This window comes from Sorex araneus, chromosome 3 (assembly GCF_027595985.1).
Source record: "Sorex araneus isolate mSorAra2 chromosome 3, mSorAra2.pri, whole genome shotgun sequence".
In the NCBI taxonomy this organism is placed as follows: domain Eukaryota; kingdom Metazoa; phylum Chordata; class Mammalia; order Eulipotyphla; family Soricidae; genus Sorex; species Sorex araneus.
The window spans coordinates 98,782,800-98,918,908 of record NC_073304.1 but is presented as its reverse complement, the minus strand read 5'-3'; the positions used below and the strand labels follow the sequence as shown (position 1 = coordinate 98,918,908).

The 136,109-nt window shown below is 56.8% G+C and overlaps 8 protein-coding genes and 1 non-coding gene across 13 annotated transcripts; 4 read left to right on the top strand and 5 right to left on the bottom strand.

The window, feature by feature from the left end:
- The first annotated feature begins 15,492 nt into the window (after positions 1-15,492).
- Positions 15,493-31,840, top strand: CSK (C-terminal Src kinase). Its single transcript, XM_004611740.2, has 13 exons — positions 15,493-16,006; positions 27,387-27,466; positions 27,677-27,790; positions 27,876-27,988; positions 28,215-28,434; positions 29,164-29,257; positions 29,553-29,618; positions 29,705-29,804; positions 29,897-29,987; positions 30,445-30,518; positions 30,606-30,801; positions 30,886-30,972; positions 31,086-31,840. Exons 2-13 carry the CDS (start codon positions 27,452-27,454, stop codon positions 31,266-31,268), a joined length of 1,353 nt encoding a protein of 450 aa, XP_004611797.1. The 5' UTR covers positions 15,493-16,006; positions 27,387-27,451; the 3' UTR covers positions 31,269-31,840.
- A 4,773-nt stretch (positions 31,841-36,613) lies between these two features.
- Positions 36,614-50,723, top strand: LMAN1L (lectin, mannose binding 1 like). 2 transcript variants are annotated; one of them, XM_004611845.2, is made up of 13 exons: positions 36,614-36,794; positions 40,269-40,423; positions 40,507-40,614; positions 40,701-40,759; positions 42,345-42,444; positions 42,987-43,107; positions 43,893-43,948; positions 44,397-44,529; positions 45,148-45,302; positions 46,855-46,922; positions 48,566-48,689; positions 49,278-49,405; positions 50,437-50,723. In XM_004611845.2, the coding sequence occupies exons 1-13, from the start codon at positions 36,614-36,616 to the stop codon at positions 50,564-50,566; spliced, it is 1,518 nt and encodes a 505-aa protein (XP_004611902.2). In that variant the 3' UTR covers positions 50,567-50,723. The 2 variants fall into 2 exon arrangements, with proteins under 2 accessions (XP_004611902.2, XP_054987023.1); XM_055131048.1 differs by lacking the exon at positions 36,614-36,794 and adding an exon at positions 37,865-37,993.
- A 913-nt stretch (positions 50,724-51,636) lies between these two features.
- On the top strand, positions 51,637-58,216 carry CPLX3 (complexin 3). Its single transcript, XM_004611741.2, has 3 exons — positions 51,637-51,918; positions 53,181-53,268; positions 57,384-58,216. The coding sequence occupies exons 1-3, from the start codon at positions 51,755-51,757 to the stop codon at positions 57,606-57,608; spliced, it is 477 nt and encodes a 158-aa protein (XP_004611798.1). The 5' UTR covers positions 51,637-51,754; the 3' UTR covers positions 57,609-58,216.
- A 5,498-nt stretch (positions 58,217-63,714) lies between these two features.
- Positions 63,715-70,102, bottom strand: ULK3 (unc-51 like kinase 3). Of its 3 annotated transcripts, none has more exons than XM_004611742.2 (16): positions 69,954-70,102; positions 69,077-69,217; positions 68,866-68,986; positions 68,307-68,411; positions 67,419-67,562; positions 67,225-67,307; positions 66,804-66,959; positions 66,589-66,694; positions 66,450-66,490; positions 66,244-66,346; positions 66,096-66,160; positions 65,915-65,993; positions 65,544-65,584; positions 64,998-65,045; positions 64,799-64,865; positions 63,715-64,712 (listed from the first exon to the last, which is right to left on the bottom strand). In XM_004611742.2, the coding sequence occupies exons 1-16, from the start codon at positions 70,053-70,055 to the stop codon at positions 64,696-64,698; spliced, it is 1,419 nt and encodes a 472-aa protein (XP_004611799.2). In that variant the 5' UTR covers positions 70,056-70,102; the 3' UTR covers positions 63,715-64,695. The 3 variants fall into 3 exon arrangements, 2 of the variants coding, with proteins under 2 accessions (XP_004611799.2, XP_054987100.1); XM_055131125.1 differs by having other exon boundaries at positions 69,077-69,214; XR_008629192.1 differs by lacking the exon at positions 65,544-65,584.
- A 1,318-nt stretch (positions 70,103-71,420) lies between these two features.
- SCAMP2 (secretory carrier membrane protein 2) lies at positions 71,421-91,106 on the bottom strand. Its single transcript, XM_004611743.2, has 9 exons — positions 90,961-91,106; positions 80,179-80,247; positions 79,748-79,846; positions 77,542-77,659; positions 76,745-76,873; positions 75,888-76,047; positions 74,457-74,558; positions 72,536-72,653; positions 71,421-72,363 (listed from the first exon to the last, which is right to left on the bottom strand). Exons 1-9 carry the CDS (start codon positions 91,015-91,017, stop codon positions 72,229-72,231), a joined length of 987 nt encoding a protein of 328 aa, XP_004611800.2. The 5' UTR covers positions 91,018-91,106; the 3' UTR covers positions 71,421-72,228.
- Positions 91,107-97,962: 6,856 nt separating this feature from the next.
- MPI (mannose phosphate isomerase) lies at positions 97,963-106,953 on the top strand. Its single transcript, XM_004611744.2, has 8 exons — positions 97,963-98,026; positions 98,413-98,540; positions 101,124-101,324; positions 101,983-102,124; positions 102,889-103,053; positions 105,087-105,260; positions 105,854-106,062; positions 106,333-106,953. Exons 1-8 carry the CDS (start codon positions 98,011-98,013, stop codon positions 106,549-106,551), a joined length of 1,254 nt encoding a protein of 417 aa, XP_004611801.2. The 5' UTR covers positions 97,963-98,010; the 3' UTR covers positions 106,552-106,953.
- Positions 106,954-108,680: 1,727 nt separating this feature from the next.
- FAM219B (family with sequence similarity 219 member B) lies at positions 108,681-114,054 on the bottom strand. 2 transcript variants are annotated; one of them, XM_055131050.1, is made up of 5 exons: positions 113,904-114,054; positions 113,735-113,822; positions 113,015-113,092; positions 112,525-112,573; positions 108,681-111,421 (listed from the first exon to the last, which is right to left on the bottom strand). In XM_055131050.1, the coding sequence occupies exons 1-5, from the start codon at positions 114,025-114,027 to the stop codon at positions 111,254-111,256; spliced, it is 507 nt and encodes a 168-aa protein (XP_054987025.1). In that variant the 5' UTR covers positions 114,028-114,054; the 3' UTR covers positions 108,681-111,253. The 2 variants fall into 2 exon arrangements, with proteins under 2 accessions (XP_054987025.1, XP_054987026.1); XM_055131051.1 differs by having other exon boundaries at positions 108,681-111,418.
- A 1,561-nt stretch (positions 114,055-115,615) lies between these two features.
- Positions 115,616-130,482, bottom strand: LOC101551395 (cytochrome c oxidase subunit 5A, mitochondrial). Its single transcript, XM_055133634.1, has 5 exons — positions 130,274-130,482; positions 122,117-122,233; positions 119,802-119,923; positions 117,998-118,119; positions 115,616-115,783 (listed from the first exon to the last, which is right to left on the bottom strand). The coding sequence occupies exons 1-4, from the start codon at positions 130,380-130,382 to the stop codon at positions 118,006-118,008; spliced, it is 462 nt and encodes a 153-aa protein (XP_054989609.1). The 5' UTR covers positions 130,383-130,482; the 3' UTR covers positions 115,616-115,783; positions 117,998-118,005.
- LOC129403974 (small nucleolar RNA SNORA68) lies at positions 129,172-129,305 on the bottom strand. Its single transcript, XR_008629593.1, has one exon. It is a non-coding gene; the product is annotated as a small nucleolar RNA SNORA68 (small nucleolar RNA).
- Positions 130,483-136,109: the final 5,627 nt, after the last annotated feature.

Genomic DNA, 136,109 nt, shown 5'->3' with positions numbered 1-136,109 from the left:
GCATTTGCCTTGCACACGGCCAACCCAGGTTCGATTCCCAACATCCCATGTGGTCCCCCGAGCACCACCAGGGGTAATTCCTGAGTGCAGAGCCAGGAGTAAACCCTGTGCATCGCCAGGTGTGACCCAAAAAGCAAAAAAAAAAAGAACCCAGAAATTCTGGAGAAGTCACTGGGTGGCCAGAGGCCTCCCCTTTCTCCTCTCTGCTCCTTGGATCATTCCCTGGTCTTCAGACTCACCTGAAGTTAAAAGTCCCTGTCCAGCTCCTTGCCAGGAGTTCGACTGTTATCTTACTCCCAGGGCCAAGGAGCTCACTACCCCACAGGCCGACCAGCATCTCATCTACACAGGGACAGGGGAACAGCAGCGGCGTTCACCATCCCTGACAGCCTAGGGCCCCGGCTGTGCTCTTACCTGGCACAAGAGCAAATAAGGGAGACAGGTGCACAGAGCCCCGAGTGGAGAGCAGCTCTCTGGGCTCTCCACCTCAACCACCTCTTCCCAAGGAGCCCCCTCAGTTCCTCAGAGGAACAAAGTCCAGCTCTCCCCTAGATTCTCTGTTTGAGACCCACAGACTCCCCCGAGCACTTGCTCTCTGTGGAGTTTCTTTGCCCCCCCTGAAGGCAGAAGCTCATGTCCACTGAGAAACAGAGGCCCCTCCCCAGGGCCACCCCCAAATCACTGCAGAGTTCCTGGGAATTCCCTGTGCCCAGGCATGACACCTGGACTAGGCGTGCGGGGAGGGTCAGCAGATGGCTGCCCAGTCTGCCCCTTAGTGCTCCTTCCCCCCCTGCCCTTCCATCCACTCCCATTGTGGTATCCTCCAAGACCTCACCCCCTGCCTGTGCCCCCCACACACACCGTTTCCCTGGAGCTATAGTCAGGAAGCAAATCTCTCCCACACATACTTTTCTGTTGTCTGGTTTTGGGTTTTGGGTCAGACTCAGCAGTGCTCAGGGGTTACTCCTGGCTCTGTGCTCAGGGATCACTCCTGCTGGTGCTCATAGGACCATATGGAGTGCTGAGAATTGAACCTGGGTTGGCTGCGTATAAGGCAAGCGCCCTACCTTCTGTGCAACCCCGTGGGCCCTCTCCCCCACATCCTTCCATGGCAAGAAAACCTAGGACCCAGGGCCTGAGCTCTGAAACCATCCCCAGTGGGAGAAGCAGCCCAGTTTCTGGGTGGTTTTGCTGATATTCAGTCTGGTTCACCCTCTGGGGGCCTTCCTTGCCATACAGATTCTATGAACGCTGGGCTAGAAGATGACCAAGGGCTAGAACATACGCTTCGCACGTGGGAGACCCAATTCCATCCCTAGAGCACTGTTGGGTATGGCCCCTCCAAAAAACAACCCCCCAAAAATTTTGAGGCTGGAGCAATATCCTTGTAATATATAAGGTAAGATGCTTGCCTTGCACACACCTGACCCAGATTTCATTCCTGGTACCCCATATGGTCCCCTGAGTCTGCCATGAGCAATCCCTGAATGCAGAGCCAGGAGTAACCCCTGAGCACCACTAGGTGTGAGCCAAAACCAAAAGCAATAATAAATCTAGGAGCCAGAACAATAGTTCTGTGGGGAGGGCATTCGCCTTGCACACAGCTGACCCAGGTTTGATCCCCAGCATCCCATATAGTTCCCTGAGCACCTCCAAAAATAATTCCTGAGTGCAGAAACAGGAGTGACCTCTGAGCATTGCCAGGTGTGACCCAAAAATCAAAATAATAATAATAATAATAATAATAATAATAATAAATCTGGATGCTACATTGATCCTTCAAGATAGTGATGGGGGGGCGCTGGAGCGATGGTACAGCGGGTAGGGCGTTTGCCTTGCACTTGGCTGAACCAGGTTCGATTCCCAGCATCCCATATGGTCCTCCGAGCACCGCCAGGAGTAATTCCTGAGTGCAGAGCCAGGAGTAACCCCTGAACATAGCCGGGTGAGACACAAAAAGAAAAAATAAGAAGATAGTGATCAGGGCCAGAGAGACAGTTCAGTAAGTAAGTTTCTTGCCTTGCACACAGCTGATCCACGTTCTAGTCTTGGCACCAAATAAGGTCCGCTAGGCACTATTAGCCGTAAGCCATGAGCATTATTGGGTATAAAAACAAAACAAGAATAAAAAAGATAAATTTCAAATTAGATCAAATGCTCATCTAGCTGGACATAGCAGATGTCTGCAAAGGTGCTGTCCTTCTTGCCCCCATTGGGTGGGGGTAGTGTGGACACACCCTAGTGCTCATAGCATACTTCCAGCTCTGTGGGGTTGGAGAATCATGTGAGGAGCCAGGGATCAAACCCAGGTCCCCCCATCCAACACAAATGTCCTACCCACTGTACTGTCTCGACAGTGCCTCTCACCCTGTCTTACTCTTTATGTTGGTTTTTGTTCTCGGGCCATACCAGGGACTGTTTGGATGTTACTCCCAACCCAGTGCTCACAGATTGCTCTCCCCAGTGCTCCAGGGACCGTATACTTGTTCTGTGTTGTTTTGGGGCCACACCCGGCAGTGATCGGGAGTTACTCCTGTGTCTGTGCTCAGGAATCACCCCTGGCAATGCTCGGGGAACTGTAAGGGATGCCGGGGCTCGAGCCCAGGTCCACTACGTGCAAGGCAAACTCTCTCTCCGTGGTGCTGTCATCTCGGCCGTGCAAGGCTGGGAATTATGTGGTGTCCCTGTCCTCTAAGCTACCTCCCAGCCTCCAGCTCTCTTATCAGGCAAAATAACTGCAGTTTGGGGGCTGAGCCATAGTACAGGGTGTGGGACGCCTTCCTTGCATGCAGCTGACCCAGGTTCGATCCCCCACATCTCCGACGGTCCCTGAGCACTGCCAGAAGTAATTTCTGAGTGCTGAGTCAGGATTGAACCCTGAGCATCGCCAGGGTGCGTCCCAAAAACTAAAGAAAAAAAAAAGAATCATGCCAGTGCTGAGGCTGACATTGGAGCGACCTGAGGCAGGTGACGGGGACTCCTGCAGCCCCGTGCGCTCCCACCAACGCCCCTGTAGAGAAACCCTGCAGAGCCGCGGGGAGACCCAGGATGAGCTAAGGACGGGTTCTGGAAGGTTCTGTTTTCTGCTGCTCAGAATGACCAACCAGCCAGGCTTGCAGGAAGTGACCTTATCTCCGCTCCTGCCGGCTGTCTTCAGTCCCTTCGGGGGAGGGTCAGCTGTGGCTTGAGCCAAATTGAGTCCTGGGCGGGGTCCCCTCCTGCAGAGCCCGGGAGCTCCCGCTCTCCAGCTGTGGCCCCAGCGCCACCCCATACAGCCGCCAGGGGGCGCTGTCCCCCTTGCCCTGCCGAGTCCGCGGGCTGCACCGTGGACCAAAGGAACCAGAGGCCCCAAGGCCAGTCCACCGCCGACAGCAAGCGGAAGACAATGGCCTTTGTCTAATCGCCACCGAGAATCGAGCGCTTCCCACGCAGGACCTTGTCCTCCGCCTCCGAGCTAGGGCTGGGGGTTGAGGAGCCGGCGGCTGGGTTCTAAGTCACACACAGAACCGGGCCTCCGGCCGCCTGCAGCCACCGGCCTTCGCGTTCACAGGAGAGTGAGAAAAAGCAAGAGGACCCACCGGGGAGGCGGCCCGGGGGAGAGCTCCGGGCTGGCCTCCCGCTGCACTGCACAGGCCCCTGGCCTCAGCGCCCCAGCCCCCCCCCCCCCAGGGCAAAGCTGCCAGGGTCCCCTGAGCCCAGTGAGTGGCCCTCGCCACACCCCTGCATCATCGCTGACTCATGTTCCTTCCACCCCACCCAGTCGGGAAGGCAACGGGCTCCTCCTCAGCCCTGGACCTGCCACCCAGACCGTCACTCTGCAGGCCTGACCTGCCCACCTGCCATGCCGGAGTGGCCGGCTGTGAGTTGCAGGGGTGCCGCCACCCTCAGACTGGAGCTGGGGCAGCGGGGTTCTGTGAGCCCAGGGGCACAGGGTGGGGTGGGCAGACAGAGGCGGAGCCTTGGGACAGAAAAAGTCCCTTTTAAGGCCGGGAAGTGGCTCTGAGACAGGGTTACGTGCAAGCTTTGCATACAGAGCGCTGGGTTCCAGACCGAGCACGGCAAGCTTCCCCCAGCACCTCCAAGTGTGGCTCCAGGAAGCAAACAAACCCCAAAAAAGGGCAGCTCCGGGCTCAGGGCTGCGGGTGTGACTCGGTGCTAGCCCAACTGCCTTGCAGGTGCAAGGCTCTGGGTTTGATCCCTGCTCTGGGGGGGCGGGGAGGAAACAAGACCATCTTCACAGCCAGCTGGCCTCGCAAACAGACAGGTGATCTGGGCCTGCAGACGCTGCCCCGGGTTGAAGCGCATCACTGAAGACCCAGAGGCTAGGGGTCCAAGCAGACGCGCTTGGGGGACAGACAGTAGGAGGCAGGCTAGACCCTCCTCCTCAGATGGGGGCTCCAGACCCCAAGAAGGAGCGGTGGGGCTCGACATGCATTTACTGCCACAAGCTGGGGGAACAGAGAGAAGAGCCTCCCTCTGGCCTCACTTTCCAGAGTCCCCCCGCCCCCCCTTTCCAGAAAAGACCCCCAGTGGCCTCCCTGCTCCAGAGTCCCCTGAAGGAGGCTGTGGCTCCCGCTCCTGACCCAGGGCCGCCCCACCCCCCGCCGAGTGAGAAGCGTTTCAGAGCTGATACCACACCCGGGCGGGCGAGAGGATTTGCATGCGATTTGCAGAAGCTGGAGCTCCCAGCTCAGCCGCCCTCCCTGCAAGCCCAGCCAGCCTCCACTCACTCCCCCGCCCGGACTCCGCTGCCCAGAACCCCGGAGCCCCTCAGCCCCCAGACAGTGCCTAGCAAACCGGAGAAGCACTGGCTGGGGCTTCCAGTCTGCAGGGCGAGCTGAGCTGGAGCCCTGGAGGTCGGGGCAGACCTGCGGGGGGCCACAGCCGAGAGCTTAGGGCCCGCAGCGGGGAGGGGAACAGAGGCCGAGGCAAGATGTTCCCCTTGGTTAACAAGTGGGTTAGGGAGCCAGACTTGCATGTGGGAGGCCCAGAGTTAGGGCCCCCCCACATACACATCCCCCACACACACACATACACACAGCTGCTGTGATACCCAGAACCACAACAAGTGTGTGACCCTCCATGCACCACAACCAAAGGTGCCACTCGGGGCTATCACAACAACAAGGGAAGGGAGGGAAGGACAGCAGCTACTGTTTTTCTTGTTGTTTGGGGCCCTGCCAGAGTACTCAGGAGTGATCACTCCTGGAGGGACTGGGGGGCCACATGTGGTGCTGCGGATAGAACCCGGGTCAGCTTACTAAGGTAATAAGGCAGGCGCCTCCCCACTCTGTGTCTCTCCAGCACAGTAAGCACTGTTTGGCGGGCTTTTTTTGGGAGTTTCTTTAGGGAGGTGGATTTTTTTTCTTTTTCTTTCTTTCTGTGTGTGTGTGTGTGTGTGTGTGTGTGTGTGTGTGTGTGTGTGTGTGTGTTTGGACCATACCCAATATACTCAGGAATTACTACTGGCTCGGTAGTCAAGAATCACTCCTTTTTTTTTTTTTTTTTTTTTGCTTTTTGGGTCACACATGGCGATGCACAGGGGTTACTCCTGGCTATGCACTCAGAAATTACTCCTGGCGGTGCTCGGGGAACCATATGGATGCCGGGGATCTAACCCGGGTCAGCCACGCACAAGGCAAATGCCCTACCCACTGTGCTATCGCCCCGGCCCCAGGAATCACTCTTGGTGATTCTCGATGCATCATAAGGGACCACTGAGGATGTTGGGGATCAAACCTGGGTTTGTCTGGCTGCGAGTGAATGGAGGTGAGCTTTGGGCCCAGACACTGAGGGTTGGTTACTCACACTTAGTTAGTTTTATCTTGTTTTCTTTTGTTTTTCAGTTTGGGGGCTACACCCAGCACTGCTCAAGGCTTACTCCTGGTTCTGTGCTCAGGGATCACACCTGGTGGTGCTTGGGGGGAAGTGGTGCTGGGACCATGTCCTTGTCAGCCACATGCCAGGCAAGTACCTTGACCTCTGAACTCTCTCTCCTGCCCCTCACCGAAGAAATTTTAATGCAACCCTGGATATGCAAAATGGGCAAACACCACATCAGACGTTTCTTGTATCATTTGTATCACTTGTCATCCCATTGCTCATCGATTTGCTCAAGCAGGGGCCAGTAACGTCTCCATTTGACCCTGTCGCGTGCTAGTGTAGCCCAATGGCGTCTGCTCGCTCCAGGAACATGAAGAACATCGAACCGTTCGTTCAGGGTCTTGACGAAGAAGTTAGACCACCTCTTAGGTGGGCAGCCAGGTGTTCTTTTGTCATCCCATGGAATCCAGTCGGTAGCAGCTCTAGTCCAGCAGTCATCTCCATATTACATGTCTGGCGCATATGATTTTCAATGGCTTGGCGAACGAGACAGCGTCCCTGATCCTCGATCGTCGACAGAGGTTGTCAATTAAACATTTACTAACTATAAACCATAAAATTGTATTTATGGGGCTGGAGTGATAGCACAGCGGGTACGGTGTTTGCCTTATACGCAGCCTACCTGGGTTCGATTCCCAGCATCCCATATGGTCCCCCAAGCACCGCCAGAAGTAATTCCTGAGTGCATGAGCCAGGAGTAACCCCTGTGCATCGCTGGTTGTGACCCAAAAAGAATAAAAATTATATTTACTTTGTTTTGGAGCTCTACCTGGCAGTGCTCAGTTCTGAGGCAGGTGGGGGGTGGGGGACTTGCTCCTGGAAGTGCTTGGTGATGTTAGGGATGGAGCATGTGCCTCCACCCCCCACCCCAAAGCATGCTCTCCAGTTCACTGACCTGTCTTCCCAGGACCCATGCATTTATTATTTGGGGAGCAGGGGAGAGAGAGAGTGCAGGTGCTAAGGCACTTGCCTTGTGTGCAGCCAACCTGAATTTGCTCCCCAGTACCACAGCTGGGCCCCAGAGTCCCACTAGGTGAGACCCTCGGGTGCAGAGCCAGGGGTAAGCTCTGAGCACAGTCAAGAGTGGCCCAAAATACAGATATAACAGAAGACCACTTCTACTTCAGGATGCAGAATTGGCTGGCTCCTCACGCCCAGGAAGCTGCAGTGGTTCCCAAATCCAGCCGAGGCCACCCATAACCTCCTGCTGGCCCTCAGGGTCCCTCTCAGGCCCCCAGTGTGGGCTGCCCTGGTGCAGTTTCCTGACCCCGCTGGAAGCCAACATCTGGAGCTCAGCTGCATTTGAATGATGAGAAACCTGAATTTTAATTAATAGCAACCATAATCATCATCATAAGTAGCAAGGCTATAATAAAAGACAATAGAGTACAGACTATTATGTCACATAAAATTCTAACATAATAATACATCACGCCAGGCCCTATCCTAAACACTTGACAATTAAGGGCCATTAAATATTCCCAGTACGTTCAGGAGGCATCATTTTGTTCTGTTTGGGGGCCCCACCTGGCTATACTCTGGGCTTACTCCTGGCTCTGCACCCAGGGATCACCTGGCAGAGCTCCAGGGACCTCAGGTGGTGCTGAGGATCAAACCCAAGACAGCCTTGTGCAAGGCAAGTGTTGTGTACAATCTCTGCCCCCCACCCGGCATGATTTTTTTAACTATTATTGTTATTTAATTGAATCACCGTGACAGACAGTTACAAAGTTGTTCGTGGTTGAGTTTCAGTCATCCAACAATGTTCCAACACCCATTCCTTCACCACTGCACATTTCCCACAACAAACATCCTAGTTTCCCTCCGCCACCACCTGTCCACAGCCTGCCTGCGTCTCCCTCCCTCTCCCTCCCCACCCCCTCCTTTTAGGCACTGGCTTGCAATACAGGTACTGAAAGGTTTTCATGTATATCCCTTTACCTCCTTTCAGCACTCAGGTCTTGTCCAGACTGGTGACTTCTAACTGTCATTGTCATAGTGGTCCCTTCTCTGTCCTGACTGCCCTGCCAACCTCACTCCCATTTGGCAGGCTCCCTATCCTGGACCATGGGCCACGCCCCTGGCCAAGGCGTGACCTTTTTCAGAGCAAAGACACAGTGAGTCCAGCAGCCCTTCAAATAGCAAGACCCCTCCTCAGAGGAGAACCAGGGTTTGGGCAGTTCTGGAGGCCTGTGGGTTTTCTCACCCTGCTGCTGGGCCCAGACCCCTCCCCATGGCCCCTCCAGCCACTCCTCAACCCCAGGCCAGAGCTGGTCCAAGGGAGGGGGCTGCTCCTTCTTACACCCTCATCCCCTGTGTATCCCTCCAGGGGCTGTGTTCACCTCGTTTCACCTCCATTCTGTGGTCCCGCTAGACAGGACCTGCGGGGAGAGAAACTTGTGCCCCAGGGAGGCACCAAGACAGGTTCAGTGACTGGGACCAAGACCCACCCTGGACTGGGCTCTGCCTCTGGCCGCCATAGGGGACCACCGCTTCCTGACCTTTGAAGTCTGGGAGCAGCCTGTGAACCCCTGCGGTATGGTGGGAGAGATCCCATATGCAGACCACCGGGATGGCGCCCTCCAGCTCCCAGTAGCCTCTCAGTTGAGTCACCACCACCACTAAAACCAGCAGGTACGAAACCGCCAAAGCATCCCCACCCAGACCACCACTGCCAACACCGGAGAATAAGGCAACCTCCGAGGAAATCCCCAAGGGCCAAACTGCTGCTATAAAGGGCAGCCCTGAAGCTGATTTTTTTTTCTTTCTGGGCCACACCCAGCGATGCACAGGGTTTACTCCTGGCTCTGCACTCAGGAATTACTCCTGGTGGTGCTCAGGGGACCATATGGGATGCTGGGAATCAAACCCAGGTCGGCGGCGTGCAAGGCAAACACTCTACCCGATGTGCTGTCACTCCAGCCCCCCCCAGTGGAGCTGATATATTTAAAATACTGGCCAAGGGGGCTGGAGGAATAGCACAGCGGGTAGGGCATTTGCCTTGCACGCGGCCAACCCAGGTTCGAATCCCAGCATCTCATATGGTCCCCTGAGCACCGCCAGGGGTGATTCCTGAGTGTAGAGCCAGGAGTAACCCCTGTGCATCGCCGGGTGTGACCCAAAAAGTAAAAAAATAATAATAATAAAATAAAATACTGGCCAAGAGATAGTTCTGCAGGGAAAGCACTTGCCTTGCACACGGCAGAACAGTGTTTAGTCCCCAGCACCACATTTATCCTGGAGCATCACCCGGAGTGATCCCTGAGCACTAGAGCCAGGACTGAGCCCTGAGCACAGCAATGTGTGCGCCCCCTCCCCACAAAGGCCAATAAAATCCTGGTGCAAGTGGCAAAAGCCCGGGCTTCATCTCTAATATAACACAGTGCCCAGAACACTGCAGTGGGCAATGCCCGGACCCGTCCCCAGAGCTGCTGGGTGTGGCGGTGAAAAATAAATAAAGAATAACAGAAAATTCTGGTGCAGGGGCCAGGGATATGGCTCAAGTGGCGAGACACCTGCCTACCACGTGCAAGGCCCTGAGTTTGACCCCTGGCACCTATTTTTGAAAAACAGGTGGGCCGGGGCTGGAGAGATAGCACAGCGGGTAGGGCGTTTGCCTTGCACGCGGCCGCCCTGGGTTCAATTCCCAGCATCCCATATGGTCCCCTGAGCACCACCAGGGGTAATTCCTGAGTGCAGAGCCAGGGTGACCTCTGTGCGTCACCAGGTGTGACCCAAAAAGAAAAAAAAATTAAAAACAGGTGGGCCAGAGAGATAGTGCAGGGCAGTTAGTTGCCTTGCACACAGCTAGCCCCCAAGCACGGCTTGAGTGAGCTCTGAGCAGATCAGGGTAACCCCTGAGCATGGCTGGGCCCGAGACACCCCACCACCTGCTTCAAAACCGAGAAATAATTAAAATCCTGTGTACTATAAGTGCTTGGTGCTCATACATCAGTGAGCAGCATGAGGTCCCCTGCACACTAGCTGCTCGGTAAGCGCTCATGTCCGGCCTCAGGGGGACGCAAGGCAGGTGGCTGCCACCTGCCGGCGCCCCACCTCCACCCCCAGGACTGGTGCACAAGAGGTCAGCACCGGCAGAGGTCACGAGGGCCTACCGGAGGCCCAAGTGGGAGGAGCTGGCTAAGGTCAGAAGCCAATCTCGCCCACACCTCCTTGTTGAGGGAGACTCAGCCTCTGAGGGGAGGGGCTCAAGGTGTGATGCCCCCCAGTAGACTGGCCATAATAACCCCCGGGTGGGGGTGAGGGCTCAGAAACCCCACAGAGGGAGGGCATTTGCCTTGCATGCACCCCACCTTGGTTTGATCCCTGGCATCCCATATGATCCCCTGAGCACCGCCAGGAGTAATTCCTGAGCACAGAACCAGGAGGAACCCCTGTGTGACTCAAAAACTAGAAAAGAAAAGAAAACTGGGGCTGGAGAAATAGCACAGCGGGTAGGGCATTTGCCTTGCACGTGGCTGACCCGGGTTTGATTCCCAGCATCCCATATGGTCCCCTGAGCACCACCAGGAGTAATTCCTGAGTGCAGAACCAGGAGTAACCTCTGTGCATCAGCGGGTGTGACCCAAAAAGCAAATAAAAGCAAAGCAAAGCAGAGAAAAGAAAAGAAAAGAAAGGAAAAGAAAAGAAAAGAAAAGAAAAAAGAAAAGAAAAGAAAAGAAGCGAAAGAAGCCCCCGAGGGCTGCAAAGGCCTAGCATGAGGCAGGTGGACGGACAAAGGGCCCACAGGAGCCTGCTCCTCGGACTCAGGATGGAGGCCTCGGTCCAGCCCAGTGGCTCTGGCTCCGTTTCCAAACCCTGCCCCGGGCTCTGAGCCCCAGCACTGGCCTGCTCTCCCAGCAAACCCCCATTTCGTTTACTTTTTCTTTCCTCTTTTGGTGTAAGGGCTACTCCCGGCTCTGTGCTCAACGGTCACTCTGTGCTCAAAGGACCACGTGGGGCTGGGGACGGACTGGGCCAATTGACTCCTGTCCTCTCTCCATGCCCCGCACCGCCGCCTTCCTTCTCCTCTTTGCCCCCTCCGTGTTTCCACCCTTGGCTCCCCCCCAGTCATGGAGGGCCTGGATCAGTGTGACACCTTACCCCGTGCCCTGGCCCTCTTGTCCTTGTGCCAAAGGTCCACTTAGGTGCCCCCTGGTGCCATTTCCTGTCAGTGCCACCCCAGCGACTCTCTGCCTGACCACCTGGCACTTGCCACCGCCTCTTTCTGCAGAAGGCTCCTCCCAGCTGGGGGTGGGGGGCCCAGGTCAGCTGCCACCCACCTCTGCTCACAGTCGCCCACACTGGCCCAGCGGCACCTGCTAAGCTGGCAGGAAGTAGAAGGGGACTTTGCTGGAAATCTGCCTTTAATCTTGGCTTCCTGTTTTCTGCCCCGGGGGACCGCCCAGGCCTGCGGAGTTTCAAACCATTTCACACCAGTTTCTCTAAACTGTCATCTGAGAGCAGAAGCAGGGGGGCAAGAAGAGGGGGAGAAATCAGGGAGGGGGGAGCCCCTGGGAGCCGCCTTCAGTCTAGGAAAGGGTGCTACACCCTGGCTTCCTGAGTACCCAGAACCCGTTCAGTTTTGCCAGCCCGGGTGGCCAAGGTCAGCGTTGAACCGAGGGAGCCCTGGGCTTTGCTTTCTTCCTTTCTCTCTGTCTTTTGGGGACAGGGCTTGAGCCTGCCTGTTTGGGACAGGGAACCTCTTCAAATTCCTCCCAACTCCTAAAACCTCAGGTCCCTTCTCTGTAGGACCCCTTCCCTCTCTCCCCTCCCTCCCTCCTCTCTCCCTTCCCCTCCTCTTCCCTTCCCTTCCCTCTTCTCCCCTCCTCTCCCCTTCAATTCCCTCCCCTCCCCCTCCCCCTTTTCCTCCCTTCCTTCTTTCCTCCCCTCCCCTGCCCTCCCCTTCTCTCCCTCCCCTTCCCTCCAATTCCCTTCCGTTCTTTCCCCTCTCCTCACCTCTTCCCCCCCAGCTCTCTCTCTCTCTCTCTCTCTCTCTCTCTCTCTCTCTCTTAGGTCTTGGGCCTATACCCTGCAGTGCTCAGGGATCACTCCTGGTAATACTTATGGGAACCAAGTGAAGTGCCAGGCATTGAACCCGGGCCAGCAACAGGCGAATGAGGCGAATGCCCTACCCCCTCTACCCTCTCTCTTCCAATGAAGATTTTTCTTTTTTTGAGACTCGGGTGGGTTTGGGCCCCCTCAGCAGTGTTAGGCACTGGAAGACACTCCTGGCCCAGTGCTTAGAAGGTTGCTTCTGGCCGCTTGGGCAGCCATGCGGTGCCAGGAAGCAAACCCAGGCCTCTTGCCATCAGAGCTGATGCCCGCCTCTGCAGCCCTCCCCAGGCCCGCTGAGACTGTCCGGGGCTCCAGGCTTTGGAGATTCCAGGTTTGAAGCAGACCCTGGAGGTGGGACCCCAGGACCCCAGGGAAACCTTGGGGGCTTTCCCTGTCAAATGCCAATTCGACTTCTTCATGGTCTAAGGTCTCAGGTTGGGACTGAAGCAGAGGGTGGGGGGTGATAGAATTGAGTGGAAACTTTATTTGAGAAGAAAAAGAGAAGCGGGTGGGGCAGAACAATAGTGTATCCCTATTAGGGATAGAATAGTGTATAATAGTATATAATAGTGTATCCCTGGCGGGTAGGAGGACGGGTGGAGGGTTCGCCTGGCCTGTGGCAGACCCAGGTTTGATCTGGCTTCCCATGTGGCCCCTGGGTGTGGCTCAAAAACAAAAACAAAAGGAAGGGAAGGAGAGGGCAGGGAAGCTAGGATATCTATCCTAGAGTAGGAAGCCTGGGGAAGGAGGAAAATCTCTTTTGTTTTGCTTTGTGCTGTTTTGGGGCCACTCCCGAGGATGCTCAGGGCTTATCCCTCTGTGCCCAGAGGCCACTCCTAGCAGGCTCAGGGACCATATGCTGGGGATCAAACCTGGGTCAGGCAGGTGCAAGGTCAGCTCCCTCCCCGCTGTCCTGTGGCTCTGGCCCCAATATCGCTGCTGCCCCCTAATGCCTGCTCTCTGCTTCTCCTTGCTCTTGTCACCTGGGCCCTTTGGGTCTCTCTCCTGGGTTCCTGTTACTCTCTCTCCTGTGTGGCTCTTGGCTGACCTCGCCCTGCCTGACCCTTTGGAGCAGGAGCCACAAATCATCTTACGTCCCGTGCACCCAGCGCTGCAGAGGTGCTAGGATGGACGTATCAAGGGAGTAAAGAAACGGATGGATGGATGGATGAATGACGAGGAGGGGAGCTAACAGCTCCTCCACGGGAAGGTGGCTCGTCGATTTATCTTCTGTGGCCAGGGTTCAAGGAAGTTGAAACATCGATTTCTCTCCTCTGTGAAGAGGCGGAGCTGGGATTCAAACGGCAAGGCTGTTTGACTCCAAAGGTCACACCTGCGGCCACCTCAACCCCAGGGGAAAGGTCGGAGCTGTCTGGGGGTTAGAGAAAAAGGGCCTTGGTGAAACTGACACTGGAATGGCAGCACTAGAATCGGTTCCCTTCCCCCCAATATCTGCTTCGGGGAGGCGAGCTGTCAGCTTGCAGGTTTTTTTAAGAAGCAGAGCCGCTGAAGCACTTCCTTCCAGCTCAGAGGTGCCCTTTCTTTGGGCCCCACTTTATCATTTCATCTTGACCACGGGAAAAGAAAGGGAAACCAGCAGAACTGAGCGAGCCCTTGCCTCCCTTACCCCCAAACTTGCTAAATCTGTACCAGCCGTCTCTCTCTCTCTCTCTCTCTCGTGAATGTGGGTTCCAAGCCAGATATTACAAAGGAAACATAGACCTTAAGTAACTAGGCCCAAGTAACACAGCTAACCAGTGTGACCCAGCTGAGATTTCACTTTGTTTTTGTTTGGGGGCCATGGCTGGCAGTGCTTGAGGCTTACTTCTGGCTCTGGGCTCAGGAATCACTCCTGGAGATGCTTGGGGGTACCATATGGGATGGTGGGGATCGAACCAGGGTCCCCCGCATGCAGTGCAAATGCCCTATCTCTATCTCTCCTCCCCTGAGATTTCATTTGAGACTCGAACCCTGAAATCTATGCCTTTTCCCATTTCATTTCTGTTCTCTCTGAGACTTTCTCGATGCCTCCTCTGAGGGCCGCGTCGCGACTCTGTTTCCCTCCCTTCCGGCCCCATATTGAGAAGCTTGGCCCAGGGATGCATTAGGACAGAGGGCCAACTGGGGGACTGTCTGCAGAGATGCCCCTACTCTCGACCTTTGGGGGCTCTTGCAATCTGTAGCCCCTGCTCCCAGCTTCCCCTTCAGAGAGCTCTTGGCCACCCCCCCTGCCCCTGGACCTCCTCCTTTATTTTGCATTTCAAGACTCTGCTGTTCTGCCTCACTTCCCCACCAGAAAAACCCCCAAATGTCTGTCCACAGACCTCAGGGCTGGGGTGGGGTTGGGCCACACCTGGTGGTGCTGGGAAGAGTTTATTCCTGGCTCTGCACTCGGCCCCCCCACCCAGGGGACCCAGGGGACCCTATGTTGCCAGGATTGAACCCTGGATGGATGCCTCTTAGCGCCTTTATTCTCACTGCAGTCCTGCTCAGGCCCTCTTGACTGTCCCTTCAGGCCCTGCAGTGAGAAGCCGCCCATGCCGAGACGGTCACTAGTCTCTGAATTAATACTACTACACCTCGGAGCAGACTGTATCTCCGCTCCTCATTAGCAAGGCGGCCCCACTGACCAGGGGCTTGCCACTGCATACTAAGCACTTAAAAGTATAAACTCATTTCCCTGCCAGAAAACCTTACGAAGCAGTTATTTTCTCCATTTTACCAAGTGCGGAAACTGAAGTGCAGAGAGGTTAAGTAACTTTCCCAGAGTCACACAGCCGACAACTTCCTTATTATTTCCATGCTAGAAACAAAGTCCAAGAAAGTGCCACAGTGTTCTTGGGATGGCTTTGTCCCGTCCCGGCGGCCAGGAGGGACCCAGTCTGCCCCCACTGCAGCTATTTCCAGTTCCACAGCCACTAAGCTCCCTGCCCTTGTCATACTATTCCTTCTACTTGGGGTCCCGGGGCTGTGAAGTCTGCGCTCTAAACCTGCCCCCTCTTTTCTGTTTTGGCGGGACTGGTACCCCACCACCCCACCACTACCAGTCATTTTTTTGGGAGAGTCTAGCTAGGGAGTCAGTTCCCTTTGGGGGGGGGGCACACCCAGCGATGCTCAGGGGTTACTCCTGGCTCTGTGCTCAGAAATTACTCCGGGAGCCCTATGGGACGCGGGGCACTGGGGCGGGGTCCCCGCGGCGCGGGGCTGTCGCGCGGGCCCGGGCCGTCAGTCCGCCGGGGAGCGCGGAGACAGTCGCGGGGCGCCGCTGGCGCAGCCCGCTGCCGGCGGCAGGAAATGAATGACACTTCCTGGCACGGAGAGATGGCAGCACGCTCACTCCCGCGGGGTCGGGCCGTGCGCGCGGCGGCGGCGGGCCCCGCGCTCAGCTCGGCGGGCCGGGCGGGCGGGCGGGGAGCGGCGGGGCGGGGGCAGGGCGCGGCGCGGACACACCCCCCTGCGGGGCGCGCGGGCGCCGGCAGGGGGCGCCGGCGGGCGGGCGCCGTCGCGCAGGCGCGCTGCGGCGGGCGGAGGATCCGGGCCGCGCTTCCTCTCGCCGGGCCTGCGAGCTTCCTCCCGGCGGAGCCCCGGGGCCAGCCGAGCGCGGCCGCCGCCCCCGACCGCGCCGCGGCCCTCCCGCTGCCGCGCAGCCCGCCGGGGAGCGCTCAGGCGGGGCCGAGCCCCCGGCCAGCCGGTCCCCGCAGCCCGCGGCCGCCCGAGCGCGCGGGGCGGACGGCGCGGGCTCCCCCCGCGGGCGCCCCCGGATCCCGCGCCCGGGGCAGCCCCCCGGGCCCCGCGCGACCCTCGCTGGCGGCGCCGGGAAGCGGAACTGTGCGGCGGCCGCGCCGGCTACATTGTTTCCTCCCCGCGCCTCCCGCCCGCCCCCTGCCCCCTCCCGCTGCCCTCGCCGGCCCGGCCGGCCCCAGCCCCGCGCCGGGACCTCCGGGGCCCACCCCCGTCCCCGGGGACCCCTGCGCCCCGCCCCTGCCCCGCGGCCGCACGGACCGTCCCGCAGGCCGCTGATGCTGCCCGCAGCGAGGTGGCCCGGACCGCAGTGCCCACGAGAGAGGTGAGTATCTGGCGGGCCCCGGGGGAGGTGGGGTCCCAGCGTGCTCCCGGGTGGCGGGTCGCGGCCCCGCGTCTCTCGCAGCCACTCCTGGAGGGGGCGGGGGTCCTGTCCGCCCCCCACCGCCACAGCCGGGACCCCTTGTGTGTCCCCCCCGCCCCCCGCCCCGTTCTGATTCTCCCGGGAGTTCCTGTCATCCGGGCTGGGAGCGAGCGCACAGGGTGGGGGGAGCGGTGGGTGTAGTACCGCGCGCCACTCCAACCTGACCCCCAACTTTGCCACCCGGCCGTGTGGGCCTGGAGCAGGGGGCCGCGGTGGCCAGTGCCTAGAGAATGGGCAGCTTGCCACTCCCAGTAGGACCCCCTGCAGGCTCCTTGGGCCCCTGGTGGTTTCCCCCACTCCAGCACTGCCAGCAGCCCAGGGCCCGGCCACTCCCTGGAGCTTGTCACTGCGGCCTCCCAGGCCAGAAGGCCCAAGCCAGGACACCTCTGAACCGTGGGTGGGGACGCTGGCTAGAGCCTCTGCCTTGGGTGGAGGTGACACCAGGCATTAGTGCTGTGCGCTCCCCCAGCTCTGCCGGCCACTGTCTGCCAGGTGCCAGTGAGGGGTGTGTCCAGCCTCCGATGGGAGCTTCTCCAGGGCCTCCCGCTGCCCATTTAGATGGGCTTGAACTGAGCTGGAACAGGGAAGTGGTCATCCCCGGCCTCTGGCAGAGTGAGACTCTTGCCCTCAGTGCCACAGAACTGGCCTGCTGTGGGTGGAGAGGACCCACCTGCACCTTCACCCCCCGGGTACCCCTCCCTCCAGCAGCCTAGAGGAGGGGGGCCTTGGAGCACGTGCTCCCCTGCAGGGCCCGAGAGGATGGGGCGGGCTTCCGGCCCCCTGCTCTGCCTGGGTCCCGGCTCAAGGCTGCATGGGCCCAGCCCTGAGGTTTCCCCCGGGCCTGAAACAGCTATCCTCCCCCCCAGGGCTGTGCCAGGTGTGTTGGGCAGGGGGACCCTCGTGGGAGCCCCCAGATCAGTGGGGAGCAGCCCCATTGAGAATGTGATGAAGATCAGGAGGGGGACGGCCAGAATCCTGTTGCCATGGGAGAACTTAACAGCCTTGGCAGAGAGCCCTGGAGATTGGGACCCCGGGACCCTGGTCCCAAGCCCCACAGCCTAGGGGTCCCAGTATCTGTCGTGTCCCCAGCAGCCAGAATGAGGTGAAGGCAGCTGGAAGCTGGAAGGGCAGCAGAGCCCCTCTAGGTCACTGGCACATCCGTGGGGACCATTGGCATTCGGTCTTTTCTGTCCTGCCTGCCGGTGGGAGGTGGGGGAGCCTCCATGCAGCCCCAACTTTCCTTCCAGCCCGAGGGGCCCTCGGCTTCAGACTGGCGCAGGCCAGTGTGTGTTCGGGCCCGCCGGCCAGCGCCCCCTGCCCCCTTGGAAAGATCCTCGCACCCTCAACACTGAGGGTCAGGGTGAGGCAGGACCAGAGGTGGGTCGCGGCCCGTGGGCGCTGGGCCACACCCAGCTGAAGGCTAGTGCTGGTGCAGGAACAGGCCTGGCCGGGGCCGGGGCCCGGGCCCTGGTGTGACGCGCTGTCCAGTGTAACCGGGCCCCATCCTTGGAGGGAGCAGGGAGCACTGACCTTTGGTGCCGCGGAACAGAGGGGTTTTGTCTGGGTAGGAGATGGGGGAGCGGCTGGGGGTCTGAGCAGTGGCTTCCTGGAGCCGAAAGGCCATGCCCAGATCAGTTTCCTGCCCCGGCCCCGGGGCCCTGCTTATAAGTGCCCCCGAGACCCTTGTAGGTCCGAGTTTCCCTAACTTCGGGAGGAGTGAGCTGGTGCCGCGGGAGAGAAAGGAAACAGAACACGCCTCGTGCAGGCAGATGGGAGCTCTGGTGCCCCGGGCGCCCTTCCTCCCCCTGTCACTGCTGTTGTCACTTGAGGCTATGTGTGTCCCGACACCGCTCTCCACCTAACGTGTCTGTGGCATCATGTGAAGCTGTGGGTGAGCCTGTGCGAGGTAGCCCCCAGGAGCTACAGAATATTCTGGGGCTCTGCCCAGTGACCACGCCCTCGGTGTGTGTGGGGGTCATTTTCCATCTGTCACTCTTGTGTCTACAGGTGAGGTGATGGTGCAGTGGGCAGGACACCAGACCTCACCGGGCGTGGGCTCCAGACCCACCACTGCCCATCAGGCCAGAGTGGAGGGACCCGTCTGGGACAGGTCACCTTGGAGCCGGAGTTTCTCTCTACTTGTGGCCGGCGGTCGGGGGGGCATTCTGCCTCGGAGGCTGGGGGAGTGGGCGTGTGGGCTGACCCCACAGGTGCAGGCCCCTGCCCGCTGGCATTGCTGACGGAGCCGCTGCAGGCCAGCCCGCCCTGGGCTAGGGCTCCTCCTGGAAGCCCTGTTCACGTCCTCTTCCCCAGGGTCCAGGCCCCTGCCTGCGTCCCCACTGCGCGCTGGGTGACCGGCTGGCCCGGCTGGCCTGGGAGTGACTAGAGATGGATGGCCCGCTGGCCGGCTTGTGGGTCTGGGCCCCTTTGATGGAGAGCAGAGGCAGAGGTGCGCTTCTGAGAGCCACACCTGCCCGGAGAGGCAGAGGCTCTTGGCCACCCCCGGGGAACCGAGACTAGAGCGAGGACACAGGTTCCGGACCAGGCACGACCTGCCAGCTCCGTCCTCCCAGGTTGGGACACGCCGCGAGGAGTCGGGCCGGTGTGTGGGTCCCTAGGAACATGGTCCTGGGCTCTGCTCCTCCCAGGCAGGAGCCCCAGGTTCGGCCTGAGTGTGTCCTGACACACTCACTGCTCTGCCTGCTGGCGGCCCTGCAGGGGGACCCAGTCTCAGCGTAGCCCTCAGCGGCCCCAGATGACCCAAATAGGCAGGGCCCTCCCCAGTGGTCCGCAGACCCGCCATCCTGCGGGCATGTGACCCTGCACGCTGCTCCTTCGCCTGCAGGGGATGGCGGTGCTGCAGCCGCCCTTCTGCCCGTCCACGGCCTGGGTGGCAGTGAAGTCACAGGGCGGGGACTCCGTACTACAGCACTACTTTGGGCTTTGGGGGCGTGGGGGGGCTCAGGCGTTTCCCAGGTCCCCCGCATGGTTAGGGACCGGCCCTGAGGCCCAGAGCACTGTCCCCCGCCCGCCCTCCTCTCCTGCAGGGCCCCTTCATCCGAGGGCTGGAAATAGAATCCGCTAAGTAATGATTAAAGTCAAATTCAGACCTAAAAATAAAGAGCTGGTGGAGGAAGAGCTGGTGTGCTCCCGCGGCTGGGGGAGCCGCCCGCGGGCGAGGCTGGCTCGGGTACTCCCCTGCGTCCAGGAGAGCCGGGCCACGGCGGGGAGAGAGCCGCTGTTCCAGCCGGAGGGGGCCCGGGGGCTTCCTGCTAGGCAAGCTGGGACCAGGAACACCATCGCCTTTTTCTCCCATGGGGAAACCGAGGCTGGCGAGAGCGAGGTGGTCTGTCCAGCAGCTGAGGGCCGCCCTCGGCGGAACCCCCAGACATCTCAGGGGCCCCCTTCAGCCCCGCTTGCCCTTTCTGTCTCTCAGTTTCTCTTCCTGGTTTTGAGGTGCTGAGCCCGGGAGCTTCGCAGGGTGCACGAGCGAGCTGTGTGCGCCTCACGGGGCTGGGCCTGTGACCGCAGCTTCCCCACAAGCCCCCCACCCGCTTCCGTGGTCTGAGCCCGGAGTTGAAGGAAGCAGCTAGGAGGCGGCGTGTCGTGTCCGCCCCACCACCCCCCCGCACCGGTGGAAGCCTTGTGGGTGGGTGACAACCTGGGTGTCAGCTGACTCTTGGCTGCCCAGCCTGGCACCCTGTCCTGACCCGGGCCGAGCCTTCGCACATGGGAAGACAGACAGATGTGGGGAGAACAAGAAAGGAGCCCTGAGAGCACGCTGCTGGCCCGCGGAGGCAGCCGGCCTCCGAGAAGGGCCCGAGAGGGGAGACTGTGGTTCCGACTTCCTGGCAAGGCTGGTGGCGGGAGCCCCGAGGCTGGGGCTGCGTAGGTTGGAGCCACTGGAGGGCTTCCTGGAGGGGAGGACCCTGACAGCCCAGCAGGGTGGAAGCAAGGGTGTCCCCAGGACACAGGGGCCTCTGGGCTGTGTGACCTGTGCCCCCCAAGCCGGAGGTCAGGCCTGGCCGACCTCCACCCCTTCCAGCCGTTGTCCCAGCGCACAGGGCACTGGCCTGTCCCAGGGCTGGCCCGGTCTGTTTTGTCCGGATCAAGTCTGGACAGGTGCGTGCTCCCACCCCTGCTCTGCTGCGGGGAGCCGGGCGCCCTCCTCAGGGCCCCTGCACACTCCCCCGCCCGCAGCCGGGCTGCAGAGGCTGAAGTGACCAGGGCGGCTGGGCAGCTGGAGGCAGGGGGACACCCTGTGCTCCCCCAAGTGAGGGGCAGGCCCGTGTGATCTCGGGGCGAGGGGGTTCAGCCTGACCTCGTGAGCCGTGTGTTGGGGGGACCAGCGTTCCCGACAGCTCAGCACACCGGCACCTGTCAGGGACCAGGGCTGGATCCTGTGGGAAGGTGCCCAGGAGCCGCTTGTCGGTGTAGGCAAATGGAGATGCAAAACCCGGGGCCTGCGCCTGGGTGGGGGATCTTGCCCGGGGAGGCCCTGCTCCCCGCTGCCCAGTGTGTGCGGTTAATTAGGCTCCTGAGCGGTAATTAGAAGCTCTTTCTGGGCCAGGAGTGAGGCAGCAGCCGTGCCTGGGGGCGGGGCCCCGCCTGCTCCAGCGCCTGCCCCCACCACTCCCAGACCGCTAGGCGGGATTTCCGGTCCCGCTGAGGCTGGGCCAGGAGAAGAACACACACACACACACACACACACACACACGTGCGCTTACACACACACACAGAGACACACACAGACACACATGTGCCTGCTTGCACGCACACAGAGACACACATGCTTACACACAACCCAGGGAGCTGCTCGGGCCAGAAGAAACACACACACACACACACACACACACACACACACACACAACCCAAGGAGCTGCTGTAATTAGGCTCCTACAAGTCCGGCCCAGGAACACCTCCCCCCACCCCCCGAGACTGGGCAGCACCACCCAGAACCCAGCTGGGACAGCGCCTTCCACCCTGTCCTCACCCCCTGCCCCTGCCTCGCCAGCCTGGTGTGTGGCAGCGCCTTCCCAGTGCCCTTTGCTGAACCTGGGGCTGGTTTTCTCGCTGCTGAACCTGCCAGCCCAGCTGCTACTGGCCGCCCCGCCCTGCCCCGCCCGCTCAGGTGCCTGGCTGGCAGAGGGCAGGCCCTGGTGGCTGCCTCAGCCGCTGCTGGACCTGCCAGGAACTTCCGGGCTGGGTCAAAGGCTCCGTGGAGTGGATTTCCGCCTGGCGCCTCCGCTGCGTCTCTTGGCTCACTCCAGACCACATTTTGGGGTCTTCCCCTTGGTCGCGGCTCCCACCTGCTTACTGGGGTGGGGGGCAAAACCCTCAAATGGCCCCCCCAGCTCCCTTCCCTCCTTCCTAGGGGAATCCCCGTCTCTCCTGCCTGTTGATTCCCGGGCACTGGGGCACTGTGGGCCCCCAGGAGTCAGCAGAGGGTGGGGTTTTTGTAGGAGGCCCAGGGATTAGAGTTCGTGGGGCTCCCTGGACACAGACCTCCAGGGTCCCCCCGTCCACTGTCCTGCTCAGTTCGCCAGGGGCTGCCCACCAGGGAGGCTGGGGAGACTGGCTCGGAGGATGAAGGAAGCAGCTGGACCTGCCGCGGCAGCGCCTGCGGGGCCCGTTCGAGGCTGGTCTCAGGGGGCCGCGGCCCGAGTTCCCCAGGTCTCTCGTGCACTTCCCTTTTCGGCGTGTATTTTTAGCTGGGTGTAAACAGTTTCTGAAGGCTCCCACGCCCCACTGAGCAGCCAAGTTTTGGTGAGGGGGCAGGGCAGGAGCCCCTCGGCCTCCCCGGGCCCCCAGCACGTGCTTGCTGGCGGGGTCCGCTGCTGTCCTGGGCAGGGCGACGGCAGCCCGGCATGGCTGGCCCCTGCTCCTCCCTCACCCCCCACACTCGCCAGCCTGGTCTCCCAGGAAAAGCCCGCCCGAGGCCGTGGCCTCTGACCTCAGCGCCCGGGCACAATGCCCAGCCTGTTCCCGGGACCCCGGCGCGAGGGCTGCCGGGAGCAGAGTTTGGGGCAGGAAGTGAGCAGAGAGTAGAAGCTTCGGCGCTCCTGAGCCCCTGCCTGCCGGCCCCGGGGTGGGGGCACAGCTGCTGCCTGCGGGGTTAAATATAGTGCCGGTTCGGGGCCCTCCGTGCGGTGTGGCAGGCTGACCTCGCCTTTGTTCATTCATTCTCCCCGTGACCGGGTGCCCAGCACCCCAGCTCTCCCCCGCACGGCTCCCGGGCCGGCTGCCGGAGACGCGGCTGGGCCACCAAGAGAGGCTCCCAGCGGAGGCGGCTTCCCCAAAGTGACATTTACCATCTTATATGTATGTAGGGGAACCAGGGAGGGCGGGAGTGGGTCTTTCCCAGAGGTGGGAGAAAGTTTCAGACCAAATGGCGAGCCCCTGAGTGTGATCCCCGGTGCCGCCTGCCTGGCCCTCAGAGCACCCCGGGGGCCCCCAGCACCTCCAGGGGTGCTGACACTGGATCAGCAAGCAGCCTGCGCTGAGCGCCCCCAGGAGTGGCCCTGGCCTTCCGCCCCTGCCCTGCAGGGTGTCATTTCTATCAAAATAGTAAAAGAAAGGAAGGGCAAAATGACAAATATGCAGCGAAAAGCAAGTTTCCCTTGAACTTGATACTCGGTCCCCACTTCCCCTCCCCGAGCCCGTCCGCTCTCGGGTTTCGCTTTCACGTGGAACCATGAGCCTGAGCAGAGCTGAGCCCGGGACGCCAAGAGCCTTCCCTTGAAAAGCACAGTCCGTAACAGTAGATGGTCACGGCCGTTCACTTCCTCAGTCCCTTGTAATGGACACGAAGGGTGTCCTGAGCCTTGCTTTTTCCCCCCCACTGCCTTTTATCTTCTGTATTTCAAGCCGATCAAATGGCTGGAGTAAGAGAAGGCTCCATGTACCCTTCGCCCAGATCCACCGCTGCTTAACAGCTGTGCCCATCGTGGCACCTCCGAGGCTCCTCCTCCCTGTCTACCTGGATGTTGGTGTGTATGGAGTATTTTTTTGGTTCATTGTTTTGGGGCCACATCCAGCAGTGCTCAGGGCATACTCCTTGCTCTGTGCTCAGGGCATACTCCTTGCTCTGTGCTCAGGGATCACTCCTGGTAGAACTCGGGGGACCATATGGTGCCAGGGCTCAGACCCGGGATAGGACCTGGGCTGGGGGACCAGAGAGAACACGGCAGGTACGGTGCTTGCCTTCCACACAGCCAACCTGGGTTCAGTCCCTGGCACCGCCTGGCGCCAAGAGTGATTCCTGAGTGCGGAGCCGGGGGTAAGCCCTGCGCACCACCAGGTGTGGCTTCCTGCAATGACAATAATACGGGGCTGGAGAGATAATACAGCAGGTAAGGGCACTTGCCTTGCACGTTCCTGACCTGGATGCAGTCCTTGGCCCATGTGGTTCCTGCCAGGAGTGGTCCCAGAGTGCTGAGCAAGGAATTAGCCCTGGGTGTGGCCCCCCAAAAAATGAAAGGAAGGAATGAAGAATGAACTCAGCCCTGCAAGGCAAGCGCCCCACCCACCGTGCCATCTCTCAGCCCTGTGTGATTCTGTCCCCATCCTTCACCCCTGCTACTCTGAGTGAGGGTCTCTCACATAATCAATGCCTCGGTCACACTTAAGAAGATTAGCAGTTGGCCGGAGAGAGAGCTGGGCAGGCTGAGCGCGTGCTCCCCACGCAGGAGGCCTAGGCCTGAGCCCCTGGGCCTAGCATTGCCAGGAACAGCCCCCAACACAGAGAGCAGCATCCACGGCACTGCTGGGTGTGGCCCCAAAAACAAGATCAAGGAAGGGAAGGCGAACACCAATTCCATCTGTTTCCTAGAAGCTCCGTTTCCCTAATTACCTCCCGCGCTTCCTACAGCGCCTTCCCCGGGATACGGCGTCTGAGCCTGGTCTCAGCCCGTGTGGCAGCATCATCTTGCCTTTCCTCCGCCCCCAGCTTTATTGAGGTCTAATTGACCTGTAACACCGTGTATGTTTAAGGGGTCTGATGTGCTAATTTAATATACAGGCTCATTGTGAAAGAGTTACCGCAGCGAGGTTTGTGCCCACAGCCTCCGCCTCGCCTAATTAGCATTTTGTTGTTGTATCCTAGTTTTTTACTACCCTGTTTAATCTGGAGCTGTCCCTGGCCATGTCTGTTACACGTCCTGGATGACCTGGATCACAGCCACCAGGCCAGGCCAGGCCAGACCAAGGGAGAGAACACCAGTGGGGCAGGCTCTGGGCTCAGACATGATGGACCAGGGTTTGATTCCTAGCATTTCCCACACACACACACACACACACAGGAAGAGTCCAGGCCATTTGTTGAGGTCCTGTCCATGGACATTCTTTGTTTGCTTTGGGGCCACACCTGGCAGTGCTCAGGGCTTACTTCTTCCTGATTCTGTGCTCAGGGAACCTCAGGAGTTGCTGGGGGCAGAAGCAGCATGCAGGGCAAGGGTCCTACCCATCACAGCTCTCCGGCCTCAGGAGCATCTTCTCGATGCCCTGGAACACCCTAGCCCCCCGCCGAGGACTCTGCCTTGCTCCCTGCACCCCAGTGGGGCTCAGGTGCCTCCCCGCCTGACGGGACAGGTCTCCCTCCTGGCAGGTGCTTTTGTTCCTATCGGTTTGATACTTGGGGTCCCATTACCGTCCTGTCCCCCAGCAACTTCTGCTCCATGTGGTTGGTCCTTTTTACTGAGCCCATCCTGGGAATGTTCCAGTTAGAGCTCCTGGCCCCCGACTGCAGGGCCGTGCGCCTTCCTTCCAGGGGTCTGCCCCAGGGGACGCAGGGTCTGCATGTGCACTGCCTGTCCAGCCCCGCGGTTTGGGGGTGTCCTGAGGTGGCTCTCAGCTGCCCCTGGCGGGCAGCATGCAGGCTTCTGGGATGGGGCGGGGGGCGGGGAGTGCCAAGGAGGGGGCGCTCAGGGGCCAGAGGGCCCGAAGCTCCCAGGAGGGGCCGGGGCTTTCCCAGGGCCAGATCCACATCACCAGCTCACCACTGGGCAGCCCTGCTGCCAGCCTGGCCACACTGCAGGACTCTGCACCCCAGGCCTGGCGCAGGGTGTCCTCTGGGGGCATCGGGAGAGGACCCAGCGGCTGGGTGACCTTGCACATGAGTCCTGGGCAGCGTCCTGGCCCGGCCTTGAGGTGGTGCCCCGTGGGACGGGGTGGTCAGGCGGTCTGGGGGCGGCAGCCAGGGTCGCCCTTCCCCAAGCTGGGGCTCGTCCACCCCCGCCCTGACTCAGGCCTGGCCTTGCCCTCACAGCCCCGGGGGCACCCGAGCTCAGCACTGGCACAGGGCAGGGGCCCGGGCCTGGGCGTGACCCCGACCCGTGCAGGATGCCCACTGAAGCGTCCCCTCTGCCCCCTGGTCTCTCTCAGCCTCCATCTGTAAAATGGGGGTGATCGTAGCCTCCCTCGGAGTTGCCAGAGGCGGTGACGAGCCGGGGATCGGGCCTGGCACACAGTACGTGCTCAGAAAACAGGGCCTGTTATTATTTTTATTATTATCATCAAGTCGCCGGGGGAGGCCGCGGCAGCTGCAGGCCTGCAAGGAGTGTTTGCAAACTGACAGACTGACAGCCCAGAGGGTGACTAAGGGGACCCAGCCCCCGCGCCCTCCTGCGGGGAGGAAGGAGGAGGCCTGGGGCACGGGAGCCCCGCTCAGAAGGTTGGGGCACAGCCCACCCAGTGCCCCCTCCCCAGCTCAGACCCCGGGCTGCCCCCCTCCAGACCCCACACCTCCAGGCGAGCTCTGGCAGGAGTCCCAACTCCAGTGTCTGTGAAATGGGCTGCCCACCACGCACGCCCCGGGCCAGCCCCTTTTGTGGGCGGTCTTGTGGTGTGAATAGAGGGTGGGGGAGGGCCAGGCTCCTCTCCAGACACAGGAGTTGGGGGCTGGCTGCAGGGGGGTGGGGCGGGCGAGCAGGTGCATCGTCGTCGTGTTGCTCTCCGAGCTCTGCCGGGACTGCTGACTCAGCAGCTGTCTCCCCATGTGCAGAGTGGGGGCAGCTTGCAAGGCTCGACTCCCTCGGCCCCGTCACATGCCTGACAGCCAGGTGCGCCTGACCTTCTCTAAGAGACGTTTGTTGTTTGGGGGCCACACCTGGTGGTGCTCAGGCACAGTGCTCCAGAGTGCTACTGGTGGTGCTCAGGGGGGCCTGTGGTGCTGGGGGTCCCAGCTTCCTGCACAAGCAAAGCCTATGAACCCAGAGCCAAGAACTTGAGGGCCCGACTTCAGAGTAAGGCCCAGACACGGCCGCTCCCTCTTCCCCCTGGCACTGGAAGCTCCTGGCACCGTGCAGGCTTATGCCAGGCAGATGTGCTGAAAACCGTCTCCCCCCACTAGACAGGAGCTGAGGGGCGGACTCTGGAAGCAACCCAGAGAGCCAGCCTGTTTGCCCTGTGTCTGCCACAGATTCCCCTCTAGTGCCCCTTTCTCCAGGAAGCCCCCCTGCACTCTGCCGTCTTGGCTCACTGCACGCCCCAGGGCACTCGCTGACCAGGGAGGGCCGAGGTGCCGGTCAAGGGAGAAGTCCTTGGACTTGGCATCGGCAGACCTGGGTTCGATCCCCGGCATCCCATATGGTGCCCCAGCCCTGCCGGGAGTGATCCCTGAGCAGAGCCGGGAGTAAGCCGAGGCAAGCAGCAAGGAGACAGGAGCCCAGCTCCCCATCCTGAAAGCAGAGGGAGCTTGTGCAAGGACCCCCTGTGACGGCTGCTCCTACATCCCTGTGTGGGGACGCGTCCCCTCCAGCTGTACCACCAGTCCCTGGCTGTGGCTGCACTCAGCCCTTCTCCAGATCCGGCACTGGCGCCTGCTCGTGGGTCCGACTTGGGGCCCGTCTGGCTGAGGCATGTCCTGGTGTGGCTAGGCCCCTGCCGTCCCCACCGGCCAGTGTTCTGTGATGTGACCGTCCTGCCCTGCACTTCTGAACCCGGGGCTCATCGCAGGGGGTGCGGGGGTGCCCAGCAGTGGGGTTCCTGGGCTGCGGGCGGCTGCACACGGGGCTCGGAGACTTGGCCCGAGCCAGGGTTGATGGGTTTTTATAGATGAAGGAGCTGCACAGGGCCGTCCCCAAGTCCCGCGGCACCTCCAGGCCTCTGTCCTGCATGGGGGGCGCGTGCCCCGGCGCTGCACACCCCGCTCCCCTCTGCTGGGGGGCGAGTGCCCCACTCCAGCCCTGCTGGACACCTGTGGCAGCTGCTCACTGGCCTGGGAAAGGAGTGTCACCTCGGGGTGACCCCCCCGGCACCCCTCCTGAGCCCTTTGTCCCCACAGCTCTCATGGTACCGAGTTACAGGCCGGCCTTCTTGTGACACGGGGAAAACAGCCCTTCTGAGAGGATGTCGACGATACAGGTAACCGGGGCCGAGCGGGGGAGTAAAGGGGACCCCGGGGTGAGCTGGCAGCGGAGCCCAATTCTGGGCTGCACTGTTGATTCAGGCCCTCGAGAGGGGCCGTCTCCCCCGGGGAGAGGACTGTGTCCAAGCTCCTGGGCGCCCGTCAGGCGGGGGTGTGCGGGCGGGGGGCGGGAGTCCAGCCAGCTCGCCTTCTTGCCTCCCCTGCAGGCCACCTGGCCGTCCGGTACAGAGTGCATCGCCAAGTACAACTTCCACGGCACGGCCGAGCAGGACCTGCCCTTCTGCAAAGGGGACGTGCTCACTATTGTGGCCGTCACCAAGGTAACCGGGACCCCCTCCCATCCTCCCACGACGAGGGCTCCCCCTGGGTGGGCCTGAGAACCTGTCTGGACTGCCCTTTCCGCAGGACCCCAACTGGTACAAAGCCAAGAACAAGGTGGGGCGTGAGGGCATCATTCCTGCCAACTACGTGCAGAAGCGGGAGGGGGTGAAGGCGGGCACCAAGCTCAGCCTCATGCCGTGAGTACCCGGGAGCGGTGGCCAGGGTGGGCAGAGGGGTTTCCGTGAGGGGCCGTGGGGGGTCAGTACCGGGGTCTCAGAAGCAGAGGGGCCGGGAGCATTGAAGGAGGGGATGTGGCTACTGAGTCGGTGTCTGAACCGGTGGACCAAGCCCTTCGGCAAGGAGGCTGGCGGGTCACGGGCCAGCGCCGTCAGCCACCATGACCCGGGCCTCGCCGTCCCCCAGCTGGTTCCATGGCAAGATCACGCGTGAGCAGGCAGAGCGGCTGCTGTGCCCGCCCGAGACGGGGCTGTTCCTGGTGCGGGAGAGCACCAACTACCCTGGCGACTACACGCTGTGCGTGAGCTGTGAGGGCAAGGTGGAGCACTACCGCATCATGTACCACACCAACAAGCTGAGCATCGACGAGGAGGTGTACTTCGAGAACCTCATGCAGCTGGTCGAGGTGAGAGGGGGACACCCCTCCCCCGCCCCCACACCGAAGGGCTGATCTCTGGCCCTGAGGGCCGCCCACGGAGGCTGCTGCCGGCCCATTTTATAGGCCAGGAAATGAGGGCTCTGAGGTGGGACCGCCTGAGGCCCTCACAGCTATAAATCAGAGGTGCCAGACCAGGCTCTTCGCTGCCCTGCTCAGAATTCCCTTCCGCCTGCCCGCAGAGCAGAGAGACATGGCCAAAAGGTGTCTGTTAGCATTTCCTCGTGAGCTGCTGGCACGGGGCAGAGTCCCCACAGGCTCCTGCCGGGGCTGGGTGTGCCCATAGGGCCTGACCAGCCCTGCCCAGGCCGCACCTGGCCTCCCAGGTGCTGTCACTCTCTCCCGTTTGTCCTGGCCGTGGGGGTCCCTGGGCAAGAAGCTGGTGTCCCGGCTGAGCTGGGGCTGGCCCTCTCTGCCCCGGGTGTTGGGAGGCTCAGAGTGGTAACAGCAGCCTGGCCTCTGCTCTGCACCTGCATACTGAAAGGGCACAGGGCATGGGGCAGCTGTCAGTGGGGGCTCCCCCCACCCCCACACACACATACACAGCTACTGCCCTGCCGGAAGTGGGGAGTCCTCCTCCTCCCCCTCCTCCCCCGTGGGACCAGCCTCTGCTGCCCTCTCGTGGTCAGACGTGGGCAGTGCATGTTCCCTGCTTGTGTTGCCCTGGGACTGGCTCTGAGTGCCTGGCCCCCTCCCCAGCACTACACCTCAGACGCAGATGGACTCTGCACTCGCCTCATCAAGCCAAAGGTCATGGAGGGCACGGTGGCAGCCCAGGACGAGTTCTTCCGCAGTGAGTGCCACCCCTTCCCCAGCTACCCGTTTGCCTATCCCACCTAGCTGGCACTACCCCCACCCACGGCTCCAAAGATCTGGGGCCCAGAGAGAGCACAGGGGATGAGGTGCTTGCCTTGCATGTGTCCCACCTCCCCACCCCCCACCCCCACTCTCCCCTGCACTTCCCTGAGCAGCGCCAGGAGTAGCCCCTGAGCACCCAGGGTGGGGCCCCCCTCAGAACAGAATCACCCACAGGTGCTGCACCCAGCCCTGTCTGCCCCAGCTCAGCCCGGCCTGCTCCCTCCCTGCAGGTGGCTGGGCGCTCAACATGAAGGACCTGAAGCTGCTGCAGACCATTGGGAAGGGGGAGTTCGGAGGTGAGCGGGACGGGGGTGCCCTGGGCAGGCCACCACTCACCTGGCCTGGGCACCAGGCCACCACTCACCCTCTCGCCCTCCGCCAGACGTGATGCTGGGAGATCACCGGGGGAACAAGGTCGCCGTCAAGTGCATCAAGAATGACGCCACCGCCCAGGCTTTCCTGGCTGAAGCCTCAGTCATGACGTGAGCTGGGACGGGGAAGGGGAGTGGGGCCCCAGAGGAGGAGGGGGAGAGTGAAGGCTCTGCGGGCCGTGACCCCCGACCCCTCGCTCCAGGCAACTCCGGCACAGCAACCTGGTGCAGCTCCTGGGCGTGATTGTGGAGGAGAAGAGCGGGCTCTACATCGTGACCGAGTACATGGCCAAGGTGTGCGGGCCCGCCGGCCCTCGGGGCCCCATCCCCCCTGCCCAGGGAACCTCTGTCCCGACTGTTCCTCCTTGCCCTCTGGCCTCAGACCAGGCACACACCCCGCCCGGTCTCTGCTCCCTACTCTGGGACATGGGCTCATGAGGCTTGTGTGAATGAGGGGTTCACACACACAGTGGTCAGTCCGTGAGCCCCAGGACTCACGCAGGGCTGCAGCGATAAGACAGCAGGCGGGGCGCTTACCTTGCACGAAGCCGACCCGGGTTCAATCCTGGCACCCCATGCGGTCCCCTGGGCACTGCCGGGAGTGATTCCTGAGCACAGATGTGGCCCCCGAGACTCGACAGAAATGAAATGTCCTCTCCTCATGCTGCTCTGAGTGGGCGTGGGGGTCCCCAGGCTGGAAGCCAGGTCTGACCTGTGGGGCCGGGGGTGGGGGTCTGTCTGTCCTGCCCAGGGGAGTCTGGTGGACTATCTGCGGTCTCGGGGACGGTCGGTGCTGGGCGGAGACTGTCTCCTCAAGTTCTCGCTGTGAGTGAAGGGCGCCCCTGGAGCAGGGTGGGGGTGGGGTGCCCCAAGGAGCCAGGTCTGAGGGTCCTGCTGGCGCGTGCCCCTCAGGGACGTGTGCGAGGCCATGGAGTACCTGGAGAGCAATAACTTCGTGCACCGGGACCTGGCGGCCCGCAACGTGCTGGTGTCCGAGGACAACGTGGCCAAGGTCAGCGACTTCGGCCTCACCAAGGAGGCCTCCAGCACCCAGGACACGGGCAAGCTGCCCGTCAAGTGGACAGCCCCGGAGGCCCTGCGAGAGAAGGTTGGTGTCGGCCCCCTCCCCGTGCGGCCAGGGGTCGGGCCTCAGCCCCCAGGCCCCAAGCCGACCTCTACCTCCACCCCACAGAGATTCTCCACCAAGTCCGATGTGTGGAGTTTCGGGATCCTCCTCTGGGAAATTTACTCCTTCGGGCGAGTGCCTTACCCAAGAATTGTGAGTGCGGGCGGGGGCAGCCTGGGCAGGGGGTCGGGGTGGGACCCCGGGCGGAGCTGGGCCGCCTCTCCGGCCCACCTGGTGCCCGCTGACCACGCCCCTGCCCCTCGCAGCCCCTGAAGGACGTCGTCCCTCGGGTGGAGAAGGGCTACAAGATGGACGCCCCCGACGGCTGCGCGACCGCCGTCTACGAGGTCATGAAGAAGTGCTGGCACCTGGACCCCGCCGCACGGCCGTCCTTCCTGCAGCTGCGCGAGCAGCTGCAGCACATCAAGACGCACGAGCTGCACCTGTGACGCGGCGCCTTCCCCAGCGGCCGGGCAGGGCCGGACCCCACGGACTGCAGAGTGGACCTGGTGCCCCACTCGCGGGGTCGGACCCGGACTGAGCCCGGCGGCCCCGGGGACCTCAACCAGGCCCGGCTTCGCCCATGGACCTGCCGGAGGGTTGAGGAGCTGGGGTGGGGGCCGGCCACCCTGGGCCCCCCATCTCTCGCCTTCTTAGGATTTTGTCCTTTTCCCCTTTTTTGAGATTCCCCCCTCCCCCACCCCCGTGTGTTTATTTTTTATTATTTTTCAAGATAAGGAGAAAGAAAAAGTTCCCAACTCATGGGGCATTTTACAAGAAGTACGAATCTTATTTTTCCCGACCTGCCCGCCTGGGCCGGCGAGCCCCGCCCCCACCCCTCGCTGCCCTGTCCGTGTCCCGTCTCCCGCGTCGCCTCGGTCGCCCCGTGTTTGCGCTTGACCGTGTTGCACTGTTTGCATGCGCCCGAGGCAGGCATCTGTCAGGGGCTTGGAGTCTGTGTGCTGCCCGCCCACCCCGTCTCCCTGTGAGAAGGATCGTAATAAACCGCCCCCTGAGGACACCGCTGCCCGCCTGGCCTGCCTGCCCGGCCTGCCGTCTGTCCGCCCCTGTCTCTGTCCGCCGGGCTCTGCTTGCCCTTGTGACGGCGGGTGGGGAGCACGGTGGGGGGGAGGTGTATGGCTGCCGCTTTGTGTCGGCTTCATGAGCACGTGTCCTGTGTCTTTGGGGGCGTGGGGGAGCGTGCCCCAGCCCACCCCTCCAGGCCCCCTCCCATGGGGCCCCAGCTGGCTCCGGCCACCCCCAGCTGTGGGACCAGCGTCTCTGACCCGGTGGTCAGGCTGTGAGTACCAAGAGGGGTGGAGTTGGGGTCCCTGGCGGGAGGGATCTGGGTCTGCGGGCCCCAGAGGGTGGCAGGAGGCCCGCGCACCAGCCACAGTCACTGCTCATGATGTCCAGAGCTCAGCCGTCACCCCCAGGGTCTGTGGATGCAGTGAGACCGCCAGGGGAGGGGAATCCCCTCAGGCAGATTCCCTGGGACCCTGGGCAGCGGGGACCCCCTGCAGGGGACACTCCACTCTTCAGAGGCAGGCAGCTAGGGGTCCCCGACAGCCCGCCAGCAGGACTGAGGGTCAGGGAGTTGTTTTGGTTTGGTTTGGCGGCCACCACCAGCGAGTTATTACTGGCTCGGAACTTGGGGATCACTCCTGCTGGGGCTCCGGGGACCTTATGGATTGTGGGGGATCGAACCCGGGCTGGTCATGTGCAAGGCAAGCACGCAGCCCGTCCAGGGAGCTGACTGCAGCGTGCCATGTGTCCCTGGGGTGCAGCCACCATCTCCCCACCTGCCCACGCAGCAGCCTCCTGCCTCCCCCAGTCCCTGCTCTGCACACATCAGGCTCCGCCCTCTGAAACCAGACCATGGGTATTTGAAAGTATCAGGTCTGGGGTTCCAAAAGGGAGGCAAACCCCTTGGAGCTAACAGTTGGGAAGACAGTTCCACACACCATGACAAACTTGACAAATGCAAGGAAGGCATGTATCTGGGCTATATAGATCACGAACCGCTTCCCGGAGGAGGCAGCCTATGAACTGAGATTGGAAGGATGAGCAGGAGGGACAGGGCTGGGACAGGGTGTGGATGTGGCTACTGCATCTCAGAAGAGAGGTGGAAACTGGAGGGAGGTGCTGCTGCAGGCGCCCAAGCCAGATGGAGAACAGTCCCCGGCGAGGAGATGGGACCGGGAGTAGGGGGGGGCACGAGGGGCCATGTGGGTGCTGGGAGCGAATCTGAGTCAGCTGCTGCAAGGCCAGCGCCTGCTGTCCTGTCTCCAGCCCTAAAGGATGAATGTTTAAGGGGACTGAAGAGAGTACAGGGGCATGGTGCTTGCCTTACACGCGGCCAACCCCAGAACGCACGTTTCCCTGAGCACCTCCAAGAATGACTCCTGAGCACAGAGGCGGGAGTAGCCCCTGAACACAACTAGGAGAGACTCACCTCCCTTAAAAAAAAAAAAAAAAAGGACAACGAGGGTTGGCAGTAGTTCCTGGTCCATGGCAAACCTGAGGTGTTGGGGCTGGGCCCCAGATGAAGAGGGCCCGGAGAAGGGCCCAGCAAGGGAAGCCCACGAACGGGAAATGCAGCCTGCGTCCGAGGGTCTGGGGAGCGGGAGGTACAGGGGTGCAGTGGCGGCACTGCAGCACGAGAGAGAAGAGCGTGCGGGAGGATTATCTGCTGACAGCTGGAGGCCTGAGAGAGCGGAGGGGAGGGGGAGGCAGGGAAGGGCGGCTGGGGTCCAGAGCACAGGGGCGAGTCTCCCACCCCCCCGGTTTAGGGGCCACATCCAGCGAGTTGTTACTGGCTCGGAACTCAGGGATCACTCCTGCCGGGGCTCCGGGGACCTTATGGGATGTGGGGTGTCGAACCCAGGTCAGCGGTGTGCAGGCAAGCATGCAGCCTGCTCAGGGAGCTGATGGCAGCGTGCCATGCGTCCTCCCTGCTACTGAATGCGGCTGGGGACCTCTGGAGACCAGCTCTCACGGGCCGGTGCCGCCAGGTCTGGTGCAGAAAGCCACCAGGGTACCCCTCGGCAGGAGGTCCCAGCAGGCTCCCTGGGGCAACGTGACAACGGGAACGGGTGAAGAGGCAGACCCTTTGCTCCTGGGAGTGCACAGGCCTCCACACCCCCATTTTCCTTCACCCTCTCACTTGGTAGAGGCGTGGCCTTGGTTTTCCCCATTTCTGCCGTCCTTGCCTCCTCTCAGGGCAGGCCACAGGCCCATCATGCTTAGACAAAAAGGTTCCTACCTTCAAGTGCGCTCAGACTGATGCGGAACCCAGCCAGGACTCAAGTGGGTGCCCGGAAGGCAGGAGCACCTCACCCCCACCTGCCAGCCCAAAGCCAGTGAGACAGCGGACGGCGGGCAGAGCAGCTTCCCAGACACTGGGGCAGGCAGGGGGCAAGGGTCTTCCTGGCAAAGGGAAGGCACCAGCTGGCCAGAGGTGGGGCGGGGGCCAGAGAGGCCGTGTGGCGGGTGAGTCCCTTGCCCTGCACGCAGTCTAGTTTGGTCCCCAGCACTGCCAGGAGCAATTCCCCAGGCACAGCTAGGTGTGGCCCCCAAAACAAAAAAGACCAGAGCGGAGACAGATTGAAATGGGGCTGGTGGGGGCGGCAGCTAAGCCAAGCAGGAGCTGTTCGTTGCCGGGCGCTGTGGAGAGTAAGATCGGCCGCTTCCCTGGGCTTTCCGCCGGCCCTGCTCTCGGCACCGCAGAGCTGCTATCTCACGGAACGCTCCCACAACGCTTGGAGAGAGACACAGTCGTTCCCAGGGCACAGAGGGCAAGACAGAGGCTGTAGAGAGCGGCAAGAATCGGGGAGTCTGGGGCTGGAGCGATAGCACAGAGGGTGGGGTGTTTGCCTTGCACGCGGCCGACCCGGGTTCGATTCCCAGCATCCCATATGGTCCCCTGAGCACTGCCAGGAGTAATTCCTGAGTGCAAAGCCAGGAGTAACCCTTGTCCATCGCCGGGTGTGACCCAAAAAGAAAAAAAAAAAAGAATTGGGGAGACTGTAGGAGAGTGACTGGTTGCTGACGAGAGTCGGGGGGCTGGGGCTGCCTGAGCTGGAGAGCATTAGATGCAGAACTGGTGTAGGGGCTGCCCTGAGCCCTGAGCCCCGGAAGACGAGATGCCGAAGCCTTTCAGAGTTTGCTTCGGGTGTGTGGTCAGTTACCCAAGCAGCTTTAGACCCTTCACTCACGCCTGCGGGCTGCGGAGAAGCTGCCGAGGTGGAGCTCAGGGGCCAGGGGCCCAGCAGGGGCCCAGCAGGGCAAGCACAGGCCTGAGCCCTGAAGAGGGAAGGAAGGCCGGCAGAGGCTCTGGGAGGCAGAGGTCAAGGGCCCGAGTCCCAGACCAGCCCGGAGGAGCAAGGAGCCCCAGGGGCAGGGCAGAAGGGCAGTAGTACTGGAGGTCACGGAGAGCAGGCTGGGAAACGGCCACTGGAGGACAGAGGTCACTGTGGGGCCTTCCTGGAGTGGCAGGCCAGGAGCTGGGAGGATGGAGACCCGGGGGAGGGGAGGGGGAGACTCACCTCCCCACAGTGAGCAGGAGGTGGCGGCAGGATTAGCCTTAAGAAAGGAAGTTAGGTGGTTTTTTACTTGGCACTTCCTAAAAGTTTCCATTTATGCCCTTGATGTCAATTAACTTGTAGAGCTGCAGTAACTTAAGCCTGCTGGAAATTTACACAGGACAGTGAAGGAGCCAGGGAGATTGTACAGGGGAAAGGCACTTGCCTGGCATATGGCGGTCCCAGGTTCAATCCCTGGCACCTGAGCACCACTGGGTGTGGCCCCAAAATAAAGAAAAATTCCCCAATCACTTCCCTTTCTTTCCAGTTGGTTAGTAAATATTAGGCTCCAAGCAAGCCCACAAGATCCGCCCATCACTGATTTGTTCTGGTCTTTTTTTTTTTTCTTTCGGGTGTGTGTGCGGGGGAGCATACCATCTGGGCTCAGGGCTTACTCCTGGCTCTGCGCTCAGGGATCACTCCCGATGGGGCTTAAGGTGCCAAACCCATGTCAGCCATATGCAAGGCAAGTGCCTCCCTGCTGAACCACTGCTCCAGCCTCCTGTTCTGTCTCTCAGAAGAGTGATGCATGGAGGAAACCAGGCTCTTGGCGCAGAAGTGTTTGAGACTTGGAGAGCAAAGCACTCCTGGGGGTGAGTGGGGTGCAGAGCAGGCTGCCGGGTGCAGGAAGTAAGCAGGATGCCAAGGCTTGTCTGGGTGGGATGGATCGTCAGGGTCTGTCCTGGGACCCCTGAGCCCCCACAGACACTGCTGTAGGTGGAGAGATGGGACAGGGAGCAGGCTGTTCTTAGATTCAGAATCTGCAGTGCACACACATGCACACACACGCATGCATTGGCACACACTCATATCTGTGCACACACATGGGCACACATGCATGTGCCACATACACATGTGCACGTGTGCGCACATGCACGTCTGCATGCATATGCATACACATGTGCACCCACAGGCACACGTGCACAAGTACACTTGTGTGGACACACAAGCACACATGCAGGCACGCACACATGCACACATGCATGCATACACAGGCACACATGCAGGCACAAATGCAGGCACAGATGCACACGTGGAGGTGAGGCCAGGGTAGGGGAGAACAGGATGTGTGTGCAGGGCAGGGAGGGAGAGGACAGTGCCCAGAGCCAGCTCCTGGCTGCTCCCCAGCTCCTCCCCACCCTCCACCCACGGCCCCTCCCAGGCCATACAGCTCCCGAGCCACCTGGGACCCAACACCAGATCCCTTCACCATGCCGCTGGCTGTGGGGGACCCCAGCCCTTTGCTCTGCCTTCTCCTCCTCCTGCTCCTGCTGCCCCACAGCCCTGAGGGGGCCCATCCTCCCCATCGAAGGTTTGAGTACAAGTTCAGCTTCAAAGACCCCCAGCTGGCATCGCCGGGCGCTGGAATACCCTTTTGGAGCCATCATGGAGGTGAGAGGACCTCTCAGAGGATCAGAGGGGTGCTGGGTGCTGGGACTGGGGCAATGGACCTTCCAGCACCAGCCAGCACCCAGGAGGGGACCAGGCCAGGGGCCAGCAGGAGCCTGGCAGCTTATGTGAGTTTTACCCCCACGTGCCATTGCCACCAGCCTAGCTCTTTTTTTTTCTCTCCTTCTTTTTTAAAATTAAGTTGTTTTTTCAAATTATGTTTTGGGGGCTCCTCAGGGGTGACTCCTGGCTCTGCACTCAGGAATCACTCCTGGTGGTACTCTGGGGACCATATGGGATGCTGGGGATCACACCTGGGTGGGCCGAGTGCAAGGCAGACGCCCTGCCTCCCTGCCTGCTGACTATGTCTCCAGCCCCTCATTCCTTTCTGCCTGGGATTCCTTCCCCCGCTTTCCCTGCCTGTGAAGACTCACACGCACACACAGAGAATCCAGGCACTTGTTACGAGCACAAATGCCCACTCTCCTGACTCCAAGCAGGTGGACTTGGAAGCGTCCATGAGAAACAGCGGGGCTGCCCGGAGCAAGGTGTCCTCCCAAGCAGCTGTCTGGGAGGAGGGGGCCCTGCCTTCTCGGTGCCAGGCAGGAGGCAGCACATCTCAGCATGTGAGCGAAGACCTCCTCACCCAGACTGGCCGTCTGCTATGGGTCCTTGTTCCAAAATGATTTTTTTCCTTTTTGGGTCACACCTGGCAATGCATGGGGCTACTCCTGGCTCTGCACTCAGGAATTACTCCTGGTGGTGCTTGGGGGACCACCTGGGTTGCTGGGAATCGAACCTGGGTCGGCCGCGTGCAAGGCAAATGCCCTACCCTCTGTACTATCACTCCAGCCCCAAAATGATTTTTTAAAATGCGTTTCTATTTTATTATTGGTTTTGTTTTTGCTTGTTTGTATTTTGGGGGGCCATAATCATCTGTGCTTAGGGCTTAGTCCTGGCTCTACACTCACTTGTAGCAGTGCTGCTGTTTTTGTTTTTGTTCTTGTTTTTTGTTGTTGTTTTGGCTCTTTGGGTCACACCAAGCTATGCTCCTGGCTCTACACTCAGGAATTACTCCTGGTGGTGCTCAGGAGACCATATGGGATACCAGGGATCAAATCCTGGTCAGCCGCATGCAAGGAAAACGCCCTCCCTGCTGTACTATTGCTTCGGCCCCAACCTTGGCAGTGCTTGGGGACCTTGTAAGTTGCTGGGGATCAAACTGGTGTCAGCTGCATACAAGGCAGGCGCCCTTCCCTCTACTTTATTTTGGGAGGCCAGCATGGTCATGCTCAGGGTCCATCAGTGACACCCCTGCAGGATGGGCTGAGTTAGGGGAGGAGGACGTGGCCATTGGGAATGAAACCCAGAGTCTGAACATGGGTTATGGTCAGGGTCAGGATATGGAATGAGTCCAGGAATATGCTTTGTGTGAGAAGGGATATATCCTGTGCTGCGTGAAGTTTAGTTTCCAAAGATTCTTGGGTGCCATGCAGCACGTTGGTCTGTTCCAGGCCAAATCCAGGGACACACGTGGTGGGAGGGAGCTGGGCCAGGGCCTGGGTCCCAGCTTCCCAGCCACCCGAGCTGAAAGAAGAAAGCAGAGGACCAGACACGGCAGGGCAGATGAGAGGGAAGTGCTCAGAGGGCACCATGCGTGACTGAAGCCAGAACCGGGGCTCTTTGAGATGAGACTCTGGCGACCGGCTCTGTGGGGACAGCGGGGACACAAGGGCTGTTCCTCGCTGCCTTGTGCCCTCCCTTCTCCAGGACCACCAGGAGTGGTCTGTGTGCTGTCTCCATCCACGATCCACTCACTCATTCATCTTTATTGTTAATGTTTTTGTTTTGTTTTGTTTGGGGGCCACACCCGGGGAAGGAGATTCTCAGGAGTTACTCCTGGCTCTGCACTCAGGAATTGCTCCTGGCAGTGCACAGGGGACCGTATGGGATGCCGGGGATCAGACCCAGGTCAGTCAAGGCAAGTGCCCTGTGCACAAGGCAAGCAACATCCCTGCTGTACTATCGCTCTGCTCTTCACCGGTCCTTTTATCAGGTCCCACCCAGGCCCCTCTGTGTCCAGCCCAGACACAGGGCTGAGTCCATTCAAAGAGCCCCTAGTCCACAGCGAGGTTCTCCCTGAACTAGCCAAAGTGTTGCAGCCCAGAGTCACTTCCTGCTGCCAGTAAGTCGCTTCAGATGTATGGTGGCTGGGGGCCAGAGCAATAGTAGAACCGGGAGGGCACTGGCCTTGCAAGGAACCAACCTGGCTTCGATCCTCGGCACCTCATATGGTTCCCCAAATACCGCCAGGAGTGACTCCTGAGTGCAGAGCCCTGACCGTCGCAGGGTGTGGCTCACCACCTCACCCCACCCCCCAAAGGAGAAAGAAAGAAAACAGGTGTACAGTGACTGAGACCCCTGCCCCAGGCTGGGCCTTGCCGAGCAAACAGGGCAGGATTAGCTGTCACCAGGAAGTCCTGGCAGGGACTGGGCTCTGGACCAAGTGCCAGGCTGGCAGGTTGGAGGGTGCAGAGGCCCTGAGCTAGGGCTCCCTCCCCCTGGTTCCTGCCAGGCCTGCCTCAGTTTCTCTTCCCTTTCTTCCTTCCTTTCTGTTCCCCAACCTGTGGTGTTCCTTGCTCTGCTCCCAGCCTGCACCCCCACCCGTCTCTCCTTTCCTCTTCCCACAACACTGTTGGTGGCTCCAGCAGGAAGCCCCAGCCTGTGGGACCCCACTGAGTGACACTCCACATTCCCACTGTCCCGAGCCTGCTCCTCAAACAGAGACGCACAAACACCCGCCCTGGTAGAAAAGCTGGTGCTCTGAGATCAGCTGGAGGCGCCGGGCTCCCGTCTGCTCAGCTCCTTCACCTTCCTAAGCCTCAGTGTACCCATCTGTAAAACTCAGACTATTGTGAGGCTCTGGGCAGAGACCCCAGTTGAAACGGGGTTTCAACTCCGGTTCTTTTTCCTTCCTTGTTTTTGTTTGTTTGGGGGCCACACCCCATGGTGCTCAGGGTGACTGTGCTCAGGAGTGACCCCTGGTGGTGCTCAGATGACCATATGTGGTGCCAGGGATTCAAACCAGGGTTGGCGGCACGCGGGTAAGCGCCTTACCCCTGGACTCTCTCTCTGGTCCTCCAGCTTCTATTCTTCTCTGGATTCTCATTTCAGAGCAGTTGCTTGTCCCTCAAAGGCAGGCTTGGGCCAGAGACAGCCCAGGGATTATGGCACTTGCCTTGCAGGCAGCAGACCCAGGTTCTATCCTTGGTACCCCATATGCTCCCCCAAGTCCCACTGAGCAAAGAACTAGAAGCAAGCCCCTGAGCACAGCTGAATGTGGTTCCAAAACAAAAAATTAATAATAAAATGCAAAAGTAGACCTTGATGTGTCCCCCAGAGCCCAGACCCCTGCAGGGGGAGAAAACTCGGGGTGTAGGGGAGGGTGGGCCCAGGTCCTGAGCTTGCCACCTGCAGATGCCATCCCAGGCCTGGCGGAGGTGCGGCTGGCCCCCTCTCTGCGGAACCAAAGTGGAGCTGTGTGGAGCAAGGAGCCTGCCCTCTTCTCTGCCTGGGAAGTGGAGGTGCAGGTGCGAGTGACCGGGCCGGGGCGCCGGGGAGCCCAGGGCATGGTGAGTGTCCCCCACGCCTGGCCGAGGGCGCGTGAGCCGGGGTTCCACACCAGGAGCCCTGACTGAGCCGCCGGTGCCCGCAGGCTGTGTGGTACACCCAGGACCGGGGTCCGGGAAGCTCTGTGCTGGGGGGACCTGACCCACTGGACGGCGTTGGGATCCTCCTTGACTCCTCGGCAGGGGATGCCCTGGTGAGTGGTGCACTCGTGCCCAACCCCCTCCTCTGTGCCCCCTGTGCCCCCTGCGCCCCCGGTTCACAGCACTGTCACCCCTACAGAGCAGCCCTGCCATCCACGTGCTGGTGGGTGACCGACCCAGCGCCTCTGAGCCACCCCGGTAAGGGTTTGTTGGGACCACTCTGCCCAAACCCCGGGGCCAGGAGGGACTCAGCACCCCCCCATCACAAAGACGATCTCCTGGGCTATACTTGAGACCCCCCCTCCTGCCTGTACTTTCTCGGGCAGGTCCTGAGTTTGGGGTCTCTCCCTGGGAACCAGCCCTTGGAGTCTTCAATTCATTCAATGCAGCAGCCCCAGTACTGGGGGCAGGGTAGGAGGGGACGGGGTTTAAACAAAGCAGAGGGGCTGGAAGGATAGCACAGTGGGGAGGGCGTTTGCCTTGCATGCAGCCGACCCGGGTTCGATTCCCAGCATCCCACATGGTCCCCCGAGCACTACCAGGGGTAATTCCTGAGTGCAGAGCCAGGTGTGTGTGACCCAAAAAACAGATAAGCAAATAAAGAAATATAGCAGGGTAGGGCAGGGTGGGGATTTTCCACACACCGTGGCCCATCTGATCCCCAACACTCGAGAAGGGACGTATGAGAGGAAGATATTGAGGCCCAGTGCGGGGAGGTCTTTGCCTGCTGTCACACAGTGGAGCTGCCAGCCTGCCCGCACCTTTCCTCCCTGTGCCACGTGGCGGCCCTGCCCTCTCAGCCCGCCCCCAGTCGTCAGCCCACTTGGTTGTTGTCTCTCTGCAAACCTGTCTGAGCTCATAACAATTAGAGTAATTGCTGGCATTTATGGAGCGGAGCTGACTGGGTGCCAGGCGTGGGGCGGTCAACAGGCAGAGTGTGAGCGAGCCTCGTAACAAGGGCATGAGCTCATGTCCATCATCCTCTGCATTTTAAAGACTGGGCCAGAGCAAGAGAACAGCTGAGGGACTTCTGCCTTCCACAAAGCTGACCTGGGTTTGATCCCCGGCATCTCACGCCATACCCGTGCACTGCCAGGACCCTGAGCATTGCCGGGTGTGGCCTCAAAACAGAACCGGAAAAAAAAGGGGGGCAAATATAAAAGGGAAATCTAGGAGCAAGTGAGGGGATGGGCCTGAGGCCAGAGCCAGCGCCTGGGTGACTGCCAAAAGTGGCAGTGATGTGGCCACTCTGATGGTCACTCTGTGATCCTTTGGCCTGAGAAACTCGGGACCCCCAGCCCCTCACAGTGCCTCCCCTGTGGAGAGCCTGTCCCATAGGGATGCGGAGGCAAGCAGGTTCTACTGCCTTGGCCCAATGTCCCCTTTACTTTCTCTCTCTCAAGTCTGCCCACTGCCTTCTGGGCTGGCAGAGGGAGAGGAAAGAACAGGGTTCCCCAGGCACGGGAGATGTGGGGCTTCAGGGAGGGAGGGGAGTGGAGGGAGGGAGGTGGGTGATGGGCCTCTGAGACTGAGACACAGCTGGTCCAGCTCTCGGCCCCAGAGAGTCACAGAGCAGCCTTTGGGCCCCTTGAGTGACCCTCGTCCCAGCACCCTGCCTGCCAGTCAGGGCTTGCTCCTCCCTCTTTTCTACGGGAACCCTAGGTAGACCAGAGGGACACGTCCCCTACCAGGTCACCCAGCGGGGGAAGCGGGGGAGGCAGGGGCACTGGCGACGGGCACAACAGCCCTGTGCATGGCCTGGCTGAGTCCCAAGTGCCCACAGGGAGGGAGCCAGCCGGGTGCTGGGCTCCTGCCACAGGGACTTCCGGAACCGGCCATACCCCTTCAGAGCTCGGATCACCTACTGGGGGCAGAGACTGCGTGTGAGTAGCCCCCCTGCTTTTGCAGCTCCCCTGGGGGGAGGGAATGCAGGTCCCAGGACTTGGAACTAGAATTGCATTTCCCAGGACCCTAACAGGCTCTGGCTTTGGATAACGCGCAGCAAGCCTGGCAGACACACCCTTCCCAGACACGCCCCTACAAACATATGCCCCGCCCACAGACAACCCCTAATCGTGCCCCGCCCACAGATATGCCCCTAATCATTCCCTGTCCACATATACGCCCCTCCCATGGACACGCCCCTACATAAGCGCCGCCCACTCACGTGCCCCTACTATCACGCTCCGCCCACAGACTCGCGGAAGACACGCCCGCCCACTGAAGTCTCCGCCCTCCCAGAGCCTTAGTTGCCCCGAACTCTTACTTTGGAGGTCTAACCTAAGATCAGGGCTTCAGGCCCTCACCTCCTTCAACTCCCAGCTCTAGGGCTATCTGTGCTCCTTTAGGATTTGCAGAGCCACTGGGTCAGGCAGGCACACCCCCTGTCCCACCACGAAGGCCTTGGTCTGTCTGTGTCCTCCAGGTGTCTTTGAACAGCGGTCTCACGCCCAGTGACCCAGAGGAGGTCTGCGCCAATGTGGGGCCCCTGCTTTTGGCGCCTGGAGGTTTCTTTGGGGTCTCTGCTGCCACTGGCACCCTAGCAGGTGAGGGCCTTCCCTCTGGTTAAGGGTAAGGTCAGAGGAACTGGGAGGGGGAGATGGCTTCAAAAGGCTGGAGCACTCGCCTCGCATGCGTGAGGACCCAGTTTCCATCCCCAGCACTGCATGACACTCTAAGCACCACCAGATGGCGCTGTGAAAGCCACAGTCCTCACTAAACCTAACTACACCCCATTGCTCCTCCAAAATCAGAGCCCAGATAGTTCAGTGGATCGAGTGCATATGTACGTAACGCAGAGACCTACATTCAATCCACTGCATCACAGGGCCCTGCAACACACTTGAGAGTGAATGCTGAGCTCTGAGCACTCTGGGTATGCTTCCCCCCACACACACACACCAAATTAAAAAATAAAAATAAAAAAGGACCGAGGAGTAGCGTCGAATGAACCAGTTTGTACACACTCTAAGAATTGAAGGCAGGGGGTACCAAGGGAACAAAGGGGTGTACAGAAGATTAGGTACTTGCCATGCATGTGACTGGGAGTCTGAAGGTTTCCCAAGAAGAGACTCACCTGGGCAGAGTCGGGCTGCAGTTGCTTCCGCCTGCCTCTGCCTCAGCTCTCATGGCTGCCACATGATCTATCTCACAGTCCACTCCTCTGCTAGTCTCACCCTCACGCCTTTCCAGCGAAGCGGGCAAGACAAGCGTCAGACTGCCCAAAGTGACCAGTTCTTCCTGGACATCCTAGAGCCTGGGGGATGGGGCTAAATGGCTGAGGGCAGGGTGTCGGGCAGAAACCTCCCCTCTTCTCTGCGTCCCTTTGCAGATGACCACGATGTCCTCTCCTTCTTGACCTTCAGTCTGAGTGAGCCGGGCCCAGAGGTGAGGCCTGCCCTGGGCCGACCCTGAGGGTCCTGGGGGAGACTGCCCAGACCCCTTCTCTCCCCTAGATGCTTCTGCTCCTGCCCCCCACGCCCTGCTTGGAACCCACTCAGCTAAGGCCTTGGGCCAAAGGTGACCCAGAGCCAAACCCCCTCAAGGACCTCTTGGGCTGCCTGGGAGCTGAGGGAGCACAGAGGTGCTAGGGGGTGGCTGGAAGGGATGAGGCCGAAACAGCAGAGTTGCTGCTGGGGTGGGGCTCTGGGCAGGTGGGCCGGGCTGGAGGCTGAGCTGAGGGAACCAGAGGCAGCCATGTGCCTGGCTGCGGGCTGGGAGTGGGGGTTAGGGGGTGGGGTTAGCTCGGGGAATGGATGGGGCTCAAAATCAGCGATGCCGGGTTATAGGAAGGCATTGGATCTCCAGCCCCTTCATATACTGTCTCCTCCCCCAGGCTGCCCCCCAGCCGTTCCTGGAGAAGGAGCAGCTCCGGCTGGAGAAGCAGCTGAAAGAATTGCGGACAAGGCTATCCCTGGACAATGAGGAGGACATGAGTCCAAACCAGAACTTCCAAGGCCAGGATGAGGGTAGGGCAGGGACAGGGACCTAGCCAGGTGGCACAGGGTCCCCCTGCCTAGTGACCCCAGTTCCTTTACCCAGGGGAGAAGGAAGCCTGAGGAGGATGAGCCAAGCAGGCCCTGGGTTCCGGGTGCTCTATTCTGTCCCCTCCCCCAGACACATATTCCCAGGGAAAAATCTTTGGGGCAGGGGGTGCTGGAGAGAATACAGCAGGTAAGATGCTTGCCTTGCGTGCGGCTGACCCAGGTTTGATGCTTGGTACCCCACAGTGTCCCCCGAGCACTGCCAGGAGTGACTGCTGAGTGCAGAGCCAGGAGTAAACTCTGCCTGCTGGGTTACCCCCAAATAAGAAAATGTTGGGGTATTTAGGGGGCCACCAGGTCCCCTAAATAGGGTGGTAGGGAGTCAGGAACAAAGATGTGGGGTCCTGCTTGCCTGGCATGCCCTGCAACCCTCCGAGCCGTCTCCCGCCCTCCAGGGCAGAGTCTGGAAGGCAGAAGTTGGGCCTTTTGGGTGACCCCTTCCCCATCCCTCTCCAAGGAGCCCCCCTTCTCAAACGGTGGCTCTGGAGAACCCTACACCACTGAGCGGGCTGCCTGTGCCCACCCAGCGCTGCCTCTTCCCAGGGGAAGAACGATCCTTCAGCCTGGAGGACACGATCCGCAGACACGGCCGCATCCTGCAAACTCTCCAGGGTCTCTCGAGCCAGCTGGCCCAGGCGGGCAGAGAATGGAAGCAGCCGCTGGGGTCCCCAGGTCAGGTCAGGCCTGAGGGAGTCTGGGTGAGTGACTCCAGGGCATCCCGAGCCCAGCCTGAGGCATGGAGAGGCCCCGGGGCACTGGTCCTTAAGGCACCAGTGGGCCCCTGTGTGCAGAGAGAGGAGCAGATCTTGTCTTGTCTTTGGTCTCTCCCAGTGTGAGAGAGAAAATAGGGCAAGGGTGAAAGGCCGCAGGGCACAGGGAGCTCAGCAGAGCGAGGATACAGCGAGCAGGCAGCTGGAGCTCTGGAGGGAGGAAGGAGATATTTGAATCTGCAGGCCAGGGACAGAAATAGCCAGAGTGCTAATTTGCATGTCGCACCACATGTGATGCAGTTCACTTGCAGCTCGCATCATGCTCAGATGCACCCGGATCCTCATTTCAGCTCCGCTGCCCGGCTGGCTTCACCCATAGGGTGTCCTGGCCCTGAGAGGTCAGCCCCAGGCCAAGACTGAAATGCAGGCAAGATGCTGGCTGCTGGGCAGAGGGCCAGTTGCTCCTGTGTGCTCTGGACCCTGCCAGCCGGGAGTGAAGCTGGGGTGCTGAGGAAAAATCCGGGATCAGTCTCCAAGCCCTGGGTGCTTCCCGCCAGACTCCAGCTGCTATTCTCTCCATCTCTCTCCTGTCAGAAACCCAAGCACTGGCCCCACTTGGACTGTGCCTGCAGGAGGTGCACAGAGGGGTGAGAGCTGGCCACTGCCTCCTGGCACAGAATCGTATTTGGAAAGGAGTGGGACTTGGGTCACCGCTGAGTAGGTGGGCTGTAAGCACCCTTAAAAAGTTGGCTCTTGGGGCTGGAGTGATAGCACAGCAGGTAGGGTATTTGCCTTGCACACGGCCAACCCGGGTTCAATTCCCAGCATCCCATATGGTCCCCCGAGCACCGCCAGGGGTAATTCCTGAGTGTAGAGCCAGGAGTAACCCCTGTGCAGCGCTGGGTACGACCCAAAAAGCAAAAAAAAAAAAAGTTGGCTCTGGGTGACCAGAGTGATAGTACAGTGTTAGAGCACTTTGCCTTGCATGCAGCCACCCAGGTTTCATCCCCCGCACCCTATATGGTCCTTCAAGCACCTCCAAGAGTAACTGAGTGTAACTCCTGAGTGCAGAGCCAGGAGTAATCCCTGAGCTTGCAGTGTGTAACCCCCAAACCAAAATAAATAAATAAAGACGGCTCTGGGGCTGGAACTATAGTACAGCAGGTAGGACACTTGCGTTGCACACAACTGACCCAGGTTCAATCCCCAGCACCCCATATCCCTGCCAAGAGTGATCCCGAAGTACAGAGCCAGGAGTAATCCCCGAACACAGCTGGGTGTGACTCAAAAAACAACAAAAAGGAAAGTCGGGTCTGTGCTGGAGAGATAGCGCTTGCCTTGTACTCAGCACACCTGGTTCTCGGATTCGGGGGTCCTCCCCATTTCCTGCTAGCCCCCCCACCCCACCTGCGTACTGAAAAAAAGGAAACCTCCAAATAACGAGGGAGCCAGGGAGCCGTCTGCCACCAGGACGGCTGCTGTGGCTGTGTGGAAGGCAGGCTCTAACAAGAACTCTGGGCAAGACGCTGTGCTCCTCCAGGACTCTGCCAAGGTCGATGCCCTGCTCCAAGGTCAGCGGACCCTGCTCCAGGCACTGGGGGAGATGCGGTAAGCACACAGGGGGCGGGGCCCCAGGGAAAGGGAAGAGCCGACCCTCTCTACCCATTGGCTTCTCCGAGCGAAGCCCCGCCCCTTTCCTCCGCGTGCACCCAATGGAGGGGGCGGGGGTGCTGGGCAGACTGAAACTTGCAGAGTTGCCAATATCGAAATGGACTCAACAATAGGTTTTGAAAGCCCTAGTTTTCTTTTTTCTTTTCTTGTTTGTTTTGTTTGGGAGCCACATCCAGCAATGACCAGGGGCTACTACCAGTTTTGATATCAGAGGGTCTTCCTGATGATGCTTGGGGAACCTGAAGGTGCTGAGGCTCCAAACCAGGGCTCCTGCAAGCAAACCCTGCTCACTTGGTCCTTTGAGCCATCGTCCTTTGAGCCATCTCTCAGGCCCCTGTTTTGATGATGATGATGATGATGATGATGATGTGCTGAGTTTTGGTTTTTGGTTTTTTTGCCACACCAATGGTGCTCAGAGCTTATTCCTAGCTCTGCACTCAGGGATCACTCCTGGAAGAACTCGGGGAACATTATGGGATGCCTGGGATCAAGCTCAGGTCAACTGCGTGCCAGGCAGGCACCCTATCTGTACTATCACTCCTGCCCTGTTTTTCTGGTTTTTGTTTGATTTTTGAAAGTCCTAGTTTAAAAACCAGTGTCCCTGAACAAGGTCCCTCAGGCTAGCCCCCATCTACCACTTGCTCCCCAGGGAGGTTGGCCAATGGCATCCTGGCTATGGGGACAGCACCTGAAGACATGTTCCAGGAGGCTTGCGGAGGGCACCTAGGGTCAGGCCCAGAAGGAGCAGACAGTCCCCACTTTCACTGTGCCAAATCCAGCTTCCCAGTACCTCTAGCTCAGTCCTGGGAGCAACCCAGACAGCCCTGGGGCCTGGGGTCAGCCTGATGCCATGGGGGAGGGAGGCTTCAGTCTGGAGGCTGGACATGGGGTGTCCTGGCAGACCCCAGTCTGCATCTAGTCGTCTGAGGGTGGGAAGATGCGGGTAGAGAGGAGTTGAATCCCAAGGGGCTGAGGCAGGGCCCAGAGAGCCTGAGTGTAAGCTAGACACTCAGCGTTAGGTGACCTTTGTCTGGGCTGAGCAGTCTCAGGATCCAGGAAGAAGGTTTGGGTCATAAGACCAGCCCCAGGGTCAGAGAGGAAGTACCTCAGCTAAGGTGCCTTGCATGCCACTGACCCAGGTTCTTTTTATTGTATTGTTTTGTTTTGTTTTGGGGTCACACCTGGTGATGCTTGGGGATTACTCCTGACTCTGCACTCAGGAATTACTCCGGCAGTGCTCAGGGGACCATATGGGATCCGGGGAACCTTATGTGTTGCTGAACTGTACGGGAACCCAGGTCAGGTGCGAGCAAGGCAAGCGCCTTAACTGCTGTACGTACTGTCTCCCCAGCCCCTGACCTGGGTTCTATCCCTGACATACCACAAGATCTCTCAAGATTCACCAGGGATGAACCCTGAGCACAATTGGGTGTGATCTTCCCCAAAAATAAACAAAAGAACGGCCTCCAGAGGGGTTTCTTCCTCCCCCACTCAAGGACTTTTCGGGAAAGGTTATGGGACATGGTCAGGGGAGAGTGGATAGTTAGGAAGCTGTCACCATTGGTTTTCGGCCCCCACAGGGATGCAGCTGCTCTCATGGCCTCGAGGGCCCAGGTCTTCTACCTGCCTGTGGGCACCAAGCATCACTTCCTGGAGCTGGCACAGACGCTGAGCCTCCTGCAGAAAGACCTGCGGGGACAGGTGGTAAGGCAGGAAGGAAGGGCGGCAGCAACATGGGGTCCCTCTCTTGGGGCCCAGTCCCCTTCTCTCAGCACTTCCGTTGCCCCGGGCCTCTTCAGGCTCGCCCTCCCCAGGGGTCTGTGTGCATGCTGACACCTGTAGGTGGAACCAGCTCCCTCCTCCCTGCCCCTCCGACTCTCAGCACTAAGAGCCAGAGACCCCACAGTCCCACCCTCAATGACCTGATGGAAATCGGGAGTGGGCTCTGCCCAGGGTCTCCCTGGATTGGGTGTCTGTGTCCCTGCTCCCCCATCTGCCCCTCCCCTTGCCCTCCAGAACACCCAATCTTTTGCTCCGTACTGCCTTTACCTAGAAACTTCACCCCATGCAGTCCCAGGCCCCAGGACTTTCCAGCTCCTCCCACAAAGAGTTGTGGGAACTGGGCAAGCTGGGAGGGGCTGGGGCCTCTGCTCCCCTCATTGCCCAGAGGGAGAGTGGGGCTGCAGCCCCCCGCCTGGGACAGGGGAACAGCCTGCACAGGCCCAGGGTCCAGCTCCCCTCCCTGCTGTGGTCTGAAGCTGACTCAGGATATTTGAACGTCCCATGTTTCAGAAAGCATCAGCCAAGGACGCCCGGCCAGCAGGCCGACCCCCAGGGTCCTCCCTGTGCCTCCGACCCGGCGGCTTCCTGCTCTTTCTGCTTGTCCAGACGGCGGGCTTCTTCTGCTACCTGAACTTCAGGTGCGTCTTCCCAGACCGTTCTCCTGCACTTCCCCCCACAGTGCCTGCTCTGGGCCACAGGCATCCCTCTGCACGCAGGGGCACCCAGGCCATGGGACGGAGGAGGTCTAGCCTGAATCACTGTTGGCAAACAGCATAGCCGAGGCTAGACTTAATTTATGGCTTTGGTGTTTGGGTGCACTGAGGGTCTCAGAAATGAGCTGTGTGGTCTGTGTCAGTGGAGTTTCAAGACAAGATGAATCAACGTGGTCTTGGTGGCTTAAGAGGAGGGGCAGAGTGTGATAAGCTTTAAAGCAGATGGAGGGACAGAGAGATGGCACAATGAGTAGGCCACTGACCTTGTGTGCAGCAGACCGAGGTTCAATCCCTGGCACCCTATAGGGCTCCCTAAGCCCTTCCAGGAGTGATCCCTGAGCACAAGGCCAGGAGTAAGATGGGTACAGCCCAATCTCCCTTCACAATAAGAGAAATAAAAGCAGAGTGGGGCCAGGGAGACGGCTCATCGGTAGAGCAGTTGACTTGCATTGTAAAGCCTGGATTTGATTCCTGGCACCCCCAAAATACAGAGATTAAGAAAGGGGAATGCATCTTGTACTGTAGCCGAGGTACAAGATGGAAATGATGGGGCTGGAGCAATAGCACAGTGGGTAGGGCGTTTGCCTTGCACACGGCCGACCCGGGTTCGAATCCCAGCATCCCATATGGTCCCCTGAGCACCGCCAGGAGTAATTCCTGAGTGTAGAAACAGGAGTAACCCCTGTGCATCGCCAGGTGTGACCCAAAAAGCCAAAAAAAAAAGATGAAAATGATAACAGGACAGGAGTGGGGGTGACGCAGGAGTTCAAAGGTAACCACAGGCTGGGTCAGTGGGACCATGGAACTTTGAATGCCAGGGAGAAACCATGGCAGGCCAAAGAAGCCACAGAAGTTTCCAGAGCAGGGGAGGCTATGGGCCAGTGAGTGTGGGAACCAGATCTTAAGCGCACAGGAGGGAGAAGCCCAGGTAACCTTCTTCTCTCCTCGGGCAGCAGGCAGGAGCTGGATGAGAGCCTTCGAGAGTATCTGTCCTCGGGCCGACTTCCGCTGAGTCCTGCACCTCGAATTCCTAAGGCTCTGGGGATGCTGAGGAGGCAGCCGCCCCCTTCCAGCGCGCATGCATGACCCATCAGAGCCCTGAACGAAGATCTGCTTCCCGCCACCAGGAAGGGCTGGGGGGAAGGGCCTGGCCAGTGCCCTGCTCTTGTGGGCGCCCATCTCCCACCCTAGCTCCTTAGCTTCTAGGGTGCTTCCATTGTATTAAAGGGTATTTCTCACCCCAGCTTCGGTAGACTTGCTTACTTTCTCATTTTACCTTAACTCAATTCTTCCACCTCCTTGGTACAGGAACCCAGGGGCAGGCTCCAACCAGCAAGGAGACCCAAAGGAGCAGAGACACCCCCCTCAAGCCGGAAGGCCAGAGGAAGAGGGAGCCAGAGAGACAAAGCGGGAAGGACGTTTGCCTTGCATGAGCCTGACCCAGGTTCTATCCCCAGCATCCCATATGGGCCCCCAAACCCTCCAGGAGTGATCCCTGAGTACAGAGCCAGGAGTAAGCCCTGAATACTGCCAGGTATGCCCCAACCCCTCCTACTCCCCCTACACCCCCAATCAAATACAAATAAACAAAACCCTGCCTAACTGCTCCCAAATCCACACAGTACAAGGACCGGCGCCTCGAGCCAGGCCGGCAACAGCTGGCGTCACCATGGACAGTTCCCTCCCTCCTCACTCCCTGAGGCTCTCCAGGTCAGCTGAGCCCGGCATGTGACCCAGACCTAGCAGTCATCACAGAGTCGCCCCTCTCTGTCTCCCACCCGACCCCCAGCGCCATGCTCTCTGGGCAGCTGCAGTGGGGGCAAGGGACGTGGGTAGGGCCCAGGGCTAGATTGTGCCCCGCGCTGGAAGTGTCAGTTGAGAATCCTGGTCTGAAAGGAGAAGAAGGGAGGGCAGGGGTGAGGAAGCAGGGTTGCGGGTCAACGTCACTCAGTTTCCCTCGGCCTAGGCGGCCCCCAGCCCGGTTGCCAGCGGTGCCCAGTGGACGCTGGGGCGGAAGGAGGCACGTGGAGGAGGCAGGGGGGCGGGATGCGCAGCGGGCACGTGCTCGGCCCCGTGCATGCCCCGCCACCCCGGCCAGGAGGGGTGCGGGGAGCGGGGGGCGGGCCTGGGCGGGCGGCGGGCGGGGCGGAGTGCGGGGCGCCGCCCGCGGCGGGAGCTGTCCGCGGAGTCTAGTGCTGAAGTGGGAGCGGACGAGGCCGGTGCCCGGAGCGAGGGGCCCTACCTGCACCCCCGGCGGCCGGGTCGGCGAAGACTATGGCGTTCATGGTTAAGACCATGGTGGGGGGCCAGTTGAAGAATCTCACCGGGAGCCTGGGGGGCGGCGAGGACAAAGGGGACGGGGACAAGTCCCCCGCTGAAGCCCAGGGCATGAGCCGGGAGGAGTACGAGGAGTATCAGAAGCAATTGGTAGAAGAGAAGTAAGTGGGGTTCCTTGGGCTCCCCCCCTCCCGTGGCTGTCCCTCCACCCAGAGGCCGTTTCAGACCCCAGCCCTCCCCTCCTTCCCTACAGGTGACAAGGGACTGGGATGTGCCCCTGGGCTGTCCCCAGAGTCACCCCATCCTATGCCCAAGACAAGCACCCCAGTTCCACTCTGGGCCCAGGGGGATGGGGGCAGGGTGTGGGGTGGGAATACTTGCTTTTCCGAGGAAACCAGTAATCCCTTAATCCGATCTGGACACAGCCAGTGTCTCCCCACAGGCCTTCCTCTGAGCCCGAGGCTCTGGGAAAAGGGGTGCCGCTGAGGGGGCTCAGAGCCGCAGAGGCTGAGATGAGAGAGTGTAGTGACCAAGGCCATTTGTGTGCACAAATGCTGGGTCAGAGATGCACTCGGGATCAGGATAGGAGCTGGACTTCTGGCTGTTCAGGTTCCCATCCAGGCTTTTAAATTTACTTATATTTTTTTAAATCTCTGTGACTTTAAGCTACTTTCTTAACCTCTCTGTCCCTCAATTTTTCTCTTCTGTAAAATGGGGATACATGAATAAAGCAATATACTATATAAATCAATATGTTAAAAATTGTTTATTCAGGACTGGAAAGATAGCAAAGCAGGTATGGTGCTTGCCATGCACACAGCCGACACCAGGTTCGATCCCCTGAACCTCATATGATCCCCGAAGCCTGCCAGGACTAATCCCTGAGCACCACCGGGTATGACGGCCGCCAAAAATAAATTTCTTAATGCAGGCAAGCCCCTTCCTTAGTGGCTAGCACCTGGTACATCCCTAAACACTAGCTATGGTTATTCCCTTATAATCCTGATAGGTGGATTTGCTCTCTGCAAAATCTCTCCCATATTTCACAGAAGAAAGTGATTTGCCCTATCAAATTTGGCAGTGGAGCCAGACGTAAATAAGCCCAGGTCTGTTCCAGAATTCTCCTCCCCCTCGCACCTCCACCATCAGGGAGATTGTGGAGGACACAGAGGGCTCGTGTTAGGGTCCGCAGACATGAGCCTCTGCCCAGTGACTCTGACAGCGCCACCCAGAGGCAGCAGTGGCAACGACAAGGGGATCTGCTTCCAGGAGAGACGGGGGAAGTACGGTGCTAAATCCTAGAACCTTCCAGAAGAAGGACAGCACTGCAGTGCTTCACTAGAATGCGGAATATTCCTGTCAGTACCTTGCAGCCCTTCCTGTGCTCTCAACCCACGCCCTGACTCTGTCCCCGGCCCCACAGGATGGAGCGGGACGCGCAGTTCACGCAGAGAAAGGCGGAGCGCGCCACGCTGCGGAGCCACTTCCGGGACAAGTACCGGCTGCCCAAGGTAAGTCAAGGCCAAGGACTGCCAGGCACAGTGGGACCCTGAGCCTCCACTGCCGCACTCACTCAGGGCTTCTCCCAGTCATTCATCCACTCATTCATGCATTCACTCAAGGGTGTCTGGCACAAGGCTTGGCACGGAGAGGAAGCCTGGCCTTGGAGACTGACACGCTTGTGTTTCTGCAGCTGGGCCAGCCCCCTTCTCACCTCCACACCTACTCCCCCCCACCCCCGGGAGTCACACTGCCAGTGGCTGCTTTCACACAGCTGCTCCAGGTCACACGCCAAGGGAATAAGGCTCAGAGAGGTTGGGACTTGACTGAGTGATGGAGCAGCTGAAAGGGGACGTCCCCAATGCCTCTTCAGGCTCCAGAACCTCCTGTCTGCCTGCCCGAATGTGGCATTTGTCCCCAGAGAGCGAAGTTCCCCCGCGGTTGGCCATGCGGCCAGGGTGCTGTCCTCCTGGGTCTCGGCACACACACGGATGCAACCGCTTGTTTTGAGCCCTGAGGAAGGGACTGAGACACAAGTCACTCCCAGTGCCCAGAACTGAGCTAAATGCCAACGGGAGAACAGAAGCCCTGGGGCTGGAGCGATAGCACAGCGGGTAGGGCATTTGCCTTGCACGTGGTCGACCCAGGTTCGATTCCCAGCATCCCATATGGTCCCCTGACCACCGCCAGGAGTGATTCCTGAGTGCATGAGCCAGGAGTAACCCCTGTGCATCGCCAGGTGTGACCCAAAAAGCAAAAAAAAAAAAAAAAAAAAGAGAACAGAAGCCCTTTGCCAGAGTGCTCCTGACTTTGATCTTGCACTTGAACTAGAAGCTCAGATATGCGAAGATCACTTATTCAGCAAATGCTAATTCCCGGGGCTGGAGCAATAGCACAGAGGGTAGGGTGTTTGCCTTGCATGCAGCCGACCCGGGTTTGATTCCCAGCATTCCATATGGTTCCCTGAGCACCGCCAGGGGTAATTCCTGAGTGAAAAGCCAGAAGTAACTCCTGTGCATTGCTAGGTGTGACCCAAAAAGAAAAAAAAGTTTTAAAATGGGGCTGGAGTGATAGAACGGCGGGTAGGGTGTTTGCCTTGCATGCAGCCGACCCGGGTTCAATTCCCAGCATCCCATATGGTCCTCTGAGCACCGCCAGGAGTGATTCCTGAGTGCAGAGCCAGGAGAAACCCCTGTGTATGTGACCTAAAAAGAAAAAAAAAACACAAAAACAAAAACAAAAAAACCCCGCTAATTCCCCGTTGCTCCTTCCAGCTTGTTGTATGGGGGGGTTCTCTCCCAGAAGTACTCAGGGGACCATGTGGTGCCAGGGAGGGAACCTGACCTAGGCATCCCACATGCAAAGCGAAGTGTGCGCTCTGCCCTTTGAGTCATCTTCTAGCTCTGGAGACTTCAGCCTTTTGGAATGTTTGTTTGTCTTTGGATCACACCCAGCAGTGCTCAGGTGTTAGTCCTGGCTCTACATTCAGGAATATACTCCTGGTGGTGCTCAGGGGACCATAAGGGATGCTGGGGATTGAACGTGTGTTGGCCACGCACAAGGCAAGAGTTCTACCCACTGTACTATCCCTCTGGCCCTAAGCTCCAATATTTTGAATGACCAATTCAGTCCAGAAAGCCTACATTTCTGGAGAGTTACCAAGTTAACCCAACTAGGAGTCATTCCTTAAATGTTTGTGCTAAACACGGGAACCCTGAGATCAGTGGGAGAGGAAAGCCGTGACTGTCACTGAGATCAGCTGGAAGGCTCCAGGCCCCAGAGAGGTGGGGAAGCCTGTGGTGTGTCAAGAGAGCATGAATGCTCCCATAGCTTGGTTTTTGTATTTTTGGCGACACCTGGTGGTAATCGGGGCTTTCTCCTGGCTCAGGGATCACTCTTGGCGGTCTCAAGGGACCGTATGGGTGCTAAAACCAAACTCAGGTGAGCCATGTACAAGGCAAGTGCCCTATGCACTGTCCTCTGCCCCCTGTTGGCGTAGCATGAAACCCAGCTCGCCCCTCCCTAGACATGTAGGCAAGTTTCCTGCACCAGTGGGCCGAGTCTCCCTCTTCTTTTTTTTTTTTCCTTTTGCTCTTTGGGTCACACCCGGCGGTGCACAGGGGTTACTCCTGGTTCATGCACTCAGGAATCACTCCTGGCGGTGCTCAGGGGACCATATGGGATGCTGGGAATCGGACCCGGGTTGGCTGTGCCCAAGGCAAACGCCCTACCCGCTGTGCTATCGCTCCAGCCCCTAGGCTTTTCAACTTCTTACCCCTGTGGATTGGCACCAATTCGTGGGCTCGTGGCTGGAAACACCATGGTGTTAAGGAGCAGTGTCTTCCACACACACCAGCAGGTCCTCCCTGCCACCAGTGTGGGGACCATTGCCTAAAAGCCACTGAGTGATCGGGTGGGATCAGGCTGACTCCTGGAGAGGTCAGCCCAAGGCCTGACTTAGAAATAGAGGTGAGGGGCGGGAGCGATAGCACAGCGGGTAGGGTGTTTGCCTTGCACGCGGCTGACCTGGGTTCAATCCTGGGCATCCCATATGGTCTCCTGAGCACTGCCAGGAGTAATTCCTGAGTGTAAAGTCAGAAGTAACCCCTGAGCATTACCAGATGTGACCCAAAAAGCCAAAACGAAACAAAACAAAACAAAAAAAACCCCACACAACAAAAAGAAAGAAAGAAAGAAAGAAAGAAAGAAAGAAAGAAAGAAAGAAAGAAAGAAAGAAAGAAAGAAAGAAAGAAAGAGAGAGGGAAAGAAAGAAAGAGAGAGAAAGAAAGAAAGAGAGAGAGAAAGAAAGGAAGGAAGGAAGGAAGGAAGGAAGGAAGGAAGGAAGGAAGGAAGGAAGGAAGGAAGGAAGGAAGGAAGAGAAAGAGAGAAAAGGAAAGAAAAGTACTAGGAATTCAGGTCCAAAGGTCAAAGAGTGGACTTTGGGAGTGGAAAGATCATTGTGACATCCTAAGAAGCTGGGTGCCAGAGATACAGTACAGCAGATAACGCGCTTGCTTTGCATGCAGTGACATGGTTGGACTCCCCAGCACCGCATATGGGTCCCCTCTGTTCCTCAGCACCACCAGAAATAATCCCTGAGCACAGAGCCAGGAGTAAATCCTTAGCATAACCAGGTATGGCCCCCAAACAAAACAAAAAATAGAATCCGGGACAGGAGTGATAGTACAGTGTTAAGCCCGGGATTCTGGGTTCCCAAGTGGCAAGACGGACAGAGACATGAACAGGATAATGCAAAAGCAGTAGGTGTTTTATTCCAGTAAGCTGGGGTCAATTATCTCACCCACAGAGTATTATCTTGATAGTGACCCCAAATTCAGGCAGCAAGCAATTTATATAGGGTTTGATTACATAAGCAGTACATGCCTTATTGTTTCAGAAAAGAATCTTACTTAGTTACTAAACAAAGGTGCTTTGGCAAGTGTATGTAGCAGTGGTTAGGCAACAATTAAACAATAATTTTCAGTATCAGTACCAATATCATGATACATAGACTTCTTGTTCTTTTAGGGGTAACAAAAAGCAACTTCTGGGGCATTGTGAGAATTGATTAATTGAACCCACTTACTGAGCCCAGGACCTTTCTTAGGAGGGTGAGGTTGGCTAGTTACACATTGTTTTATTGCTGGAAAACTGAATCTGTTCCTTTTGGGTCACACTTGGCAATGCACAAGGGTTACTCTTGGCTCATGCACTTAGAAATTACTCCTGGCGGTGCTCATGCACTCAGGAATTACTCTTGGGATGCTGGGAATCGAACCCAGGTTGGCTGTGTGCAAGGCCCTACCTGATTTTTCTTATTTCTGCCACCTGTCATGGCATCAGTTTCGCCCTTACAACAGCAGGTAGGGTGCTTGCCTTGCATGTGTCAACCTGGGTTTGATCCCTGGCATCCCATAATGTCCCCCCATAATGCACCACCAGGATTGATCCCTGAGCAATCAGGAGGAAGCCCTGAGCACTGCTGACTGTGAGCCCCCACCAAAGAAAGAAAGAGAATTTAGGAGCCTGAAAGGGTTCAGCAGGTCCAGTCCTCCTCTTTGTCCCTAAACTCTGGGCCCTCCGGATTGCCAACCTCACTGCATCCTTTTTCCCTTCCTCTGTCCAGAATGAGACTGACGTGGGCCAGATCCAGCTGGCAGGAGGAGACGTGGAGCTGCCCCGGGAGTTGGCCAAGATGATCAAGGAGGACACTGAGGAAGAGGAGGAGAAGGCGTCAGTGCTCGGGCAGCTGACCAGCCTTCCTGGCCTGGACCTTGGCTCCCTCAAGGACAAGGCGCAGGCCACAGTGGGGGACCTGAAGCAAACAGCTGAGAAGTGCCGCATCATGTGACTCTCCCCTGGGGCTATCCCTTGGGGTGGCCAGGAGGCTGGGTCCCCCTGAGGGTTCAGAGCATGTCCGCTCGCAGGGACCCTGGCCCCATCTCACTTGCTTCTCCCTGCCCTTCACAGCCCCAGGACCCTTGCTGCCCTTATTCGGAGCTTGCTTTCTGCTCTCTCCCTTTCGCCTGTGCCTCTCACCCCTTCCTAGTCAGCCTCGGGGGCCTCCTGTCTTGCTCCCAAGTGCTCGCACACAGAGGGACACACAGGCAGCAGCCCTGCCCCGTGCAGAGGCACGCAGCCTGGCACACTGCGTCAGCTCCCTGGGTCTCTCGTGGCCCTGAGTGGCAGGCTGGGCCGCGTGGGCCTCACGCACTCTGAGACGGGAGGCCTGAGCATCCACTTTTCTTCTCCTGGAAAGCAGTTGGGCTCTCGGGGCCTTCAGTCCTCACCGCTCCCGTGGACACGCCTTTCCAGCATGAGCTCCCCAGGCCTGCGTGCGGCCAGGTGCCCCGGGGGCAGCAGCTCGGGCCCCGGGCCTTCTCTTTCTGTTTGGTTCCCGTAGAACAACCTCCAGATTCTGTAGCTGGATCTCCTCTCTGAGCTCAGTGAAAAAAATAAAAATTCCAAAAATTGTGTCACGGGCCCCCCTACTCCTGCCTCTGGCCTGACCTTTGCCTCCTCACCCTCAGCTTCACAGGAGCGTCAGCCCCTCACAGGGTGTCTAAAGTCTGGGGCTGGCGAGTGAGGCCAAGCGTGGCCACCACACACAAGAGAAGCAGGTTCAATCCCCAGGCCCCCGGGCCCCCCAAGCACTGCCGGGGCAACCCCTAGTACTGAGTCAGGAGGAGCACCTCCAGATGTGCTCCACCCCCACCAGGAACAAAAACATATGGTCGAGTTCTGCCTGCACTCAGGGCGAGATGGGGGCCCCCCATCGGCTGAGCACCAGGTCCAGCTTGAGCGGATGAAGCTGCTCTGGGTTTGAGGACATGGGATGCCCATGCGGATGGATCGAGGGAATAAGAGGCCTGGGACCATTGCAGGAGAAGCCCCAGCTCCACCACAGTGGGCCGGCCCCCTGTACTCCCCTCGGAAATGGACGATGGAACGGATCAGGGATAGGCCAGTGTTCTGCCTGGTGCTGCTGTGTGACTAAGCAGGGTGCTTGCCCTCTCTGAGCCTGTCTGCCCCTGGGAAATGCAGGGCCCCCGAGAGTATTTTAAAAGGTGACTACTGGTAGTGATAGATTGAGAGTTGTTAATTATATATGTGTGTATAGATATTTTATGTTTGTTTGGGGGCCACTCCCACCAGTGCTCAGGGCTTACTCTTGGCTCTTACTCTTGTGCTCAGGAATCACTCCTAGCGGGGGCTGGGGAACCATAGAGGGTGCCAGGGATCCAACCCAGGTTGGTTGTATTTAAGACAATGCCTGCACCCCTGTGCTAGCTCTCTGACCCTGGCAATCCATCCTATTCCTTCTGGCCCTGAGAATTCTTCAAACAAGCAAACAAGCCAAAAACCCAGGATCTGAGAAAAAGCACAGTGGGTAGTCGCTGTTTGATCCCTGCACCACGTATGTGCTGCAGGGGGGGTGAGCACAGAGCAGGAAACAGCCCCTGAGCACTGCCGGGTGAAGTGGGGCCAGGAGACGTTCAAAGGGCAGGTGGGATACCTGGGCTCCACCCTGGCAGTGTGGAAATAGGCTCCTCATGTAGCACCGGGAATGGTCCCCCACACCCAGGCAGAGGCTCCCCCAAGGATGTGAAGAAATCACTGTAGCACTGTCATCTCATTGCTCATCGATTTGCTCGAGCGGGCACCAGTAACGTCTCCATTGTGAGACTTGTTACTGTTTTTGGCATATCAAATACACCACGGGTAGCTTGCCAGGCTCTGCCGTGTGGGTGAGTTACTCTCAGTAGCTTGCCGGGCTCTCTGAGAGGGGCAGAGGAGGAATCGAACCCAGGTCAGCCGCGTGCAAGGCAAACGCCCTACTGGCTGTGCTATGGCTCCAGCCCATATAAAGAAATAATGACTGGGGCTGGAGCGATAGCACAGCGGGTAGGGCGTTTGCCTTGCACGCGGCCGACCCGGGTTCAAATCCCAGCGTCCCATATGGTCCCCTGAGCATGACCAGGGGTAATTCCTGAGTGCAAAGCCAGGAGTAACCCCTGTGCATTGCCAGGTGTGACCCAAAAAGCAAAAAAAAAAAAAAAAGAAATAATGACAACAAATTAAAAAAAAAACAACACAGGAGTCCTTGTAGCTCAGCGGTAGGATACTCGCCTGTCCAAAGTGCTGGGGTTTCGTGCCCCCCTCATACTCCCCACTGTATGGCAGAAAATAAGAGCAAAGAGCCAGATTCCATCCCCCTTGGCTGTGGGAGGGCCAGAAAACCCAGAAGGAGCACGACAAGGGGCCGAAGGAGGGAGGAGGAAGGTACCACAGGACCCGGCTCCCTGCCCGCAGCCCCCGACACTCACCGCCTTGGCAGCCTGTGTGAAGGTGGCCGAGAGTCAGAGCAGGCCCTGGGACTACGGCGTCAGGACGTGGGCGACCTTAGACCTGCTCTGTAGAGCGGGAGGACATAGGGGGACAGGCAGGGGGAGGGAGGAGGGGGCAGGGATGCCGCAGGCGTAGGCGTGAGGGGACCTGCCTGAGGTGCACTCTGGCCTTTCTCCCAGCATCCTGGGGCCTCTGCACTGTTCTGGGGCTGCCGTGGGGTCCCTGGACAAGACCCCCCCTTTCCGGAACTGGAGGAGATCAAGTCTGCCTCAGGCTGGCGGTGATGGTGAGGCCTCGTTAGTGCGTCAGCAGCCAGGCCTGCGTCAGCACTGTCCCCCCCGGGGCCTTCTCCCGGATGGACTCCACAGCCGTTCCTCTGCAGTCACACAACCCTGGAGCAGGGGGCGTGTGCAACACTCACAGAGCCCCCCAGATTGACACCAGGGTGGTGGCCGGGGGCTTGACTCTGGGAGCAGGAGGGAGCTAGGCCCCCCACTGGTTCCTCCTAACACAAAGCCACGGCCTATCTCCGTGTCCTTGGAATATGGGGCTCAGGGGCCCAGAGATGGGCACAGGCCACAGTGCCCACTGGGTGGGTCGTTCTTTCCCCACTCTCTGTGCGTCCGTGGTCCATGGAGCAATAGCACAGCAGGTAGGGCATTTGCCTTGCATGTGGCTGACCAGGGTTCAATTCCTGGCATCCCATATGGTCCCCTGAGCACTGCCAGGAGTAATTCCTGAGTGCAGAGCCAGAAGTAACCCCTGAGCATCACCAGATGTGACTCAAAAATCCAAAAAAAAAAAAAAAAAGCACAACAGAAAGAAAAAAAGAGGGGCTGGAGCGATAGTACAGTGGGGAGGGCGTTTGCCTTATACGCGGCCGACCCGGGTTCGATTCCCAGCATCCCATATGGTCCTCCGAGCGCCGCCAGGAGTAATTCCTGAGTGCATGAGCCAGGAGTAACCCCTGTGCATCGCTGGGTGTGACCCAAAATGCAAAAAAAAGAAAAAGAAAAAGAAAGAAAGAAATCCTGCTCGTCTCACACCCTGCCCCCACCCCTGGCTTATAGCTGTCCCACAGCCCCTCTCTAGCTGGGGGCAGGCCTGGCTGAGGCCCTCCTGGCTCCTGTCCCCCACTCCAAGCCTGTCTGTATTCTTGGAGGGTGATGCCCACCCAGTGTGAGGTGAGGACCACGGAGAAAGCCACTTGCCACCCAAACACACACACCCCCCGCCGCCACCCCCTATGGCTGGGAGCTCTGACCTTCCTGCTCGTGGCCTGTGCTGTGGCCGTGGCTGAAGCCGAGGAAAGCAGCTGGGTCTCCTCGTGGGTGCGGGAGGAAGTTTCTGCAGCCCGCAGTTGCTCTCAGACTGGGGCTCGAGGCATGTCAGGCCTTTCCCACCACCCCACTTCCTTCTCCTTTGCTGTTTTGGTTTGGTTTCTGAGCCACACGGAGAAGCTGGGGGCCTACTCATGGCTGGGTGCAGGGGTCATTCCTGGACTAGCTCAGGGGACCATCTGGGGTGCCGAAGGTCACACCTCACCTGGGTCGGCGTGTGCAAGGTAAGTGCCTTGATCCCTGTATTCTCTCTCCAGTCCCGTTCTGTTCTTTTGTTTTTGGGTCACACCCAGCTGTGCTCAGGGCTTACTCTGCACTCAGCAATTACTCCTGATGGTGCTCAGGGGACCATATGGGACGACCAGGATTGAACCTGAGTCGGCCGCGTGCATGGCAAGCACCCCATCTGCGGTGCTATCACTCTGGCTCCTGTACCCTTTCTGAACCCCAGGGATGGCTCCCTGCTGCCCTTCAGCGCCCCCTGCAGGCCTCTGGGCTCCTTACTATGAGGACCAGGGAAATCCCCGTTATGATTCCTGGCCCTGAATGGCCCCTGGAGCACTGCCAGGACAAAAGCCCAGTGTGAAGCAAGGGTTAACCCCTGAACACTGAGAGATGTGGCCCGACTCCCCAAGACAAATGGGGATTCGGTGAGCTTTGTGGGGAGCCGGGCTCCAGCAAGCCCTTCTCCTGCCTACACCCATCTGGATAGCAAAGGCCGAGAGGGAGGAGCAGGGGCCAGTCCCAGGGAGCTGCTGGGTGGATGATGGGTTTGGAGTCCTGAGGCTTATCCCTCCCTCCCCCAATAGCCAGCCATATGGTTCCTCCTCAGACACTGCCCGCCCTCCTCCCCCTCCTGCCCAGGGGCTCTGAGGACATCTGGGGGAATGTGATTTGCTGGGACAGGCTGCCTCCTGCGGCTGGGTGGGAAGCCCCCCCCCCGCCCCCCCCCGCTAGCCCAGTGCCCCCCGGGGTTATGGCCTTTGTGCAATCCGTGCAGGGTCCCAGCAAACTGGAGTCAGGGTGGGCTCAGAAGGAGAGCAGCCTCTGCCTCACTCAGCAGGAAGCACATGTGTGTGCATGTGCATCTCTGTGTGCGTGTGTATTCACACGCATGTAGGCCCTGGGGAGATTTGGGCATGGGCCTATGAACTCGCCTTGTTTTTTTCTTCCTGGTTTTTGGGCCACACCTGGCTCAGGACAGTGCTCATAGCATACTCCTGGCTCTGTGCTCAGGGATCATTTTTTTTTTTTTTTGCTTTTTGGGTCACACCCGGTGATGCACAGAAGTTACTCCTGGCTCTGCACTCAGGAATTACTCCTGGCGGTGCTCAGGGGACCATATGGGATGCTGGGAATCGAACCAGGTTTGGCTGCATGCAAGGCAAACACCCTACCCACTGTGCTCTCTCAAACCCCTCAGGGATCATTTCTGGCAGAGCTCAGGGGGCCTATGGGGTGCCAGGAATCAAACAGGTTGGCCACCACAAGGGGCTTTGGGACCACAGTGGGCTCTGCTTAGGGATCACTCTTAGCAGTGTTCGCCATGTGGTGCCAGGGACCAGACCAGGAGTGACGCCATGTCAAGCAATCGTCTTACCCCGGTACTGGAACTGTTTTGGGTTGTGTCTGTGTTGCTGAGATTCCATGTCTGTGTGGCTGTGATCTAAGGGCACACTCCCTCCCCTCACACCCAGCCGCAGGCCAGCTCCTGCTCAGAGGGCTGGACAACAGCATCCTTGGGGGCCAGTCAGGGAGAGAGCAGGCTGCATCTGCGCCCCAGAGACGGGGCCAGTCTCAGAGGCACCCCTGCTTGTCACAGGGGGACTGTTTGGCCTGTTTCTCTGTGACCAGAAGCCCTTGATGCCTGCAGGGAGGGTCCCCAGACGTGCAGGGATGTGTGTGTCCTTCCCTTCAGCCCCAGGCCTGGCGTGGGAGGTAAGAGTGTGGGCTGGCAGTGGGAAGGGTGCTCCTGGAGGATCCCAGCCCAGGGGTCCTGCAGGGATGCACTAGAGATGGTGCAGTTCACTGTCCCCGCGGACCCTCTGGGGCGGGACCGTGTGGAGAGGACTGGAGCCCACATTGGTTCGGGGCCAAATGGGAAGCCCCCTGTCACCACTGGTGGTCGTGCCAGGGTCAGAACCCCCAGGCCCAGAAGACAGGGGACCACCAACCCCTGTGGGCATCCCCCTACCTCCCCCAGATTACCCAGCTTTCACTGGGGTCCCTCTGATCCTCGTTTCCCAGGGGCAAGAAGCAAAGCCTAGGTTCAGAAAATAATTTAATTGAGAAACCAAGAACGACATCCACCAACAATGCAGCCAGTACGCGCGGGTGGGCGGCCAGCTCCTGTCAGGGAGGGTTTGAGGTCGCCAGAATCCTCGGACGCCAGCTGTGTCCCTTCTCCCAGCTAAAGTCACTCCATCCCCCTGAGAGCCCCTGCAGAAGGCAGAGGTGGGAGAGAGGAGGGGCCCCGCCCGACATGGGGGGACACGGGCCGGGTGCTGCTACCCTGGCGCTGAGCTGTGTGTGGCCTCTCGGGTCCTGCAGCCCCTGCGCTTCGGCAAGAGGGCAGTCCCCAAGGAGGGACACGGGAGGGATGAGGACTGATGATCCTCACAGTGCTCGGGGACTGCTCCTGGCTCAGTGCTCAGAGGTCACTCCCAGTGGTGCTTGGCGGGACCCCAAGGTGCTGGGGATAGAAGCCAGGCCTGCAGCATGCAGAGGCGGCCCCGATCAGCCCTCGGGGCCATCTCCCCTCGCTCCTGCCCCTGCGCCAGTGGCACCCAGGCCTGAGCTCCTCTGAGGTGCCCTGCCCTGGCAAAAACTCCTACATAAGTCTGGAGTCTCACTTCCAGCTGTGAGGGTGAAGGGGGCCACTCCGGGCTCGGGGGTCCACAGGCACGTGGTCCCTGAGGGTCCTGGTGCAAGCTGCTCCAGTACAAGTAGGGTGGTGGGTCCAGTGAGGCTCCGAGGAGGCTGGGGCTGGCAATGGACGGTACAGCCCCCCACAGGCCCCCCGCACCTCTCCAGTATGGAGCAGGCGCACCCCGCAACCAGCCCGACGCATACCAGCCCCCAGGGAAGGCAACATCGCCCCAGCCTGGCTGCCTGCTCGGCCAGCCCAGGCCCACAGAGGCTCAGGCTGAGTGTCCCGAGGGAGCTAGCTGGGGGCGATGAGGGTCTGAGGGGACCCCGGGGAGCCTGTGTCGGTCCTCTGGGTGACTCGTAGTCTGTTCAGTCCTGGGGTCACTGCAGGGTACAAGCTGTAGGGGGGAGCGGGGAGGGCCAGGGTCAGGGTGGCGGAGGTGCCGGACACGCCGCCCTCGCCCTCGGCCCCCGGTGGACTCACAGCTCCGCACAGACTCCGACAGCGGCTCCTTGTCCAGGGCCTCGGCCGCCCAGCGAGACTCCCTCACCTGCGGGACGGACGGTGGCGGTGAGAGGCAGCAGAGGGGCCGGGGGGGCCACCAACAAAGGGTCTCTGAGCACGGCCAGAGTGAGAGGGACGCAGGGGACCTGGGCCAGGGGGCCCCACGCCTGCTGCCCACCTTGATCTGCTCCTTCAGGTACTCAGCCCGAGCCATGAGATTCTGGATCTGCCGGGAGAGACGAGCCCATGTGTGCAGCCCCTCTGGGTGCCGCCACCACACCAGGACTTCAGAGTTCTGTCTTGGTTTTATTTGGGGGTCACACCTGGTGGTGTTCAGGGATCACTCCTGGCTCTGTGGTTAAGGCAGACTCGGGGAATCAAATGTGCTGGGGATCAAACCCGGGTTGGCTACATGATGAAAGGAAAGTGCCCTACTCGCTATACTACCTCTGGCATTCTGCGTTCTTGACTTGCTCCCTCCTTCAGGAAGCCTTCCAGTAGATTTCCTACCAGTGGGTCCCAGACCCTGCCTGTCGCTCTGCACCCCCACCTCCAACCTCCAGCCTGAATGACAAACCTGGGCTATCCCCCTCCCCCTCCCCCCCCCCGCAAGCCTGATGCCCAGACTTGGACATGGGCCCAGGAAACCTGCAGAAGACCCATTTGGGAGCAGGGAGGGAGAGAGGGAAGAGGAAGCCCCACCCTCCCGGCCCTGGGGGGGCACCTCAGTATGAAGCAGCTCCCGCCTGCGCCCCGGGGGTTCCGCTGCAAAGAGAGGGCAGGACGTAAGGGTGAAGGAGGCGAGGGCAGGCAGGAGATCAGGGCAGGGGAGGAGCTGAGGCCCGGGGAGGAGGTGAAGGCAGACTTGGTTGGGGGTGCGGATAGATGGGCAGGGGTGAGGCGGGGGTGAGGGCAGGGTGGGTGGGAGATGAGGGCTGTGAGGGCAGGGTGGGCAGGGGTGTAGGGCAGGGGTGAGGGCAGGATGGGTAGAGGCTGAGGGCAGGGTGGGGGGGTGAGGGCAGGGTGGGCAGGGGTGAGGGTGGTGGGGTGGGCGGGGTGAGGGCAGGGCCGGCTGCAGGAGGGGCGGCGCCTCACCTGCCAGCAACAGCAGCAGCTCCCCCAGGCTCTGCTGGTACAGGTCCAGAGAATCTTGCTCTGCACTAGTCTCCTCCTCCTGCAGCCACCAGACACCCCCCACCCCGAGCCCATGGTCACTGAGGGTCACTCAGGGACACAACCTGACCCCCCCCCCCGAAACTCCCTGTGGGGGGCATACCTTGGCCATGGCAGCTGCGGCCACATCCAGTGCAGCAAGCATCCGTGGCTTGTCCCGGGCCATCTCTGGAATGAGGGGCAGGGGCTCAGGTGCTGGGGCCAACCTGTGTCCCAGGAGCCCCCAACCTGCCTCTCCCCAGGGGTCCTACCTCGAAGCAGGTCGCGTGTGGAGGCCCCCTGCTTCAGCAGGGCCTGGTTGGAGGAGGAGACGAGGACCTTGAGCTCCTCGGCCCGAGAGACGTACTGTCCCACCTGCGGGGGGCGGGGCTGAGGGAGCTGCAGGCTGGGGACCCCCTTCCCAGGACAGAGCTGCGGAGGAGCCAGCTTGGGTCCAGGCGCCCACCCGCCCACTCACCTTCGCCTTGATGGCCTCCTTGCGCTGGGCATCCACCTCATCTGCAGAAAGGGGGGTCTGGTGAGGAGCCCTCGCCCCTGGCACGGCCCCCAGCGCCCCCCCCCCGCCACCCGGTATGTCCAGGGGCCTGGACACTCACAGTGCAGTGCGGGCACGAAGAAGTCCAGCGCCTGGCAGTACAGGGACAGTGCGGCCGCCGCGTCGCCCTCCTGGTCCTTCTCCACGGCCTGCACCACCAGGGCGGTCTGCGGACGAGCAGACCCGGAGTCGTACCCGGCCCCGCGCGGGGCGACGGGAGCGACACCGCCCCCCGGGGGCCCCGCTGAGCCCCCCACCTGCCCTGGGGCTGCTCACTGCCTGGGCCAGGCTCTGGGCGCTGGGCATGTGCCGCAGGTCCACCCAGGGGTGCACGAAAAAGTCCTGGAAGGAGATGCGGCGGGCGGGGTCTCGCTCCAGCAGCCGCCGCAGCAGGTCCCGGCAGTCTCGGGAGAGCAGGGGCCGCAGGGGGAGCTGCGGGCGGGGAGGGGACCCCAAGTCACACTTGGCTCCAGCCCTTCAGCCCCGGCCCCGAGATGCTGCAGAGCCAGAGGCCTGGGGGACAGTGAGGGGCCAGGGGTGCTCTCTCGAACTGCCCCTGAGCCCCGTCCTCCCCCTGGCCTGGACTCCGGGAGGCGGGCCTGGCTCTTTCGGGGAGCTGCGGGGAGCCGGCCCACTCCCGTCTAGGGGACGGTGATGAGGTCTCTGAGCCCCACAGGCTCCAGCCCGGTCCGCTCACCTCGATGACTCGGTTGCTCCGGATCTTCTCTTCCAGCTCAGAGAACGACCTGGAGGCAAAGGGGGGCTGTCCGAAGAGTGCTTCTGTGGAGGGAGCAGAGGGCGGGCTGCGAGGGGCGGGGCCGAGCCCAGCACGGCCCATTACCGGGGAGGGAGGCCCGGCTGCCCGGGGGAGGGGGGCGGCTGCGTCCTCACCATATAGGATGACCCCCACAGACCAGAGGTCCACGCGGGCGTCGTACTGCCGCTGGCACACCATCTCGGGGGCCATGTAGAGCGGGGAGCCTCGCAGCACGTGCTTCTCGGTGCGGGGGCACATGTGCTGCGCGAAGCCGAAGTCTGCAGGGGGAGGCCAAGCCGAGGGCTTGTGTCACTGCTCCAGGACACCCTGCTCCACCAAGCGTCCCTCCACACCCCCCCCCCATGTCTTCTGGGGGGGCAGCCTCTCCCCACTCCTGATTCTTATTTTTTTGGTCTTTCTGGGTCATACCAGCAATGCTCAGGGGTTTGAGCATTGCTCTGCTGACTCTGCACTCAGGAATTACTCCTGGTAGTGCTCGGGGGACTATGTAGGATACCAGGGATCGAACCCGGGTTGGCCGGGTGCAAGACAAATAGCGTGCCAGCTATACTATCACTCTCCGGCCCCGACTCCTGATTCTTGGCAAGGACGCTAGTCACATGCTCCACAGATAAGGGTCCCCAAGGCTGGGACTCCACACCATCACCACATTCCCAGACTCTAGCCCAGAGTTCACTCTCATCGCCTCTTGTAGGGGCACGGCGGCCCTTCTCATGCACACACCTGACACCACCACCGGGGTCAATCTGGTGCCCCAGTACTGGTTGGTGACACAGGCCCCTGTGCCTGAGCCTGCTGCCTGTCCCCTGTCCTCTGCCCTCTGGAGTCCAGTGTGGGTGGCCTGGAAAGGGTCCAACCTTGGAGGGGAGTGGGAAGGTGTGGGGGAGTTATCACCCCCTCTTTGGCTCCCTGCAGACACTTCGGCAGAGTCTTCAGAAGAACCATGGCGCCGGCCGGCCGCAGGCACCCCCAAACCGCATCCCACACCTCCAGACTCACACCTGCCAGCTTCAGGTGCGGCTTCTCCAAGGAGCTGAGCAGGATGTTCTGCGGCTTCAGGTCCAGGTGAGAGATGTTCCGTTCGTGCAGAAACTGCAGGGCGCTGGCTGCCGAGGGCGTGGGCAGAGAGGGGTCAGGAGCCCCAGCTCCCACCGGTCCCACACACCCCAGCACTCATCTACACCTTTCAGCTTCACAGCCAGGCCCGGGTCCAGCCCGCAAGGCCTTAGAAGCGAGTACAGGCTCCCACCACTCGTGAGAATTTTCTCTGTCCTTTCTGGGCACCCCCATTCTGAGAGGCTTGGCTCTTACTTTTTTCCTTGGCTCAGTGCGTCCTCACCCCCTGGGCCCCAGGCACTGACGAGCACAGTGTGGGGGAGTGGGGCCTCTCCTCCCATCCCTCAGTCTCTATGCCCGGGCTGGACATGCACTGATGGGGCTCCAACACCCCAGGCGGAGGTGGCCAAGTGTTCTAAGAGCTGCGGGGCTGGCAGTGAGTGTGGGGAGGGTGAGGGGCCGAGAGCCCGGGCAGGGGGCAGGCCGGCGGAGGAGGCTCTTTACCCAGCTGCTGCAGGAACACGCGGGCCACCTTCTCGGGCAGGATCCTGCGGGTGTGGATGAAGCGGGACAGGTCGCCCCCCGCACAGAACTCCATGATGAGGTAGATGTTGTCGCTGTCCCACTGCCGGAGAGGGGAGACAGGGAGACGGGAGCTATGGCTGAACGCCCCTTCTCCTGCCCCCTCGGGCGGGCCCCTGTCCTGGCTCCCCACCTGGAAGTCTTTCAGCTGCACGATGTGTGGGTGCTGGATGCCCTTGAGGATCTCAATCTCCGTCAGGAGGTTCTCCACCGACGCCTTGTTCAGACTCTTCTTGGCCACACACTTGATGGCCACCACCTCTCGAGTGTCCTTCTGTAGGAATTTTTTTTTTAATTGCTGTTGTTTTGTTTTGGGGGCCAAACCCGACGGTGCTCGGTATCAGCAATGCTCCTGGGACTATGCAATGCTGGTGATCCAACCGGGCCTCCTGCATGCAAAGCCAGTGAGTGCTCCCGCCCACACCGCCTCTCTTGGGTGCCGGGGGCCAGGGCTACAGAGAAAAAGGGCTCCAGGGGCTTCTCCCCTTCCGAGTTGAAACAGACACCGGGTCGGCCCGCACCCCGTTCCCAGGTCAGCGAGGCCCGGGGTGTCTGGAATCACAAGGCCCATCCAGCCTCGGGGTTCTCTCGGCCTCTGCTCCAGGCCCCAGTGCGCTGTGCTCTGCAGCCCCGGCCTTCAGGACTGCCCACTCCACTTGCTGTCCAGTGCCGGGCTCTGGAACCCGCCCCCCCTCCCCCCGGCGCCCCTTCCCTGCCCCCCAGGTGACGCCCGCCCGCCCGCTGGCTACTGTCGCGGGGGCCACACCCGGAAACGCTCTGCGGTGGCTCTCGGCTCTGCACCCAGGGGCCACTCCCGGCCTCTGGGGCCACTCGGGGCGCCGGCCCCGCGCCCGGGTCCGACCTAGTTCTCCGGGCACCGACGGGGCGAGGTGTCCCTCGACTGCGGGGACCCCCCCGGGGTGCGCGGTCGTGTCCCGGACCCGAGGCCGGCGGGGGCCAGGCCGGCCGCGGCCACCCAGCTGCACGCGGGCCCCCCGCCCCGCACCCACCTTGGCGTAGGCCTTGTACACCGTGGCGTAGGTGCCGCTGCCCAGGCGCTCGGTGAGGATGAAGCCGTCCACCCGCGGCGGCCCCCAGCCCGGCGCCGCCATCCCGGCCAGCCCGGCGCTTCCTGCTTTCCGGCCCGGTTCCGGCCCGGGCGCGGCGGGCGCCGGCTCCACAGCGCCCCCAGCGCCGCCCGCCGGCACTGCAGCGCGCCCGCCCGGTGCGCCAGGGGCAGCCGCCTCACCCGCCGAAGTGCGTTTGGTCGCCTCCAGAGAACGGTCCCTTAGAGAATCATCCCACGCGGGCTCGGGGCATCCGAGAGAGCGCCTAAGGTTTGGGGACGAGGATGCAAAGAGCAGCCCTGCTGAGCGCCCCCTTCCCCACTGAAACATGCCCCCATACCAGCTGCTCTGCGAAGCAGTGGTATCAGGACTAGAAAAAGCCTTCGGGGATGGCGAGACCATACGGGGGTTAAAGGGTTAAGGGCTTGGTGGCCCAGGAACCCTCCTACCCCCACCCCGCACAATTATGGTCCTCCTAAGCCCTGTCAGGAGTAAATCCCTGAGCACCACCTGGTGTGGCCCAACACCCATCCACCCCCGCCCCCACCCCCCAAAAAACAAGGCGTTTTTAAGCAGCCAGGTTGTTTTCCGGTGCTGGGTTAAGGCCGAGTCACTGAGCAGCCGGGAAGGGGGTGTCAGATACAGTATCTCCAGTGTTCCCTAACAGTGGCTGCTCCTTGTCACCACGTCCCCTGCCCCTCTCCCATGGTCCACCCATGTTCGCCCAAGTAGACCAGACTCTGGACAACTGTGTCTAAAATGTCTTTATTTAAGCACAAATATTGAGACATAACATATACATTTGTACATGGAGAACACCAGAAAGGATTTATAAACCCTTGGTCACTGCCGTTCACCTTCAGTGGCTCAGGGCGGGCGGACCAGCAGCCCTGAAGGTCTGGAGCCCGGGAGAGAGGTGGCTGGCCGGCTTTTTGAGAAGCCCTCATGGTTTTTGGAAGACGGGATGGGAACCCCACATGGCAGTAACAGCCTCTGGGGGACCCTAGACTCAACTGAGTGGGGCCTGGAGGACTAGCCTGGGGCCCTCAGGAAGTGGGGGGGGGCCATCAGTCCCAGCTAAAGGAAGTACTTCTGGACTGACTCCCGTGTCCTGATGCCTCATGCAAGCTAGGTAATGGGCAGAGAGGGCACCCTCGGCCAGACAAATGACAGTCCGCACCTCCAGGACGCAAGGAAATGGGCCAAACCAACCACCCCAGGTCAGACCTCACCTTTCGAGAAGGCTGTCAAAGGCTGTGTAAGACAACAGACGACAGACAACAATCTGCCTACCCTCCCTCCCCTACAATCCCAAAAGACCCCATTGCACATTCAGTTAGTCTATGGAGGGAAGGGTGGGGGGGCTCAGGGAGGGCCCAGCAAGTATAGGCTCTGCCCACTGGGGATAGGGGAGGGCCTGTGGGGGCTCCAAGTCTGTGTGTAAGAAACACAGACAGGGAAGCGCCTGGGGGACCAGCGTGAGCCTGGAGACGGAGAGGGTGACATGGAGACAGAGTTGGCCACAGGCCCACGACGGCTCTTCTAAAGGGATGCCCTTCCCGCACATCCTTCCAGGCAGGGCAGGAAGTGGGGCCACCTCTGATACCACAGGCTGGGTCTGTGCAGTCAAATTTAGGTGAGGCCAGACCAGCTGGGCAAGGAGCACAGTCCCAAGACCTGGGCGAAAAGAAAACTCCAAGAGCTCCAAGGCCTGGAGCACAGCTGTGGGAAGCCTGGGTCTGGCCCTCGGCACTGCGTGGTCCCCAAGCACCACTGGGAGTAGCCCCTGAGCACCGCTGCCAGGCGTGTCCCCAAAATCAACAGAAAGAAAACACCGGCTGGGTGGGCCCAGGTCAACCAGGGATCTGAATATGTGCGTGTGTATGTGCATGTGTGCATGTGTGTGTGCGCGCGCACATGTGTGTACTGGGGGGAGCTTAGCCCCATTGCTTTCAGAGAGACAAAAGGACCCTACCAGACCGAACTGCCACCAGAGGAGGAAAGACAGCTTTGTTCCTTTCCTTCTCTCTTGTGGAAGACAAGTGCCAGGCCCTCCCTCCCGTCCCCCTGGGCAGAAGGGAGAGGCAGCTGAGGAAGGAGCAGGAGCCACGGCCAGATCCACCCGGGGTCTGTGCCGGGCTGCACCCCTGCTTAAGGCACCCATGGAAAGTGCAGCTCAGAAGGCAGGCGAGGAGGCTGGGGGAGGCGCCCCAAAGGCCTAGTTCCCCTGGAAGGCGCCCCGGGCAGCTGACGAGGCGGTGCTGCGGAAGGTCCTGCTGCTGAAGATGCCCTGCGAGAACTCCTCCTGGGCCTGCTGGAAGCTGGCCCCCGTCCTGCGGTACAGCGAGTGCACCTGGGGGTGGGGGGTGGGGAACGAAGTGAGAGGAGCCCCCCTGGCAACCTGCCCCCCTCAAGGTCAGCCGGGACCCTCACACCCTGCCTGACCGCCCACCCAGAGCCTTGGGGAAAGCCCGCTGGACGTGGGGGGGACCAGGGCAGGAGTTGCCTCGGACGGCACCACTCACCCGCTTCAGCAGGAAGAGCGAGAGCACGGCGCAGAGGGTGAAGAAGCTGGCCACCACCATCATGATGATGGACACGGCCAGGTCCTCCTTCACGATGGACAGGGCTGCGATCCAACCACTGCAAGGACAGGGGAAGAGGGCGGAGTGGGCGCAGCCCCCAGGAGGGGTCTTCTCCTGGGCCCACACCCCCACACCCCTGAAGGTCAGGGCTTCAGGGGCTGTGAGCGCCCTGCTCTGCCTGCAGGAACCTGGGTCCGCTTCATTTCTGGGTTCGGGTGCGTGGAAAATGGGCTGCCTCGGGAAGCCCCCACCGCCCCCTGCTGCAGGTCTCAAACATGCCCCACCCGGGCCATTCTCAAGTCACGAGTGCAGTCTGGGGTGTCCATTCTCCACCTCTACATGGCTCTCTTTCTCTCCTGTTGTATTCCTAAATTAAGCTATTTTACTTAAAAAATAAATGGAGGCCAGAGAAGTCATCCAGCTGTTAAGGTGCTTGCCATGCATATGGCCAACCAGGTTTGATCCCCGGCCTTGGAGAGGGTCCCAAGCACCCTCTCAAGAGCACAGAAACAGGAGTGAGACTCAAAAGCCTTGCCAGGTATTGTGTGAAACAAAACGAAACAAAACAAACTGGGGCCGGAGAGACAGTACTGGAGGAAGATTCTTGCCTGCACATGGTCAACCCTGGTTTGTTTCTGGCATCACGTAGGGGGTTCCCCGAGCCACCAGAAGTAGCCCCTGAGCATGCCCTGGGGTGGCCAGAAACCCTCCCCCAAAAGAAAATCCAAATCAGGAGCCAGAAAGGTAACACAGAGGGCAGGGAGCTTGTATTGCAGGCAGTCAAACCGGGAACCCTCATGGTCCTACAAGCACCACCAGGAGTGATCCCTGAGTGCAGAACCAGGAGTAAGCCTGGAGCACTGTTGGGTGTGGCCCAAAGAAAGTGGGGAGGAAACACAAGAGAAGGTACAACGCAGGTGAATCTTGAAAATATTACACCAAATTCAAGAAGCCAGATACAAAAAGGCAAAGGCTGTACTGACTCCACTTGTAGGAAACATCTAGAATAACCTAGAACAGGTAAATCACACGCAGAACGCCATAGGCTGCTGGAAGAGACAGAATGGAGACGCGGAATACTAAGGGCTGCTGAGCAGACAGCGGAACACGCTTCCCCTCTGCAGAGAGGGAACGGTCCTGAGGGTCTGAGAGCACTAGGGCTAGTACGCAGGATCTGTGTACGGGAGTCCCTTTCTCCCCTGCATCATCAGCCAGTGATCCTTGAGCACTGGGTTGGGAGCAAGCCCTGAGCAGCACCTAGTTTGCCCTCAAACCTTTAGCTGTCCCAGTCAGGAATATGACTCCAAGCACTATGAATGTACTGAACTGGATCATGTGAATGGCAAATATGAGCTGAACTGTCTATGTGAAAAATAAGATGTTATTTTTGGTGGTATTACTTTGGATCACACCAGCAGTGATCAGGGCTTATTCCTGGCTGTGCGCTCAGAGATCACTCCTGGCAGATTCAGGGGACTGTATGGGGTGCCAGGGATTGATCCTGGGTCGGCCATGTGCAAGGCAAACAAACACCCTAGAAGCTGTACTAATACTCCCCGCATGAAGCACAGGTGCCTCTGAAAAAGCCACAGCTTGGGAAGGTCTGCAAAGGCCAAGGCAGCCCCTGCAGCGGCCCCGACCCCAGGGCCCATCTGAGCCAGGAGCAGCTGCCTCTAGAAGGATGTGAGGAACGGGAGAGGCACTGTCCCACGCGGGGCAGCAGAGGGCTGAGGCTGCGTTCACCCACCGCCCCAGAGGGAAGAGAGCAGCGGCCCCGGGTCAGAGCCCCTGCCCTGCCCTGCGGGAGCCCCACTCCCGGCCCCACCGAAGCTGCATTCCCTGAGCACAGCCCGGGCCTCACCTGTCCCCCAGGCCAGGGATGCCGACCAACTGGATGATATAGATGCCTATCTGACAAAAAAATATGAAAAAGAACACAAAGAAGCTGAAGGAGTTGTCGGACCTGTGGAGAGAGGGAGACAGAAGTCACAAGGGGGCTCGGGAGAGACTCTCCTGCCCTGGAGGTAGGACAGAGCACGTGTCCGGGGACCAGCCACTCACCCCACGCGCGCAGGCCCAGACACCCACAGCCATAGTGTAAAGGACTTCCCTGCTCTGCCCCACAATGGAAGGGGCCAATATTTCTGGTGTGGGGGGGTCACCTGGCAATGCTGGGGGCCACCACGGGGACCCCTGGTACTGGGGGCAGAGGAAAATGTTGGAAGCATCACGTGGTGCTGAGTATGGGGCTCTACCCCGAGCCACATCCCCAGCCTGGGGCCAATGTCTGAGCCCATCCTTGCACAAATGATAAAGGTGTTCGACACATGTCCTGTCTCCTCGGCACTTATCTACACTCATAACAGGCAAGACAATCTGAGTCAGAGCCTTTTAAAATTATTACTAAGACCACGGGCCTAGGTGACAGAAAACATACTGAGGTTTAAGGGACGCAGGACAAAACCAGTGCCATGAGCACCTCCATCTCTGCACCGCACTCCTTTTTACTTTTTTTTTTTTTTTTTGCTTTTTGGGTCACACCCAGCGATGCTCAGGGGTTACTCCTGGTTTTGCACTCAGGAATTACTCCTGGCAGTGCTTGGGGGACCATATGGGATGCCGGGGATCGAACCCGGGTCGGCCGCGTGCAAGGCAAACGCCCTACCCGCTGTGCTATCGATGCACCGCACTCCTGAGGGCTAACTTGGGGTGCAGGCCTGCCTGTGATGTGGTCACAGGGTCCAGCTGTGGCCTCTTCCTGGGAGCATTAATGCTGAGGCACAACTAACTCCCAAGGCCCAAGGGGTCTGTGAGAGACCCACTGACGTTCACAGCATCAGGCGGGAGAGGCTGCCAGGACTGAGCACATACTTGGGGAAGCTTCAGGCTCCAGCCCTGGCCCCACAGGATCCCTCAGACAAGCTGAGTGTAGCAAAAACCCAAAACACTAGAGTCAGAGATGTGTCTCAGAGGGGAAGCACATGCCTGCCATGCTGGAAACCCGGAATCACTCCCCAGCACCACAGACAAACATGAACTAAAATAAAATACTTTGGTTTCTAGTCTAGGTCACCAGTCAAATTCTGCCACTGAGGGACAGCTCAGAGCTCGGACCATCGCGGACATATCCGACCATCTCCTGTGCCCACTCCCAGAGCAGACCTCAAGCCCAAGAGGGGAGGAAAAGGGCGGTTCACCCACCCCCTCAGGGATGAACAGGGAAGAGCCCAGCAGACACTTGGATGGGGCCCCTGGGGGTTTGGCCCGTGGCCAGATCCTGATCCCCACTCACCTGAAGGCCTTGTAGATGGGTCGGTACCAACACAGGAAGGCACAGGGGGTGAAGATGAGAAACCACAGGATCGAGAGGCCAAAGTCGACCCCCTTGCTGGTGTCCACCAAGAACCAGGCGAGGCAGGCGAGGAGGTTCAGAAACAGAGTCACCGAGTGCACTGGGGACAGAAAGTGGGCTGGGCTGGCGCAGAGGCCAGTGGCGTCCCTCCACGCAAGCCCCGCAGAGTGGACGGCGCTGGGCTCACCCCTTGCCTGCTCGCTACCTTGGCAGGGAGCGCCCAACCCTGGCTTTGGGGTGCCTCCAAGCCAGGGCCCGGCTTAGTTCCAGGGCTGACAGCACATGCCGGGGCAGGGCCTCGGAATCGTGTTCCTGCCCTGGATAGCTCCTCCCTGGCCCTGGGGGGCCCACAGGGGACCCGGAGCTGTTTCCGGAGTGGGAGTTTGGGGGCACACCTGGCAGTGCCCTGGGGATGACACGCAGTGCCAGAATTTGAATCAGGGCTGTGGCTGCCACAGCTGAACCCAGCAGACACCTCACCTCCCTCCCCTCTCTAGCCCCGACCCCCAAGCCTTCCATCCTCATGGTCCCACACCGAGAGGGCAGTGCTGGGACCTCACCTCAGAGGCCCGTTAGTGCCATCAGCTCCGCAGGAACTCCTCCCCTCCCCTGACCCGGGCTGCCCTGCCCTCTGCAGAGAACCCAGGGCAGGGAGACGGCCAGTCATGGGGGCTGCGGGTCCCCCACACCAGCCCTGCAGACAGGTGTGGGCATGTACGTGCACTGGGGGAAGCAGCCTGAGCCCGGACAGTGCCCACCCTGGCTGCCCACTCCTGGGGAGCGCCTGCGGGACTCACGCATCCAGAGATAGTAAAGCATCTTGCAGATGCGCTGGTAGTCGGCCGGGATCTCTGTGGAGAAGTCCTGGTAGAAGCAGGGCTTGACCGGGCACCAGGAGGGCAGGGGGGGCCAGTTGTTCTCCCTCACTGTGTGGGAAGGAAAAACAGGTAAGGCCAGCCTGGGCAGTAGCATGGCCAGGGGCCAAGGGCACAAGTGGGCCAGGTCACGGGCCTAACCAAGGCGCCCTGAGGGATGACAGTAACTGGGGGCTCAGGGTCTTTGGGGCTGAGCTGGGCAAGGGTGATGGGTCAGGAAGAGACTCCCCCAGACACTCATGCCAAGAGAATCCATTCTGAGTATGCTGGGAAAGACACAGCCGACGTGACAGCTGTGGGGTGGGGTGAGGGCTCCCACACTTTGCAGCTGTGCTGGGGAAGGCAGTTGGTGGAGCAGTGCCAGGGAGTGAGCCCAGAGCCTGTCACACGCAAGGCCTGCATCCGACCGCTGACCTACGCTCTGAGGCCTCTATGTGATAATTTTTGCTTTGCTTTGTTTGAGGGCCACATCCTGTGCTGCTCGGGGGACCATGCGGGGCTGGAGATAGAATCCGGGCCCCCCACATGCAGAGCAAGAACTGCAGCCCCTGGGTGGCATCTCCATCCCTGGCTCCCAAGTGTGTCTGTGGTATCAGGGGTCATTCTCAGGAGTGAGGAATCCCGGGTCTAGGACCCCCCGTGCCCGGTCCCACGGCCATGCGGAAGGTGCTGCTGGCCCCCTCACCCTCTGTCTTCCTCGCCCCCGAGCCGGCCCTCACCGTGCAGGCTGGCCGCCGTGTTCTGCAGCTCCCGCTCCTTCCGCTCCAGCTCAGCTGCCTTCCTGTCCAGCTCCTCCTGCTGCCGCAGCAGGCTGGCCTGGGCCGCGGAGGCCACAGCCTGCAGGGGGTGGCCAGACACGAGACCAGAGGGAAGTCAGAGGGGTCCTGCCCCAGTGCGGCGTCCCAGATCCCTGGGTCTGGGGGACTGGAAACCACCACAGGAGACCAAGGGGACTTGTGTCCTTCTGTCTTGACAGCACTGCTGGACCCTCAGCTGGACCAGGACCTGTTTCTCCTTTACCTCTGCACCGGAGATGGCACAGCCAGAGACCTGGCGGAGTTTGGGGGTGGGGAGGTGGGCTAAGGGCAAAGCGGGAGCTCCCGGGAGAGTCGGCCAGACAGAAACCCAATGCCTCACAGAAGAGTCTGAAGATGTGGATGAGATGACTTGCGAGCACCGAGTGGGGAGAGTGGACCGGCTAGACTGGAACATCAGGGGATTGGGTCCCAGGGCGCACCGGCACTGTGGCAGATGCACCAGGACAGCCCCTCAAGCTGCAGAGTCCGAGCTTCCCCAGGCAGAGCAGGGCTCTGGGTGGGCACTGGGAGCACCGCTGAGGCTGGGCAGAGCTTGGTCTGGGCCAGCCTTGCACCCAGGGGTCCTGCTCTTGGGGCCAGGCCTATACACACATCTGCAGACCAACTTCTCCAAAGAGCCACGGGACCCTCCAGAAGGAAGACCCAGCACTGGGGCAGAGGTGGCCCCAGGACTGACTACACTATCTACCACACTGAGGGGCTCAGCCTGCACTGCCCAAGGCTAGGACTTCAGCTGAACTTGGGCCCAGCCCGAGCCGAGTAAGAAAGGCTGCTGCCCAGAAGCTCGCCTCACCTCCACAGAGCCCTATGGCCCCGGGAGGGGCCCAAGAGGAATAACACGTCCAGAGCAGGCCCGGGCACATAGTCTCATCACAGACCCTTGGTGGGAGCCGCCTGGGACACCCTAGAGGGCTGATGTAGCGTAGGCACCAGGTGCTGGTTCTCGCTGCAGTTCTGCCTACCTTCATATGCTTTTGCATGGAGCTGTCTCTGAGAATACTATCTCCTCCCAGCAGCCTCTGCCTCTCCGAGAGCTCGCTCACTGCCAGGAATCAGATAGGCAAGAATTTGCTTGCCTGTCTAAGATGCTGTAATATACAACTCCACTGTGGTCATGCGCCTGCGGGGCCAGGAAGGTACGGGGGCAAGGCAATGCGGTGGTGGAGAGCAGTGTGGATAAAACCCCGAGTGTCTGGTGAAGGGGTTAGACAGAAAAGCGTATGGGTAGGAGGATAGGTGGGTGGCTGGATGGGTGGGTAAGTGGATGGGTGGGTGGACTGACAAATGGGTGGGTGGGTAAGTGGATGGATGGATGGGCGGATGGAGGGATGGATAGGTATATGGATAGATGGGTGGAAGGACGATGGATGGGTATATGGATGGGTGGACGGATGGATGGATGGGTATATGGATAGATGGGTGGACGGATGGATGGATGGGTATATGGATAGATGGGTGGACGGACAGATGGATGGGTATATGGATAGATGGGTGGACGGACAGATGGATGGGTATATGGATAGATGGGTGGACGGACAGATGGATGGGTATATGGATAGATGGGTGGACGGATGGATGGATGGATGGATGGATGGGTGGATGGATGATGGATGATGCAAGTGATGATGGATGAACAGAAGAATGGGCGGAGGGATGGATGAGTAAGGGATAGATAGACAAGTGGGTGGGTGGATAGGTGAATGGATGGATGGATAAATGGGAAAAGAGGTCAGTGAGTGGGTGGGTGGGTGGGTGGGTAGGAATATAGACAGGTGGGTAGGTGGCTAGATCCTGGGGTCTGAAAGAATAAACCAAAGGCCCCAGCTGGGACTTGAACTGGCACAGCAGAGGCAAGCCTGCTCTGAAGAGCACAGGCCCAGGCTAACTTTTGGTGTGCTAGTGGGCTGGGGCTGGGACCTTCCACTCTGTAAGTTTCACTTCAGCTCCAAAGAGATGAGCAAGGGGGGCCCTGAAGGAGCACCAGGGTTTACAAGGCTCTGTGCCCCTCATGCCCTCTCTCCCCCAGCTCAGGCTTCAACCATTAGGGGCGTTTCCCTCTCCGGATAGGAGGTGCCAAAGGTGCCAAAGGGCAGTTTCCCAACGGTACCTGGGGGCTTGGCTGGGTCGGCTCCACAGAGGGCTGGAGCACAGCGGGCTGAGAGGGTCCAGGGAGCTGCGTGACAGGAACCGTTGTTGCTGCATTTGTCTGCAAGGGGCAGAGAAAGGAGGGAAGTGAATGCGCACAGGCACCCTGGTGGGCCATGTGGCAGCAGGTGAATGACAGCCCACCTTCTGGGCTCCCTCTGCAGCTCTGGGCCAGCCAGTCCAGGTGTGCCGGCACCACTGGCTTACTGGACCCAGAGCTGTGGGTATCACCTGCCCTCTTCAGGGAGGGCCCAAGGGGAGAATCAATGACCTCCTGTCCTTAACTCCTCACCCCAGTTCACAAGAGAACCATCCCTTTGGGGACTGCAGCCTTGCAGAGACCCCGGGCCTGCCCTCGGAGAGAGAACTCATGAGAAGGGGGTGCTCACCCACCTCGGAGAAAGGGTTGAATTCCGAGAGGCCGCCCTGCGGGGCACTGGTCAGCTGGGTCACAGATGGATCCTGGGGAGGTGAAAAGAGCCATCAGCTGGGAAGCAGAGAACCGGTCAGCTCAGCCGGCCCACCCCAGGCCTAGCAGTGACGCCAGGGATGAGGGTGCTCATGAGGGTGCTCACTGGGGGCTGCTGGCATCTCCCCCAGTGCCCTAGGGAGCCTCCGAGGAAGGTCCTGTGTGTGCCGGCCCAGGCTGCAGTGGGCTGCTCGCTCCTTCCCCTTTTTGGAAAGGAAGGGGCATTCCGGATGAAACCTATGCTTTTATCTCCAGAAAGCGGGCTCCTGAGCTCCGTTTTTCAAAGTGGGCGGGGGAAGAAGGGGTGTGTGTGAAGGCTTGGGGAACTTGGTGCTGCTTTTCTGTTTTACAGGCAGCACGGATTCCTTTGATTTCTCTTAAAGGATCCTTGAAAGCAGCTGCCGGCTGCCAGGACTAACTTGATGCCATCAGACACACCTGCTAGGAAGGAGGCTGAGTGTCCACTGAAAGGCCAGAAAACGCTGGTGGCTTATTTTCCTTTCTGGACCCTTTTCAAATACATGCAACAACGTGCTCGGAACACAGCCACTCCTGGGCTCCTCAGTTCCCCTCCCAGCGGATCTCAGCTGGCAGCCAGGGACCTGCCATCTTCGCCCAAGCAGCCTCCCTGCACTCTGCCTCTTTTATTTGTATTATCATTGCATGTATATGGTTCTGGCTCACTCCTGGTGGTGCTCAGAACTTACTCATGACTCTGCACTCAAGATCACTCAATGCGCAGTGGGGTGCCAGGGATGGCACTTGGGTTGAACGTGTGCCAAGACAAGTGCCCTAGGCACACGACCCGTGTGACATCTCACACTCTACACCACTGATAACCAGGAGTCGCACAGCACACAGTAAAGCAGAAGGCACCCAATCTCGATTAAGAGAATATGAACGCATAAGGCTTAACCTGTAACATGTAAGTAACCTCTTATACAGGGGCATTGTGAGTTCATGGTGAGATACAATAGTCACACACTTCCTTCTAAGGAAATATTTTTGTTTATCATTTTTAGCGAGTTATTTAAAACAATCAATACAAAATAAATTATTCAGGGCTCGCTATAAGGGCAGGCTTGAGGGGTGGTTGGGAAAACTGTAAATAATAGTGGTGGGAAGGTACAATAGTGGTGGAATTGGTTTTGGAATACTGAATGTAATGAATCATCATGTACTACTTATAAAGATAGCACTGTAGCACTATCGTCCCGTTGTTCATCGATTTGCTCGAGCGGGCACCAGTAATGTCTCCATTGTGAGACTCCTTCTTACCGGTTTTGAATACCCCACGGGTAGCTTGCCGGCCTCTGCCATGTGGGTGGGATACTCTCAGTAGCTGGCCAGACTCTCCGAGAGGGACAGAGGAATCGAACCCAGGTCAGCCACGTGCAAGGCAAATGCCCTACCCGCTGTGCTATCGCTCCAGTCCAATTTTAACAAGACAAAATATTAATTTTCAAATATTTATAGTTCAAAGAGGTATTAAACCTCTCCCCTTATTTTCATTGTAGAGTATTATTTCCATATGAAAATTTCCTAGGCAACCAAATTTTATTAATTTCATTTGTACTTTCCCTCACTGAATATCCAAAGTAGAACACCAGTTTGAAATTTTTACCTATACATTGCTATCAAGGAATTCTAATTTTCTCATCAGAGTTTAATTATTTTAATCATCATTAAAATGATTCATCTTTCTCAACAAATTTAGTAACTTCTTTAATCAAGATTTTTATTGCATTTGGATTAAAAACATTCTTTACCACAGTTGCAATATATTTATAGCATGGTCCCTTAGTTTCCATGTTATAAAACATTAATAGGACATTATTTAGGCTAGAATAGAATTATTGAATATTATTAGATACATAGCTAAAACATCATACAATAGGTAGTGCTATATAAAACTAATTTTTGACTTTGTGTCTTTGTTTGGGGGCACAACAAGTGGTACGCAGGGGGAACTCGGCATACTTTTAAAGATAAGTCCCCTTCCCACTGTACTACCACTCCGACCCCAAGTCTCTCTAATTTTTTTTTTTTTTTTTGGTTTTTGGGTCACACCCGGCAATGCACAGGGGTTACTCCTGGCTCTTCACTCAGGAATTACCCTTGGTGGTGCTCAGGGGACCATATGTGATGCTGGGATTAGAACCCGGGTCGGCCGCGTGCAAGGCAAATGCCCTACCCGCTGTGCTATCGCTCCAGCCCCAAGTCTCTTTAATTTTTAAAGTGGCCACAGCCATTGGGGCTCAGGGGCCTTGGGATCACTCAGGGTGATGCTTGGTCACTGCGGGTGATGTCTGGCCTTGCCCTCTGCGGCCCTCCTCGCCTCCCCAGGAGGTACAATGTGGCATTCCCCACCCGGAAGGCTCCTGTCCCAGGACAGAGTGCCAAGGGGTGTGCTGCTGCATCGGAGAGGGCTGAGCCCCACTCCGAGTCTAGGTCTGTCCCCAGACACGATGCAGTGGCAGACAGGGGCGGGCTCGACCCAACACCTGGAAGGAGGCCTGACATCCCTGACAAGGGCCATGTGACCAGGCGGCTGCTTCTGTGCCTTTGCCTCCGGACTTCCGAGAGCAGATTCCCGTGGAGGAAATCCCCAGGCAGGCCACAGGTGGGGCCTTGAGGACCACACAGCTGGCCGAAGAGGGCTGGGGTTCCGGTGGCAGTGGGAATACAAGAGCAGCTGCAGGGCGCTGGCTGGCTCAAAGTGGGTCAGCAAGGTTTCAGAGGCAGGGAAGAGCTCAGTTTCACCTCCTCAAAGAAGAAACCTAATACCCTCCTCCTCTCCCTCCCCCCCACTCCTAGCGCCTTCTCCTCCCGCTTCTCCCCAGACTCCAAGGAGGAGGGCGGCTCAGGCCCTCTGCCAACTCCATCACAGAGAGTGTCACAGCTGAGCTCTGGTCACTCAGCAAACAGTCACACAGTGTGGGGACACACCCAGACCATCAGGGTGTGGCTGCTACCCTTCCGCTGTCCACAGTTGGCATGAAAAGCCTGGGTTCCATCTGTGACACTTCACCAGTCCAGTTCTACCAGTAGGGACCCCAGGGCACCCAGCACCCCAGCTCTGCTGGATTGGTTCCCTCCACAAAAGGAAAAAAAAGCAAACAAAAACATACACACACACTTTATTTTTTTGCTTTTTGGGTCACACCCAGTGATGCACAGGGGTAATACTCCTTCTGGTCGTGCTCAGGGGACCATATGGGATACTGGGAACTGAACCCAGGTCGGCTGCGTGCAAGGCAAATGCCCTATTCGCTGTGCTATCGCTTCAGTCCCAATACACACACACTTTAAAATTCTGTTTTGGGACCATGACCAACAATGCTGCGGGCTACTCCTGGAACAGTGCTCAAGGACCATGGACACAGTCCTCTGGGCACCACCATTCAGTGTTAGCCCATGATGCTGGGCTCAAACTCAGAAGCCTGCACAGCCGAGGGATGTGTTCTGCCACGTGAAATATCTCCCCAAGCCCTCAACATTTGTTTTATTTTATTTTCAGATTTTTATGCCACACCCGGCAGTGCTCAGGGCGTACTCCTGGCTTTGTACCCCTCAACTTTTATTTTTATTTTTAGGCCACACCCAGTGATGCTCAGGGGTTATTCCTGGCTCTGCACTCAGGAATAACTCCTGTAGTGCTCGGGGGATCGAACCAGCATCCCATATCACGCCAACCCCTTGACATTTATTTCTAAAGGGAGCTGTGGATGTCACTGTAGTGATGTCTAGAACCCTCTAGAAAAATGGCTTTCAAAGGACCTGGCCTGGCACTTGAGGCTGCCAAGACTCCTTTCAACACTCCTTCCTGTCCTCACAGACTCAGACACTCGCCATTTCCTTCCAGTTCATCTGTTCGCTCCCTACACAAACCAGCCCTACCCAGCACAGGGCAGGGCACCAAGGAAAAGCCACAGGCTGGCCCTTACAAGAGACAATGCCTGACCAGGTGGAGGCAGCACAGTCAAGAGGCCAAGACAGCCAGAGACAGGCTCTGCTGAACCCGAGAGCTGGGAACTGAGAGTTGGGAAAAATTTAGCTAGGACTGAAAGGAGAGGCAAGAACCACATAAAGAACACACCCATAGGAAGAGCGAGGCTGGCTACAGACAGGAACAAGGAGTTTTACACAGAGACAGAACTTCCCTTTGTCTACGGAGAATTATCCAGGGCATAGTAGCAACCATGCTACTCAACTATCTGAAAGGCATCTGGATGGATCCTCAGGAGATAAGTTAGCTGAACTTGAACTTGATGGTTTTAATAGACTTTTTTTTTTTTTTTTTGCTTTTTTTGGGTCACACCCAGCGATGCACAGGGGTTACTCCTGGCTCTGCACTCAGGAATAACTCCTGGTGGTGCTCGGGGGACCATATGGGATGCTGGGAATTGAACCCGGGTCGGCGCGTGGAAGGCAAATGCCCTACCGGCTGTGCTATCGCTCCAGCCCTTTAATAGACTTTTAAAGGCAAAATAAGCAAACCAAAAAAAAAAAAAAAACCCACAAACAATCCCAACACACTTGGGCTAGAGCTGAAAGCTTTTTGTGAAGAGGCCCAGGTTTGATCATTAAGTCAGGAGTAGTCCCTGAGCACTACTTGGTGTGGGGAGGGAGGGAAGGAGGAAGGAAGGACTATTTATTTTTGAGTCATACCTTGGCACACAAAGGCCTTAGTCCTAGCTCTGTACTCAGGGGTCACTCCTGGTGATGCTCAGGGGACCAGGGGCGGTGCCTGCCAGGGACAGAACGAGAAAGGCCCCGGGCAAAGTCAGCACTTTAACCTGTACCATCTCTCTGTCTGCACCCTCTCCCCACTCGCCTGTAAGAACAGAATCCTTTAAAAACACTGTGGGACCGAGTGATAGTATTGGGGTTAAAGCACAGAGCCAACCTGGGTGGACCACGTAGGACCCCAGGAGCAAGCCCTAAGCACCGCTGGATGTGGACCCCAAAGTAACACCGTAAGGCCGGGGCTAGAGCACATACAGGGCACCATCGAAATACAGACACAGAAAGGATAATTACAGGTGGTCAGAGAACAGTGGGAGGCTCTGGAGAGACTGGGAGGGACTGAGTGAAGGGTCAATAGTGCCACCAGGGGCCTTTACGGTAAGTGATCCTGAGGGGCTGGGGATGTGGCTCAGAAGCCAGCATCTGTCTGTTCCTGGGTTTGGTCCCCAGCATCGGTCCAAAAAAAAAAAAAAAAAAAGAAATGAAAAGGAAAGAAAGGAAAAGAAAAGAAAAGAAAAGGAAAGGAAAGGAAAGGAAAGGAAAGAAGCAGGTAAAAGACCATGGAAGAAGGGAACGGGTTTTTCAGGAATGGGTGTGTGGGAGCAGGGAAGGATCTGAGAAGACACTGAGTCAGCCGGGGAGGCCCAGAGAAAGGGCCTGGTGGGGATGGCTGGGAAGCTGAAATAATGGTGTGCAGTGCAGGAAAGGTGACGGGCGAGTCCTGAGCGGAGACCACAGGTGAGTGAGTGCTGTGGGGCCAGAGAAGTGCTAGAAGTCTCTATTGTACAAGGTGAGCTCAAGAGACCAACTACAGGGCCAGAGCGATAGGTGAGGTGCTTGCTTTGCACACGGCAGGCCCGGGTTCAATCTCCGGTATCCTACATGATCCCCAAGCTTGCCAGGAGTAACTTCTGAGCATAGTGCCAGGAATAAGCCCTGAGCATTGCCGGTGTCCTCCAACCCCCCCACAAGAACTGAGTCCCAAGCCAAAGTAATAGTACTGGGTACCTGCCTGACACATGGTCCACCAAGCTCAGTCCCCGGGACCTCAATGGTCCTCCACGCCCCACCAAGAGTGATACCTGAGTGCAGAGCTAAGGAGTAAGCCCTGAGCACCACCAGGTGTGACCAATGAAACAAAACAAAATCAAACAACAACCCCAAACAAACTGAATTCCAGGATATCCTGAAACATACAAGCCAGGCAGTGACAAGGCCCTCATGTTCCAGTGGAGAAGAAACAGGAACGGGATCATGGATGGCCCCTTGCCCGCACACCTGTGGGCCAGGTTCCATCCTGGCACCACTTGGGTCTCTGGGGTCAGCCAAGAGTGACTCCTGAGCACAGCCAGGTGTGGCCCCCCAAAAAATTAACCCAAAAAATAGGCAAGAAAGTAGACTCTCAGAGAAACTTGCCAAACAAGGGTCCCAAGGGGCAGATGCGCACGAAGCTGAGAGTCCCAAGCGAGTCTGGGGTCTCGGTGGGGAGCAGCGGGTGGCTGTGGTGATGGCACTCACAGCAGCAACTCTCCATTCTTTGGGCTCCTGTCCTGAAACTCTCCTCTCACTGACCTGGCTCCCATCCTGTCCACTTCAGCACCAACTGCCCAGGCGACCCACTCTGACCATGCTCACCGCGCCACGGAGGGGACCCCTTGACTGGGTATGGGGGGAGGCAATGCTCCTGCACATCAGAGGCTCCCACAGGCCCAGTGAACCAAGCCCTGGCCAAGGCTGAGGAGCAGCAGGGGCCACGGGGAGGTGGCAGGGACTCGAGAGGTCCTGCTGTCCGGGCCACACCCTACTCAATCTGAGTAAGCAGCAAGAACCTCCCGCTGTTTTCAGATCTCACGAGATGATGCTCCTGTCTCAGGAAAGTTTTGCCTAGGGCCTTGGTAGGTCTGGGATGCTGGGCATTCCTGCCCACAGCAGCCACCTTCCCGGCAAAAGGCACAGCACAGAGACTTGGTGTAATTCTGCTGAAGTCTGACCATGGTTGGGCCACCTCTTTCTCCATATCCAGGAGAGAGATGCCTGGAGTCCCAGGATCTCAAAGCCTCCCCACTGAGATTAGTTTTTAGCTCCAAGGGGGTAGCGTGTGCAAGTGATCATATGTGATGGGGCGGCTCACAGACAAGGCAAGACGCCCTGCAACCAGTCCTGGTGCCCTCAAGACCCTGGTCTTCTGTGTGGGATAACCCGGCACAGACACCTGGGAGCCAATCAGCCCTGGCATCAGCCGGCCCATCTTTGTTTGAAGAGGGGTCACTAAGACAGGAAATGGTCCAGACTTTCGGAGAACCTTTGGGAGCAGCGTGGTGGACTCAGTCCTGAGTAGGCACCCACATACCAGGAGTGTGCAGTGCAGACACACCCCAGTTGGTAGCAGGGTTGGGGAGTGCCAACGGAGGTTGTGCAAAGGACCACACTGTGGGTGTTTCCTGCTTCCTCCCAGGAGTTGGTCAAACCCTGACTGCACCTGAGCGACTTCACTTTCCAGCCTCAGGTCTTACTGGGCAGGAAGTTTTCTAATAATCCTGAAGTGAAGCGTGTGCAAGGAGGAGGTCATAAAAGTCGTGCCACTAAATGGAATGGAGGTGGCAGGCTGGTGGGGTGGGGCAAAGAACACAGACAAGGAAGTTGGCTGGAAGTCACACTGTAGATTTGGGGTTTTTATGGTTAACAAGATTTGTATATCTTCACGGAAAATGGACTAAGAAATGATTCTGTTCTTCATTTAAAAATGTTTTTGCCGGTCAGGGATCAAACCCAGGTCTCATGCATGCAAGGAATGTGCTTTACCCTTGAACTACACGCCTGGACCTTGACTGACCACAGACCCGACTTTCAGAACTGGTATGACTCAAACACTTTAGAAGATGTTGCCTTAAGACGACAGTACGGGGGGCTGGAGCGATAGCACAGCGGGTAGGGCATTTGCCTTGCATGCGGCTGAACCGGGTTCGATTCCCAGCATCCCACATGGTCCCCTGAGCACCGCCAGGAGTAATTCCTGAGTGCAGAGCCAGGAGTAACCCCTGTGCATCACCAGGTGTGACCCAAAAGGGAAAAAAAAAAAAAAAGACAGTATGGGGGCTGGAGACAGTACAGGGCTCAAGGCTTGCATGTAGCTGACCCCTGTTCCATACTCAGCCCCATATACAGTTCTCGGAACATAACAAGAGTGATCCCTATGCACAGAGCCAGGAATAGCCCCTGAATCATGCTGGTTATGGCCAGACCTTCTCCCAAATAAATAAAATAAAAATAAAAAGCAGAATACAAGTCAGAGATATGGCTCAGTGACAGGGCATATGCATCACAAGTGTGAAGATCCTGGGTTCAATCCTTGGCACACCACCATCTGTTAATATTCCATCTCTGTGCACGGGAAAAGTAGACTGGCTAATGCTAATTTATTTCTTCCACCAATACAGAGAACACTTGTAATGAGAACCCTGGGTATGGCCCAAAGCCCTTGTCCAAAAAAAATGGTGTCAGTGGGGGTGCTTTCCTTGGTTATCCTAAAATAACCCCGGCAGACCACACACGCCTGATCCCAACAGTGGGCTCCCAGACAGCGCTGTCCCGGGGCTGTGAGCCAGGTCTGGGCCCTGCCTGCTGCCTCTGGCACGTCCCAACCTCCAAGGGCTGTTGCTTCCTCCATCTCCATATGGAAGGGTCAGAACAGATGTCCAGACTGTGTCCCGTTCTAGTCTTTCACCACGGATGCGGAGTGTCCAGTGTGGTCTCAACCCCTCTGGGAAGGCTGGCGCCGGGCTTCCACGCCCACCGCAGCTGAAGAGCTGCTCTCCTGCAGCCACGCCAACACCCTGGGTAAATGAAGCTGCCCTCTCAGCCAGTCACCCGAGGGCTGACCCCTCCTAGTGAGCCAGCCCTGGCAGGCAGAGAGGCAGACTCTGCCATTCCGGGGAGAGGGCAGCTCCAGGAGTGAGGGTTTGGGGTCCCATGGCCAAACTGTGAGCCCTTCTCCCCTCAGCTGTGTGTCAAGAAGAAAACTGCAGGGTATGGGGAACTGGATTGTAGTCAGTAAGCCCTCCAGCCCGTGCAGGCCCCTCCACCAGATACTGTTATAGCCAGGACTTCAGCTGCTTCCTGTTCTGCCACATCCTGGGGCTGCCCGATGGACGGGCTATCTGGCTAGAATGCAGAAGTGACTTCCACAGAGTCCGCACTGTCATTTCTGGGACTGCTGATGTGGTTGAAGACTTCCAAGCTGCTAGTAATTCAAGGCACAATTCGGGCCAGTTATCTTGCCCGCGGTTAGCACGGGGACCAGGCTCCCCACACCTTTTGACAGCTGCCTGCCTCTGGCTGTCAGGCAGCACTAAACATCTTATCTCTGATTCTGACAGGAGCGAAAAATACATTTAAGGAAATACAGGGCAAATCAGCACACAGCCTACACACTGAAAAAGCCTCTCAATCCTCACTCCAGCTCCAGTATTAGACAGCAGTTTTGAGTTAAAACAATCACCAGAAGACACTGGTAGAAACAATGCAAATAGTCTTTATTTGCAGAACTAATACAGATGACTGAGTGCATCAGATAAGAGGAGGTTTCTGCAAAGAGTGTCAATAAAAGTAAGCTGGAAGTTGGGTGTGTAAGCCAGGGTGTGTGTGTTTAAGCTGGGGGGGAGGGTGTGTGTGTGTGTGTGTGTGTGTGTGTGTGTGTGTGTGTGTGTGTGTGTGTGTGTGTGTGTGTGTGTGTGTGTGTGTGTGTGTGTGTGTGTGTGTGATGTGTGTAAGCCAGGGTGGGTGTTTAAGCCAGGGTGTGTGTGTGAGTGATGTGTGTAAGCCAGGGTGGGTGTTCAAGCCAGGGTGTGTGTGTGTGTTATGTGTGTTCAGAATTCCCTGACATTCTAAAGAACTAAGAAACAAACCTTCACTTTCCTGATCCATGAAATTATTTCTTTCTGGTCTCCATAAGTCACTACTCTGACCCTCCGGAAATTGAAGATGGGAAAATTCAAGCTGGGAGAAGCTGGGAGGGTCCCTCCAAGGGCTTCCCTTCCTTCCCTGGCAGGAAACTTTAGAAAGCCGCCAATAACCAAACTCGAACACAAGCAGGACGAGCTCAGGTTCCTGGTGACATCCTGACAGAGCAGCGACCTCAGCCCCACATGTCACCAGTGGGCAACAAGCAAGCTCTCCACAAACTGGTTTTAAGTAGACATAAGATGAGCTTTGGCAACAGGAGGAAGTACCAGCCCTGGCTCGTGCGTTCTCAGTGCAAAGGGAGACAGACTTTGGTGTTGGCTCTCCTCCTCCAGTTTTGCTCGGAAGGTGGGGCCAGCTGACAGCGTGCACAAGTCCCCCACACCAACACTCCCTGTGATTCCACACCCTCCTAGACCCCGGAGCCAGGTGTGGGATTCTTAACAAGGTCACCTTTCAGCTCGGGTTCTCTTGCCACTCCCTCCACGACCGTCCTTCCACGCCCGACCCATCTCTGGAGTCCTCCTATCCCTTTTGCAGGCCAGTCGAGCCTGTTGGGGCTCGAGATTTCCCCCCACTTCTCCATCCTGCTCGGGGCTGCCACTTCCTCATGATGTCGGGGTCCCTACCTCCTAAGGGACTTAGGCAAGTGCCTCCGCAGGACTCCCCCCACCCGCTCAGATGAAGCCTCAGAGATGCTGGGCCCCTGGTGGTGTCTGCCCCCGTCTCCTCCCACAAAACTGTCCCTTCGGAGGGGGCTTCGCGAAGTTAGACGGGCCCCCTCCGCTTCCGAGGCTGCAGAACCCCGCCCCCTCGGCCTTGCCACCTGCTGCTGGTCCCGCCCCCGCGACGCAGCGATAGGCCGGTGCTCAGAGCCCGCTCTCCCTATTGGGCAGGCAGCCCGTTCCTCCTACGCCACGTCTCTCGGCTCGGGCGAAAGAGGCCCGGGCGGCGGCCCTCGGCACTGGGGGGAGAGGCTGTGAGTTAGGAGGCTTTACCTGGAAGGGGTTTACGTCCACGGGGTCCGCGAAGGGGTTGGTGTCGAAGGACGACATGGCTATCGGCGGCCAACGGGCAGGCTCCGCGAGTGCTCCTGCCTCCAGGCGCTCAGACCCAGCAGCGCTCGCCTGCCACAGCCTCCACTTCCGGGAACGAATTGGCCGTTCTGGCGCAGGCGCAGCGACCGGAGGGGCGTGGCCCGTGACGTCACAGACACCCACCCCCGCCCTGCCCACTTCGGAGCGTGTGATTTTTTTTTTTCCTAGCCTTCTCCCAGATTAGAGGACCCTAAACAGAATCAGAACCCTCCCCCACTTGACGTCTCAATGTGATAACTCTCACCTCTGTGTTGGAAATTCCCCAAAGTTGGGGAAGTCTGCATTGGTCTAGGCAAGCCTCTGGAGTGTGAGCCTACTTCTAAGAGATGGGATGCATTCCTGATGGGAGAGGACTTAGAAGCCCTGGGAAAGAGGGGTTCTTTCCAAAAGAACCCACTACAGATGACCCTGCTTTCTGTCGACCTTTGCTCTGGCTAGGACAGAGAGAGAGGGTACACGGTTAAGGCTCTTGCTTTGCATGCTGCACACCCAAGGTGGATCACCCTCACCACACGGTCATCTAGCACTGCAGGGAGTGATTCCCAAGCACAGAGCTCGGAATCGCCCCTGAACACCTCAGGGTGTAGCCCCCTACAAAAAATAAACTTTAACTAGATCTCGCTGGGGCTGGAGGGATAGCACAGCGGGTAGGGCATTTGCCTTGCACTCAGCCTACCTAGATTCGATTCCTCTGATACAGACCTCGCTGAGGGGCCAAGAGATAGGTAAAAAACACTTGCCTCAAAGGCAGCAGACCCGGGTTACATCCTCACACCCCATATGGTCTCCTGAGCACTTCCAGGAATAATTCCTGAGTGCAGAGCCAAGAGTAATGCTTGAGCATCGCCAGGTATGTCCCAAACCTCCCCCAAAAAGAATGCAACTGAAGGGCTTGGAGTGAGAGCTTAGTGGTTAGGGCATTTGCTTTGCACACAGCGAGCCCAAGTTTGATCCCCAGCACCTTAGCAGATAGTTTCCTGAGCCCTGCCAGAAGTGATCCTCAAGCACAGAGCCAGGAGAAAGCCCTGAACTTCGCTGGGTATGTCCCCCGCCCTCAACAAACTAAATAAAAAGCATTGGGAGCCAGAGAGCTAGTACAGAAGTTGAGGTGCTTGCCTTGCATAAGGCCAACTTGGTTTTGATCCCTGGCATCCCCATATAGTCGCCTAAGCACCACCAGATGTGATCCCTAAGCACAGACCCAGGAGTAAGCCTTAAGCACTGCTGACTGTGGGCCCCAAATCAAAATTGATTCATTAATTCAAATCAAACAAAACATTTGTTGGGATCAAAGAACTAGCTCAGTGGTCTGAGCACATGCTTTGCATGCAGAAGACACAGGTTTGAGGCCCTGTACCAGGTGCTCCCCTGAACATTGCCAGGAGAAAACCCTGAGCATGACCAGGCATGGCCCAAGAAACAAAAAACAAACAAAAGGGGGAGAGGAGAGGGCTGATTCATTCCTAATTGATCCCTAGCACTGTATGGTCCCCCACGCATAGCTGGGGGAGCTCCTGAACAGAGCCCAGGAGTGGTCCTAACCCCCATATCCAAAAAAAATAAGAAGAAATATACCCAAATTCTTAGGTTCTTTAAGTCCTGCAAGATCTGTCTCACATGCATATTCCACATTTTATTGGCTGGTCCCCCATGCACCCAGCCTTTCCAGTTGCTTCTCAGGTCCTTCTGTTTCTCCTGCCTCAGGGCCTTACCCACTTACGAGCTCTCTTCCCAGTAAGCTCTTAGCCCACCTTATATCATCCCAAGAGTACCTCCCACTGTTTTTCAGATCCAAGGTCAAATGCCCTTCCTCATCTGAAGGCCTCTAACTGGCCTCTCTCTCTAAGTTAGCTCAGTCCCTTGCCCTGTATTTTTCTTCCATAGTAATTATTGAAGGTGATAAATACACACCTGTACAAGGGGTGTTTGATGTCTGACTCTCCTACTAGACTCTAAACTTTCCAAGGAACAGAGTAGGGTCTGTTCTAGCCAGTGTTACATTTATTTATTTATTTATTTATTTATTTATTTTGTGATCACATCTGTCGATACTCAGGAGTTAATCCTAGTTCTGCACTCAGAAATTACTCCTGGTAGTACACGGGGGAACCTATGAGATACCAGGTCATCTACATGCAAGGCAAATGTACTAACACTCTGTACTAACACTCTGGTCCTGCAGTGTGACATTTCTGGCACTAATATAGCACTAAGCACATACCAGGGATTTAGAAAATATTTACTGTTACCATTGCTTGTTTCTCTTACCTTCCTGTCTAAATCCCAATTATCCTTTCGTCTATCTCAACTTTTCTTGAGGAAGTAACCTCAAGTGGGTGAATGGGAAGGGATCCATGTAGGTGTCCCCTCAGAAATGACCTATGTCTTTTCCCTCACAGAGGAGTGACTGCCCTCTGAGAGGAATGTGAGGAAAAAATGCTTGTGTTTCCCTCATATGCACATGTGTATGTAAATATATATATATATATATATATATATATACATAGTTTGGATTGGAGCGATAGCATAGTGGGTAGGGTGTTTGCCTTGCATGCAGCCAACCTGGTTCGATTCCTCCGTCCCTCTCAGAGAGCCTGGCAAGCTACTGAGAGTATCCCACCCGCATGGCAGAGCCTGGGAAGCTACCCGTGGTGTATTCGATATGCCAAATACAGTAACAAGTCTCACAATGGAGACTTTCCTGGTGCTCACTCGAGCAAATCGATGAACAACGGGACAACAGTGCTACAGTGCTATAGTTTGGGGACCACACCTATAGTGCTCAGGGCTTACTCCTGGCTCTGTGCTTCATGACTGTTCCTGTCAGTGCTTGGAATACCATATATGGTGCTGGGAATTGAATCCAGGTCAGCCGTGTGCAAGGCAAATGCCCAACCCTTGCATGGCCCTCTCCTTTAATATTCACACAAATCCTATAATGAGCTGGGTGGGTGTCCCCCTTACTCTAACCAGTTCTCTGACACTACGTGTATCCTCACTTGCATCTGACACTTTGGCCTCAGGTCCCACATGTGGAGGACTCATTGCTCTCATTACTGATGTCAATCTCGAGTCATAGCTTGCCTCCCACATAACTACAAATCAGCTCTCATGTCAGCCTCTTCATATTCTTGTTAGAACAGCTCCCAGAATTCAATAAACACATTGTTTATCTTATAATCAAGGATATGCTAAAGAAATGCTCCCAAATGCCTCAGTATATACACTGTTTCTTTTCTTTTCTTTTCTTTTCTTTTCTTTTCTTTTCTTTTCTTTTCTTTTCTTTTCTTTTCTTTTCTTTTCTTTTCTTTTCTTTTCTATTTTTGCCTTTTGGATCACACCCGCGTTGCACAGGGGTTACTCCTGGCTTATGCACTCATGAATTCTCCTGGTGGTGCTCGGGGGACCATATGGGATGCTGGGAATCGAACCCGGGTCAACTGTGTGCAAGGCAAATGCCCTATCTGCTGTACTAGCGCTCAGCCCCACACAGTTTATTTCTAATCAAAAATATGCTAAAGAAATAACAGCTAGTTGAACTTTTTTTTTTTTTTGCTACGCCCAGCAGTGCTCAGGAATCACTCCTGGCAAGCAGGGAACCACATGGGATGCCAGAGACCAAACTGAGGTCAGCTAGGTGTGAGGCAAATACCCTACCCACTGTACCACCTCTCTGGCCGAATTAACATCCAGATAAAGAGAAATGATCTGTAAGGGCCAGGTCTGAATACAGGAGATCCTTCCCCATGGGCTTGGGGTCATCACCCTGCAGCCCTGTGATGTGTTCACTAACCCAGAAAAGCTCTCTGAACCCATAGTTGAGGGATTTTTATTGAGCTTCCTTACATGGGCATGCCCCATAGGCTCATTGTTAACTCCGTCTCTTCCTTCTCTTTCCCCTGAGAATGGGAAGTGGGACTGAAGGTTTCAAGCTTCTAATTATGACCGTTTGATCTGCTCCAGCCAAGTTGGCTGCTTCAGAAATTGACAGCCACGTTCCTACCTTTTTTTTTTTTTAATTGAATCACCATGTGAAAAGTTACAAAGTTTTCAGGTTTAAGTCTCAATCACACAAAGACCAAATACCCATCCCTTCACCAGTGCACATGTTCCACCACCAAGAACACCAGTATACCACCTATCCCACCCACCCACCCCCCGCCTGTGTGGCTGATGAGTTTCACTTTACTTTGATTACATTCAATATCTCAACAGAAAACTCACTATTATTATTTGGAATTTTCCCCAAAATATCAGACCTGCCGAAAAGGCATCATTTGATAATTTGTTTTTCCATTGCAAAAGCACATGACGTTGCGCAGCCGCAACAGTGGCCACGTGGTTTTGGATTTTTGGTATTTTAGTAATTAAGTCCAGAGAAATTTCTGCCACAAGTCGCATCATTGCAAGCTTGTACCTCTGTTTAGTGGGCTTTATAAGATGGCGGTCACCACGCCTCTGGGGAAAGGAAAGGCCGAGAGAGAAAAACCTTTCCCCTCCCGGGGCGGCATGGGGCCATAGCTTAGTTTGAAGTCTAGAGGCATTTCTGCAAGAAGCGGCTGGGTGCTAAAAGTAGTTCGTTGGCCTCCGGGATCATGGGCGTTCAGGAATGGAGGAGACGTTCATGTGTGGCTGCTCGGGGTCACATCTGGGCAGAGAGCGATGTTCCTACATTAATGCCTTCCCCTTAGCTGTTTTCCCCCCAAGCCATTCTCTCCTTACCTTCAAATTTGTTTTCCAGTTTTGCTTTTGGAAGTGACATTGGTCTACAGGATAGTACGTGTCTCTCTTATCCCTAGGTTTATTTAATTAAATAAATATTTATAAATATTAAATAATATTTTATATTTAAGTTTTGAGGCCACATATGGCAGTGTTCAAGGAAACACACAGTGCCAGAATCAAACCCAGGCATCTTGTATTCAAAGCCTGTGCTCAGGGACTGGAGCGACAGTGCAGTGGGTAAGGTGCTTGCCTTGCACGCAGACAGCTGGGGTTCAGTCCCTGGCATCCCAAATGGTCCCCTGAGCACCAGGAGCAATTCTTGAGTGCAGACCCAGAAGTAACCCCTAGCATTTAGTGGCCCCAAAACAAACAAAAACACTTAAAACATGTACTTTGACTGTTATACTCTCTTTAATCCCTTGGTCCTAGTTAAAACACCAAAATATTCTATTTTGGGGGGAATCCTGGGAGTACCCACCTAGCGGTACCTGATGATACTTCCAGTTTTCTGCTCAGGGGTTGTTTCCAGGGGCCTTTGGGAGACCATATGCAGTGCTGGTGATTGAAAAAGGTTCAGTTGCATATAGGTCAAGTGCCTTAACCCCTGTACTATTATCTCTCTGGCCCAAAAGTGCCCAAATTTGGGGCCATGGATTGGCTCAGGGCTAGAGTACTTGTTTTGAATCTGTGGTACCCTGGGTTAATTCCTGGTCCTGAACACCTCAGAGAAAGTTTCCCCCAAACACTTCATCTTTCCTTCTCAGTAAGGCCCAGAGCCACACAGCAGCACAGAGCTGCAGGCAGCCTGGACCTCGCCTTGTGGCCCATGGAAATCTGTCTTCTCCGGGGAAGTTGAGGCCACTTGCTATGTCTGAGTTGGTCTCAGCAGCCTCATGCAAACGCTGCTTGGTGGGATGTTGGCGTGAACCAAAACTAACACGGTGGGAATTCCCGAGGAGCCACTTCCACCTTTCCCAGCTACAGCATCTCATGTGCAAAGACACCTGGATATAACAGACTCCGGGTCTGCAGAGAGCTGCTGTGTGTGTGGCATGTTGTCCTTTTTATGTTGAAATACAGTGCATTCATGTAAAGATTACATTAAAAGCTGGTCTGTTCTTGGATGAGTTGTAGCTTGTTTCCTACAGGTTGCCGGGCCACCAGGGCTCCCTGGGGCAGTTTGATGGTCACTGGACACTTGAGGGTCAGCCTCCATAGGGGAACAACGGCTGGAGGTGGACAGGTGTGGAGCATGGTAGGCCCCACCCCACACCTGGGGACCAGGTGTCTTAGAGGGTGTAAGAACCTTAATGAACATGTCAAAAGTTCTTGCCACACATTAGAGTATTTAAAAAAAATAACAAGATACCATCAAGCTTACTCAAAATCCCATTGAAAATAGGGAAATTCTAACCCGGTGCCACATCAGGATTTTCAGGACAGGTCTCTGTGCGCCAGTAGGCGTCTGTAGACGGGCTCCAGTCCTGAGACATGCCACTTCCCTGGAGTTGTTCAACTCACCTCCAGAGGTTGGAAATTGTATTGTAAATCCCTGGAAGAGCCTGGCAAGCTCCCTGTGGTGTATTCCATATGCCAAAAATAGTAACAATAACAGTATCATTCCCCTGACCCTGAAAGAGCCTCTAATTGTTGGGAGAGAGGAGTAAAGAGAGGCTGCTAAAATCTCAGGGCTGGGATGAATGGAGACGTTACTGGAGCCCGCTCGAGCAAATTGATGAACAACGGGATGATAGTGACAGTGATGAAGGCTTATCTAAGCGACCTTTCAAAGTCAGCTAACAGGCACCCTCACACTCTGGAGCTTTTATCTCTCCCTATGACATACGACTTGCCTATTAAGTACATGCCTTTGCCTGTCTTTTGCCAAAATGTAAGTTCTACAAAGGCAATCTCCTTCTCTGATGTTTCTCTAGACATCACCTTTGAGATATTTTACAGATTCTCACTAAGTGCCTCTGGGGTAGGAAAGAATGAACGAAACCCGAGATTGCGGGCTGGAAGCCTTTGAACTGGTAGCGGTTCCTCCTGATAACGGAGAATGGGACAGAGACCCAGAGCCGGAAGAGCATCGCTCCACTCCCTGGGCACACCTGGCTCCGCGGAGGGGCTCCAGGAACTACATTTCCCAGGAAGCTCTGGGCGCGGGGCCGCGGGGGCTGCCGGGAAAAGGCATGTGTGACAGAAGCCACGTCCCAGACCCGGAGTATGGCAGCTCCGCGAGGTGGGCGGTTGGTTCGGGGGTCGCCTTCCGTGTTGGCTGTGCCGGGTGGAGCCCGCATGCGGGGCCCCGGCGGAAAGACCGACGGGTGCAGGGCAGAGGAGGGGGCACCTGCGCGGGGACCGAGCCCTCGTGTCCGCGCAGAGGCGGGTGCCTGGGTCACTTTGAGAGGCGGTGTCCAGCCTCGCCCCCGCGCCCCCCGCGGCCCCGCCGGGCGCGCCCCCGCCTGCCCGCAGGCGCTGCTGCAGCCCTGCGGCCGAGGGAGCCGGGGCTGGCTGAGAAGGGGCCCCACTAGCAGCCGCCCCTTCCTCGCCCGACCCCGGCCCCTCCTGGGTCCGGGTCGGGCCGCCAGCTTCGCCGGGAGCGCTGAGCCCTCTCTCTGCCCGCAGTGTTCCCGCTCTCCTGCGCCGTGCAGCAGTATGCCTGGGGGAAGAAGGGCTCCAGCAGCGAGGTGGCCCGCCTGCTGGCCAGCAGCGACCCCCTGGTCCAGATCGAGGAGGATAAGCCCTACGCCGAGGTGAGACCCGTCCGTCCCGCCCCACCGCCCCGCAGCTGGGGCCTAGGAGCGCCATCCAACTCTGAGCCTCCCCAGCACCCCCGGGGCCGCAGATGTGTGCAGCGTGGCGAACCCCAGATGGTGACCCCCAAAAGGGAGAGAGGTTTTGTTAGTGTAGGCTGGGGTTTCCTGTAAGGTCACTCCCCACCTCCAGACATTCCCAATATTTATAGAATTTAATTTGACAATTGACAGATTACATTTTTATGGGGGGGGGGCGTTGCTGGAGAGATAGTACAGGAGGTATGGACAGATAACATTTTATTTATTTATATATATATATTTTGGGGGGGTTATACTCAGGGATGCTCAGGGGTTACTCCTGGATCTGCACTCAGGAATTACTCCTGGAGGAGCTCTGGGGACCATATGGGATGACAGGGATCGAACCCAGGTCGGTCACGTGCAAGGCAAATGTCCTACCCACTCACTGTACTATGACTTTAACCCAGATCACATATTTTTATGGGGGGCTGCTGTAGAGAGTACAGGAGGTGAGGTGCTTGCCTTGCATGCTGCTGACCCAGGTTCCATCCCCTGCCTGGCATATGGTCCTCGGAGCACAAGGGTCACTTCTGAGCACAGAGCCACCAGTGGGTGCTTCAAACGGTCACTCCCAATAAATAAAATTTATCACTATATTACTGTCATCCCGTTGCTCATCAATTTGCTCAAGCGGGTACCAGTAACGTCTCCATTGTGAGATTTGTTGTTACTGCTTTTGGCATATCATATATGCCACAGGTAGCTTGCTAGGCTCTGCCGTGTGGGCAAGATACTCTGGGTAGTTTGCCAGGCTCTCCGAGAGGGGTGGAAGAATTGAACCCGGGTCGACAGCGTGCAAGGCAAACACCCTACCTGCTGTGCTATCGCTCCAGCCCAAATAAAATCTAAAATTTTTAAATTTCTTTTCAATGGTCCAAGCAACAAACCAAACTTCCTGCAAACACTACCCTACATGTTATAGCCTGGCATCTTTGCTATTACAATAAATGTGTCCCGGTGTTAAAATAAATCTGTCACTGTCATCCCGTTGCTCATCGATTTGTTCGAGCGGGCACCAGTAACGTCTCTCATTGAGAGACTTATTGTTACTGTTTTTGGCATATCCAATATGCACGGGTAGCTTGCCAGGCTCTGCTGTGCGGGCGGGATACTCTCAGTAGCTTGCTGGGCTCTCCGAGAGGGGCAGAGGAATTGAACACGGGTCGGCCTCGTGAAAGGCGAACACCCAACCGCTGTGCTATCGCTCCAGCCCATTAAAATAAATAAAAATAACGAAAGTTTTAAATTCTTTGTTTTTGGGTCACACCTGGCTCAGAGCTTACTTCTGGCTCTACTCTGGGGTCACTCCTGGCAGAGTTTGGGGATCAAACCTTGGTTGGCCACATGCAAGGCAAGTGCCCTGCCACCTACTGTGCTATTGCTCTGGTCCAAGTTTTTTTTTTTTCTTTTCTTTTTGGGTCACACCTGGCGATGGTCAGGGGTTACTCCTGGCTTTACACTCAGGAATCACCCTTGGCGGTGCTCAGGAGACCATATGGGATGCTGGGAATCGAACCCGGGTCGGCCGCGTGCAAGGCAAACGCCCTACCCGCTGTGCTATCACTCCAGCCCCTGGTCCAAGTTGTTTTGTTTCTGACAAAAAAGTAATAGGGGCTGGAGCAATAGTACAGTGGATAGGACACTTTCATTGCATGCATCCAATGCATGGTTCCATCCCTGGCACCCCGTATGGTCCTTTGAGCCCACCTGGAGTGATCCCTGAGTGCAGAGCCAGGGGTAAACCCTAAGCACAGCTGGGTGCGGCCCTGAAACTAAACAAACAAAAAAATTTAATGGACCCCCACCCAGAAGTGCTGAGGGGGGAGAAGGGTGTGGCAGGGAACACATGATACCAGAAGTTAAACTCAAACCTCACTTTGACTAACGTTTCATTTTTTTCATTTATTAAATTTTTTGGGCAGTGTTCTGTCTCCCATCCCCCAAATAAGCTTTGGTTTTCCAGTTCTTGGCATTGTGGGGTTGACTGCTTCTTTTTTTTTTTTTTTTTTTTTTTGCTTTTTGGGTCACACCTGGCGATGCACAGGGGTTACTCCTGGCTCTGCACTCAGGAATTACCCCTGGCGGTGCTCAGGGGACCATATGGGATGCTGGGATTAGAACCCGGGTCGGCCGCATGCAAGGCAAACACCCTACCCGCTGTGCTATCTATCCAGCCCCTTGACTGCTTCTATTTAATTGAGGAATCTTTTATTTTTTTTTTTTGGTTTGGACCATATCTGGTGATGCTCAGGAGTCACTTCCTGGCAGTCCGCAGGGGACCATATGGGATACCAGGGATCACACCAGGCTGGCTGCACGCAAAGCAAGCACCTTACCTGCTTTACTATCACTGAAGCCCCAAGATTGGGGACCCCTGGATCTGAGAGGCCGCCCCAGGATTCAGCTGCATGGGGGGGTGCACAGGATAATCTGGGACTGGGATGGGCCAGCGGGTGGGCTGGAGGCCTCCCCTCCCTGCCAAGTGTCCTGTCCTTTCAGCTGTGGATGGGGACACACCCCCGGGGAGATGCCAAGATCCTCGACAACCGCATCCCCCAGAAAACCCTGGGCCAGTGGATCTCCGCGAACCCCGACTGCCTGGGCGCCAAGGTGCAGGCGCGCTTCCAGGCCTCGCTGCCCTTCCTCTTCAAGGTGCTGTCCGTGGACACGGCCCTGTCCATCCAGGCGCACCCCAACAAGGTGGGGCTCGGCGTGGGGCCCCGAGGCCAGGGCCCTCCCACTGTTTTATTGCCTCTGCTTCCCCCACCCAGGCCAGCCTCCAGCCCCGAGCTAAATCCAGGCCTGACTGCTCCCAGTTTAGCTCTGCTCAGGGGCCACCTGCTGTTCACAGGCATTGGCTGTGCAGACTGGTCCCCCCTCCCTCGCCTCCTCCCGGGCACCCCTGGAGTCCCCACTCCTCACATCTATACTTCCACTCTGGCTCTCTAGGGGAGCTCCTCTTTGGGGGCAGGGCTGGCACCCCACCCTCACCTCCACCCTCCCAACAGCCTCTGCCTGAGTCACAGCCAAGCAGGTGTCCGGCACACCCGCCATTTCTCGGCAGGCACAGGGAGGCCCAGAGACAGGGTTCACCCAGAGTCACACAGCCTATGAGGTCAGACGACTCTGGTTTCCTGAGTCACAGCCCAGGCCCAGCCCTCCCACAGATTTGGCCTCTGTCTCCACCCTGACTTATCTGAACCCTGTTTCTGCCTTAGGGCAGGACTGGGCTGGTTGCCAGGTGTGGGTGCCACCGCCCTCTAGCCAGGGGGGCGGGCAGAGAGCAAGGGCTGGTGGCTCTGGTGTCCTGTCAGGGGTGGCCAGGCCTTGACCACCTTGTCTCCTGGCCACCCCACAGGAGCTGGCGGAGAAGCTGCACGCCCAGGCTCCAGAACACTACCCCGATGCCAACCATAAGCCCGAGATGGCCATTGCCCTCACCTCGTTCCAAGGCTTATGTGGCTTCAGGCCCGTGGAGGAGATCGTGACCTTTCTGACAAGTAAGACGGGCACGGCTGGATGTCCAGGGCCCCCGGGCGGAGCTGCGCTGCCAGGGGATCCAGGCTGAATGCCTGGAGTGGAGGGCGTGCTTGCTCAGAATTCTGGGTTTTGTTTGGTTTTGTTTTGGGGCCAGGCCTGGTCATGATCAGGGACCCGTATGGGGTGCTGGGGATTGAAGCAGGGTCAGCTGTGTTCAAGCCCTGTACTCTCTCCAGCCCTACCATTCAAAGTGTTGATTTGTGTTTATGTAGCACTGCACTGTAGCACTGTCGTCCCGTTGTTCATCGATTTGCTCGAGCGGGCACCACACAGCAGAGGCTGGCAAGCTTCCCCGTGGCGCATTCGATATGCCAAAAACAATAGCAACAAGTCTCACAATGGAGACGTTACTGGTGCCCGCTTGAGCAAATTGTTATGTATATATATATCAAGAAAAATGTAGGTTACTTTAATTTGGCTTTTGGGCCCACACCCAATAGTGTTCAGGGGTCACGCCTAGTGGTGCTGAGGGGCCCGTCTGGGGAGCGGGGACTCAAACCCAGGTTGGCTGTGTATAAGGCAAGCACCCGCTCCGTCTGCTTAATGAGAATTCTAGGGGCCACGGGGCTGGTCTGGAAGGACTTGCTGAGGTCTGGTTGCCCTGGGCTGGGGTGCATAGCTTTGCCCGCTAGCTCTGCCCACATGGCTCAGAGCAAGGCCCTTGCCCAGTTCCTCGGTGGGGGAGGGACGGGGACCCCTCCTCCAGCTGCTGGCCTTCCTGCAGAGGTGCCAGAGTTCCAGTTTCTCGTGGGAGCGGACGCGGCCGCCCAGCTGAAGCAGAGCAGGGACGCCGCTGCCCTGCGGAGCTGTTTCTCCCACCTGATGAAGAGCGAGAAGAAGGAGGTGGTGGAGCAGCTCAACCTGCTGGTGAAGCGCATTTCCCAGCAAGGTGGGTGTGCGTGAGGCCTGGTGGGGTGCCGGCCGCCCACCCGGCCCCTCTCCCAGCACAGACTCCGGGCAGTGGAGCCGGGGCTCTCAACGCCTGCCCTTAGGTGTGGAGCAGGCCCGTGAGATGGCCTGGAGGCCCCGGGGAAGAGGAAGACAGGAGCTCCCGAGGCTCCCGCGGGCAGCTGCTCCTCTGCATGCGGCTGTGCTTGGGGCCGGAGAGCAGGAAGGGACAGAGAGATCCCCCCCACCACGCCCAAGGGCCTGATGCCACAAGCTCTGCCGAGACCTTTCCCTTAACCTCTGTTGGTGCCCAACCTCGGGTACCAGAGGAAAACTCAGGGCATGACTGGAGGGCACGGGGGTCTGGCCACCTCGGGGCTGGGAGTCAGTTCCGCCCTGGCTGTGAGGTTATGGGCACGGGTAGTGAGGTCTCAGCCCTTCCGCAGGGCCCCGGAGTTCTGGCTTGCTCTGACACACCTCCCCAGCTGCCCCGAGAAAGTGTTGGTTTGACCCAAGTGTGCCCTATGTCTCCCCCTTGTCTGTTTGCATGCCTCTCCTTTTAGGGCCTCTTGCCTTCCCAGCAGAGCTGATTACTCCTGCCTGGAGTTCCAGTAACCCCCCGTGTGTGTGTCAGGTACCATCGTCCTTAGCGCTGTCATCCTGTGCACCTGCGGCTGCCTCTAGGCCCGGCACCTGTCTCTCTGCTTCTCTGTGGTGCTGGGGCTGAGCCCAGGACCGCTCGCCCTTGTCAGGCATAGTGAGCCCAGCTGCGGAGCCCCACCAGGGCCTCCCCCGGCCCGGCAGCCCCTGTGTGCGCACAGAGCAGGTGGTTGGCGCATCGCTGGGCCCACCACCTGGTGTCTCTGCATCTCAGAAACGGGCAACCTCCCTCTCCGGCTCACCCTCCCCTGCTCCGTCTGCCTGCACAGCCACTTGGCCTGGCACATTCCACCTCCTGTTCTTGGGGTGACTGGCCATCTGGTGAGACCAGTGTGGACAGTGCCCCAAAACAGGAGGAAGGCCTGTGGGTTCAGTGAGACAGCTGGCCCCCTCCGTGATGATGTTGTTCTGATGGTCGGGGCCCCCTGCCTCGCTTTCGGCTGTGGTGCTTGCTAAGAATCACTCTTTCTTTTTTTTTTTTTCTTTTTGGCTTTTTGGGTCACACCTGGCTATGCTCAGTGGTTACTCCTGGCCCTGCACTCAGGAATTACTCCTGGCGGTGCTCAGGAGACCATATGGGATGCTGGGAATCGAACCTGGGTCGGCTGCGTGCAAGGCAAACGCCCTACCTGCTGTGCTATCACTCCAGTCCTGAGAATCACTCTTAGCTGTGAGCTGCAGGACACATTGGGCCGAGGGGCGACCAGAGGGAGGTCTGCACCCCCTTTAATCAGGGAAGCACTCCTTTTTTTAAAATTTTTTTTTCTTTTTGGGTCACACCTGGCGATGCACAGGAGTTACTCCTGGCGGTGCCTGAGGGACCATATGGGATGCTGGGAATCGAACCCGGGTCAGTGCGTGCAAGGCAAACACGCTACCCGCTGTACTATTGCTCCAGCCCTCCTTTTTAAAATAATTTTATTTATTTGTCGGCTTTTTGGGTCATACCTGGCAATGCTCAGGGGTTACTCCCAACTCTGCACTCAGGAATTACTCCTGGCATTGCTCAGGGGACCATATGGGATGCTGGGGACCTAACCCAGGTCCGCTGTGTGCAACGCAAATGCCCGCCCCGCTGCACTATTGCTCCAGCCCCAAGCACTCCTTAAGGCTCACCAGCCGTGGCGGCACTGCTCGCGGGGGGTGCGGTGGTGCTCACAGTCAAGGCGGGTCTTCCCAGCGCCTGCTGTAGTGCTGGGCAGATGGATGGTCCAGGTGGAAGATGGCGTCCGTGTGGACCCGAGGAACAGGGCCGCGACACTCCGGTTTCTGGATTCCTGCTGACGGGGCCAATGCTAGGACTCCCTGGCCACGGTGGGGCTGTGGACATGGCGAGTGTCCCTAAGGGGCCGTGGGGTACTCTGTGACCCCCAGTGGCTGCTGGAGACAAGATGGAGGACATCTGTGGTGAGCTCTTGCTGCAGCTGCACCAGCAGTACCCGGGCGACATCGGCTGCTTCGCCATCTACTTCCTGAACGTGCTCACGCTGCAGCCCGGAGAGGCCATGTTCCTGGAGGCCAACGTGCCGCACGCCTACTTGAGAGGAGGTGGGCCGCGCTGCTCGGGGCTGGGCTGCGCCGGGGGGGGCCTGGGCTCCTGCACACAGGTCCTGGCCCAAGGAGACCTTGTTTAAGGACTCGGCCTGCTCTGGCCCCCCCGGCGCCAGCAGGGCGTGGGCACTGAGGGCATGACTGTCAGTGTGGGGCTGGGCACCGTTCAAGTTCCCAGCGGAGGGCGGTGGGAGCCCAGTGGAAAGTCAGGCCAGCCTCGCCCCTCTCTCACTGCCAGTCAGTCTGCCCAGAGAGGTTGTGTGGAACACACCCTAGAGTGCCTGCTGGCAGGGGCGTGGTCTGGGAGGGCTGGGGACAGCAGCTGACTGGGCGGTGCTTGGGGCTGTCCCCAGCTCCTCTCAGGGGATCCCTCAGGGATCACCCCTGGTGGGGCTCAGGGGACCATCTGGGTGCTGGGCTCCAACCCGGCTTGACCTTATGCAAGGCAAGTGCCCTCCCTGCTGTTCTGTGGCTCCAGCCCTGTGTTCCTGCCCCTCTTACTAAGTCTGTAGGGGGTCCGTGGCCCCCTGGCTGGGAATCCAGCTGCAGGGCTACCTCCATCAGCTGCCCCCAACCCCATCTTCCCTCAGACTGTGTGGAGTGCATGGCGTGTTCAGACAACACCGTGCGTGCCGGCCTGACCCCCAAGTTCATCGACGTTCCCACGCTGTGTGAAATGCTCAGTTACACCCCTGGGCCCAGCAGGGACCGGCTCTTCCCTCCGACCCTGAGCAAGGACGACCCCTACCTCTCCATCTACGACCCCCCAGTGCCGGACTTCACCATCCTGAAGATGGACGTGAGCTGGGGGAAGGAGGGAGTGGGGGAAAGGAGGAAGCGGGGGTTAGGCGGGTATTTGAGGGGCTCACAGCCCCCTACCAGGGTCCTCTGCAACAATGTATGTGCAGGACCCTGGACTGGGTTTCCTCCTTTGAGGCCACTGCTGGCATGGCCACCTGCCAGGGGCCACTCAGGGGCCTCCAGGCTGCGGGCAGAGGGCGGGCCAGCTCTCTTGAACACTGCGCGGGGCTGCTGTGAGCCGACCAGCCCTGCCGTTTCTTCCTGCCAGGTCCCTGCCAGCGTCACCGAATATAACGTCTTGGTCGTGGACTCTGCCAGCATCCTCCTGATGGTGCAGGGGGCAGCGACCGCCAGCTCCCGCTCGGCGCCCTCGGGGACCCCCCTGCGGCGGGGTGGGGTGCTGTTCATCGCCGCCCAGGAGGCCATGTCTCTGAAGCGCACAGGGCCCGAGGCGCTGCTCATGTTCCGCGCCTGTTGTCTGCTGTAGCCGCCAAGGTCACCCCAGGCCGGCCCCCCCTCCCCTGGACTCCGCCCAAGCCTCTGCCCTGCTCTGGCAGGAATGGAGGAATCTGGAAGCATGGCTGCCAAGCTGGCCTGGGCAGGGCACCTCCTCTGGGAGAGACGGCGCCCGGGACAGGCCTCACACACTCCTCAGCCAGGCTCCCGCAGCACCCAGCTGCTGCCTGCCACCCGCCCACAGGCTGCCGGGGGACTGCTCACCCTCCAGCGTCACTCGAAGCCGCGGCCAGGCAGTTCACCCCTAAGAACAAGGTTCTGGCCTGGGCCTGCAGAGGCCTGGGGGGCCTGAGTCACTCACCCTGGCGACTCTTGCTGTCGAAGCAATTAAAGATGACGCGTGTTGGTGTCCAGGCTGCGGGATGGACCAAGACCCCTCGGCCTTCGGCGTCCCCTTAAGGGCCCCCTCCACCACCACAGTGCTGCATCTTGGCTTCCCTTGGTTTGTTTTGGGGGACTGGGTTGTCTGCAAGCAGGGGTCAGAGGGCTGGAGCTACGCCAGACAATACTCAACCCAGTTCTGCTCAGGCCCAGCAGAGCTGGGGGTGACCAGGGCCCACCCCCCAGTGGTGCCTGGGGATGTTGGTGCATGGCTGAGAACTCAGGGCCTCTGCAAGCCGGCGTGAGCTCCAGCCCTCGGAGCCATCTCTCGGGCACCCCGGTGTTTGCTCTCGGTCAGCGCCATACAGGCCCGACTCCAGAGCTGGGTCACAGGAGGCAGGTAGGCTGGAAGCCGGGACTCTCCTCGGGTGGTGAGCTCACAGGCCCGGTCAGCAAACCAAGGCCAGTGGGTGCAGTCTGGCCTCACCCACTCATGCACAGACCCACATGCAGCCTCTGCTTTCAGGCCCCTGAAGCGAGGTTGCGTATACGTGTCAGGCTGTACCTGCAAAGCCCAAAGTACTGGCACTGGCCCTTTACAGAGAAAAAAGTGTGTCACCTACTTCCCCCTGGCACGTCCAGTCACTGTGGAAACCGACTCAGGACAGGACAATCCAGTTTCAGCTGAGCGAAACCTAGCTACTTTTTTTAACCCAGCAGGAATTCCCAGGGAGAGCTTCTGTTCTGCCGGGGCGCCCCTCGAGAGGGAACCCATTTCTGCAGGAGCACTGAGGTTCTGACCACACCCTCGCGCCCTGCCCCCCACACTGAGCCATGGCCCAGGCTGTGGGCTCCTTCCTGTGGGCTGAGAGTTGGTTGCACAGGAGTGTCTCTCTTGGTGGATGGTACACGGGAGCTCCTGCACAACAGAATTCCAGGGAACTGCCTCCAAAAACGCTCTGGCCAGTCCTGCTATTTTTTTTTTTTTTGCTTTTTTGGGTCACACCTGGCGATGCACAGGGGTTACTCCTGGCTCTGCACTCAGGAATCACCCCCGGCGGTGCTCAGGGGACCACATGGGATGCTGGGATTCGAACTCGGGTCCACCGCGTGCAAGGCAAACGCCCTACCCGCTGTGCTATCGCTCCAGCCCCAGTCCTGCTATTTTTTAACAGCCTCCAAATTTTCTTCAAAATAAAGATAACATGCTAACAGGGCCCCCTCCTAAAGATGAGTGATGTGGGGCGGGGGAGATAGTACAGCGGACAGGATAGTTTACCTTGCACAACACCAACTTGGGTTCAATCTCTGCATCCCCTGTGGTCCCTCAGGCACAGCCAGGAGTGACCCCCAAGCGCAGAGCAAGGTGTGGACCCCAAACAAAGCTGAGTGACAAGCCAAGGCCTGTTCTACCCCTGGTGTCCAGTGGGCCTGAAAAGGGCTGCCAGCCTGGCTTACTGGGTTATTTCTTCAGGCTCGAGTTCTGGAGGGGAGTGACCACTGCCAGCCTATTTGCAGGGTTGGGAAAGAGTACAGGGGTTAGGGCATCTGCTGTGCATCCTGCCCACCCCACTTCAAATCCCCTGTACCTCAAATGCTCCCCGGAGCACTACCAGGAGTGATTTCCTGAGCACCTCCAAGTATGACCCACAGGCCAGCCCTTCTGCAGGGCGAGAGAACTCTGGGCTGCAGTCCCACAGGGCATATGCCCGAGGACCTCCAGGAGGACCCCATAGCATCACCGTGCAGCCCCAAACAAGTCCTACTGAGACAGACACATCCACTTGCATGATCGTATTTATTCTCAAACATACAGAGCTGGAGAAACTGAGGCGTGTCCTGCAGTCCTCACACCACCAGTGCCCCCTCCGTACAGGGAACCCACGGCCGCCCTCCCTGCACGATGCCCAGCACTCTGGCTATGGCAGTGGGCACCTTGGTGCCCTGATCGCTGGGGCCCAGCCCTGCCACATTGCATGGTCCCCTGCACAGGGTCCACCAGCACTGGTGTCCAGCAGTGGCTTCCCCGAGCGCTCTGCTCTTGGGTTCACCCCAGTAGCTGCCAAAGGCTCAGGTGACACAACCCATGTCTGAAATCTAGCCCTGCCTTCTGCGCCCCCTCCCCAACACCCCGGGTCTGTGGCCGTGCTGCCCCCGACAGGAGCCATTTACATGGCGTGTTTACCACCCCGTGTCAGGGGGCAGAGGGGCTCCTCACGGACCTGCTGGTCCCCAGGGCACCTGTGCGGTCTCACTCTGGGCAAAGACATGGATCCCCTCTGCGCCCTGCTCCATCTCCCCCGGGCCCTCGAGACTGCTCTACCCCGCAGGAAAAGCACGGGTCGGAGACAGGCGAGCCGCTGCTGACGGGATTCTGCCCTCTGAGGGTTAGCAAGGTGGCTCTGCACCCGGCAAGACTACCGGCCCATCACCTTGGGGTGACGAGCAGCTCCCAGCACCTGCTCCTCCTCTGCCACTAGCAGTCAGGAGAGAAATGAGGCCGAAGACGGGCACTTTCTCTGGAGGGGCCAGTACCTTGTGCTCACTGCCAAGTTCCTCGGCCAGGAGCCCCGCACGCTCAGCTAGCCCTCACCAGGCTGCCTTCTAGGTGACCCCCCTTCCCCCCAGAAGAGAACCATTGAAAATCTCAATTCTGAGGGGGCCAGAGAGACAGCAGTGTGGGTAGGGTTCTTGCCTTGCGTGCAGCCAACCTGGGGTCGATCCCCGACACCCCATATGGCCTCCCGAATACCGGCAGGAGTGATCCCCGAGCACTACTGGGTGTGGCCCCAAACCAAACAAAACAAGAAAAATCCGTTCCAGAGAGGCCTGGCAGACAACGACAACAGGAGGCTCTCTGGGGGGGCGGGGGGGGGGGCTGTGGGAATGTGGGAAGGGTCATCTTCTCTGCCGTGTTCCGGCAGTGCCGGGGGAGGAGGTATAGCCCCCCTCTCTGTCCTGGTGCGCCTCTCACCCAATTATTTACCAACAGCTGAAATAGAGGAACAAGGGGCTGGAGAGAGCCCAAAGTGCTGAGCGTGTGCTGTGCCTGGAGAGGCCCTCCAAGAGAGGCAGGAGTAACCCTCAAGAGCAGACAGGTGTGGCCCAAAAATAAAAACAAGGCTGGAGACAGCTCTCCAGTGCTCCCCCTGCTGGTCGTCACGAAAACCGCAGGCCTCGACCAGTCCCTTCACCCACATCTTTTAAAAAGCTCCAAGATTGCCTGTGAGTCTTTGGTTTGATCTCTGGCCCCACCATGATCCCCTGAGCACTGCTAAGAGTGACAAGCAGCAGCAGGGTGGCCCAACACATGGCCCCCACCTCTCCACTGGAGGAAAAAAATTTAAAAAAGGAAAAGACTCGGTGGAAAAAGTAGCTAAGACCAAGGCAGAGAATGGTGTCAGGGAAAGGAAACCCGCAGTGTGTTTGTAATGCAGCAGTTTCTCTCCAGCCTGACCTGTGTCCCAGGTGGTCACACGGTGGGAAGATATCAGCTCCAGGGATTCTGGGAGGCTGGGCCTGTAGACCCTGGGCACAGGCGGGCACCTCCAGAAAAGGTCAGAAGCGACTGTGTGTGGCTCCCCATCCTTTTCCTTCTTGTATCGTGAGTGGCCAGGGGACAAACTCAGTGTCTGCGACATGCAAAGCCAGCACTACCCCTGGGCCACCTTCCCCTGGTGCTGAGTTCACGCTGACACGGAGATCAAGTAGAGACCCCACGTTGGGGCAAAGCAGAGGAGGAGCATGGGGATGCCAGCACAGCCTCAGGTCAACTCTTTGACAAAGATCCCAGCCACGAGTCCCGAACAGCTACTCTCTGCACCCATACACCAGCAGCCAGACCAGCCTGGGCACAAAAGCTCTTGTTCCCTCCCTGCCAGAGGGGGAGCACCCGCCAGGAGGCCTGGGAGGGTTCTCCTAGCCAACTCCTCAAGAAGCCCCAGGGTTCAGGGCTGGAGCAGAAGTGCAGAGGGTAGCGTGTTCACCTCACTGACCTGGGTTGATCTCCGGCACCTCATATAGTCCCCCGAGCGTCCGCGGGGTTAATTCCTGAGTGCAGAGCCAGGTTACTAAGCCCTGAGCATTGCCAGATGTGACCCAAAATCAAAAAGAAAAATAGAAGACCCAGGGTCCGTCTGTACCTCCCCTCAGATTTCCCCCGCAGCGGAGGAAACGGCAGCCTGCTGTCCCCCTGGGGTGATGGAAGCCCCCCGGTCTGAGAAGCCCCAGGTGAGGCGTGTCTGAGGTCACCGACCTTCCCAGAGGGACAGCAGTGAGCGGCCTGGGGCTACAGCGGTGCTCAGGGAACTCCCCGGCCTATGACGGCCAACAGGACCTGGCTCGGGTTGTGTCTACTGGAGGGTACAGGACGGCGAGTCCCCAGGGCAGCACCAGCAGCAGGAGCACATGGACGAGGCCATAGGCTTGGGGGGGATGAGGTCCAAGTCCTCGTCATCCGGCATCTCGTCCAGGTGGTACCCGTCCTGGAGCAGCTGTCGGCTCACGTCCTGGTTCACCTGCTAAAAGGAGGAGGGGGGGATGAGCCACCTTGCAGAGCTTGGACCCACTTTCCCTCCCAGAGCTTCCTGGTCACAGCCCTGTGCCCAGGCCCACCCACTCGGACCTCCTTTCCTGGGGGCCCTCGGCCAGCTGGGGACCCTGAGTGCCCGAGTACTGTCCCGACAGGCTGCTGTCACTGGCCCAGGGAGAGGCTTCCCAAGGGTTCCTTGCAGGGATATATGAGATTCCAGCTTGTGTCTGAAAATCAATCCGCTGACCCTCCCGCTTCGGAAAATGAGAGGAGCACACGGATGGGAGGGGAGCGGAACTGAGTCTCGGGGGACAGGGTGAGTGGGGAGCAGCCCAGCGGCTGGTCAGACTAGTCAGCCTTCCAATAGCCCAGCAGAGCTCGCTCCCTGCGAGGGGGAATGTCCACCTGGCTTCACCACTTGTGCTGGGAAGAACAATGAGAGGAAACAGTGGCAGACTTTATCTGGATCTTGGCTAAGGGGGTGCATAACTGTGTATGTGTATATACACCTTTTCTGGGTCCCCGCTAATGGTGTGTGTGTGTGTGTGTGTGTGTACTTTCTCTAGATCTCGGCTAATGGTGTGTCTGTGTACACCTTTTCTGGGTCCCAGCTAATGATGTGTGTGTGTGTGTGTGTGTGTATACGTACTTTCTCTGGATCTTGGTGAATGGGGTGTGTAAGAGTGTGTGAGTGTGTGTGTGTACACTTCTTCTGGATCCCAGGTAATGAGATATGTGTGTACCTCCTCTGGATCTTGGCAGATGGCATGTATGCTGGGGACTGGGCACCGAGGGAGGTGCCTATAATTGGGTACTCAGGTGAGTTCCCCTTACAAGCAGCGTTCAAGCAAGCAGAGGCAGGTAAACACTTAGCTAGGATTTATCGGAAGAAATCCTTTCTAAGTGGCAGGCAGGACCAGAAACCTTGGCAAGTTCTTTCTAGCCCTCAGGGTCTGTGATCTGGGTTCCCAGCAGCCCCCACAGACACAGACACCTCTCTCTCTCTCTGCTGGGGGAGGCACTGAGGGTGGACAGGAGTCTCGGCGCGAGCACTGGGCAGGGCGGCCCGAGCAGAGAGGCGCTGTGACTTGCCTCTGCAGAGGAATACCCGGAGGAGTATCTGGATTCCAGCTCCCCATCACTAGGAGAAGAGGGAGACAGTCAGTTCAGAGGCGGCCTCCCGGCGGTTGCTATGGGGGTGGCGCGGTGCACGATGGGAGGCTGGGGTCTCATGATGCAGAGACCACACAGCTCAAGCCAGATGAGCCCGAGCACCAGAGGCTCCTTCTCTTGTGTCCAGCAGCAACAGGGTCACTGTTGCGATCCGGCGGGGTAGGAGCCTGATTCCTCCAGGGCCCAGAGCTCCAGGGCCCCAAGCATCCCTTGCCGAAGGGAGCACCCGTGAGTGTGGTTCCCGAGCAAAGTAGTTCTCCCAATGGCTGAGAGCAGCCCGGCAGCCTCAAACTGAGCCATCCCACACCCCGGCGCTCCGGAGCAGCCTTGGGACACACAGCAAAGGCTCCCAGCCACCTGCAGGTTTACCCGTCACTCCCCAAGGGCTCTTTACAAGGGGGGCACTCACCTGTCAGAATCGAGGGACACCAGGTTTTCATCTGGACTCTGGCTGAGAGCGGTGTAGCCCTTGTTAAACTTCACTGACCTGGGAGGAAGTGGGAGACCACACTGGGACGAGGCACCAGCCTCCTGCCTTGACAAGGGGTGCCTGAGCAACGACAGTGCCAGAAGCCTCCTCCCCTCACCCTCCGACACGTCTCATTTCCTCCTTTGGGGCTCCAGAACCGCCCTCCACCCCCACCCACAAACTTCTTCAAATCAGCAAACAGAAAACCTGCAAGTCTTGGGGCAAACTCCTTGGAGTTCCCGCTGTCATCTGTCAAAGGCCCTCGACCGAGTGTCCCTCCCTACCCCCCCAAACTCCCAGGCTCCTCCCCCAAGCTCAGGCCCATGCGGGCGGGGGTGAGGGGGAGCGCGTCGGCGGGGGAGCGCACGGGTTCACCCCCGCCCAGCACGGAGCTGGGTGCACCGGGAGCACCGCGGGGTGGGGCCCGAGAGAGCACGGCGGGGGGCGGGACTCGCCTCACGCGCAGCCAACCCGGGTCCGACCGCAGAAACCCGCGGACGGCGAGGCCTGAGCAGCGCTGGTGACCCAGGAGCTGCCTGACAGACACCTGCGGGTCTCCCCCGTGCCCACCGTGACCGTAAAGGGGCAGTGGGCCGGGAGGCGCCCGGGCCCCGCCTGGCGCGCGCGAGCCCGGGCCGGCGGAGGGGCGCGTGCGGAGACCTTGTCCCTGGCGAGTCGGGGCGCTTCGGGGGGACCCCCAGCATGCCTTTCCTGCGCAGCGCGGCCTTGGCCAGGTCCCGGTGCTTCTCTGGAAGTCAAAGGGCGGGGTGAGCGCGGCGGGCCCGGCGCCGGCGCCGCCCCCGCGACCCCCGCGGCGCGCCGCACTCACGCAGCTTGGCTTGGATGGAGGGCGCGCGCGTCACCATGTAGGGCCCCCGCTTCTCCACGGCCGCCCCCGCCGCGGGCCCTGCGCGCCCCGGGCCCGCGTGCGCGCCGCGCTCGGCCGTCGCCATGGCCTGGCCGCGCCCCCGCCGGGCAGAGGGCGGTGCGCAGGCGCAGTGCGCCCTTCCGGAGCCCGCCGCCTCCCGCCCGCCCCTCCGCGGCGGGGGTCGGGAGGCCGCGCCGCGCACGCGCACTGCGCCCGCCGCGCTGGTCGCGGGCCACATCGACCGATCCCCAAGGACGCAGGAGGCGCAGAAGGCGGGAGGGAGGTGGTTTTGACGCGCTCCCCTTGGAGTTTCAGGGACCTGGGGGCAGGGGGCACACAAGGCAGCGCCTACGGATGCCCTAACGCCCATGCGCACGTTTATTTCCATCACTGCGGCGCGTGTGACCTTGGACGAGGTCTGCCCTGCTTCGACCCTTATTTTTCTGTGTGTTTGTTTTTTTGGCCACACCCGTTGGTGCTCAGGCCATTCTCCTGACTCTGCACTCAGAGATCACTCCTGGTGGTGCCAGGGGACCAGATGGTGTGCTGAGGATCAAACCCCAGTGGACCGCGTGCCAGCCAAGCACCCTACCCTCCGTACTACGGTTTGGGGCCTGCCTCCACGTTTTAAATTGGAACTAATTTCACTCCCATTAGACAGCAACAAACGAACAAAATAGGCCTTTCAAAGAAGGGTGGGAGTACGCCTGGCCCTTGTCTGTGTTGGAGGGCTCAGCTGTCATGGCTCTTGACTTGTCTGGTCCCCAAGGGATGTCCCTGTGGCCCTGGAAAGCAGCTCCAGACCCTTGTAGAACTGCCAAATAGCATGCAGCAGCCCCAAGGCTAATTTCCTGACCTCCCGCTGGGTGGGTCAACAATGTGTAACTTCTGGGCCACCCAAATAGTTGTCTATGCTTTAAGGCCAGGGTTGGAGAAGAGAATTTAGGCTGGAGATTGAGGGAAATCAAAAGCACAAAGGAATGGTCACTACTAGAGTAGTTTCCACTTTGTTTTTGACCACCAGAACAGCAGTTTTTTTTTTTTTCTGGAGGAGAGAAGTGAACCCCCACCCTGTGGTACTCATGAATCACTCCTGGTGGCGCTCGGGACCCATGGGGTGCCAGGCCCTGAAGGAGTGGGGGTGTGCATGCAAGGCAAACACTATCCCTCCAAGCCCCCAACCATACCCTTGATAAGAAGTGGCACAAACCTGTGCTTTAATATCTCGAGTGATGGGCAATACCACCAAATGAGGGAGGGCAAGATCTCAAACCTAAGAAAAGAATCCAGTCTCCCCGCTACACACTCAATATGCTTCTGTAGCTGCTTTACTTCACATTTCTACCTTCTTTTTTAAGGGGGGCCTGGGGTATGGATGGGTGTCAGGGATCACCCTCATGTCATGTGCGTTTACAAAGAACTCCAGCCCAGGCCTCCATGCTTTGACTTTTGTTTTTCATATGGCCCACACCTGCCAGAGCTGGGGACGAGGAGTAGGGCTAGGCGTGCTTCGCTATCTGAGTCACCTCCCCTGCACCAGAGAAGGGCATGTGGTGTCTGGGGAATCCAAGCAGTTCTCTCAGATGGCAACAGAACCATGAACCAATGGTCATGCACTAGTTCATTTTCTCCTTTGCAGAGCAAATACAACAGGAACAAGGACCAAGACCTGATTTCAGTTCAGACTTGTTTCCCTTTTATTAAAGTCCAAGGAACCATGACATGGATTGGAACTCAATAAAGGAAAACTTGTTCAAAGAAGGTAATATGTTTTCTTCACGTTTCCAGGTGACTCTTTACAATCAAGTAGTAGTAGTATCAGAAATTCTCGAGAAGCCCATCTGTAAGAGAAAACAAATTAGCCAGGAAAGAAGAAAAGGTAGAAATCATCTTTAAAAAAGAAAAAGCTGCTTTCAGACCCGGGAGCACGGGGTGTTAAGGCGCTTGCCCTGCATGCAGTCAACTTGGTTCATCTCCAGCACCGCCAGGGGTCAGTCCTGAGCAGAGCCTGAGCAGTCCTTGAACCCCAACCGCATGTGCCTTCCACATCCCTGAATTGCTACTTCAGAGCTACAGCCCAAGGCACTGCCACAGCAGAGCCTTTTCTGCTTTTACTGGGTCCTGAATTTATATAGACTCCAGATTTATCATTATCATTTTTCATTATTTGTACCCTTGGTACTTCCTGCAGTTGTCTTTTCCAAACACAAAAGTGGCCTTTAAAAGACGTTTTGTTGTCATTTGTTTTAGGGTCACACCTGGCAATGCTCAGTGGTTACTCCTGTCTCTGCACTCAGGAATCACTCCTGGAGGGCTTGGGGGACCATGGGATTCCAGGGATTGAACCTGGGTTGGCCTCATGCAAGGCAAGCGCGTTCCCTGCTGTCTTATTGCTATGGCCTCAACTATAGCTTATTCTTGCCACTCTTTTTAAATAAAGTATAATCTTCAGTAACACAGTAAAATGAGAATCATAACTGTAGGTATTACTTACAAGGATGAAATGACTTCATATTTACAGAGCAGATAAAACCATGCCTAACACAGTTATCCCTTCAACATAGTTATCCCTTCACCATACAGTTAAAATAAAAATAAGTCATTACTCATATATTGTTTTACAAAGGACTTTTTGTAGCCTGCACATATCTAGGTACTTTTGTGACTGATTTTATTATCCAGTTTGTCTATCCACAGAGAATAAGGTATTGTTTGTATTTCTGATGAATAAAATCTTGTAGTGAAATAACGAACAGACATCTGAAAGCACTAATGGTAAATACTTGGTTGATCCAGTGACTCACTTTCAATATGGGTATAATTACATTTATGTTCTATGGTATTAATGCTTAAATGCCTAAACTATGGTATTTAAATTTTTAATTAAGGAGGCTTTGAATAGTTTTCCGTTTGTTCTGGGGTGACACCCTGTAATGCTCAGCGGTTACTCCTGGCTCTGCATTCAGCAACTACTCCAGGCAGTGCCTGGGGGACACAGGGGATGCTGGGGGTCAAACTCAGGCCGGTTACATGTAAAACAAGCACCTTACTTGCTATTTCCCTGAATAGTTTTGATTTTTGTTCACTGTTTTTTAGTCTTGGAGACATATTCAGCTGAGCTCAGGGGTTACTACTGGCTCTGCACTCAGGGGTCATTCCTGGAGGGCTTGGGTACCATACTTAGTGGTGGGGATTGAACCTGGGCCAACTGCTTGCAAGGCAAGAGCCCTACCCACTGTAGTTATCACCTGGGCCCTGAAAATTATTTTTTAAAAAAACCAAAACACCTTTTTTGTTTTTGTTTTTGGGCTACATTGCACAGGGACCACTGGTTGTGAAACCCAGGGCTCCTACCTGGAAGCTTGCATTCTAGCCCTCTGAGTCATTTCCCTAGCCCCATGTCCATTCATTTAGGAATTCATGAACATCCCATACCTTGCCGTCCCTGGATGGCCAGATTCCATGCTCTTGTGTGTGTGTGCTGGGGAGTGGGGGAGGAAGGTGTGCCACATCTGGTGGCTCCCAGTCATTTGCTCCCAGTGACCACAAAGACCACAGGGTGGCAAGAATCTAACCAGGATGTATCGCCCGGCGATGTACAGGGGTCACTCCTGGCTCTGCACTCAGGAATTAACCCCAGCGGTGCTCAGGGGACCATAAGGGATGCTGGGAATCGAACCTGGGTTGGCTGCGTGCAAGGTAAACGCCTTACCCGCTGTGCTATCACTCCAGCCCCGAGATAGTACACTGTTAAGGCGCTTGCCTTACATGTGTCAAATGCAAGGTTCAATCCCCAGCACCACATGTTTCCCTGAGCCACGGGGAGTGATCGGGGAGCCATCCCTGACCACAGAGCCAGGAGTTAGCCCTGAGCATGGCTGTGGCCCCCACAAACAAATAAATAAAAACAAAAATCAAGGGGTCAGGAGATGAATTTGAACTGGCACCCACAAGCATCACATCCCCCACAAAAAGATCTTACTTCATTTAAAAACCGAAGTGGCTCTCCCCCTACCTCCTGAATTTCTTGCCCTCTTTTGTGGCATATTGCTTACCATAGGCTTTATACTTTGTCAAGGCCCAGTTCCTCTGGAGTGGAGATTCCCAGTTCATTTAAAGTTGGTCTAAGTTCCTGGATGACATAGGGGTAGATTTCCTTGTGAGGTCCTGCTTTGTCCTGATGGCAAAGAACATATTCACATTTAACTCTTTGTGAAGATGTCTATACTAACAAAACAAGCGTGAAAATTCTTTTACTCACACATGCAGGGTGGGCTAATAGTACAGAATACAAATCACTAACTTACAAGTTAACTTAACTGTCCAATAAAGAACTACCTGCCTATTCAAAATACCCGGAGGGTCAGAGAGAGAGCATAGGGGCTAAGGTGCTTGCCTTGCCATGCATTCAATCCTGGGTACTGCCAGGAGTGACCACCGAGCACAGATCAGATACAGCCCCAGAACATCACTGGCTGTGGCCCCAGACTAACTCCTCCCAAAATATAAATAAAAATACCCGAGACCATGTAAGTGGGACTAAACTGAGGGGGGGAAAAAACAGCCTTGAGTTACTGGGAAAGATGGTAATGACAGAATTTTGTGAAGATAATTAAACATGCCCAGAAGGCAACAGGAATAATTAAGTTAACACAGAAAAAGTTTTTAATTTGCCTCCAATTTGAGACCCTAAGTGAATTAACTGCTGGTGCTGAATGGATTGATAGCCTACAGAACCCTTAATTATATTACTTGTATTAGATAAGCAATGTCACACTTTCCCCTCACAGACATTGAATTTCTTCCTTTACAGGCCATAAAGACACCACAGAATTTAGCAACACAGAATTTTCTAACACAAAGATAAATTGCAGTTCAACCTTTCTATATAAGCCTTTTCTTTTCCTTTCAAACCTGGGTTGACAGTGAGGACCTTTCCAGAGCCAGGGCACGGCTGTATAATGGAGCCCAGGGCCTTGCTAGTACATCCCTGGCCTGGACATACTTCATTTATTTTCTTCAGATAAATTCTCAATAGAACTTAACAAACAATATCAAATGCCTTTTTTTTTTTTTGGTAGCACCAGACACTGAATTTAGGCCTTCACACATGTAAGGAAACCACTTCACTGCTGAACTATTTCCCCAGCCTCAAACACTTTAGTTTTGGGGCCACTCTCGGCTTAGTGCCTCAGCCAGTGCTTTGGGGACCGACTGGTACTGGGGACTGAACCCTGGGATCCTGAATGGAAGGTGTGTGCTCCAGCCTAGTGAGTTATTTCCCTTCCCTCAACATTCAAGGCCTTGGATAAGTGCAGGCAAACTGCTCTGTAAGACTAACTGCAGGGGCCAGAGAAATAGTGGGTTAAGGTGCTTGCCTAGCACTGGGTGGATCCTGGTTCAAATGCTCGGCACCAAACATGGTCCTGAGCACTGCCAGAAGTGATCCTTGAGCAGAGCCAGGAATGATTCCTGAATATTGCCAAGTGTAGCCGAAATTAAAGAGAGGAAAAAGATAGGGAGTGGGAGCTGGAGTGATAACACAGTGGGTTGGGCGTTTGCCTAACCAGGTCAACCCAGGTTCGATTCCCAGTATCCCATATACTTCCCTGAGTACCACAGGGGGTAATTTCTGAGTGCAGAGCCAGGAGTAACCCCTGAGCATCACTGGTGTGACGCAAAAAGAAAAGAAAAAAGATAGGGAGTGGAATGGAAAGGAAACCTAATGGCAATGTGCATTACCTTTAACCACAGAAAGTATGCTCTCAGATTATTAACCTGAAAACCACAGAATATGCTAATACATAACCCACAGCTGATTGACTTCCAGGACAACTTTAGCAATGTCATTTTACTGACCTTAACAACCTCTAGGATGCGAACTGCACTAGCAAAGTCATTTAACCGTCTGCATGCCCGCAGAGCCGCATCAATGATTTTGGGTTCTGGAACCAGATCATACCCAACAAGTGTGTTCATTCCTGCCAAATTGAAAAGAGAGACCACATAAATATCCTTAGATTCTAGTTATTTACATTTCTGTTGAACCATACATGTGATCTCACCTGCTTAGGCCTCTATGTTCTTATTTATTAGAGATTCTACCATTAACATGTTCTGGAGGGTAAGATCACGGTGAATCTTCCATAATGAATTGGTAGAAAAGAAAAAACTGTGCAATAGCATGCAGATTGATGGGAATTAAAGAGCTTTCTTATATGAAAATACCATTTTCCTAATGGTTAACTGGCCTCTTTTCCATAAGGGGGTCTTCAACTTAACATCTTTTAACTCTTATGATAACCCATATATTTTAGCTATTTTAAATAGTTTTGATTGGACAATAATCTAAAACAGAGAAATGCTTAAGGAGAGAGTCAATGAGGCCCAAGTGAGGCCATTTAGTAGTTATTACAGAAAAACATTAGCGCACAGACTCATTAACATTCAACCAGAAAATGATTAGGTATGATTACTTTTCATTCTGTACAAAATGATGCACCATAAAATTTACGATGCCCTCAAAAAAAAAAAAAAAAAGCCACGCAAAATTTCCGTTCTTTTCATTACCTCTATTTAAGACTATTCAGTAAGAGTTTCCCTGATTGCAGTAAAGTGTATTCATTTTATTCACGCAAAGAAATTTGAAGTACTTAATGCTGCTTGCTTTCATTTAAAATATTTAAACAGGGGGGCTGGAGTGATAGCACAGTGGGTAGGGCGTTTGCCTTGCACTCGACCGACCCGGGTTCGATTCTCAGCATCCCATATGGTCCCCTGAGCACCGCCAGGGATAATTCCTGAGTGCAGAGCCAGGAGTGACCCCTGTGCATCGCCGGGTGTGACCCAAAAAGCAAAAATAAATAAATAAAATAAAATAAAATATTTAAGCAGGGCTGGAGTGATAGCACAGCGGGTAGGGTATTTTGCCTTGCATGTGGCCAACCCAGATTTGATTCCCAGCATCCCATATGATCCCCTGAGCACTGCCAGGAGTAATTTCTGAGTGCAGAGCCAGGAGTAACCCCAGTGCATTGTCGGGTGTGACCCAAAAAGGAAAAAAAAAACAAACTTCATCTACTGTATTACTGTCATCCCATTGTTCATCAATTTACTCAAGCGGGCGCCATTAACGTCTCCATGCGTCCCAGCCCAGAGATTTTATCAGCCTCTCCTTAGTCGTCTTTCCCAACGATTGGAGGCTCTTTTCAGGGTAGGGAATGAGACTGTTATTGTTACTGTATTTGGCGTATCGAATATGCCATGGGGAGCTTGCCTGGCTCTTCCGTGTGGGCAGGTTATTCTCGGTAGCTTGCTGGGCTCTCCAAGAGGCATATACATATATATTTCCCTTTATGATGATGTATCGTGGCCACGCGGTCCAGGAATATGTTCACTCATGCTCACTCTTTATCTAAAATAGTACCAAACTAGCTGTCATGAATGTATGGACTGCGATTTAATGGTTCTATGCAAATTAGGAATAAACAAGTTCTATTTTACTGATAGTTGATACTTAATGAGGGCAAGATAAATCATAATAATAAAGATAATAAAAAACTCCAACTATAACCAAGAGGGTTGGAGAACCAAGAACTATCTGCCATTGCTTATCTGTCTGTATTTTTTTTTTTTTTGCTTTTTGGGTTACACCCAGCGATGCACAGGGGTTACTCCTGGCTCTGCATGCAGGAATCACCCCTGGCGGTACTCAGAGGACCCTACGGGATAATGGGAATCGAACCCACGTGCAAGGCAAACGCCCTACCCGCTGTACTATTGCTCCAGCCCCATGCATTACTTATCTGAAGGAAGGTACAAACCCATCAACCATCCCGTACCCTGACAATTTAGCAGTGGTTCTAAGTCAGGAGCAATCCTGTCTCCTCAAGAAATATGTGTGACTGTGAGAAATGGAGAAGGGGGCGTGCAGAATTTTAGCACCTGGCAGGCAGAGGTTATGGATACCTATACATCGTACCAGAACAGCCCTGGCCACCAAGTATTATCTTGCCCACACCCGGACTGTACTCACTGCCAAACCCTGCCTACCACAGAGGAGACACTATGGAGTTGACCGACGTCCCTAACTGAAAGTTGCTGCACAGTCCTCAGCTTACATAATGCAGGTCTACAGAACAGTTCCTATTTCTGTGTCAAAATATGACAGTTACCTTTGCGCAGTTCCCAGGCATCAATATCAGGCTTATTAAAATACGTCACCCAGCGTGCATCAAACTCCTCATCCGTCTCATGTGACCCATGGGAGTAGCAGCGAGCTGACTGGGTAGCTGCAATGGAGAAAGAGCAATAACCTCATTTACTGAAAAGTACAGCAAGGTTTGTTTGGCTTTCTTTTTCTGTGCAGAAATACATACACATTAAATGCAAATGCACACAAATACATAAACATTAAGTTTGAAATCAACAATGTATATCACAGTAGGGAAATTCTTCAGCAAACGAAACAAATCTTATGTACTGAGAAATAAAATGAACTTAAAAATAAAGCAAAGGACTGGGGTCGGAGTGATGAAACAGCAGGTAGCATGTTTGCCTTGCTTGAGCCAGACCTGGGTTTGATCCTCGGCATTCCATATGGTCCCCTGAACACCACCAGGAGTAATTCCTGAGTGGAAAGCCAGGAGTAACCTCTGAGCATCACCAGGTGTCATGCCCCCCACCCTCCCCCAAAAAAAAGTCAAGCAAAGGGGACCATAGTGCAAAGAAACAGAACATATGCTTTGCATGTGAGAATCCAGCACCAAATTGGAGTAGTCCCTAAGCACTACTGAGTGTGGCGCAAAGATCAAGAACAGAAACAAAAACAAAAATCAAGCAAGGAAAGGCCAGGGAAAGAGGAGTGTACACCTTAATGGGAGAGCACTACCCTTGCATGTGCAAGGGCCTGGGTTTGACCCCCGAAAAACTACCCCCACATACATACACAGTTACAGATAAATAGCTTAATGGTCTGGAAAAAATACTGTGCATACAGCCCCCAGCACTGCACAGTCCCGACACTGAGCTGAGAGTAGCCCCTGAGAACAACCACAATAAAAGAATCAGTAGATGGGGCTGGAGCAATAGCACAGCGGGTAGGGTGTTTGCCTTGCACGCAGCCAACCCGGGTTCGATTCCCAGCATCCTATATGGTCCCCTGAGCACCGCCAGGAGTAATCCCTGAGTGCAGAGCCAGGACTAACCCCTGTGCATTGCTGGGTGTGATCCAAAAAGAAAAAAAAAAAAAAACCAACAAAAAACAACCAACACAGAATCAGAAGAGGAACTTAGGGCCAGCTCAGGACAAAGCAAAGGTCTTGTGTGTGTGAGGCCTTCACGGATGCCTAGAACAACCACAAAGAAAACAGGGGAGATAGCTCAATAAGCTAGAGTGAGTGTAAGACCCAGACTTAATCCCTGGCAATACAAGGTCCACAGAGCACCAAGATGTATGACCTTCAAACAAAATACCAAAACAGAGGAGCCCAGAGAGAGAGCTCGCTGTGCAAAGCACATGCTGAGCATACAGAGTTTAAGCCTGGGTGCCCCATGTACAAGCTACAGGGTCCAAGCACTGAATCTTCACCTTCAGGCTCACAAATGGGCAATGCATCCCCAATAGTGGCCTGAGCTCAGGGGAAACAAAAAAAAACAAACCTAAAGAACTCCAGTATCTGAGAGACGGCCCAAAAGGCTGAATGAAGTGTAGCTTATTGGCAAGAGCTCTGGGTTCAATCCCCACATTTCCTGGCGCCCTGAAAACTGCCAGGAATGGCCCTCCCCACTCCCAAATAAAATAAAGCCCAACAAGGGCCAGAGTGATAATACAGTAGGTAGGGCATTTGCCTTGCATGCACCTGACCCGGGTTCAAACTGATTCCACTCAGGAGTAATCCCTTTAGTATCACTGAGTGTGCCCCCTACCCCACCAAAGAACAAAAACAACTGGGTATGTGCGTGTGTGTATGTGTGTGTGTGTGGGGGGGGGGGGCGCAATGGAGAATTGCTGGAGAAACTGCAAGTAAGGCACTTGACTTGAACTCAGTTGAACCTAATTCAATTCCCAAAACCACATAGGCTCCCCAAGCCTCACCAGGAGTAATCCCCGAAAGCAGATACAGGAATAAGCCCTGAGCAGTCAGAGGTGCTCCGTCACCAAAACAATACAAAACGAAACACAAGAATGGGGGTTAGAGAAAGCTCAACAGAACAAGTGCTTGCTTTGCACGCAAGAGGCCAGGGTTTGATCCCTGTGCTGTATGTAGTTCCCTGAGGAATCCCAGAAGCAACAGCCAAGCTGGGAGTAGCCTCAGAGCATCATTGTACGTGTGTAAGGGGTGGGGTGGGTGGGTGCACACCTAATGGTACTCAGCACTTACTCTGGTTCTATGCTCAGGGTCAGTTCTAGTGAGATTTTTGGGGGGTTATATTGGATCCTGGGGATAGAATCCAAGTCTGCCGCATGCAAGAGATCCACTCTTCCCACTGTACTATGGCTCTGGCCTCAGCACACATTTCCTTGATGATAATTTCCTAAAACTTGTGCCTAGATTATATCCCAAACTAAATTACACATCCTGGTAAGTCTTACCAAAGTAGAGCTGGAAATATGTGGTTCCAAGTGGCTTATAAAGAGCTGGAGCGATAGCACAGCGGGTAGGGCGTTTGCCTTGCACGCGGCCGACCTGGGTTCGAATCCCAGCATCCCATATGGTCCCCTGAGCACTGCCAGGGGTAATTCCTGAGTGTAGAACCAGGAGTAACCCCTGTGCATCGCCGGGTGTGACCCAAAAAGTAAAAAAAAAAAAACCAAACCAAAAAAAAAAAAAAAAACCAAGTGGCTTATAAAAGTTCCGGTTTCCATCCTCAGAACCATATCCCACGAACACCACTGTATTTCCTGCTTAATATAGCTTAATTTACTATAATCAGACAAGCTTAATATAGTTTCCATTTTGTTTGTTTCAGGATCACACCTGGCAGAGTTCAGGGATCATTGCTGGCACTAATCGAGGGACCATATGCAGTGCCAAGGTTTGAACTGGGGTAAGTGCAAGTGAAGTGCCTCAATTCCTGTCCTATCTCTCCAGCCACAATTTCCGTTTATTATTAACAAATCATATTAAAAAGATCTAGGGGCTGGAGCAATAGTACAGCAGATAGAGCGTTTGCTTTGCACACAGCAGAACCGGGTTTGATTCCTGGGATCCCTGAGTACCACCGGGAGCAATTCCTGAGCTCACAGCCTCTACCTAGAGAAGGCCCTATTCTCTCCTGAACGTGTCTTTCATCTTTCTGTCTCTCCCCTCTCACATCTCTCTAAATGTCTTTTAATAAAATACTATTTTGTGGGGCCAAACTGATAGAACGTGGAGAGCACTTGCCTTTGCAATCAGCTGAACTGAGTTCAACCCCGGTACCCCATATAGTCCCCCAGCCCCTGAGTGCAAAGCAAGGAGTAAGCCCTGACCATCCAAAACAAAACAAAACAACAAAAAAAAAAGAGGGGGAGAGACCTACCTAGTATCATTGGCAGCTATTTTTAAAATATTCTAAAATTCAAAATATTAGAAATACATATTCTTAAAGCCATTTCTGAGAGGAAAATGTTTTAAAAAATTAAAAACAAAAAGATTAAAGCTAGGCAGTTCTAGAGGGAATGAACAGTTTTATCAGGAAAAAAAGACTCTCACCCAGAAATGTAGAGAAAGTATATGTTTAAATGAGCATAGAAATTTCCATGACAAGAAGCAGAATAATCTCTAGACCTGAATGTATTTGTTTGTTTGGGGTCACATGCAGCGATGCTCTGGGGTTACTCCTGGCTCTGAACTCAGGAATTCCTCCTGCTGGCTGTGCTCAGGGGGACCATATGGGATGCCGGAGATTGAACCCAAGTTGGCTGTACTGTCACTCCAGCCTCTGACCTGAATCTATCTAGTAAGTGTAAATATTTAATCCAAACTGTAAATCTTGCAGGACTAACATTCACAGTAAATATATCAGAAAACATGATCTATCGTGTTTTCTTCTGCCGTGCTTGGGGAGCCATGAGGTGCTGGGACTTACCAGGAAGTTCCCCTGTGTAAATATGTGCTCCACCCACTAGGCCATCTTCCCAGCCCTGTAACATACATTTTTTTCTCAAAATCTTAAATTATTTTTATTTGGATACTTACAATGCAGCCATCAAATGATACAATCACTTTGGAAAACTGTCTGCAGTTTATTAATTTTAAAATATCTGCAATATTATTCAGTAATTTTACTAAGTATTGACCCACGAAAAATGTAGTTTGAATTTCTCCCCAGAGGTATCTACTAAGTTGACCTTGCCTACAACCAGAAAAGGCTGGTTCCTTGATAACCATTAGCTCAATGCTGGATCTGCCTACGTAACTGGTATTCTGTCCTATTTTCTAATTGTGAAGATGTTGTGCAACAGCAAGTTCAAATCAAGGAGATCAACAAATCTGTCAACTTCCTTCTGGGAGTCTCCATTACAAACTGGTTGTCTCCCAGAAAATCTTTTCTGGAATAAATATTTAGAATAGTAAGGCCAGAGCGATAGTACGGCAGTAGGGCGCTTGCCTTACACGAGGCCAGGAGATATCCCCAGGCACAGAATCAGGTGTTAAGCCCAGATGCCTGTCACCCAAAACAACAAAAAGAAAAGAAAAATCAGAGTTTTTTCTAGAGACTCAATTAAAAAAGCTACTTCTAATGTTGCTTTCTGGCATTTAGTTAAGTATGATGCTAAGATCAAAAGTTAATATATTTTTTTCTAAATATATTTTCTATTTCAAGGGTTCATTAATTCTGTTTTTTTGTTTTTTTGTTTTTTTTTGCTTTTTGAGTCACACTCGGCGATGCACAAGGGTTACTCCTGGCTTTGCACTCAGGAATTACTCCTGGCGGTGCTCAGGGGACCATATAGGATGCTGGGAATCGAGCCTGGGTCGGCCGAGTACAAGGCAAACGCCCTACCCACTGTGCTATTGCTCCAGCCCCTAATTCTCTGGTTTAAATTTGGTTAAACCAGAAAGCTTTCCATTTATCAACTTTTCAGCTTGGAATTAACTAGCTCTAAGAATGAGCATTTTGATGGTAGTAATTCTAAGAGCAAGGGAGAATGAGTAATAGTGGGCACAAGAAAAGACAGAGGCAGAGTTAGCAAGGTTCAACGCTTAAAAGCAGCTGTAAACCCTGTAATCCAAAGGCTGGAAACCTAGAAATTCGGGAGGAGTAGGAAAGAAAGTGGGAAAGTGATTTGAAAATGCAGGGCTGGGAGCAACAGGACGGGTACCTGGCACGTGGCCCCCTGGGTTTGATCCCTAGCATCCCAGATAGTGGCCTGAGCACCACCACGAGTGATTCCTGAGTCAGATCCAGGAGTAAGTCCTGAGCATAGCTGGTATGCCAAATCAAAACTAAAATAAAGCAAAAGCTAAATTCAATGTGGGACCAAGAAAGAGGAAGAGGAAACACCTCTTCCTCTTCGGATAAGGAGGTATGAGTCAGAACTCTGTAGGTTGCCTAGAGAATTTAACTACTATTTAAAATGACTCGATTACCTAATTCAACAGTTGCTGGAAAACTGTTTTGAGTTTGAGGCTTTTTCATGGACAAAATACAGAATTTGGGTTGCTAGTTAACTAGATCAAATTTATTGAATTTGAAGTCTTCTAGATTAACCCCCAGGAACTCCTTCAAGCATTGGCTGACTCATTTGACCCTGGATAACTCCACCTACAAACTTTAATCCTTCAGATAAAACCTGTTGGCTCTCAGTGGGCTGGTGAGGGGCTTGCCCCAATCCAGGTTTGTTTGATCCCTGACACCATATATGTGCCTCACCAGAAGTGAACCCTGCGCATAGGGCCAGGGGTAAACCCTGAGTACCATAAGCTCTGCTGGATACGGTCTCCCACCCCCCTAAAAAAGGTAACAAATCCCACACTAGAATATGCAAAAACTAAATGGGGCAACAGTGTATGAAACACTTAGACAGGCAAAATGCTAAAGGTTATAACAACCCATTCAAACCTCACAATTACCTGATCTCTGAGTAGGCAACTGTTTAAAGGTTAAATAGCATGTCCAAGGTCAGACAGAAAGTAGCTGACCCAGCGGGAAGGCTGCCTCCTTGTGGCAATTCTTCAGGACTAAGACCTCAATGGAAGATTTTGGGTTATAAATTATACCTTAGAAATAGACATTGGTATGCCACTCTGTGCAAACTAACCAAGAGCTCCCTTCATTTACTGATTGACAAAAACTTCCCAAAGTGTTTACCCAATGCATCAATACTTTTATTTTTTATTTTTATTTTTTTTTGCTTTTTGGGTCACACCTGGCGATGCACAGGGGTTACTCCTGGCTCTACACTCAGGAATCACCCCTGGTGGTGCTCAGGGGACCATATGGGATGCTGGGAATCGAACTCGGGTCGGCCGCGTGCAAGGCAAACGCCCTACCCGCCGTGCTATCGCTCCAGCCCCCTATGCATCAATACTTTTAAAGAGGTTCTAAGAAACTTCCCAAAATATGTATGAAAAAATTAAAATAACTATTTGTTTTTTTTAAGAATTGAAAATAGCATAAAATCTGCCAAACATCAGAACACAGACCAAAAATAAGAACCTATGCCAAGAAATGGAAAAAGGTTCCACCACCAAAAAACGCACCGGTTTTCCTCTTCGATCCAATAAGATGGCCATCCTGGGCAGTGTTGTGTATGCCAACCCTAAGGGTCTATGGTAGATTATAGAAGGTACCACCTCAATTGAACATTCCTTAGGTGGAGTCTAAGTGAAACCAACCCCAAAGTAATCTAAAACACCACGGAACAGTAGAGTTGCTAGGCTGTGTTTAAAGAAGCACGCTCAGGGCCGAGAGAGTGCAGCAGGTGAGCAGTGCCCAGCACGGAGCAGAATCGAGGCACATGGTCTTCTCCAGCCCCACCAGGAGGGATCCTGAGCAACACTGGGTGCAGCTCTAAAGCCAAAGGGCACACGTTTAGGGGCTTCATTAGGGGCTGCGTCTAGGACTGAGGAGCAGGATCAAGCTGCAACCACACAGGACTGAACAGCACAGCAATGAACAGTCTCCCGGAATACACAAAAGGGCAAGGTAAAATAAGGCAGGAATAAAATTAGCAACACCCCCCAGCCCCCACTCCCGCGCAGCCCAGAAAGGGGGTGAGGAGTGCTCCCCCACCAAGGAAGGGTGTGGAACCTCTAAACTCACTGAGGGGCACTGCCCAGCCCTCCCAAGGCCACGAGATCCACCTGCGGTCAGCACCTCCGTTTAGGCCGCTGCTGTGACAAGGGACCCGCGGCTCTAGGGTCGAGGCGCTCTCAGGAACACCCCTAGACTAGCAATCAGGCTCCTTTCCCGCCAGGGCCACCGAGCGAAGCGGGGACCAAACCTGCGGCCTGTTGCACGCAAAGACCCGGCCAGCTGTCACCCCTACCGCTCACCTCTCACCTCGCCAGCGAGGTTTCCAACCCGAGGCAATTCCCCTCATTCCTGACCCCGCGCTATCTGGGTGCGGGCTCGCCCACTCTGCCACCCTTGCCCTCGTTCCAGACCCCGTCCCTATCTAGGTGCGAGCTCGCTCACTCTGCCACCCTGCCCCTCATTCCAGACCCCGCGCTATCTGGGTGCGGGCTCGCCCACTCTGCCACTCTGCCCCTCATTCCTGAACCTGCGCTATGGGGGTACGGGATCGCCCACCTCTGACACCCTTGCCCTCATTCCAGACCCCGCACTATCCGGGTGCGGGCTCGCCCACTCTGCCACCCCTGCCCCCGTCCCAGCAGTCCTGCTCCTAGCCTCGCGCCCCGCAACGATCAGCTGAACGCCCGGGGGTCGGAGGACGGAGCCAGAACGACAGCGCGCCGGGGCAGGCGACACGAGACACGCCCGGCCGGGCGCCAGGGTCCCTGTCCCGGGCGCCGGGTGCGACCCAAACGGCCGGTGCCCGCGCGCGCGGCTCAATGTCACCTTCGCCGGCGCGCCGCAGGCCGGGGACGGCCACTCCCTGTCAGGTGGCCCCGGGGGTGGGCGCCGGGGCCCGCGGGGTCCGGCGGGGCGGCGCGGCGTCCCCTGCCCGCGGGGCCCAGCAGCGGTGCCGCCCCGGGAAGCGGCGCGGCGGAAGGCCCGGGGGCCGGGGCGTGGGCGGCCCGCGGCGGGCGCGGCCGGAGGTCGCCGGCCTGCGGGGCAGGGTCTAGGCCGCGGGGGCAGCCCGCCCTCGAGTGGCGCCGGGGGCCCAGGTCACCGCAAGGACACGCGGGCGCGGGCGCGGGCGCGCGCCAGGGACTCACCGGCGGCGGCGCCGGGGACCGGGGCGGGGTGCAGCAGGCCGCGGGGGCCCGCCCGGGCGGCGGCGGCGGCGGCGGCGACCGCGCAGCGGCGGAGAGAGGCGCCCAGCATGACGGCGATGGCGGCGCGCAGGCCACAGGCTGAGGAGAAGCCGGCGGGGAACTCGCGGGCCGCAGCGGAGCGCGCGCGGGGGCCGGACTCACGCACTGACGCACGGAGGGCGGGGGGCGAGGACACGCCCACTGCGGCGCGCGCCTCCGGGGGGAGGGGCGGGTACGGCGGCGCGCTGGGGACACGCCGCGTCGCCGCCGCGCTCCGCGCACCCTCCCGGCCCTTCCCCGGCGGCGGCCATCATGGGAGAAGCGGGGAGGGCGAAGGTGAACCGTGCACTGGGCGTGGCTCGGGAGCAAACGCACCTCAAAATGGAAACGATAAGGTCAAAATGTCACCTTCACCTCACTCGACCCAAATTGAACAGTGAGCCGGGGAGAAGGGCCGGATACCTTTCGTGTTTGCTCTGCAAGCAGCTGACCCAGTTGGGTGCATGGTGTGACATGGTCCCCAAGGCACGGCAGCGGTGACAGCCGAGCACAGAGCCAGTCAGGAGCAGGCCCCCCAACACCCCCTAGGAAAGGGGCTGGGGTTGAAGCAGGCTTTCCGGAGCATGCCGTACTCTTCCTTGCAGAGCGTATGCTTTTCTGGGCGGTGGGTGCGGATGGGCGGTTTGGAGCCCTATCTGGTGGTACTGGGCACTTTCCCAGCTGTGTCCCGGGTTGTTCCCAGCGCTACTCAGGAGGCTATTCAGTGCCAGGGATGGAATCCAGACCTCCAGCAAAGTATGTGCTTAGATCACCTTTGTGACCGTACACGCTGAGTTAACTGTTTCTTTAGAAACAGGGCTCTCTGGGTTATGCCTGCACTCTGATCCTCAACCGCATACTTTGATCTTGCTTTAATAATCAACTTCCTCTATTTCTCCTACTTGCTCTTTTTTTTTTTTTTTTTGCATTTTGGGTCACACCCAGTGATGCTCAGGGGTTACTCCTGGCTTTGCACTCAGGAATTGCTCCTCGCGGTGCTTGGGGGAACATAGGGGATGCCCGGGATCAAACCTGGATTGGCCGCATGCAAGGCAAACGCCTTACCTGCTACTATACTATCGCTCCGGCCCTCCTACTTGCTCTTGAATCCTTTCCTGTGAGGAAGTCAAAAGACAAGCGCCCCCCACGCACCCCCCATTAACCTGGCCAGGAGAAAGGATAAAAATGCTTTTCTTTTGAGAGCACCTGCTTCATCTCCACCAATTGCACTGAAGGACATCTAAGAAGACTTTTTTTTTCTTTTTTGGGTCACACCCTGTGAGGCTCAGAGGGCCTCCTAAGTCTGCACTCCGGACTTACTCCTGGCGGTGCTCAGGGAACCATATGGGATCCCAGGGATTGAACCCTGGTTGGCCAGGTGCTGCCTGGTATACTATTGCTATACTATTACCTGCTATACTATTGCTCCGGCCCCGAAATCTGAGAAAACGTTGACCTCCTTGAATACAATTAATATTCATCAAAGCAGAACTCCAAACTTGGTGTAACTGATTCTTTCCTCTGAGCCTTAATAAGACTGAAAGCAGGATGGCAGTCAGTGGCGTGGATGTTTTTCAGGCGAGAGCCATGGCTTTGATCCCTGGAACCACAGCATTCCCTGAGCCCCAGAAGTGGTCCTGAGCCCTAGCACTGCTGGGTATATTAAAATGAATAATAAGAAAAAGATGTCAGCTGGGGTTTGGTCTCGGTCTCATTCGAAGCTCAGATTTCCTTCTAAGTTTGTTCTGCTTGTTGGCTGAATCCAGCTCCCTGTAGTTGCAGGACTAAGTCCCCTTCTTTTCTTGTGTGCAGTTAGGGACCACTCTCAGATCCTAAAAACTATCGCCAGGGTCTTGCTACATGAGCCCCACTAAAGGCCCTTTCACAATAACCATAACTTTTTTTGGGGGGAGGCATTCTACCTGATGGTGCTCAGGGCTTATTTCTGACCACTCAAGTGCTCAGGGCCTACCCTTGCTCTGTGCTTGGGATCACTCCGGGGAATTTACTGAACCAGGTCAGCTACATGCAAAGCAGGTGTCTTAATCCTTATACCATCTCTTAGGTCTTTATATTTTTTTCTTGTGGAGGTGGAGGGCATGGGGGAGCCACACCTGGTAGTGCTCAGGGCTTACTCCTAGCTCTGCAATCAGGGATCACTCCTGGTGGGGTATGGGGGGAACCTTGTGGAGTGCTGGGAATTGACCCTGGTTCATCTGCATGCAAGGCAAGCACCCTACCTTCTGTACTATCTTTCCAGATCCCATCATCCTCTTTTAAAGACCAATCTAATTAAAGTCAGGCACATCCAGAGTAATCTTTTGATTAATTAAAAGTAAATGGTGGGGCTGGAGCGTTAGCATAGCAGGTAGGGCATTTGCCTTGCACGTGGCCAACCCGGGTCGGGTTTGATTGCCAGCATCCCATATGGTCTCCTGAGCACTGCCAGGGGTAATTCCTGAGTGTAGAGCCAGGAGTGACCCCTGTGCATACCTGGGTGTGACCCAAAAAGCAAAAAAAAAAAAAAAGTAAATGGAGGGCTGGAGCAATAGTGTAGCAAGAAGGGCATTTGGCTTGCATGTGGTCAGCCTAGGTTTGACCCCCAGCAACCATACAGTCCTGGAGCACCACCAGGAGTAATGGAGAGCCTGGAGTAAGCCCTAAGCACCTCCAGGTATAGTCTAAAAACAAATAAAAAGTAAATGGATTATTAGACTAATTTTGGGATTGATATCTAGTCAAAACAGTGATTATACACGGCATGTTCACCGGGAGCACTGATCTTGGGGGACACTCTGTGACTTCACCTGTTACATGACTTAGGTGTGTGTCAGGGCCTACGTGGTCCCAACATTGCATCAAGTTGTGTCCCCAATCACTAGTCTTTTCTATTGCTCCTGGGAGTTTTGTCAAATAGAGTCAGACCAGTTCTCCAGACTCTTGCCTAAGGCCGTTAGACCTGGCGTCTGTGATCGGCACTGAAACCCTTTCCTGTTTTCAGGAGAAGTAGCTCCAGATTTTTGACGCCTTAGGGATGTCTTCATTGATTGTCATTCAGCCTATCAGCTTCCTGTAGAGCCCCACTACCACCACACCCAGAGAGGTGACAAGATGTTCCCTGAGGAGTACTAAGGGGAAAGGGTTGTGCTATGGAAGAGTTTGAGGACAAAGATACTCCAGCTTGTGCATTTCAGAGAAGGGAAGTTCAGGGCCAGGGAGATAGTACAGTGGATAGGGAACTAGCCTTGCAGGTGGCCAACTCTGTTAGTCCACCTTCCATAGGATCCTTCAAGCCTGAGCTTGTCAGAAGTAATCCCTGAGTGCAGAGCCAGGAGTAACTCCTGAGCACTGCCTGTATGACCCTAAAACCAAAACCAAAACAAAACAACAAAAAAAAGGAAGTTTACACTCAAATAGCTCCTACCTTTTCAAGTGGGAATTAAGTTTGGAAAAAGGTATTTTGCATGGACTGGAGCAATAGCACAGCGGGTAGGGCATTTGCCTTGCATGCAGCTGACCTGGGTTCGATTCCTCCGTCCCTCTTGGAGAGCCGGGCAAGCTACTGAGAGTATCTCGCCCTCATAGCAGTGTCTGGCAAGCTACCCGTGGTGTATTGATATGACAAAAACAGTAACAAGTCTTACAATGGAGATGTTACTGGTGCCCACTCAAGCAAATCGGTGAACAATAGGACGACAGTGCTATAGTACATGGCTGTCGAGGGGCTGAGCAGCCTGGCTTTGATCCCCAGTACTACATAATCCCCTGAACACTGCCTGGGAATGACCCCCCAGCTGAGAGTTACCCCTGGCACCCCCAGGACTGACTAAAAACTAAAAACACCTTGCCGTTTTAAGACTGACAGCATGGGGCTGGAGCGATAGCACAGCGGGTAGGGCATTTGTCTTGCACGTGGCCAACTCGGGTTCGATTCCCAGCATCCCATATGGTCCCCTGAGCACCTCCAGGAGTAATTTCTGAGTTCATGAGCCAGGAGTAACTTCTGTGCATCTCCAGGTGTGACCCAAAAACCAAAAAAAAAAAAGACTGACAGGAGTCCTTGGAATTTGTCCTGTATTGCTTTCATTTCCTCAGGTACGGCTTGAGTACCTCCAGTGATGAGGATTTCTTTACTAGACTGTTGAAAATAAAAATGATCCAGAAAAGGCCCCTGAGGTAATAATAAGACTCTATGGGATGCTGGAGATTGAACTCTGGTCAGCTGCGTGCTGTGTAAATGCCCTTTGTGCTGTACTATGCTCTAGCTACACACACATTTAATTGTTAGTCTTTTTTGTTTTGTTTCGTTTTGCTCTTGGGTCACGCCCAGCAGTGCCCAGGACTTACTTCTGGCTCAGGAATTGTCCTAGCAATGCCCAAGCAATGCCCATATTATGTGGTGACAGAAATCATACTAGGGTTGGCCTCATGCAAGGCAAGTGTTTTAATCCCTGTACTATCTCTCCAGCTCAAAATTTAACTTTTTTTGTTTGTTTTTGAGTCACATGTGACTGTATTCAGGGTTTACTTCTGGCTCTTTTTAGGGATTACTTGGGGGGGTGATATGAAATGTAGGGGATTGAACCTAGGTCAGCCTCATGCACGGCTAGTGCCTCCCTATTGTACTATCTCTTTGGAGCCCTAATCATATGTATTTTTTTTTTCAGGAAGTTATCCTGGCAATGCTCAGGGGTTAGTCCTGGCTCTGCACTCAGAAATCACTCCTGGTGGTGCTCAGGGACCATATGGGGTGCTGGAGATCGAACACAGGTGGGCCACGTGCAAGGCAAGCGCCCTACCTATTCTACTAACACTCCGATTCCCGCCCCCGAATCATACTTTAAAAGTACACAATTCAGAGACTGGAGTGATAGCACAGTGGGTAGGGCGTTTGCCTTGCACGCGGCCGACCCAGATTACACCGCCAGGAGTAATTCCTGAGTGCAAAGCCAGGAGTAACCCCTGTGCATCGCCAGGTGTGACCCAAAAAAGCAAAAAAAAAAAAAAAATAGTACACAATTCAGTGGTTTCTAGTATAGTTACTGTGCTGTAATTATTACCACTCATTCCAGAACAACTTCATTACTCCAAAAAGAATGATGCTTCATAATAATCACCCCTCATTCCCCATTCCCCAGGAATTACTCCTGGTAGTGCTCAGGGAACCATAAGGGATGCCAGGGATCAAATCGGGTTCTTCTGCATGCATGGCAAATGAACTATTGCTCCAACCCCACTTCTTCTGTATCTGTGGATTTGCCTGAACATTTTATATAAATAGAATCATACAACTTATTTTCTTTTGTGTCTGGTAATTTACACATAGCATGTTTTCAAGGTTCACCCAGCTGGTAACATAGTTTATTATTTTTAATGTCATAATCATAGAGGTAACTGAATACATTGCTGTAGAGTCATACCCCTCGATGCACAGGGGTCACTCCTGGCTTTGCACTCAGGAATTACTCCTGGCGACATTCAGGGGACCATATGGGATGCTGGGAATAGAACCCTCGTGCAAGGCAAAGGCCCTACCCGCTGTGCTATAGCTCCAGCCCCTATTGCTATTTTTTAACAACTGTGAATAAGGCTGCTATGAACATTCCATACATGTGTTTGTGGGGGTTTGTGTTGTCAGTTCTTTGGGGTCAATATCCAGGAATACTGTCTGAGAAATGCTACAGCTCTGTTCAGTTCTTTGAAGTAGCCCAAATTGTTGCGAAGCAGCCTGTGTTGTTTTACATCCTCACCAGCAGTG

Excerpts from the sequence above, each read along its gene's own strand:
- LMAN1L (XM_004611845.2), top strand. The coding sequence starts at position 36,614 with ATGCCGCTGGCTGTGGGGGACCCCAGCCCTTTGCTCTGCCTTCTCCTC. Across the intron at positions 40,424-40,506 it reads GCCGGGGAGCCCAGGGCATG|GCTGTGTGGTACACCCAGGA; the intron begins GTGAGTGTCCCC and ends CGGTGCCCGCAG. Across the intron at positions 40,760-42,344 it reads AGCGCCTCTGAGCCACCCCG|GGAGGGAGCCAGCCGGGTGC; the intron begins GTAAGGGTTTGT and ends AAGTGCCCACAG.
- ULK3 (XM_004611742.2), bottom strand. The coding sequence starts at position 70,055 with ATGGCGGCGCCGGGCTGGGGGCCGCCGCGGGTGGACGGCTTCATCCTC. Across the intron at positions 69,218-69,953 it reads TGTACAAGGCCTACGCCAAG|AAGGACACTCGAGAGGTGGT; the intron begins GTGGGTGCGGGG and ends AAATTCCTACAG. Across the intron at positions 66,695-66,803 it reads CCCAGAGCCTGGCCCAGGCA|ACCGCCCTGGTGGTGCAGGC; the intron begins GTGAGCAGCCCC and ends GCTCGTCCGCAG.
- SCAMP2 (XM_004611743.2), bottom strand. The coding sequence starts at position 91,017 with ATGTCGTCCTTCGACACCAACCCCTTCGCGGACCCCGTGGACGTAAAC. Across the intron at positions 76,048-76,744 it reads GCTTTACTATCTCTGGATGC|TGCACTCGGTGACTCTGTTT; the intron begins GTGAGTCCCGCA and ends TTCTGTCCCCAG. Across the intron at positions 72,654-74,456 it reads ATCCCTGGCCTGGGGGACAG|TGGTTGGATCGCAGCCCTGT; the intron begins GTGAGGCCCGGG and ends CTGTCCTTGCAG.
- CSK (XM_004611740.2), top strand. Across the intron at positions 27,791-27,875 it reads CTATTGTGGCCGTCACCAAG|GACCCCAACTGGTACAAAGC; the intron begins GTAACCGGGACC and ends CCCTTTCCGCAG. Across the intron at positions 30,973-31,085 it reads GAGTGCCTTACCCAAGAATT|CCCCTGAAGGACGTCGTCCC; the intron begins GTGAGTGCGGGC and ends TGCCCCTCGCAG.
- LOC101551395 (XM_055133634.1), bottom strand. The coding sequence starts at position 130,382 with ATGCTGGGCGCCTCTCTCCGCCGCTGCGCGGTCGCCGCCGCCGCCGCC. Across the intron at positions 122,234-130,273 it reads GGTCCCCGGCGCCGCCGCCG|CTACCCAGTCAGCTCGCTGC; the intron begins GTGAGTCCCTGG and ends TCTCCATTGCAG. Across the intron at positions 119,924-122,116 it reads TGCCTGGGAACTGCGCAAAG|GAATGAACACACTTGTTGGG; the intron begins GTAACTGTCATA and ends TCAATTTGGCAG.
- FAM219B (XM_055131050.1), bottom strand. The coding sequence starts at position 114,027 with ATGGCGACGGCCGAGCGCGGCGCGCACGCGGGCCCGGGGCGCGCAGGG. Across the intron at positions 113,093-113,734 it reads CCCGACTCGCCAGGGACAAG|GTCAGTGAAGTTTAACAAGG; the intron begins GTCTCCGCACGC and ends ACTTCCTCCCAG. Across the intron at positions 111,422-112,524 it reads CCGGGTATTCCTCTGCAGAG|CAGGTGAACCAGGACGTGAG; the intron begins GCAAGTCACAGC and ends TCCTCCTTTTAG.
- MPI (XM_004611744.2), top strand. Across the intron at positions 98,541-101,123 it reads AGGATAAGCCCTACGCCGAG|CTGTGGATGGGGACACACCC; the intron begins GTGAGACCCGTC and ends CTGTCCTTTCAG. Across the intron at positions 101,325-101,982 it reads TCCAGGCGCACCCCAACAAG|GAGCTGGCGGAGAAGCTGCA; the intron begins GTGGGGCTCGGC and ends GCCACCCCACAG.
- CPLX3 (XM_004611741.2), top strand. The coding sequence starts at position 51,755 with ATGGCGTTCATGGTTAAGACCATGGTGGGGGGCCAGTTGAAGAATCTC. Across the intron at positions 51,919-53,180 it reads AAGCAATTGGTAGAAGAGAA|GATGGAGCGGGACGCGCAGT; the intron begins GTAAGTGGGGTT and ends CCGGCCCCACAG. Across the intron at positions 53,269-57,383 it reads ACAAGTACCGGCTGCCCAAG|AATGAGACTGACGTGGGCCA; the intron begins GTAAGTCAAGGC and ends TCCTCTGTCCAG.